The following is a 144,179-nucleotide window of genomic DNA, read 5'->3' as shown; positions in this document are numbered from 1 at the left end:
TTCCTTAGAACTGGTGTGACAGCTGTTTCGTAGTGCAAGACTACTTCATCAAACCACTCCTCCTGGTAACGTCAGTGCCGGTTATACACCTGTTGTTGCTGACATCATCAAGTAGGTTTGTTACAAGAAAGTGCTAGTGACTTAAAAACAATCCAATGCAAGATAATATAATATATATGCATAGTAAAAAAAACCTTTTTACAAGAATACTCCTAAATCCAACTTGTCATTCAGACCTAGGTTACCCTGCGCGTCCGTGCGCAGGATCCACCTAGCTTTGGTATGTAACAAGGTTTTCTTTCTATCTGTGCCTGCTCTGAATGAGATTCGCTGAATACCAAAGAACTTCATGGCTGCTGGGTTTCCTTTATGTATTTCATTGAAGTGTTGCATCACTCTTGGGGAACCTTTTTCCGGATCTCAGTGAGTACACATGTTCCCTGAACCGCACATGCATGGGTCGAGTGGTACTTCCCAATTAAAATTTTCCACATTCGCATGTCAATCCGTAAACAACATAATCGGTTCGGCAGCACATGAAGTCTCTAATTTGTGTACATTTTTTCTATAAATAATAAGTTTTTGAAGCACATAAAAAATTATATCAGATTTGTTGATGATGTTTTAATAGTATGGACAGGATCAGAGGCAGAGTTCATTGAGTTTGTGGATCATGTTAATCACACCAATAAAATGAACCTAAGATGCACATACAAAACGAGTCCAAATGAGCTTGTGTTTCTGGATGTTATGGTCAGGGTGTGGGAGGGAGTACTGCACACAGAGGGGTACAGGAAGCCCACGGCAGGTAACTCCCTCAAATCATGAGTCCCCTATAGTCAGTTTTTAAAGTTAAAGAGGATTAATAGTTCAGAACAGAGTTTCGAGATACAAGCAAATGATCTCTTTAAGCGACTGTTAGATCGTGGATATCCCAAGCAAATCCTTTACAAAGCTTATAATAAAACAAACAGAATGGATAGAAATCACCTGTTGAGGAATTCTGCCAGTATGAATCAAAACATAAGAAGGAGGATAGCAGTCAGCATTTTTGCTTTGCATTTCAGTACAGCTCCATGTCCAACCAAATCAATATAAGCCGTACAAAGAAACTGGCATCTGGTGCAAAAAAAAAAAAAAACATTTTAGGTCAATATACCCAAAAAAGACCTCTGATAGCATTTAAACGTGTCCCCAATGTAGGTCATACCGAAGCAGGTTCCTCACGGAGAAATCCAATTGGTTAAGTAATACGGCTCCAATAGGCAATCATAAATGTAAGGGTTACAATTAGTGATGTCGCAAACATAAAATTTTCGGTTCGCGAACCACGAACGCGAACTTCCGCAAAAGTTCGCGAACTGGGCGAACCACCATTGACTTCAATGGGCAGGTGAATTTTAAAACCCACAGGGACTCTTTCTGGCCACAATAGTGATTTAAAAGTTGTTTCAAGGGGACTAACACCTGGACTGTGGCGTGTTGGAGTGGGATCCATGGCAAAACTCCCATGGAAAATTACATAGTTGATGCAGAGTCTGGTTTTAATCCATAAAGGGCATAAATCACCTAACATTCCTAAATGGTTTGGAATAATGTGCTTTAGCCCCCTTTAGGCATCACATAGTTAGATCCCCCCTTTAGGCAGCACATAGTGGGATTTGAACCCAAGGCAGCAGCACTGCAAGGCAGCAGTGCTAACCTCTGAGCCACCATGCTACCCTTAGCATACATCTAATATCCATGGTTGCTAAAATGGACAGAGATGTTAGCAGAGAGTACCAGAAAAATTAGGCATGTACACATGGATGAAAAATTGAGTAATGTTGCAGCCGCAGCTGTAGCAGGGGCCAGAAAAATTTCAGCACCATAACAAGTGCAGCAGCAGATGCCAGAAAAATTAGGCATGCACACATGGATGAAAAATTTGGTATTATCGCAGCCGCAGCTGTAGCAGCAGCCAGAAAAATTGCAGCACCAGAAAAAGTGCAGCAGCAGAGGCCAGAAAAATTAGGCATGTACACCTGGCTGGAAAATTTGTGACAGTTGTGCAAATTTTTTTAATTTGTACAACTGTCACACCAAATACGATTTGCACTAGTGTGTCAATGAGCAAAAAAGCTTGCCAGCGGAGTTCCCCTTTTAAGCAGTGGTCCCCAACCAGGGTATCTCCAGCTGTTGCAAAACACACGGACTGATATATTTCAGCCCTTTGAATACTGTAGTAGTTAGTTACTTTAAAGAAAAAAAGCTTGCCAGCGGAGTTCCCCTTTTAAGCAGTGGTCCCCAACCAGGGTGCCTCCAGCTGTTGCAAAACACACGGACTGATATATGTCAGCATTTTAAATACTGTAGTAGTTAGTTACTTTAAAGAAAAAAAGCTTGCCAGCGGAGTTCTCCTTTTAAGCAGTGGTCCACAACCATGGTGCCTCCAGCTGTTACAAAACACACGGACTGATATATTTCAGTCCTTTGAATACTGTAGTAGTTTGTTGCTTTAAAGAAAAAAAGCTTGTCAGCGGAGTTCCCCTTTTAAGCAGTGGTCCCCAACCAGGGTGCCTCCAGCTGTTGCAAAACACATGGACTGATATCTTTCAGCCCTTTGAATACTGTAGTAGTTAGTTGCTTGAAGGAACTTAAGTTTTATACTTGAGTACCCCTTTTAACCAGCGGTTCCCTCCCAACCAGAGTGCCTCCAGCTGTTGCAAGACACACGGACTTATATTTGAGCCCTAAAAAGGGCTTTTTTGGGTGCTGTCCTTAAAGCAGATGTTACACTAGTGCTGTAGGAGTAAACTGGACCCTGAATACACCACCTAGCAGCAACCTAGCTATTGCTTTCCCTATACAGCAGGAGCAGCTTCTCTGACCCTCCACATCCTAAGCCTGCAGCATGCCGAATGAGGGTAAAATGGCGTCCGTGCAAGAGGTAGGAGGGTCTGGAAGGGAGGGACTGCTGCTGATTGGCTGTAATGTGTCTGCTGACTATGACTCACAGGGTCAAAGTTTACCGCAATGTTAAAGTATAGGGGGCGAATCGAACTTCATGCTAAATTCGCCGGGAACTGTTCGCCGGCGAACAATTCGCGACATCTCTAATTGCAATTGGTGCAATAATTTGATACCTGGAAAAGGAAATAATAATGGTGGTCACTTTATAAAAATCAGAGAGTTCATGTGCTGCCGAACCAATTATGTTGTTTACGCATTGACATGCGAATGTGGGCGATTTTACGTGGGAAGTACCACTCGACCCATGCATGTGCGGTTCAGGGAACATGTGTACTCACTGAGATCTGGAAAAGGTTCCCCAAGAGTGATGCAACACTTCAATGAAATACATAAAGGAAACCCAGCAGCCATGAAGTTCTTTGGTATCCAGCAAATCCCATTCAGAGCAGGCGCAGATAGAAAGAAAACTTTGTTACATACAGAAGCTAGGTGGATCCTGCGCACGGACACACAGGGTAACCTAGGTCTGAATGACAAGTTGGATTTAGGAGTATTCTTGTAAAAAGGTTTTCTTTACTATGCATATATATTATATTATCTTGCATTGGATTGTTTTTAAGTCACTAGCACTTTCTTGTAACACACCTACCTGATGACGTCAGCAACGACAGGTGTAAAACCGGCACTGACGTTACCAGGAGGAGTGGTCCAATGAAGTAGTCTTGCACTATGAAACAGCTGTCACACCAGTTCTAAGGAACATCCCGCCTCTGCCGCCCACTGCTAGTTCAGCTGCACCCTGCACTTTCTTTTTGTTCATCACTATAATAAAGAGCAAAGAAAAATTACCTGTGAAGAGTGGTGAGTGCTTGCCTTGCATATTCTTATAGAATTATATATATATATATATATATATATAAAACATTTGCTGAAACGTTCTCCTATGCAATATTAAAAGCAGAATATGGAGGTTTAGCTGCTTTAAATCAAAGATGTGCAGAACAGACACAATGCAGAATATATAGTAAAACTGGCATGTCACCATGTTTTCAAAGTATAAAGTAAGGACATGGCTGTATAGGGGTTTTGATCCTGAATCTGAACATACCTTTTATAAGGTAGTTGATCCCTGCTGAGATAGCAAAATTAACAGAGACATGCAGATTAGGCTTTGGAGCACAATGGGCATTACTCACTAGAGTCCAGCACAGTTTGGCTCCTCCACTTGTTAATCACTCCCCTTCGTTCGCTGCTCACCTCCTATACCACCTGATTGAAAGCCACTAGGCTGTACTGTAATTCATGCCATCACCTAAAATTTCACACAGAGAACAACAGGGCTTCCTGTCACAAGAACACGTACCACTCCTAGCTTCTTCTATAGCAGTTTAGCGCTGGCAGATTGCGCAAGCGCAGAAAGTGCCTAAGGACACTGGGAGAAGAACACCTTACAGCCTATGGTCCGCCCTGTTGTTTTATGGCTCTTATGAGGGATTACAGAGGGCTTTTGCAGTGATAGTTTCCTTATGAGCCAATAGCCTGCCATATAAATGTCCTTATGAACGTATTGTCAATGCTGGTTTTATCCTGTAATGCATTGTAACTATTCATGTCACAACATAAATCGAAGAGAGATGGAGGGCAGCACAACCACAATAAGGATCTCTGGTTGAAAAGATGAAGTACAATAGGAAAAAACAGTCCCAGTCGCAGACTGTGTCCACAGATTTCCCCGTCAAAAAGTCCAACAGCACTCTCAAAGTTGGTGAAAGAAACACAACAGTGTTTATTAAGCCATGTTTAAATGCAACGTTTTGATGGCATCCGCCATCTTTATCAAGCATGGTATACAACTCTCCAGTGCAAACATGTATATGGTATCAAATCAAATAATTGCAAATTCCAATCAAATACAAATCAGTACATATCACATAATAAAATACAGAAATTACATAACATAAATACAATATCAAAAGTGCAAGTGCATATACAGTGCAGTATGAAATAGCAATGATTGCGATCCATCTGCAAAACCATCGCTATTATTGAAATACGTAAAGTGCTTATTACAGGCACAGCTGTTGCTGTGTCTGTGTGATGATTAAAACAAAACTTTGTCATGAGGACAGATCACTCACCGCGTCTCTATGCCGCCATTACAGCGTTCCCCAATCATTGTCATGTGATTCTCAGTCATGTGATGCCCGACCACTCTGTCCTGTAGTCACGTGACCAGAGCGCATACTCGTGCATGCGCACCCGTCCCCCTGATGCCGAAAATGGCATCAGGTTACCTGGCCCAGTAGGAGGAGAGCACAGACTAAATGGTAATACAATAAAGTCATATATAAAGACATGTTATTATATGGTCTGGCCCATGTATTTGTATAAAAAGGTAATAGATGGCTAATAATGTTTATTTACTTATATATAGAGATATAAACGAGTATAATAGGTATTTTAATGTGATTAAAGGTGTATTACAAAATCGCATCATGTGTATAAATACTAATCTTAACAAATTATGTGATTCATGATATAAATGAATAATCTGTATCAGTTCAACATCTTAATGTCAAGGTGTGAACAAAAATTTTTTTTAACAGAATCTATATACATGTAGGTGAAAAATAAAAATAAACAATAAAAAAATATTTTGTCAAAAAAAATATATTTTTTAAAATTGATTCCTTTATGAGCACTAATAAAAGACTGTGAAAAATAAACTAGTTAAGTATATATGTCGTACGTAAAAAAATTATATATCCTGATAGCCTATCACTATATTCTATGTGAAATTATCATGTTAAATACCCAAAACGTCCAAAGGGGTACTATATACCAGATAAACATGATTGTGATATGTCATTATATCACTGGCCAGACCATAATATCACAGGCAACCTAATGTTTGGTGCAATCACAATTTTATTATATATCTCAAAAGTACACAATAATCATATTAAGAGAATAGTCCGCATGTGAGTGTTTGATCTGTCCCCTGACAAGTCGAATCTGTAAAACAAAGTAAAGCAAATATAAGAAATAAATCTATTCTGTTGCTTAATATACCATTCTAATACATCTCTAAAAACTGACATTGAATTATGCATTATATATTGCTGATGTAACTGTAAAATCAACGTTCAGACCACATGGACATAAAGTTTCCAGTTCATGAATCCAATACAATTCACATCTTTTCAGACGGCTAGTTTTATCACACCTTTCTCGTTCAACGGTACATGGTCAATTAATGTAAAGCGTAACTCTCCTTCGGTATGACCCACCTCAACAAAATGTTTTGACACCGGTAAATCTAATCTAGCTTTTCTTATAGAATACCGGTGTTGGTTGAGGCGGGTCCGGAAGGCGAGTGTCGTCTCTCCGATGTACAGTAGCTTACAGGGACAAGAAAGTGCGTAGATCACAAAGTGCGAGGTGCAAGTTAGATAATATTTTAACTTGTACTCCTTCAACGTACCAGGATGTACAAATACACTACCTTTATTCATCCTCGGACAATTAATGCAGGGTTCGTTCCCTTGCGGTTTACTGTCAAATATTTTTGTTTGTCTACAGGATTCAAAGAGATATCAGTTTTCACTATTCTATCCTTCAAGCTTGGTGATTTCCTGTATGACATCAGTGGGGGCTTCCAAATTCAGGGATCTCCGAGTGACATTTACTCAGGATTGGCCAATGTTTGTGTATCACCCTAGCAATTTTGTCTGATCTACTGTTAAAAGTAGACACAAACGCTATTCTAGGGGGTTTAATTTTCGATTCTGTCTGATGTATAAGATCCAATTTCAGGGCTTTTTCTTTTCTGTCCAAGAGTAGAGCTCGTGGATAACCCCTGTGGGCAAAATTGTCCACCCAGTTAACCAACGCCGGTATGACTTTGTCATCAAATCCCACTACACGGTGGGCCCTCACCATCTGGCTTGATGGCAGGGACCGAACCATGGGGCGGGGATGATGACTGTCATACCGTAACACAGAGTTTCTATAGGTTGGTTTAATATATAGATCAGTGGTCAAATGTCCACCGTCTATATATACCATGGTATCTAGAAAATGTACTGAAACGGAAGATGATGTTAAAGTAAACCTAATGTGTGAATGGATTTGATTCAAAAACGTAAAAAAATCTGTGAGTTGTAGTGGTGTTCCTGTCCATATTAGGAAGACGTCGTCTATGTAACGCCACCACCCCAGCACATGGCTGAAGTGGTGGCTCCCATAGACGAACATCTCCTCCAGGGCCGCCATGAACACGTTAGCATACGTGGGCACCACGTTCGTTCCCATGGCGGTCCCTGACAACTGTAAATAAAAGAATCATTAAACATAAAATAATTATGTTTCAGCACAATCTCCAATAACGTAAGAATCAAGTTACATTCCTCAGCAGAAAAATCCGGTGAAATTGCCAATTGTACTACCTCTAGCCCTGCATCATAGGGTATAGACGTATACAGGGACGTCACATCCAGTGACGCTAGAATTGTATTTTCAGGAATATTAATAGACTCAATTTTTTGAGAAAATCTGCTGTGTCTCTAATGAACGATTTAGAGTTCACCGCATATGTCCTCAACACCCTATCAAGAAAGATAGATATCTGGCTGGTAATAGATCCCCTCCCGGAGACTATAGGTCTACCAGGAGGATCCACAGTTGACTTGTGGATTTTTGGTAAAATATATAAAAAAGGGGTGGTGGGGTGAGGGACAACAAGAAAATCAAACAGAGATTTGTCAATTAACCCTTTTTGTAATGCAGGGCCCAGGCATTCCTGTATCTTATTTGCAATTTCCCGTTTGGGATCACTCTTCAGTTGTTTGTATGTTGCTGTGTCAGATAATTGTCGATATACCTCCTTGAGGTGTTTCTATCGGTCCATGACCACAACCGCTCCGCCCTTGTCGGCGGGTTTTATCACCAGGTTGTGGTCATGGACTACCTGGTTCAGTACTAACTGTTGATTTTTAGTAAGGTTAGGGCGTATCGACATAAGTTGTTGAGATCTGATGTTATCGAGATCTCGTTTCACCAGTGTACAGAAAGTGTTGATCGCACTGGAGCTTATGTGCGGGTTAAAGCTGCTGTCACAACATAGATAGGAGAAGAAATTTCACAGCGGCACTGGTAGGAAGACAAATCCATATGGTAAATTTATTACTGTGACGGATCCATCTGCTGGTTAACCTCTTGGCCCCAATTAGAACGCTGTGGTTAACCGCAGACACCTCTCCATTCCATTTGTATGGGTGGTCGTCGTTCGCCGACCACAAGGCGGCGGACATTTTTGGGACCCGAAGAAAAATCAGCAGTGTTCGGTACAAATCCTACGGAACTAAAAACGGACCCTTTATCTCCCAAACACCGCTGGAAGCTGACGCCCGCCTTCTATTTTGTCATTTATATGTTTCAATGTGTTTTCTTGTTGTGTTCTGGGATGGCGATTGTCTCTGTCCTGGGAGATAATTGGATTTCTTCGTCCTGGGAGATAATTGGATTTCTTCCCAGTTGTCTGGGGGATAGAAAGGAGGGAGGTATGGGTAAAGTGGGAAGGGCTTATGTTGAAGCCACTGCGATTGGCTACTGTCCACTATGTTTTACAGTCTTCCATCAGGTCCCCTAGCCCCTTAAGGACTCAAGGTTTTTCCGTTTTTGCACTTTCGTTTTTTCCTCCTTACCTTTTAAAAATCATAACCCTTTCAATTTTCCATCTAAAAATTCATATTATGGCTTATTTTTTGCGTCACCAATTCTACTTTGCAGTGACATTAGTCATTTTACCCAAAAATGCACGGCGAAACGGAAAAAAAAATCATTGTGCGACAAAATCGAAAAAAAAACGTCATTTTGTAACTTTTGGGGGCTTCCGTTTCTACGCAGTGCATATTTCGGTAACAATTACACCTTATCATTATTCTGTAGGTCCATACGGTTAAAATGATACCCTACTTATATAGGTTTGATTTTGTCGCACTTCTGGAAAAAATCATAACTACATGCAGGAAAATTTATACGTTTAAAAATGTCATCTTCTGACCCCTATAACTTTTTTATTTTTCCACGTACGGGGCGGTATGAGGACTCATTTTTTGCGCCGTGATCTGAAGTTTTTATCGGTATGATTTTTGTTTTGATCGGACTTTTTGATCACTTTTTATTCATTTTTTAATGTTATAAAAAGTTACCAAAATGCGCTTTTTTGGACTTTGGAATTTTTTTGCGCGTACGCCATTGACCGTACGGCTTAATTAATTATATATTTTTATAGTTCGGTCATTTACGCACGCGGCGATACCACATATGTTTATTTATTTATTTTTTTACACTGTTTTATTTTTTTTATGGGAAAAGGGGGGTGATTCAAACTTTTATTAGGGAAGGGGTTAAATGACCTTTATTAACACTTTTTTTAAACTTTTTTTTGCAGTGTTATAGGTCCCATAGGGACCTATAACACTGCACACACTGATCTCTCATCCTGATCACAGGCGTGTATTAACACGCCTGTGATCAGCATTATCGGCGCTTGACTGCTCCTGCCTGGATCTCAGGCACGGAGCAGTCATTCGTCGATCGGACACCAAGGAGGCAGGTAAGAGCCCTCCCGGTGTCCGATCAGCTGTTCGGGACGCCGCAATTTCACCGCGGCGGTCCCGAACAGCCCGACTGAGCAGCCGGGATACTTTCAGTTTCACTTTAGAAGCGGCGGTCAGCTTTGACCGCCGCTTCTAAAGGGTTAATACCGCACATCGCCGCGATCGGCGATGTGTGGTATTAGCCGCGGGTCCCGGCCGTTGATTAGTGCCGGGACCGACGCGATATGATGCGGGATCACGGCGCGATCCCGCTTCATATCGCGGGAGCCGGCGCAGGACGTAAATATACGTCCTGCGTCGTTAAGGGGCTAGGGGAGTGTCCACCTGGTGGAGACCTGCATAAATACCGGGCAGGTAGCCCCATTAAATTCATTCCTGTTTGACCCTCAAGACGGAGCTGGTCTCGTTTGTGGGGGGAATTACTATTGGGACAGCGTTTTCGTTATTTCTAGCAATGGAAGGAGTTCGACTGATTTGCTGATCGGGAGCCGCCACGCTCGTTTCCTCCGGTCGGGAGTTGGACGGTCGTCTGGAACCAACCTGCGTTCCTGGAGAAGGGGATCATTCCAAGCGGTGGCTTCCTCTACCTGTCGGGGAGTGTCGTAACAATTACATCTCACAAATCTCTATTGTAAAGTAAGAAATCATTGCATATTTTCTGCAGCTGATTTGCTAACCATTGACTTCAATGGCTAGGAAAATATGCAGCAGCAAATACGCAGCAAAATACCCTAAAACTGACTTTTCACATAATTAAAAAAAAGAAGAAAAAATCTTCTTAATTTTAACTATAAATATATTTCAAAACAGTAACATCATATTGCTTGTCACAAGAACCAGGAGGACTAGCATATAGCAACACATTCCCGTCTTCTCATCTGCAGATCTATATGCGGAAATGATGTGTACCATGAAGCGTAAGCACCTGCTTTTATTATTTTGGTTTCTATTTAAAGGATTAGTAGCAAACATTCTCAAGAGCTATTTATCCATTTCACAGCCTAGAGTGTTCCAAATCAGTCACTTACATTTTTTTTCATGACAAAATATCATGGTGTTATTTATACAAACTGAAAAGTAGGCTCTTGTTCAAAAATGTAAAATTTCCAGATGGTTAGGTTATTTCAGAAGCATGCTGAGAACATAGGGTCAGCAATTACTAATAGCTTCTCCATATGAAAATGCCAAAATGTACATATTTGTTAAAATGTACAAATGTAATGTCAATTATTTTAAGTGTACAAATGTATTGTCAATTATTTAAAGCAGATCTGGCATCAGACTAAGTGGTCTTTTGTATGGGGACAGGTCTGGGTCTGTCAAAATGGTACTAAAATGGCACCATTTTACCATTCGCCAAAATGGTTGTAAAGATATTGTGCAGTTTGGATGACAGAAGGGATGAAACAATACTCATATTTTATGAATCCTGTGTGTCCATAAGGAGAGCATCTCATCTTATCTACTGAAGTGATAGATTAATGATTGGCTGCTATGTATCTAAATATATAGTAGAATTCAAGGAGGAAGGAAAAAAGGTGACTGGTTCTCTAGGTCTATGGGGATTACTATAGTGATGTTCTGGTGAGATTGGGTGGTGGAGTGCTAGGGTGTTATCAGTGTGTCTGTATATATGGGATGATGGTTATGGTAGAGTGTTATGTATTGTGAATGTGATATGTACTAGAGGTAATGAATGTACTAGAGTGTATGGCGGTGTATGAGATGCGTTGAAAATGTATGACAGTGTGTGAGAGTGTGTGTGTATGATGTGTGTATGGCTGAGGCGTGTATGTTAGTGTAGCTGTGATATAGGTTAGGTGTGATGGGTGAATGTAAAGAGGACAAAGAGAAAAAAAGGAGAGAGAAAGAAGGAAAAGTAGAATGGTTTGTACTTGGATGCTTAAACAATTTATTTGTTATAAAATGACATACAATATATGGAAAAAAAAGTGCTGGGCCCTAGTACTTATATTTTCCAATACACAATAAAAAATAAAAAAATCAATAAAAAACAAATTAATATATATAGTACTACACTGATAATACCAAGTTAAATAATTATACCATAGAGTCATTATTCAATAGCCATAAAGTCAATAGTTCAAAGCACTGGACAGAAGCTCTGCTTCTCAAGTAACTGATGTTAATATTAATGTATATTGTCCAGTATGTCCCACTGGACCATGTACCCAATTGGCCAATGCACAGTATCGGTGCTGCGACCGAAAAGAAGTTAGTAAGTTATCCACGGTACTGCGACCGTACTTATGCAGTGTCTCCAATGCAAAGGTGAAAGAAACAATCAATTGTAAAGTGAAACAAAGTTATGGATATAGCGGTACTGCGACCGTGGGGACAATCTCGTCCCATAGAAACACTGTATCCAATATAGCAATATTGCGGCTGTGATATGAGAAGGATACAAGCCTGTAGTAGTATAGCTGTTGGCGGTGCTGCGACTGCGCTGGATACAGCACAGCGGGAAAGCTGCAGGATGTACTGCGGTCCCGTGGTGGGACAGACAGAGGAGGCTCCAGCAGTTGGAAATATAGGTAAACAGATAAGGGGTAGAAGATGTCAGGTACTATGTATCGCTCTGTAGCTTCTGCGGTGTCCGTCCTCTCTGCAGGTGAAGACATTATGCTGTACCGGCCAGCGGTGACCGGATCTGGTGGTGATGGGCGCGTGTGTGGTCCCGGGCGCGCTAGGATGATTTCCTTGGTCTGTGCTTAGCCTCAGGGTTAGATTAGTTGTTGCAGTGCTTGGGAGTAGTAGTGCTTGACTTGGTATGCTAGGACTAGACGCGTTTCGGACCTGCTAGGTCCATCCTCAGTAGTCTAATGATCTGCTGCCATGATGGGCCTTAAATACAGTCCAAGTACAATTTTGGAGGGAAACAGGGAAACAGAAAAAAAAGGGAGGTGGATCCAATTTTGGAAAAATCGGCATGTTAAAATTGTAATTGAAAAAAAGCCAGAAGAATTTATGAAAAAAGAATACCCAAAAAAACTATTGACAGATGAAATAGACAAAATCAGGAAACAAGAAAGAAAGGACTATTTTATACAAAAAAAAAACAAGTCTACAACTATGGAACAGAACCTAAAAATTATCCTACCTTACAACAACCAGCATAAACAAATTGAAAATATTATAAAAAGACATTGGGAATTGCTACAACAAGACAAAGCCTTAAATCCATTTTTAACAGACAAACCTAAAATTATCTACACAAAAGCACCAAACTTGGGATTACAAATAGCTCCAACCACAAAACAACCAGAGGTGGATGAAACCCAAAAAACAAAAGTAACATGGCTGAAACACAAAGAAACAGAGAAACAAAGAAACACAATGATGTGCTTGGTTTTAACGTATCTTTATTCTTTCATGAGTTATTTACAAGTTTCTGACCACTTATAAAATGTGTTCAATGTGTTGCCCATTGTGTTGGATTGTCAATGCAACCCTCTTCTCCCACTCTTCACACACTGATAGCAACACCGCAGGAGAAATGCTAGCACAGGCTTCCAGTATCCATATTTTCAGGTGCTGCACATCTCGTATCTTCACAGCATAGACAATTGCCTTCAGATGACCCCAAAGATTAAAGTCTAAGGGGGTCAGATCGGGAGACCTTGGGGGCCATTCAAAATGGCCCACGACGACCAATCCACTTTCCAGGAAACTGTTCATCTAGGAATGCTCGGACCTGACACCTATAATGTGGTGGTGCACCATCTTGCTGCACCACCACATTAAGGGTATCAGGTCCGTGCATTCCTAGATGAACAGTTTCCTGGAAAGTGGATTGGTTGGTCCAGTTGAATGGCCCCCAAGGTCTCCCGATCTGACCCCTTAGACTTTTATCTTTGGGGTCATCTGAAGGCAATCATCTATGCTGTGAAGATACGAGATGTGCAGCACCTGAAACTACGGATACTGGAAGCCTGTGCTAGCATTTCTCCTGCGGTGTTGCTATCAGTGTGTGAAGAGAGGGAGAAGAGGGTTTCATTGAGAATCCAACACAATGGGCAGCACATTGAACACATTTTATAAGTGATCAGAAACTTATAAATAACTCATGAAAGAATAAAGTTACGTTAAGACCAAGCACATCATTGTTTTTCTTGTGAAGTTTGATGTGTCACATGACCCTCTTCCTAAAAACAAAAGTTTGATTCAAAATGGCCGACTTCAAAATGGCCGCCATGGTCACCACCCATCTTGAAAAGTTACCCTCCTCACATATACTAATGTGCCACAAACAGGTAGTTAATATCACCAACAATTCCCATTTTATTATGTAAATGGCCCACCCTGTGTGTATGTATATATATATATGTATATATATATATATATATATATATATATATATATATATATATATATATGTATATATATATATATATATATATATATATATATATATATATCTTTCGGGGACGAAAGAATGAAATAAAAAGGACTTGGTCATATAGACCCAAACAAGCCTGCTCATTAGGGGATTAAACTCATGTATTTTAAAGGTGTGTTCACATCCTTGAAGTCAATAGGGAAGTCAAAATTTGTGGCAAATCCTCAAATAAATACGCCTGCAAGACTAATATATGGTGGGTCACTATGAATATTCACCTATAGACCACCTTAATGGTGCAACAAAACCCTTTTTCCCATATATTAACCCTTTTTCCCATATATTTTCCCATATATTTAAAATGCACTTTATTAAATTGGCACACCACTTGTGGTTAAAATCCCAGTGCATAAACTCCCTATTGTCTCTGTTGTATTCCTAGTACCATGCTGGTTACATTTCATTAGTATCCACATGCACTGCAGTTGCTATGTGGTTAGGGAAAGGGAGATATGCACTGATGTTTAAAACACTAAACCTCGGCCCCCCTCGACATGTTTCGCTGTATACACAGCTTTGTCAAGAGGTGAAAATCCTCAAATAATCCATAACAAAAATGCATGTTTGAACATAGCCGTAAATCAGTGTGTCATGTCTGTATTGGTCTGTGTTACCACACAGTTATTGAATTGCTTGTGTGTGAACAGTTTTATGTTCCCTTGCCAGGGAATAGTTAATGCCTCTGGCTTTTTTCAGCCAATAGCTCCTAGAGTGTGTCTATTTAAAGGAGTAGTCCAATGGTGAAAAAATCTAAACAGTTAGCAACAGTTTAAAAAGTTATATAACTTTGTAATATACTTACATAACCCATCTGGAACAGAAAGTACCTTTTTCAGTGATTTCTCTCTAGACAGGAAGCGCTGCATAATCCAGCATCTCGACCTACACTTCTTCTACAGCATGTGGTCAGCTCGTCATTCCTTTCCTCATAGTTCTCAATATGTGAGTGTTCACCAATAGCACTCACACATTGAACCAATCACAGCACTCCTGCTTGAGCCTGGTCACGTGGGTGCCGTGCTGTAAGCCAGGAGAAGTGTGAGGGGGAGAATGAGGACTGACATAGCCCCTCCCCTCCCAGCTCTGTTTACACAGGGCCTAACTTATCATGGGGAGGTTTCACGTTTGCATGGGGGGGAGGGGAGGGAGGGAGGACGTGTGTGAGGAGACATATTACACAGGCTGGGGATGTATAGACTGCAGGGGAATAAATATCATACTGTGGATGATTTATATGTGTGAGGGGGGGATCTCCTGAATGACATGCTGGGAGTTGTGGTCCCTGTTATGTGTGTATATGCTAGTGTTTCCAAACCAGTGTGCCTCCATCTGTTGCAAAACAACAACTCCCAGCATGCCCTGACAGACTTAGGGCATGCTGGGAGTTGTAGATTTGCAGCAGCTGGAGGCACACTGGTTGGGAAACACTGCTCTAGCCTATTCAACATACACATCATGTTACACCAGTGTTTCCCAACCAGGGTGCCTCCAGATGTTGCAAAACTACTACTACTAGCATTCCCTGGTTGGGAAACACTAGCATACACACACAAAAAACAGGGACTACAACTCCCAGCATGTCATTCAGGAGTCCCCCCCCCCCCCTCCTCACACATAAAAATCATACCAGTATGATATTTATTCCCTGTAGTCTATACACCACCAGCCCCTGCAGTGTAATGTGTCTCCTCATATATAGAAATCATCCCCAGCCCGTGCAGTGTAATATGTCTCCTCACATATAGAAATCATCCCCAGCCCCTGCAGTGTAATATGTCTCCTCACATATAGAAATCACCCCCAGCCCCTGCAGTGTAATATGTCTCCTCACATATAGAAATCATCCCCAGCCCCTGCAGTGTAATATGTCTCCTCACATATAGATATCATCCCCAGCCCGTGCAGTGCACTATGTCTCCTCACATATAGAAATCATCCCCAGCCTGTGCAGTGTAATATGTCTCCTCACATATAGAAATCATCCCCAGCCCGTGCAGTGCAGTATGTCTCCTCACATATAGAAATCATCCCCAGCCCATGCAGTGCAGTATGTCTCCTCACATATAGAAATCATCCCCAGCCCCTGCAGTGTAATATGTCTCCTCACATATAGAAATCATCCCCAGCCCCTGCAGTGTAATATGTCTCCTCACATATAGAAATCATCCCCAGCCCCTGCAGTGTAATATGTCTCCTCACATATAGAAATCATCCCCAGCCCGTGCAGTGTAATATGTCTCCTCACATATAGAAATCATCCCCAGCCCGTGCAGTGTAATATGTCTCCTCACATATAGAAATCATCCCCAGCCCGTGCAGTGTAATATGTCTCCTCACATATAGAAATCATCCCCAGCCCCTGCAGTGTAATATGTCTCCTCACATATAGAAATCATCCCCAGCCCCTGCAGTGTAATATGTCTCCTCACATATAGAAATCATCCCCAGCCCCTGCAGTGTAATATGTCTCCTCACATATAGAAATCATCCCCAGCCCCTGCAGTGTAATATGTCTCCTCACATATAGAAATCATCCCCAGCCCGTGCAGTGTAATATGTCTCCTCACACATAGAAATCATCCCCAGCCCCTGCAGTGTAATATGTCTCCTCACATATAGAAATCATCCCCAGCCCGTGCAGTGTAATATGTCTCCTCACATATAGAAATCATCCCCAGCCCCTGCAGTGTAATATGTCTCCTCACATATAGAAATCATCCCCAGCCCTGCAGTGCAATATGTCTCCTCACATATAGAAATCATCCCCAGCCCCTGCAGTGTAATATGTCTCCTCACATATAGAAATCATCCCCAGCCCCTGCAGTGTAATATGTCTCCTCACATATAGAAATCATCCCCAGCCCGTGCAGTGTGATATGTCTCCTCACACATAGAAATCATCCTCAGCCCCTGCAGTGCAGTATGTCTCCTCACATATAGAAATCATCCCCAGCCCGTGCAGTGCAGTATGTCTCCTCACATATAGAAATCATCCCCAGCCCCTGCAGTGTAATATGTCTCCTAACATATAGAAATCATCCCCAGCCCGTGCAGTGCAGTATGTCTCCTCACATATAGAAATCACCCCCAGCCCCTGCAGTGTAATATGTCTCCTCACATATAGAAATCATCCCCAGCCCGTGCAGTGTAATATGTCTCCTCACATATAGAAATCATCCCCAGCCCGTGCAGTGTAATATGTCTCCTCACATATAGAAATCATCCCCAGCCCCTGCAGTGTAACATGTCTCCTCACATATAGAAATCATCCCCAGCCAGTGCAATGCAGTATGTCTCCTCACATATAGAAATCATCCCCAGCCCCTGCAGTGTAATATGTCTCCTCACATATAGAAATCATCCCCAGCCCGTGCAGTGCAGTATGTCTCCTCACATATAGAAATCATCCCCAGCCCCTGCAGTGTAATATGTCTCCTCACATATAGAAATCATCCCCAGCCCGTGCAGTGCAGTATGTCTCCTCACATATAGAAATCATCCCCAGCCCCTGCAGTGTAATATGTCTCCTCACATATAGAAATCATCCCCAGCCCGTGCAATGCAGTATGTCTCCTCACATATAGAAATCGTCCCCAGCCCGTGCAGTGTAATATGTCTCCTCACATATAGAAATCATCCCCAGCCCGTGCAGTGCAGTATGTCTCCTCACATATAGAAATCATCCCCAGCCCTTGCAGTGTAATATGTCTCCTCACATATAGAAATCATCCCCAGCCCGTGCAGTGTAATATGTCTCCTCACATATAGAAATCATCCCCAGCCCGTGCAGTGTAATATGTCTCCTCACATATAGAAATCATCCCCAACCCGTGCAGTGTAATATGTCTCCTCACATATAGAAATCATCCCCAGCCCCTGCAGTGTAATATGTCTCCTCACATATAGAAATCATCCCCAGCCCGTGCAGTGCAGTATGTCTCCTCACATATAGTAATCATCCCCAGCCCCTGCAGTGTAATATGTCTCCTCACATCTGGAAATCATCCCCAGCCCGTGCAGTGCAGTATGTCTCCTCACATATAGAAATCATCCCCAGCCCCTGCAGTGTAATATGTCTCCTCACATATAGAAATCATCCCCAGCCCCTGCAGTGTAATATGTCTCCTCACATATAGAAATCATCCCCAGCCCGTGCAATGCAGTATGTCTCCTCACATATAGAAATCGTCCCCAGCCCGTGCAGTGTAATATGTCTCCTCACATATAGAAATCATCCCCAGCCCGTGCAGTGCAGTATGTCTCCTCACATATAGAAATCATCCCCAGCCCTTGCAGTGTAATATGTCTCCTCACATATAGAAATCATCCCCAGCCCGTGCAGTGTAATATGTCTCCTCACATATAGAAATCATCCCCAGCCCGTGCAGTGTAATATGTCTCCTCACATATAGAAATCATCCCCAACCCGTGCAGTGTAATATGTCTCCTCACATATAGAAATCATCCCCAGCCCCTGCAGTGTAATATGTCTCCTCACATATAGAAATCATCCCCAGCCCGTGCAGTGCAGTATGTCTCCTCACATATAGTAATCATCCCCAGCCCCTGCAGTGTAATATGTCTCCTCACATCTGGAAATCATCCCCAGCCCGTGCAGTGCAGTATGTCTCCTCACATATAGAAATCATCCCCAGCCCCTGCAGTGTAATATGTCTCCTCACATATAGAAATCATCCCCAGCCCCTGCAGTGTAATATGTCTCCTCACATATAGAAATCATCCCCAGCCCGTGCAATGCAGTATGTCTCCTCACATATAGAAATCATCCCCAGCCCGTGCAGTGTAATATGTCTCCTCACATATAGAAATCATCCCCAGCCCGTGCAGTGCAGTATGTCTCCTCACATATAGAAATCATCCCCAGCCCTTGCAGTGTAATATGTCTCCTCACAGATAGAAATCATCCCCAGCCCGTGCAGTGTAATATGTCTCCTCACATATAGAAATCATCCCCAGCCCGTGCAGTGTAATATGTCTCCTCACATATAGAAATCATCCCCAACCCGTGCAGTGTAATATGTCTCCTCACATATAGAAATCATCCCCAGCCCCTGCAGTGTAATATGTCTCCTCACATATAGAAATCATCCCCAGCCCGTGCAATGCAGTATGTCTCCTCACATATAGAAATCATCCCCAGCCCCTGCAGTGTAATATGTCTCCTCACATATAGAAATCATCCCCAGCCCGTGCAGTGCAGTATGTCTCCTCACATATAGAAATCATCCCCAGCCCTTGCAGTGTAATATGTCTCCTCACAGATAGAAATCATCCCCAGCCCGTGCAGTGTAATATGTCTCCTCACATATAGAAATCATCCCCAGCCCGTGCAGTGTAATATGTCTCCTCACATATAGAAATCATCCCCAACCCGTGCAGTGTAATATGTCTCCTCACATATAGAGATCATCCCCAGCCCCTGCAGTGTAATATGTCTCCTCACATATAGAAATCATCCCCAGCCCCTGCAGTGTAATATGTCTCCTCACATATAGAAATCATCCCCAGCCCGTGCAGTGTAATATGTCTCCTCACACATAGAAATCATCCCCAGCCCGTGCAGTGTAATATGTCTCCTCACATATAGAAATCATCCCCAGCCCCTGCAGTGTAATATGTCTCCTCACATATAGAAATCATCCCCAGCCCCTGCAGTGTAATATGTCTCCTCACATATAGAAATCATCCCCAGCCCGTGCAGTGCAGTATGTCTCCTCACATATAGAAATCATCCCCAGCCCGTACAGTGCAGTATGTCTCCTCACATATAGAAATCATCCCCAGCCCGTGCAATGCAGTATGTCTCCTCACATATAGAAATCATCCCCAGCCCCTGCAGTGTAATATGTCTCCTCACATATAGAAATCATCCCCAGTCCCTGCAGTGTAATATGTCTCCTCACATATAGAAATCATCCCCAGCCCCTGCAGTGCAGTATGTCTCCTCACATATAGAAATCATCCCCAGCCCATGCAGTGCAGTATGTCTCCTCACATATAGAAATCATCCCCAGCCCCTGCAGTGTAATGTCTCCTCACATATAGAAATCATCCCCAGCCCGTGCAGTGTAATGTCTCCTCACATATAGAAATCATCCCCAGCCCCTGCAGTGCAGTATGTCTCCTCACATATAGAAATCATCCCCAGCCCCTGCAGTGTAGTATGTCTCCTCACATATAGAAATCTCCCCCAGCCCGTGCAGTGCAATATGTCTCCTCACATATAGAAATCATCCCCAGCCCCTGCAGTGTAATGTCTCCTCACATATAGAAATCATCCCCAGCCCCTGCAGTGCAGTATGTCTCCTCACATATAGAAATCATCCCCAGCCCCTGCAGTGTAATGTCTCCTCACATATAGAAATCATCACCAGCCCCTGCAGTGTAATATGTCTCCTCACATATAGAAATCATCCCCAGCCCCTGGAGTGTAATATGTCTCCTCACATATAGAAATCATCCCCAGCCCCTGCAGTGCAGTATGTCTCCTCACATATAGAAATCATCCCCAGCCCCTGCAGTGCAGTATGTCTCCTCACATATAGAAATCCTCCCCAGCCCGTGCAATGCAGTATGTCTCCTCACATATAGAAATCATCTTCAGCCCGTGCAGTGTAATATGTCTCCTCACACATAGAAATCATCCACAGCCCCTGCAGTGTAATATGTCTCCTCACATATAGAAATCATCCCCAGCCCCTGCAGTGTAATATGTCTCCTCACATATAGATATCATCCCCAGCCCGTGCAGTGTAATATGTCTCCTCACATATAGAAATCATCCCCAGCCCCTGCAGTGCAGTGTAATATGTCTCCTCACATATAGAAATCATCCCCAGCCCGTGCAATGCAGTATGTCTCCTCACATATAGAAATCATCCCCAGCCCGTGCAGTGTAATATGTCTCCTCACACATAGAAATCATCCACAGCCCCTGCAGTGTAATATGTCTCCTCACATATAGAAATCATCCCCAGCCCCTGCAGTGTAATATGTCTCCTCACATATAGAAATCATCCCCAGCTCGTGCAATGCAGTATGTCTCCTCACATATAGAAATCATCCCCAGCCCCTGCAGTGTAATATGTCTCCTCACATATAGAAATCATCCCCAGCCCCTGCAGTGTAATGTCTCCTCACATATAGAAATCATCCCCAGCCCGTGCAGTATAATGTCTCCTCACATATAGAAATCATCCCCAGCCCCTGCAGTGTAATATGTCTCCTCAAATATAGAAATCATCCCCAGCCCCTGCAGTGTAATATGTCTCCTCACATATAGAAATCATCCCCAGCCCCTGCAGTGCAGTATGTCTCCTCACATATAGAAATCATCCCCAGCCCGTGCAATGCAGTATGTCTCCTCACATATAGAAATCATCCCCAGCCCGTGCAGTGTAATATGTCTCCTCACATATAGAAATCAGCCCCAGCCCCTGCAGTGCAATATGTCTCCTCACATATAGAAATCATCCCCAGCCCGTGCAGTGTAATGTCTCCTCACATATAGAAATCATCCCCAGCCCGTGCAGTGTAATATGTCTCCTCACATATAGAAATCATCCCCAGCCCGTGCAGTGTAATATGTCTCCTCACATATAGAAATCATCCCCAGCCCCTGCAGTGCAGTATTTCTCCTCACATATAGAAATTATCCCCAGCCCCTGCAGTGCAGTTTGTCTCCTCACATATAGAAATCATCCCCAGCCCGTGCAGTGCAGTATGTCTCCTCACATATAGAAATCATCCACAGCCCGTGCAGTGCAGTATGTCTCCTCACATATAGAAATCATCCCCAGCCCGTGCAGTGTAATATGTCTCCTCACATATAGAAATCATCCCCAGCCAGTGCAATGCAGTATGTCTCCTCACATATAGAAATCATCCTCAGCCCCTGCAGTGTAATATGTCTCCTGACATATAGAAATCATCCCCAGCCCCTGCAGTGTAATATGTCTCCTCACATATAGAAATCATCCCCAGCCCCTGCAGTGTAATGTCTCCTCACATATAGAAATCATCCCCAGCCCGTGCAGTGTAATATGTCTCCTCACATATAGAAATCATCCCCAGCCCCTGCAGTGTAATATGTCTTCTCACATATAGAAATCATCCCCAGCCCCTGCAGTGAAATATGTCTCCTCACATATAGAAATCATCCCCAGCCTGTGCAGTGCAGTATGTCTCCTCACATATAGAAATCATCCCCAGCCCGTGCAGTGTAATATGTCTCCTCACATATAGAAATCATCCCCAGCCAGTGCAATGCAGTATGTCTCCTCACATATAGAAATCATCCCCAGCCCCTGCAGTGTAATATGTCTCCTCACATATAGAAATCATGCCCAGCCCCTGCAGTGTAATATGTCTCCTCACATATAGAAACCATCCCCAGCCCCTGCAGTGTAATGTCTCCTCACATATAGAAATCATCCCCAGCCCGTGCAGTGTAATATGTCTCCTCACATATAGAAATCATCCCCAGCCCCTGCAGTGTAATATGTCTCCTCACATATAGAAATCATCCCCAGCCCGTGCAGTGCAGTATGTCTCCTCACATATAGAAATCATCCCCAGCCCCTGCAGTGTAATATATCTCCTCATATATAGAAATCATCCCCAGCCTGTGCAGTGCAGCATTTCTCCTCACATATAGAAATCATCCCCAGCCCCTGCAGTGTAATATGTCTCCTCACATATAGAAATCATCCCCAGCCCGTGCAGTGTAATATGTCTCCTCACATATAGAAATCATTCCCAGCCCGTGCAGTGTAATATGTCTCCTCACATATAGAAATCATCCCCAGCCAGTGCAATGCAGTATGTCTCCTCACATATAGAAATCATCCCCAGCCCGTGCAGTGTAATATGTCTCCTCACATATAGAAATCATCCCCAGCCCCTGCAGTGTAATATGTCTCCTCACATATAGAAATCATCCCCAGCCCCTGCAGTGTAATGTCTCCTCACATATAGAAATCATCCCCAGCCCGTGCAGTGTAATATGTCTCCTCACATATAGAAATCATCCCCAGCCCGTGCAGTGTAATATGTCTCCTCACACATAGAAATCATCCCCAGCCCCTGCAGTGTAATATGTCTCCTCACATATAGAAATCATCCCCAGCCCCTGCAGTGTAATATGTCTCCTCACATATAGAAATCATCCCCAGCCAGTGCAGTGCAGTATGTCTCCTCACATATAGAAATCACCCCCAGCCCCTGCAGTGTAATATGTCTCCTCAAATATAGAAATCATCCCCAGCCCCTGCAGTTTAATGTCTCCTCACATATAGAAATCATCCACAGCCCGTGCAGTGTAATATGTCTCCTCACATATAGAAATCATCCCCAGCCCCTGCAGTGTAATATGTCTCCTCACATATAGAAATCATCCCCAGCCCCTGCAGTGTAATATGTCTCCTCACATATAGAAATCATCCCCAGCCCGTGCAGTGCAGTATGTCCCCTCACATATAGAAATCATCCCCAGCCCGTACAGTGCAGTATGTCTCCTCACATATAGAAATCATCCCCAGCCCGTGCAGTGTAGTATGTCTCCTCACATATAGAAATCATCCCCAGCCTGTGCAGTGCAGTATGTCTCCTCACATATAGAAATCATCCCCAGCCCGTGCAGTGCAGTATGTCTCCTCACATATAGAAATCATCCCCAGTCCGTGCAGTGCAGTATGTCTCCTCACACATCTCCTGCTCAGTGCTTTCCCTGTGCAAACTTGAAACCTCCCCATGATAAGTTAGGTCCTGTATAAACAGAGCAGGGGGGAGAGGAGCTGTAAGCAATAAGAAGGGCAGAGATTTAGCACAGTAGGGCGTGATATGGGCAGGCTTTGGGGGTATACATTATGTTACAGACTTGAGAGGAAGTAATTTTTTTCAGAGTGAAGAGGAGGATGGGAGCCCAGGCTCTATAACCAGGAAGTGCTGCTATTTTCACAGTGGCATAGCATACAAACGGGATGGGGCAGACATATAATGAAAAGTGCGGTGACATCATGGAGTCAAGGTCTAACCTGTGGCAGGTACTTATTTTCAGATTTTTCACTATTGGATATTTCCTTTAAAGGGGTACTCCGGTGAAAAGCTTTTTTCTTTTAAATCAACTGGTGGCAGAAAGTTAAACATATTTGTAAATTACTTCTATTAAAAAATCTTAATCCTTCCAGTACTTATTAGCTGCTGAATGCTACAGAGTAAATTCCTTTCTTTTTGTAACACTGATGACATCACGAGCAGTGCTCTCTGCTGATATCTCTGTCCATTTTAGCAACCATGCATAGCAGAAGCATGCATAGTTGAAGCATGGTGGCTCAGTGGTTAGCACTGCTGCCTTGCAGTGCTGGGGACTTGGGTTCAAATCCTACTAAGGACAATAAATAAAGCGTTGTTATTATTATTATAACAATGTCAGCAGAGAGAACTGTGCTCGTGATGTCATCAGAGAGCATTCCAAAAAGAAAATAATTTCCTCTGTAGTATTCAGCAGCTAATAAGTACAGGAAGGATTAAGAATTTTTAATAGAAGTAATTTACAAATATGTTTAACTTTCTGCCACCAGTTGATTTAAAAGAAGAAAGGTTTTCACCGGAGTACCCCTTTAACCCCTTAACGACGCAGGACGTATATTTACGTCCTGCGCCGGCTCCCGCGATATGAAGCGGGATCGCGCCGCGATCCCGCATCATATCGCGTCGGTCCCGGCGCTAATCAACGGCTGGGACCCGCGGCTAATACCACACATCGCCGATCGCGGCGATGTGCGGTATTAACCCTTTAGAAGCGGCGGTCAAAGCTGACCGCCGCTTCTAAAGTGAAACTGAAACTGATCGGACACCGGGAGGGCCCTTACCTGCCTCCTCGGTGTCCGATCGACGAATGACTGCTCCGTGCCTGAGATCCTGGCAGGAGCAGTCAAGCGCCGATAATGCTGATCACAGGCGTGTTAATACACGCCAGTGATCAGCATAGGAAATCAGTGTGTGCAGTGTTATAGGTCCCAATGGGACCTATAACACTGCAAAAAAAAAGTAAAAAAAAAGTGTTAATAAAGGTCATTTAACCCCTTCCCTAATAAAAGTTTGAATCACCCCCCTTTTCCCATAAAAAAAATTAAACAGTGTAAAAAAAATTAAAATTAAACATATGTGGTATCGCCGCGTGCATAAATGTCCGAACTATAAAAATATATCATTAATTAAGCCGTACGGTCAATGGCGTACGCGCACAAAAATTCCAAAGTCCAAAAAAGCGTATTTTGGTCACTTTTTATACCATTAAAAAATGAATAAAAAGTGATCAAAAAGTCCGATCAAAACAAATAAAAAAACTTCATATCACGGCGCAAAAAATGAGTCCTCATACCGCCCTGTACGTGGAAAAGTAAAAAAGTTATAGGGGTCAAAAGATTACATTTTTAAACGTATAAATTTTCCTGCATGTAGTTATGATTTTTTCCAGAAGTGCGACAAAATCAAACCTATATAAGTAGGGTATCATTCTAACCGTATGGACCTACAGAATAATGATAAGGTGTCATTTTTACCGAAATTAGCACTGCGTAGAAACGGAAGCCCCCCAAAGTTACAAAATGGCGTTTTTTTTATTTATTTTGTCGCACAATGATTTTTTTTTCCGTTTCGCCGTGCATTTTGGGGTAAAATGACTAATGTCACTGCAAAGTAGAATTGGCGACGCAAAAAATAAGCCATAATATGGATTTTTAGGTGGAAAATTGAAAGGGTTATGATTTTTAAAAGCTAAGGAGGAAAAAACGAAAGTGCAAAAACGGAAAAACCCTGAGTCCTTAAGGGGTTAAAGTCAGCCCAGGCTAGCCTCTGGGCTGTTGATACTTTATTATATCCTAACATGCTGGTCATGCTGCTTTGGAGTTTTGGCTGAAACACTCTTTGTTTGAGCTTTTAATCTACTATTTTCTGGTTTTAGCATACTTATAGTGAATTTTAATCTGTGTTTGTATAGTCGGTTTTAGGATTTGTATATCCTTTCTGCTATGTGTCTGTTCACACTGTGTTTTCTCTTGTATCCACTCTTATGAAGTTCTGTGTTTTATATTTCTGTTTTTCTACTGGGTCAGCTTCTGACCACACTGTGGAGTGTGCCGCTGGCCAGTAGTCTATTTGGATTTATTATTAATGGCTACTGTTATTAATTAGTTTACCTGTCCGTGGAGACACAGAGGGTATTGTTATTCCTGTGTCTACCGGAGGTTTTTCTAGGGGATTAAGCTTATTCCTGTTTTGTTCTGGAGTAAGTTCAGATTTATCCATTTTCCTGTCTGGCATTTTGAACTCTATGGGGAAGAGTTATCAAAACCTGTCCAGAGGAAAAGTTGTCCAGTTTCCCATAGTAACCAATAAGCACACTTCTTTCATTTTCAACAAGGCCTCTACAAAAGGAAAGAAGCAATCTGATTGGTTGCTATGGGCAACTGGGCAACCTTTCCTTTGCACAGGTTTTGATAAATCTCCCCCTTTGGAGTTCTGTTCATGACCGCTTATCTATAGTGTCCTCTGTTCACGACCACTGAGTCCTCTGTTCATGTCCATATATATAGTGATACTGATATAGTGTTCTCTCTACTAACTCTCTGATCTGTGTCCTCTAAACTTTATACTATAGAGTTCCATGTTCCTGTTATGTTTCTGGTTTGTGACCGTCTATTTGTTAGTATGTGTTTTTATTAGGCACCTGCACTTTAGTTCAGGGAGGGACCGGCGCCCAGTTTTCGATCCACCAGTTAGGGGGGATGGACAAGTAGCCAGGGAGAGTGGTTTTAGGGTCAGTTTAGGGCTCACTCTCCCTGTCCCCTGGTCGGTCCCTGACACAGTGCATTGGAAACTAAGCCGATATGCAGTGGAACAGCTCATATGTGAGTATGTAAACAGAAAGACTTCTTAACACAAATAGCTAAAAGAATGTGTATGGATATGTAAAATAATTGGTCACTGTTTAGTGGGTGCAAAATGGGAATGCATAATCTATATTTAAATTAATATTTCATTGCTTAAAGTTTCAGCATAAAATTTCAGCACCCGTTTAAAAAATGGTGTCTTGTTATCTTTACCAGGTTAGATATGGCATATTAATTTTGGCATTATCAGTGCTTAAGAGGATCTGTGACCAACCTGCCCTCACTACCCCACCCCAAAAAAATAAATAAAAATAAATAAAATTGAATCTACTGTCAATAAAGGGGTTGTCCCACAAACCAAAGTTGGAAAATGTTTATATTTACCACATAAATATATGTAAAGGAGGACAATTTGTAGTATTCTTCTTTCCCATGGATTTAATCACTTCCTGGTTTCCTCTCTGAGCACTGCCTGGTAACAGGGCACACACTTTCCCTCAACCCCCCCTTGAGAACATGAGCAGTGGAGACAAACTGCTACTACCTTAAAGACATAGCAGTTGAACTGAGAATGAGTGACCCATTTAAGGCTGCATTCACATCATGATTCCTACATATGGGGACTGGATCGAGCTGGCATTTGAATGAGCCAACAGGAGTCAGAAAGGGACTCCAGTCGGCTAATTTTTGCACGTTATCCGGTTTTGTGACCAGAGTTAAAACCATGGTATACTAAGGTTTTAAGTCCAGTCACAAAACTGGATACAGGGCAAAAATTAGCTGACCAGAGTCCTTATCTGACTCCGGGTGGCTCATTCAACTGAGGTTTTCACATTACCCAGCCGGATCTGGTCCACGTATGTAAGAATAATGATGTGAATTTCGCCTTTTTGGGTTCATTAGTGGGTCGTAACAGTTATCAAAGCAATGTAGGCACATGGGGATAAAGTAAGCCTATATCACTGAAGCAGTAAATGCATGTACATTTGATATATTTTTAATTTAACATAATTCATCAGTTTAGACCCATTATTCTTAATGGGACCACGGCTTAACCGGATACCATCTAAGGATGAGCCGGCTTGTCCTGAGACGGCAACCGTTGTATGACACAAGCTCCTGACTTGAGCCCGCGTCATACCGGCCGGTGCCCAGCTGATTCCTGTAGCTGGGGGCCGGCATTGATAGCAGACATGCGGCGATTGCCGCGGACGGCTATTAACCCTTTAGATCGCCGCTGTCAAAACTGACATTGGCGTCTAAAAGGACATTTAAACCATCCCTGGTGGTCCAGTGGCGTGGATCCACTGCTGCGGTAGCTGGAGGGCTTACCTCCCTCCTGTGCTGGCTGCTGCGCTGAGAATGATCAAAGCCTGGCAGGACCAGGCTTTATCAATCGAGCGCAAAGTACACAGATCTGTGTGGTTCTAAGAAGCCACATTGATCTATATGAGGAATCTAATGATTCCTCCTAAAACTCCCCTAAGGGGACTAAAGGTGTAAAACAAAAGTTGAATAAAATGTTTAAAAAACACCCCTTCCTAATTAAAAGTTTTAATCACCCCCCTTTTCCCAAATTCTATATAGAAAATATGTAACCATAATTAAAATAAACATATGTGTTATCGCCGTGTGTGTAAATGTCCGAACAAGAAAAATATTATTAATTAAACAGCACGGTCAATGGCGTACATGCAAAAAAATTCGAAATAGCTTATTTTTGGTCACCTTTTATACAATGAAAAAATGAATAAAAAGCGATAAAAAAGTCAGATCAATACAAAAGTGGTACCACTAAAATTTCAGATCACAGTGCAAAAAATGAGCCCTCGTACGCTGAAAAATAAAAAAAAAGTTATAGGGGTCAGAAGATGATCGTTTTAAACATTGAAATTTTCCTGCATATAGTTATGATTGACAAAATCAAACCTATATAAGTAGGGTATCTTTTTAATCATATGGACTTACAGAATAAAGGTAATGTGTCATTTTTACCGAAAAATGTACTGCGCAGAAACAGTACCCTCAAAACTTACAAAATGGTGTTTCTTCTTCAAGTTTGTTGCAAATTTTTTTGCCGTTTCGACATAGATTTTTGGGTAAAATTACTTATGTCTCTACAAAGTAGAATTGGTGGCACAAAAAAATGAGCTATCATATGGATTTTTAGGAGCAAAATTGAAAGAATTATGATTTTTTAAAGGTAAAGAGGAAAAAAAAAAATGAAAGTGTAAAAATGGAAAACCCCGAGTCCTTAAGGGGTTAACAATAGGAGTGAGGTGATGGGAGGGATTATGTAGTCAGGGATGTGAATTTTTTACATTGAGGGGTGTTTATGCCTTTGCAGTTGATTTCAATCATTTCCATATACGACAATACTGTAGCTTCGCCAGTGCTCCCAAATATGGTGAAACAAGAAAAGCCTGTTTCTATCATAATAACATTCATTTTAAATCTTCATTAATTCGACTTTATGCATTAATTTCCTGCCATTGTGAGGGCAAAAGGTCCAATCTTGTCAGAATTGATGTGTCGCCATGCTAATCACTTAGAATGTGAAGGTCAGTGATCAGGAAATGTAATGCACTTCTTTTAGACACTTGAAAGCTGAGAATAAAGCCAAGGTTATTGCTTGTAAAGCTAAATTAGGTTCTTGACCATCAAGGTTCTTGGGCTTATCTATTATATTGCAATATTGTATTGCATTATTGACTCAGAGGAAGAAAAATGTATTAGGTATAAGACTGTACAATGTACTGACTTAAAGGGGTTCTCCGGTGGTCAACGTGTTTTTCCGTTTTTGATTTACCCTATTTGTTTTGTTTCATTTCTATTCTTGTTGTTTAGCCTACTCTATTTCCGTTCTTTGTTGTCTTTTTATCCCGCACTTTGTTTTCCTATCTTTGCTTCTATTTCCTGTTTCTTGCTGTGCTAAAAACTACAAATCCCAGCATGCCACATGCCTTGCTGGTTTGGGGCGGCTCCTTTTTTTTTTTGTTTTTTTTGTTTTGCCCATTACCCACCCTACTATTTTCCCGGGTCAGCCCTCTTATACACAGCACACTAATATAATCAGCCTTAGTTGGGATACACTGTCATACACACACAAAAGGTAGAAGGAAAACAGGAAAAAGCCGGGTATAAAGCGCAAACCACTCCGGACGTCTCTTCAAAGGTAATATAACTTTATTACAGCCACATACAACGCGTTTCGAGGCGCATGCCTCTTCTTCAGGTAACAGGCTTATCTGTATGTCAGTGCCTCTGTGTGCTTTTTATGACTAAAATTGGCGCCAAAAATCGGGGCTTTTTTGGCCCCGCCCTATGGGCGGACCCCAACTTACAGGTAATGGCCAGGTGTTTGGCCCACATTATTTAAAACACAATAAATAATACACTATAAAACACGTTAAAGAATAATAAAAAGGCTACTGGTTCGGTATGGATGTCATTCAGGACAATATGCTTCATAGCGGACCATAGAGGCAAGCACGGCGCAGGCGCTCTGTGTTCCGGGCAAGCCGAACTTCTGCGCCGACTCGTTCTCTCTATCCCGGCGGAGAGAGTTTCGCGCATGCGTACTCCCTACAGTACTCGCGGCGCTGCTGCGCCGTCGTGTTCACTCCGCTCAAGTGAAGGGAAAGTGGACATCACGCACGCGCACTTCGTGCTATGCCGGGATGCCAATATTATGATAATCATGAAATTAAAAATTAATTAAAAAGCAGTATGCAGAACGCAAGTATTATGGAATTAAGGTGACATTTACATAGAGTTAAATTGATATTCCATTCAGGTGGGTATCTCAATATCCAAATGATTCTGGATCTTAAGGTGCGCCTCGAAACACGTTGTATGTGGCTGTAATAAAGTTATATTACCTTTGAAGAGACGTCCGGAGTGGTTTGCGCTTTATACCCGGCTTTTTCCTGTTTTCCTTCTACCATATCCATCGGCTGGAGCCCGATCCATGCTGACACCGGAAGAGCAGCACCACTATTCACCTATACGCTTCAAGTAGTTGTGAATTCTTCACAACTAACCCAGGTGAGCACCTACACTCAAAACCTGTCTGTGCATCTCCTGCCTTATTAGATATACTGTCCCATGGGAAGCTCTGCCTTTTTTATCTTATAGAGACAATTGATACACACACAAAAGGGACTACAACTCCCAGCATGTGTCATTCAGGAGTCTTCAGTCTGTGGTATAACACCAGCATGCTGCCTCTGTAGTCTCCTGGGGGATGTAGTTCACCACACCACTATAGGGCATACACCTCTGTTTCCCAACCAGGGTGCCTCCAGGTGTTGCAAAACTACAACTCCCAGCATGCCCTGACCTCCTTTGGGCATGCTAGGAGTTGTAGTTTTGCAACAGCTGGAGGCACACTGGTTGGGAAACACTGGTGTTACATGATGTGTATGCTGAATAGGCTAGAACAGTGTTTCCCAACCAGTGTGCCTCCAGCTGTTGCAAATCTACAACTCCCAGCATTCCCAAAGTCTGTCAGGGCATGCTGGGAGTTGTAGTTTTGCAACAGCTGAAGGCACACTGGTTTGTAAACACTAGCATACACACACACACAACAGCGACTACAACTCCCAGAATGTGTCACTCAGGAGTCCCCCCTCCCCCTTCACATATTGAGATCATTCCCAGTATGAGATTTATTCCCCTGCAGTCCGTGCACCCTGTCATCCTCCCCTTCAGATAACATTTATCTTATCTGTGTTTCTTCTCCTGTGCAGACCTGCGTCCTTAGAATACAGAGCAGGAGGAGGGGAGGTGAGGAGCTGTGTACTCAGCTGGATGAGATGAGGAGGCGTGGTTTATCTTTCTCATGCAGACAGAGAGGGAAAAAAAAAGCTTTGACATCTTGTCCACAACAGACTCAGAACTGTGGACACTGAGGAGACCATAGTGTGGCAGAATCACACAGCCTGGAATTGGCGGCAGCAAATGGAGACCATATAGTGGCAGAACGACTCAGCCTGAAGGTGGCACTAGCATGAGGAGACCAAAATGTGGAGAATGACCAAGCCTGGAGGTGGCAGCAGCCTGACGAGACCAAAGGGCTTCATAATTGAAAAGATTAAAGATATTTTTTTTAATTGCATGTGCCACCATACTGACTTCCAACCATGCTACCACCTTGCTGACTCAACTGCTGCCTCACGGGCAACCTGCCACCATCTTCTTCTGATGATGATGAAGCCCCTTCTGCACCCAGCTCCCAAGTGCAATAGGCTTCGTCATCGAGTTGTGTCTGCACGTCACTGATGTCCTCCTCAGATTCCTCAACAGTGTCTGCTTCAGTAGCCTGAATGCTCCCAACATCATCTACCACACCACTTTCTTCATCAATACTTGCCCGCCTAGACTAGATTAACATCCCAAGTGGATTGATATCTTGGAAGGGGAGGATGTCGGAATTTAATGCCCTTCATAAGTTTACAAATTAATGGATGTTTTCCAAGAGGCATAGAAAAGATTGGAGCATGATAAAAGGATATTGCTGAATGATGGATATTGATGGTTCGATATGCCTTACTAGCTTCAAAAGATGCAGAAAGAAAATTGAGAACTTGAGTTATAGATGCATGTATGGTTTCCTTCTCACACCCCTGCTCTTCGTCTCTGTGTTCTTCTCCTCCCCCCCCCCTTTCTCCTTCCCCCTTCTCCTCTTACGCAACTTCCCCTTCATCTGTTCACACCTCCTCCCCCTCCCCCTGTGGGTTAGGGGGTTGACTTATATCACACCCAGACGCCTTCACTGTACAATACCAAATATTGGTCGGTCTCACTGGGTGTACCAGATGTCATCTAGATTGCTTTTTTTTCTTTTTTTCCCTTCCTCTCTTTTTCTTCTTTTTCGACAAATCTTGATTGACCCCAGTTGTACATCTATTGGAATTTTGTCTTTCCTTTACTATGTTGATGTTGTGCAGGATCTACCTTTATGATCCTCTAATGTTCTACCTCATGGCCCCAGCTGCGCCTGGGACCCTGGGGATGTTACGTGTTTATATGCTGTCAAAATCAAAAAATAAAGATTTGAAAAAAAAAAAAAAAATAGATGCATGTATGGGATCCAAAGCCCTTTGCAGGCACCAATCAGACCAAAACTTTCAAGCTGACCTGTAAGCTGACAGTACCTGGTGCCCAAGCGTCTGAGAGAATATCTCTAGTTGCTTGTGAAAGGTTTGAATTAAGTCTCGTTGACCCGAAACAAACCAAGCAACTAGAGTTAGAAGATTGGAGACTATCAGGTTGTGTGGATTCCTGGAAGGGTCCTGAAGAATTAGAAGATGAGATGGTAAAATCCGTAGATAATCTATTATCATGTCCAATATTTGAGGAAACCAAACTTGAGTTTTCCATAATGGGGTAATTAAGACTTCTGTTGACCTCTGAGATTTGACCAGAAGTAGAACTCTCGAAATCAGATTGAATGGAGGGAATGCATAAAGAAGTTCTTGAGGCCAGAGTTGGAGGAGGGCATCTATTCCCTCTGCTTCTTTGTTTGGATGCCAACTGTAAAATCTTGGATGTTGGCGATTTAGTCGAGATGCAAACAGATCTAGTTGGAGAGGACCCCAAAGGGAGTTGAGATGATGGAAAATGCTGGAGTCTAGTTTCCAGTTGCTGTAATCCACTAGGAATCGAGAGTTGCAGTCTGCTATAGTGTACAGACCCGGAAGATACTCTGCTTTTAAAGTAATTTCTCTGTCCAGACAGTAGTGCCATATTTCCTTTGCCAGATTGGCTAAGGTTAAAGATTTGGTTCCTACTAGTTGGTTTATGTACTGTACTTCAGATACATCGTCCATTCTCAAAAGAATGCAACAGTGTGTTCTGTCCACACAATTTTTCAGAGCAAAGAATCCTGCTAGGAGTTCTAACGAATTTATGTGAAGGAGAGCTTTCTCGGAAGACCATTTGCCTCCTGTAGAGGAAGAACCTCACCTGGCTTGCCATCCTAGATGGCTGGTGTAGGATTCTATAATCAGATCTGGTAAGGAGTGGAATATCGTCTTTCCATTCCAAGAAACAATGTGATCTAACCACCATAGGAGTTGTTCTTTCGTCTCCGAGGTTAAGGTTATCTCGTCAGAGTAGCCTAAACCTTCTCTGAGATGTTGAGCCTTGAGACGTTGCAATGCTCGATAATGTAGAGGTGCTGGGAAGATTGCTTGAATGGAGGCTGATAAGAGACCTACCAAGCGAGCAATAGATCTTAGAGAAACCAATTGTCTGTTCAGGAGGATATGAATTTTCCTGCGGATCATTTTTTGTTTTCTTGCAGGAAGACTGAGTCACCAATTGTGTGTTCATAAGGAAACACAGAAATTCCACTTCCTTGGTAGGGGAGAGAACTGATTTCTCATAATTTATGATAAATCCCAGGTTCAACAGAAGGGATATTGTCCACTGAATGTGAAAATGAATCTGAGGCAATGATTGAGCCATTATTAAAATGTCATCAAAGTAAATTATCAGACGAACACCACAAGCTCTCAGAATCACTACTACTGGTTTGAGTAGCTTCATAAAACAAGAGGGGGCCAATGAGAGGCTGAATGGTAGACTAGTGAACTGCCACTTTAGATCCTTCCATAAAAATTGGAGGTAAGGTTGAGATATTTGATGTATGAGAACTGTGAGGTAGGTGTCTTTTAACTCTATTTTTTCCAACCAATTGTTGTGTAAAAGAAGGTCTCTTAGTAGATGGATACCCTCCATTTTGAAGTGTCAATATCGAACTAAATGGTTGAGAGTCTTTAGATTTATGACAGGTCTGAAACCTCCGTCTTTCATTTTTACAAGAAATAAATTGCTCACGTAACCCGGAGCATGCAGAGGGACCTGTGTGATTGCGCCTTTGGAATGTAATTCCTAGACTTCTAGATTAATCAGTTCCTGGTCTTTCACAGAAAAAATTATAGGATGTGGAAAAATTTGTTGAACCGGGGATTGAACAAATTATACTTGGAATCCCAGGACTGCATTTAAAACCCATGCGTCTGATTGATAGCTCAAGTATGGAAAAAATTAGCTATCCTTCCTCCGAGTAGAATGTGTGAAAAAGAAGGTATGTGTAGACTTACCGGTTGAAGGCCTGGATCTGGGATATCCCCTTTGTCCTCTTGCCCTCCAGGGTCTTCCTCTAGTGGGGAAGAAAGGGTTTGGTTGGAAGGAGACATAGGGACACGGGGTTGGAAAACCTTCCTCAGAGATGTTTGCCCCTTGTAAAGGGAGGAAAACAGATTGACATATTTATTCAGTTCTTTAATAAATGAGTCTCTGAACAAGAGACCGTCTGAGAGTGAGTTATTTTCCGAGGAAGCCAATTGGATCAGTTGTGGATTCAGTTTCATGAGTATGGACCATTATCTCGGTACATATAGTTGCATTAATACTGCCAAACATACAGATGGCTCTTTGAACTCAACCCCTCAAAATAGAGACATCAATCGGGGCTTCAGATGAGATTGCCTCTTCAGACAAATCTAAAATCCTGGTTAAAGGACCCAGTAAATCCGAGAATCTGTCTTGGATGGTATGGAAGGAATGGTCAATCCCTTTTTTGGGATTTTTCCCCGATTTGTTAAAGGGGTATTCCAGGCCAAAACTTTTTTTTATATATCAACTGGCTCTGGAAAGTTAAACAGATTTGTAAATTACTTCTATTAAAAAATCTTAATCCTTCCAATAGTTATTAGCTTCTGAAGTTGAGTTGTTGTTTTCTGTCTAACTGCTCAATGATGACTCACGTCCCAGGAGCTGTGCAGTTCCTATGGGGATATTTTCCCATCATGCACAGCTCCCGGGACGTGACATCATCATTGAGCAGTTAGACAGAAAACTTCAGAAGCTAATAACTATTGGAAGGATTAAGATTTTTTAATAGAAGTAATTTACAAATCTGTTTAACTTTACAGAGCCAGTTGAGATGGTTTTCTTAACCATTGATTAAGATATTTAACTAGAGATGAGCGAACTTACAGTAAATTTGATTCGTCACAAACTTCTCGGCTCGGCAGTTGATGACTTATCCTGCATAAATTAGTTCAGCTTTCAGGTGCTCCCGTGGGCTGGAAAAGGTGGAGTTGTAGTTTTGAAACAGCTGGAGGTTTGCCCCCCCATGTGAACGTACAGGGTACATTCACACGGGCAGGCTTACAGTAAGTTTTCTGCTTCAAGTATGAGCTTTGGCAAATTTTTCGCCGCAGCGCAAACTCCTAACAGGGAACTCACTGTAAACCTCCGCCAGTGTAAATGTACCATAAAAACACTACGCTACACTAACACATAATAAAGGGTAAAACACAACATATACACCCCTTACACTGTCTCCCCCCCCCAATAAAAATGAAACGTATTGTACGGCAGTGTTTCCAAAACGGAGCCTCCAGCTGTTGCAAAACAACAACTCCCAGCATTTTCTGGACAGCCACTGACTGTCCAGGCATGCTGGGAGTTTAGCAACAGCTGGAGGCACCCTGTTTGGGAATCACTGGTGTACAACACCCCTATGTCCACCCCTATGCAATCCCTAATTTAGTCCTAAAATGCGCATTGCGCTCTCACTTTGGAGCCCTGTCGTAATTCAAGGCAACCGTTTAGGGGGGTATCGCCGTACTCGGGAGAAATTGCCTAACACATTTTGGGGGCTTTTTCTTCTTTTACATTTTTTACACTAACATGCTGGTGTTGCCCTATACTTTTCATTTTGACAAGAGGTAAAAGGGAAAAAAGTCCCCCAAAATTTGTAATGTAATTTCTCCCGACTACAGAGATACCCCATATGTGGGCGCAAAGTGCTCTGGGGGCGCACAACAAGGCCCAGAAGGGAGAGTGCACCATGTACATTTTAGGTGATTTGCACAGGGGTGGCTAATTGTTACAGCGGTTTTGACAAACGCAAAAAAAAAAACCCACATGTGATCCCATTTCGGAAACTACACCCTTCACAGAATGAAATGAGGGGTGCAGTGAGCATTTACACCCCACTGGTGTCTGACAGATCTTTGGAATGGTGGGCTGTGCAAATTAAACATTTTGTACAGCCCACTGTTCCAAAGATCTGACAGACACCAGTGGGGGGTAAATGCTCACTGTACCCCTTGTTACGTTCCTCAAGGGATCTAGTTTCCAAAATGGTATGCCATGTGGGGGTTATTTTGCTGTCCTGGCACCATAGGGGCTTCCTAAATGCGACATGCCCCCCCCCCCCCCCGAGCAAAATTTGCTCTCCAAAAGCTAAATGTGACTCCTTCTCTTCTGAGCATTGTAGTTCGCCCGTAGTGCCCTTCAGGTCCACTTATGGGGTACCTTCATTCTCAGAAGAGATGGGGTTACAAATTTTGGGGGGTATTTTCTGCTATTAACCCTTGCAAAAATTTGAAATTTGGGGGGAAAAACACACATTTTTGTGAATTTTTTTTTTTTTTTTACATATGCAAAAGTCGTGAAACCCCTGTGGGGGTATTAAGGCTCACTTTATTCCTTGTTACGTTCCTAAAGGGGTCTAGTTTCCAAAATGGTATGACATGTGTTTTTTTTTGCTGTCCTGGCACCATAGGGGCTTCCTAAATGCGACATGCCCCCCTAGCAAAATGTGCTCTCAAAAAGCCAAATATGACTCCTTCTCTTCTGAGCATTGTAGTTCGCCCATAGTGCACTTCAGGTCAACTTATGGGGTACCTCCATACTCAGAAGAGATGGGGTTACAAATCTTGGGGGGTATTTTCTGCTATTAACCCTTGTAAAAATTTGAACTTTTGGGGGAAACACTCAAGGGGTCTAGTTTCCAAAATGGTATGGCATGTGTTTTTTTTTTGCTGTTCTGGCACCATAGGGGCTTCCTAAATGCAACATGCCCCCCAAAAACCATTTCAGAAAAACGTACTCTCCAAAATCCCCTTGTTGCTCCTTCCCTTCTGAGCCCTCTACCGTGCCCACCGAACACTTTACATAGACATATGAGGTATGTGCTTACTCGAGAGAAATTGGGCTACAAACATAAGTATACATTTTCTCCTTTTACCCCTTTTAAATATTTAAAAATTGGGTCCACAAGAACATGCGAGTGTAAAAAATGAAGATTGTGAATTTTCTCCTTAATTTTGCTGCTATTCCTGTGAAACACCTAGAGGTTAAAACACTGACTGAATGTCATTTTGAACACTTTGCGGGGTGCAGTTTTTATAATGGGGTCATTTGTGGGGAGTTTCTAAGATGAAGACCCTTCAAATCCATTTCAAACCTGAACTGGTCCCTGAAAAATTGTGAGTTTGAAAAGTTTGTGAAAAATTGGAAAATTGCTGCTTAAGTTTGAAGCCCTCTGGTGACTTCCAAAACTAAAAACACGTCCATTTCATGATGCAAACATAAAGTAGACATATTGTATATGTGAATAAAAATTTTTTTATTTGGAATATCCATTTTCCTTACAAGCAGAGTGCTTCAAAGTTAGAAAAATTCTGGGATTTTTCACCAAGAAAGGATGCAAGTTACCACAAAATTTTACCACTATGTTAAAGTAGAATATGTCACGAAAAAACTTTCTCGGAATCAGAATGATAACTAAAAGCATTCCAGAGTTATTAATGTTTAAAGTGACAGTGGGCAGATGTGCAAAAAACACTCTGGTCCTAAGGTGTAAAATGGCCTGGTCCTTAAGGGGTTAATATAGCCAGGATCAAAAAATGGATTTCCGGCACTATCCAATAGGACTGATCCTGATCATCTCCAATGACATCATCGGAGATGTCTTCATATTCAGAGTTATCATCTGGTTCAGAAAAATTTACCTCATCAGAGGAGGAATGGTCTGGTCACGTAATATATGAATCAGGTTTGCATCTGTGAGATGCCTTAGATGCCCGTATTTCATCATTCTCCTCACGGGTAGAGGGTAGTGGATGCACTGAAGAAGCATCAGTAATATTACTTTTTTACCGTTTGTATACTTGTTGGGCTGTATTAGCATAGCTACTATACCACTACAGCCCAACAAGTATACATACGGTATACCAACTATTAACCACTTCAGCACTTGCAACAGCTGGATGTCCCCTATTTGGGGACCACTGTAGCAGGCATGCTATTAGCGCTTGATTCACACGAGGATGCCGGGATCCACCTCCGCACCTCCATGTATCTATCGCTGTCTCCCTTACACGATCTCCAGTCACAGACACCATCCCCTGCCAGGCTGGACGCAGTCTGTGCCAGGTGTAGACTGACAAGAGACAAGGAGACTATATGGATCCTCACCTAACCAGATGGGCATAATTCAAGTCCCTTCTTGTGCCGGACACAGCTGTGCCAGCCCGCTCTGCGATCCCCAGGAATATTCTCTTTGGTCGGTGAATGGTACAAACGGAACTTTACACCTATTTCATTATACCACCAATGAACTTTTCTGCATATTATGGACAATTACATGGTTTGCTAACATAACCAGTTGCTGCTAACAACATATATTTTGATTCCATAGGCTACAGTGAATTTTATTACGCTATTCAGTTGGTATATTTGCATGTTCTTTTAATTATATTTTATTATAATTCTACATATCTTAGCCTCTTCATCTGACGCAAGAGCCCTGCTAAGGTGATAGAAGGTTAATTTTAAATGCACAGCAAATAGTCATTTTATTTATCACATTGTCCTTTATAATCACTGGATCTAATTTATGGTATACATATAATTTATATAGCCTGTATATAATGTATATACTCTTCTAATTTACAAATCTGTTTAACTTTCCGGCACCAGTTGATTTAAAAAAAGTTTTCCACTGGTGTACCCCTTTAATATTCATACGAGCATTAGGAACACAGCTGTATTAAGGATGAATAATTTATAGATCCACGATATGGCAGCCTTAGGCTAAGTTTTTGCATCCATTTTTGTGTGAAAAAAAAAACGCCAGAAAAAACGCCAGTGCAATTCCCTGGGTCTGATGTTTCTTCTGGCGTTTGAGTGGAAATTGCATTTTTGACCCCTTTTGGTGTTTTTTTTTCAAAATTTGTTCGGTACAAAAAAAAGGTTGCAGTAGGGATGGGAAAAAATGTATTTAACGAATTTTTTTTTTTATAATACAATTTTTATAAATTTTTATTAAAGTGTGTATCTATGTTTCACTTTTTTTCCCTCTATTTTTCCTAATTTTTTAGGTAGTACTACTACTCCCAGCATGCAACAGACTGTTCCATGATGATAGTAGTATCTGTATTAATAGACATGTCACCCCGGGTGTCACTCCTGACACCCAATGCGATCGTCCATAAAATAGCAGAGATGCGGAGCGGCTCTATAGAGTGCTCACATCTCTGCTCTGTACGACGGGCCGGCCAGTGATGTGAATAGAAATTCACATCACTCATTCATATTTTCTGCCAATTCATATTTTCTGGTTACAGCCAATCCCGCTCCCAGCGGGAAATATGAATGAGTGATGTTCCATTCATATCGCTGGCCGACCGGAGTATAGTGCAGAGATGCGAGCGCTGTAGAGAGCCGCTTTGCATCTCTGCAATAGATAGGACGATCGCATCGGGTGTAGGGCGTGACACCCGCTGTCACCTGTCCTTAACTGCAGGTGCTACTACTCCCAACATGAAGCTCACTCTGCTCCATGCTGGGAGCTGTAGTACCTGCATTAATAGACAGATCGCAGTGAGTTTTACTTCTGACACCTGTTGTGATCTGTCTATTAATGCAGGTACTACGGCTCCAAGCATTGAGAAGAGTGTGCTCCATGTTGGGAGCAGTAGCACCTGTAGTAAAGGAAAGATCACAGCGGATGTCACTCCTGACACCCACAGTGATCCTGTATAATGTATAGATGCGGTCTTCCATCTTCTATGGTCCCCTGCCCTGACGTATATATACACCTATTCATATTTCCCACAGAGAGTTGTGATTGGTTGGAACCATCTGGCCAATCACAGCTCTCTGCAGAAAATATGAACAGATGTATATATATATATATATATATATATATATATATATACGGCAGTGCAGGGGACCATAGAAGAGCAGCCGGCCGCATCTACAAAATATAAAGAAGTTTCGCAACGGACCTGTGTTCCATGCTGGGAGTAGTAGTACTACCTAAAAAATAAAGAAAAAAAGTGAAACACACACACACACTACATTTCTATTATTGTCGGCTACATTTTTAATTCCCTGCCCACAGCCAAATTGATCCCTGTTTAAAAATGTATACAAGTTTTGTTATGATAAAGATAATTTCGTTAAATACAATTTTTTCCATCACTACTGTATCTTTTTTTTTTTTTTAATGGTACCCTACGAAATTTTATTAGAAAAGGTATCTCCATCCCTTTTTTGGATTGCTAAAGTCTGAAAAAAGGATAAAAACTGCCGCAAAGATGCCAAAGATACAACCCACATGGCGTTTTTCTTGATTTCAGGGGGAAAAAAATGCCATAGGCTCAACAAAATAGAGTGAAAAAACGCCAAAAGGATTAAACAAACGCCAAACTGAAAAACGCAAAGTGGCAAAATAATTTTGTGTTTTTTCATTGATTTACAGCTAGCATCTGACCACAAAATTTTTTTCAATGAAAAAGCACCATGGGGGCTGTTTTGGTGTTTTTTGTGGCAAAACACCAAAAAAATAAAAAAATAAAAAACAAGTGGAAACTATGACTTAGCATGTTATACAATATTATTGTCACGATTCGGCTTCCAGGTAGTGGATCCTCTGTGTCAGCGAGGGATTGGCGTGGACCGTGCTAGTGGACCGGTTCTAAGAGGCTACTGGTTTTCACCAGAGCCCGCCGCAAAGCGGGATGGTCTTGCTGCGGCAGTAGCAACCAGGTCGTATCCACTAGCAACGGCTCTACCTCGCTGACTGCTGAGAAGGCGTGGGACAGAAGGACTAGGCAGAGGCAAGGTCAGACGTAGCAGAAGGTCGGGGGCAGGCGGCAAGGTTCGTAGTCAGGATGGGTAGCAGAAGTTCAGGTACACAGGCTTTGGACACACTAAACGCTTTCACTGGCACAAGGCAACAAGATCCGGCAAGGGAGTGCATGGGAGGAGATCAGATATAGCCAGGGAGCAGGTGGAAGCCAATTAAGCTAATTGGGCCAGGCACCAATCATTGGTGCACTGGCCCTTTAAGTCTCAGAGAGCTGGCGCGCGCGCGCCCTAGAGAGCGGAGCCGCGCGCGCCAGCACATGACAGCAGGGGACCGGGACGGGTAAGTGACCTGGGATGCGATTCGCGAGCGGGCGCGTCCCGCTGTGCGAATCGCATCCCCAACGGCCATGACGGTGCAGCGCTCCCGGTCAGCGGGACTGACCGGGGCGCTGCAGGGAGAAAGACGCCGTGAGCGCTCCGGGGAGGAGCGGGGACCCGGAGCGCTAGGCGTAACAGTACCCCCCCCCCCTTAGGTCTCCCCTTCTCTTTGTCCGGTAACTGCCTCCCCTGGGATGAGGACACCGGGAAAGAATGGAGGGTTTCCTCAACGGCAGGCAGTACAGCAGGAGTGGGAATGGGGAGGGAGGGCAGAGGGCGAGGCCTGGCACGGGGCAGTGTGACACCAGGACGGGGGCCATGGGGAGGCACAGAGGCTTGCCTGACGGGACTGGGAGGGGGGGAGAGGCACTTCCTGTGGCAGGCAGAGTCCCAGTTCCTGATCTCCCCGGTGGTCCAATCAATGGTGGGGGAATGAAGCCGGAGCCAAGGCAGACCGAGGAGGACCTCAGAGGTACAGTTGGGGAGAATGAAGAACTCAATCCTCTCAAGGTGGGGTCCAATAGACATGAGGAGGGGCTCTGTGCGGTAACGCACGGTGCAGTCCAATCTGGCTCCGTTGACCGCGGAAATGTAGAGCGGCTTGACGAGACGGGTCACCGGGATGCTGAATTTATTAACAAACGACTCCAAAATAAAATTTCCAGAGGCACCGGAGTCCAAGCAGGCCACGGCTGAGAGGGAGGAGTTGGCTGAAGAAGAAATCCGCACGGGTACCGTGAGACGTGGAGGAGCAGACTTGGAACCAAGAGACGCCACACCCACGTGAGCTGGGTGCGTGCGTGCGTTTCCCAGGCGTGGAGGACGGATAGGGCAATCCACCAAGAAATGCTCGGTACTGGCACAGTAAAGACAGAGATTTTCTTCCCTACGGCGATTCCTCTCTTCCTGGGTCAGGCGAGACTTATCCACTTGCATGGCCTCCTCGGCGGGAGGCCCAGGCGTAGATTGCAAAGGATACTTTGGGAGAGGTGCCCAGAGATCTAAGTCTTTTTCCTGGCGGAGCTCTTGGTGTCGCTCAGAAAAACGCATGTCAATGCGGATAGCTAGATGGATGAGTTCTTGCAGATTGGCAGGAATCTCTCGTGCGGCCAGCACATCCTTGATGCGACTGGATAGGCCTTTTTTAAAGGTCGCGCAGAGAGCCTCGTTATTCCATGAAAACTCGGAAGCTAGAGTACGAAATTGGATGGCGTACTCGCCCACTGAAGAATTACCCTGGACCAGGTTCAACAGGGCAGTCTCGGCAGAAGAAGCTCGGGCTGGCTCCTCGAAGACACTCCGGAGTTCAGCGAAGAAGGCCTGGACTGTGGCTGTGGCAGGATCATTGCGGTCCCAGAGCGGTGTGGCCCAAGACAAGGCCTTTCCTGAAAGAAGGCTTACTACGAACGCCACCTTAGACCGTTCTGAAGGAAACAAGTCCGACAACATCTCCATATGCAGGGAACACTGAGACAAAAATCCACGGCAGAGTTTAGAGTCCCCATCAAATTTGTCCGGCAGGGACAAACGGAGGTTAGGAGCGGCCACTCGCTGCGGAGGAGGTGCAGGAGCTGGCGGAGGAGATGGCTGCTGCTGTAGCAGAGGCAGAAGTTGCTGTAACATGGCGGTCAACTGCGACAGCTGCTGTCCTTGTTGGGCAATCTGCTGCGATTGCTGAGCGACCACCGTGGGAAGATCAGCGAGACTTGGCAGCGGCACCTCAGCGGGATCCATGGCCGGATCTACTGTCACGATTCGGCTTCCAGGTAGTGGATCCTCTGTGTCAGCGAGGGATTGGCGTGGACCGTGCTAGTGGACCGGTTCTAAGAGGCTACTGGTTTTCACCAGAGCCCGCCGCAAAGCGGGATGGTCTTGCTGCGGCAGTAGCAACCAGGTCGTATCCACTAGCAACGGCTCTACCTCGCTGACTGCTGAGAAGACGTGGGACAGAAGGACTAGGCAGAGGCAAGGTCAGACGTAGCAGAAGGTCGGGGGCAGGCGGCAAGGTTCGTAGTCAGGATGGGTAGCAGAAGTTCAGGTACACAGGCTTTGGACACACTAAACGCTTTCACTGGCACAAGGCAACAAGATCCGGCAAGGGAGTGCATGGGAGGAGATCAGATATAGCCAGGGAGCAGGTGGAAGCCAATTAAGCTAATTGGGCCAGGCACCAATCATTGGTGCACTGGCCCTTTAAGTCTCAGAGAGCTGGCGCGCGCGCGCCCTAGAGAGCGGAGCCGCGCGCGCCAGCACATGACAGCAGGGGACCGGGACGGGTAAGTGACCTGGGATGCGATTCGCGAGCGGGCGCGTCCCGCTGTGCGAATCGCATCCCCAACGGCCATGACGGTGCAGCGCTCCCGGTCAGCGGGACTGACCGGGGCGCTGCAGGGAGAAAGACGCCGTGAGCGCTCCGGGGAGGAGCGGGGACCCGGAGCGCTAGGCGTAACAATTACTATAGCTTTCTGTAGAATATTTTTTTCCCTTTTAATAAAAGAATGTCATTATGGCTTATCTTTACTTATTTTAGTGGGCCTATTTAACACCATTAGGAAGTAGGATCTACATGTACGTCCTGCACCCACTCCTGCTGTAGAAATGCCCAGCAATCGGGACCCACAGCTTATGCTAGTCATCGCCTATCCAGCTAATATTCGGCATTAACCCTTGAGATGCCACAATCAAAGTTGATTGTAGCATCTAAATGCAGGTAAATTACTTCCCAACTAGCTCAGCGGGCTGATCGGGACCACCGTGATGAAATTGCAGGGTCCAGATCAGCTGAGAAGATGACAAGAGGTTCCTACCCGGCCTCCTCACCGTCGGGTGGGTTAACCTATGCTCCAGGAAGCCATTGGAGCAATGGAGCCCCTATAACACTGATCAATGCTGTGCCAGATGTGAATTAACCCCATCCCTAATAAAAGTTTGAATCCCCCCCCCCTTTTCTCATATTTATGTTTAACATTATTTTATTTAAAAAATATGTGGTGATGCTGTATGCGTAAAAATCCAAACTATTAATATATAATTTTAATTAATTTGCACGGTCAATGGTGTAAACCAATTTCCAGAAATGCATATTTATAATCACTTTACTAGAAAAAAAATTATAGAAAATGTGATTAAAACAAAAATGGTACCCATTAAGCTACAGATCATGGCACAAAATAAGCCCCTTTTACATCCCTGTATACGGAAAAATAAAAAAATTATAGAGGTCAGAAGAGGACAATATTAAGAATAAAATTTTTTGTAAAAAAACATTTTAGCTTTTCAATAGTAGTAAAATAAGACAAAACATTTTCCTTACTTCTAATGAACACAAAACATTTATATATTTGGTATAATTTTTTACATATAGACCACCAGAATAAAGATAATGTAACATTTTTATTGAAAAGTGCACAGCGGAGAAACGGAAGCCCTCAAAATTTGCTAAATGGTGGGATTTTTTTCAATTTTGTCCCACAAATAATTTTTTACTTGTTTCACCGTAGATGTGGTGGTAAAATGAGTGATGCAATTGCAAGGTACAGTTGATAGCACAAAAACAAGCCCTCATATGGGTCTGTAGGTGGAAAACTGAAAGCTTTATGACTCTTAGAAAGCGGGAGGAAAAAGCGAAAGTGCAAAAACGAAAAATCGCTGTGTCCTCAAGGAGTAAATCAGGGGCAGGTTCCATGTTGTCAGCAGTGTCCCATCTTGTCAAGGGGTTGGCTAAGTGGGCAGGTCCTGCAACAAGCTATTGTCTTGGAGAAAAAGACAGGATATGGGGGAACTACAAGAGCTACAAGGAACCTCACATAGATATACCGTATATATTTTTCAGACCGATTTTTCGTGCTGAAAACACCTCCCTCGGCTTATACTCGAGAGAAATCTCCGCCTGTCAATCCCTTCTCAGTGGTCTTCAACCTGCGGACCTCCAGATGTTGCAAAACTACAACTCCCAGCAAGCCCGGACAGCCATTGGCTGTCCGGGCATGCTGGGTGTTGTAGTTTTGAAACCTCTTGAGGTCCGCAGGTTGAAGACCACTGTGGCCATTGTCATCATCCAGCCCCCCACCCCCTTTTGTTTTGTACTCACCTCCCCTCGGCGGGAAGTTAGGGTGAGCTGGTCCGGGCCATCTATGCTGCAGGGACCGTCCGGTGGGGATGGTTAGTTGTCGCGGGCTGTCCATTTTCACTGGGGGGCCCTTTTCTCCGCGCTTCAGGCCTGGCCGGAGTAGTGACGGGTTGCCTTGACGACGATGCACAGGGACGTTCATGCGCAACGTCCCTGTGCGTTGTCGTCAAGGCAATGCAACTAGTCCCCGATGAAAATGGACAGCCCGCAACGACTAACCATTGCCACCGGGCGGTCCCTGCAGCATAGATGGCCCGGACCAGCTCACCCTAACTTCCCGCCGAGGGGAGGTGAGTACAAAACAAAAGGGGGGAGGGGGGGGGCTGGATGATGACGAAGGCCGCCGATGGTTGTCCGGGCATGCTGGGAGTTGTAGTTTTGCAACATCTGGAGGTCCGCAGGTTGAAGACCACTGATGAAGGGATTGACAGGCGGTGATAATGAAGGGGGGGGGGGATGATGATGAAGGCCGCAGTGGTCTTCATACTGCGGACCTCCAGAGGTTTCAAAACTACAACTCCCAGCATGCCTGGACAGCCGATGGCTGTCCGGGCATGCTTGGAGTTGTAGTTTTGCAACATCTGGAGGTCGACAGGTTGAAGACCACTGATGAAGGGATTAACAGGCGGTGATGATGAAGGGGGGGATGATGATGGGGTCTGGATGATTACATGGGGGTGATGATGTATTTCCCACCCTTGGCTTATAGTCGAGTCAATAACTTTTCCTGGGTTTTTGGGGTAAAATTATGGGCCTCGGCTTGTACTCAGGTTGGCTTATACTTGCGTATATATGGTAGTTGTTTTTTGTTATTTTTTTTTTATTATTTTCCTCAACTTTAACCCCCTCTAGAAATAAATATCAACCTGATTTATTCTCTTTGCACAGTGCAGGAAGAATTGACATTTACCTTTATACCTTGTGCCAATGACAACTGTCTTCCCCCCTTTTTTAACAGTATAAAATAAAGATGAGGCACCTATTCACCTACCTGGTCTGCGTTTGGCGTTTTCTGGGAGGGCTCTTCACTCACCAAATCAACATATGTATAAAGAACTGAACACAACATATAATCAACTTCTTTTTCTTAATTTGCTTTAGTGAATATTTTATATCCACAGTTCCATATTCATAGTACAAAAAATAGTAGTACAAGAAAATATATCACCCAAGGTGCACCTTCTCGGGCACGCTAGACTTCTCTTCTTATAGCTCGAAATGTTCAGCCCATGTTCAGGGCCTCCTCCGGCCGAAGATCCTTCCTCTCACAAAGAGGAACAGAGTGGAGCTTGCAGCGACACTGACTGACGATGTTTCAGAGGACACAACTCCTTTTTCAAGTATCCCTATCGTGCTCGCATCACAACATTTAATAGGAAAAACAATCTCTCGATAACTCATTTCTAGGAACAAGAATAGTAAAGTTAAAATCCTACGGTAATTAAAAGTAAGAGTAGAAAACACAGAATCTCTTCTACAGATAAAAAACAGGTACAGTATGCAGATGTATCCTCACAGATATACACTAAATTTAAAGGATTCATTTAGGCCAATAGGATTTAAAGAGTTTAATGTTTAAATAGAATATACCTCTCGCTGTAACAATCTTCTTCTTACTTCTTTCTCTTTCAATCCCTGCACTTCCTCTATGACCATCCATCTAAGTTCACTTATTCCCCCTTTTTTACCCTCACGCAAAGACTCTTACATTTGTGACTTTAACATTATTCATTTCTACTAAGACATACTGTTCTAAACTGATGGAATCATTTTTCATATTTATGCAGAAAAGCATGACGGAGTGGAGGCATACAGGTTCAATATGACATCTTGCATCCTTTGGCACATTTGCCCACAGATGTTGCAGCTGAACCTATGGATCCTACACACTTGCAGGCTGCTGGAACTAGCATTCCTGTTGAGGCTTGAGGCATAAGTTGGTGCCAGCTCTGTCTGGCTGTGACCTACCCCTCCTTACAGATAACAGTATGAATGTTTTACTAGTTACTAGTGTACAAGAAATGTTGCAGACAAACAATCAGATTCTAACTCTTGTTTTTAAGGTCCATTTTTTAGGCCTGTGTAATTGTTGTATTATAGGCTAAGAAAACAAATCACTAGTTCAACTTATTCTCACAAGGTCTTCAGAGGAAGGCAGAATACCCATGAGCAACAAGTAAATTTTCCTCATCTTAGGGAAAGATTTCTAAGTCAATGACCCATCTTCAAAATTCTATCAACTTTCTTTACTATATATAGAAAAACACTAATACATTTTATTCAGAACAATGTGTAAATCACACAAGGAAAATCACCCACTTAACAGCAAGGTAGCACCTATTTAATTTTAAATAAATTGTTACCATGAATTTTAAATACAATAAGTAAAAGTTTAAACAACGTCTGGGATACAATTTGATTTATTTTTCAACCCTGATGTCAAATAGAGGCAGTCAGTTCCATTGGGATAACATGTTTTTATATGCTGCATTTACGCTGAATTGTTATTTTCCCACCACTGTTTAATCTGGAGTTTGTGTATTAAATTCCTTAGGGAGGTTGATTCCACAGCTGTAAAAATTTTTTTCACTAAGGTAGAATTTGCAAAAAATAACATTGAATCTTAAAATATCACACAGCATTATTGGTTTAGCTCTTATGTTGTTTGTTAATTTTAAATTTACAAATACAGAATTTTCTTTTTATAAAATTAGTTTGTATAAGATTAAAAACAAAACCATTTAACAGTTGTTAGGGAATACTAGATCTTTCTTACAGAACAATATATATATATATATATATATATATATATATATATATATATATATATAAGGTAATGCTTGATATCATAAGAGAAGTGGCATTTACTATTTATCTTAATCCTAGCTGATTACCCAGCATTGCCCAGTGTTTCCTTTCTAATCCTTGTTGGGGAGGAAAATCAACAAATGAGGAAGCTTTTGACTTCATATCCCAACCCCATATGCCATCCCCATGTCCTGTCCACATACCTCAACCTCATATCCCGTCCTCATATTGTGTCCTCATATCTCGACCTCATATCCCGACCTCCTTTCCCGTCCTTATATCTCAACCTCCTATCTCGTCCTCCTATCCCTTCCTCCTATCTCGACCTCCTATCCTGTCCTCCTATCCTGACCTCATATCCCGTTCTCATATACCGTTCTCACATCCTGACCTCATATCCCGTTCTCATATCCCAACCTCATATCCTGACTTCATAGCCCGTCCTCATAGCCCGACTCCATATCCTGTCCCCATATTCCGTCCCTATTCCGACCCCATATCCCGTCCTCATATCCCGACCTCTTATTCGGTCCCCCTATCTCGTCCTCATATCCCATCCTCATATCCCGTCCTCATATCCCAACCTCATAACCCGACCCCATATCCTGTCCGCATATGCTGTCCTCATATCCCGACCTCTTATTCGGTCCCCCTATCTCGTCCTCATATCCCGTCCTCATATCCCGTCCTCATATCCCAACCTCATAACCCGACCCCATATCCTGTCCGCATATGCTGTCCTCATATCCCGTCCTTATGTCCCATCCTCATATCTTGTCCTCAGGTGGGACTGATTTGTGAAGAAGATATTGTAAGCTGAAAGTAGAAGGGGACATGGCTTTGTGGGACTGAGCGTGCTTTGCAAGCCAGACCGATGCACAAAAAAGTAGATGATAAAACAGGGGGCATGTCTTTGTGAGATGGGGTGTGGCTTGCATGCCAAACTGCCACATTCACCAGGAGAGGCAGAGTGGAGCTTGATGAGTAAGGTAACGGAAGTCCCATATACTTGCATGGGACTTGAAACAAAAACACATCTTTTATATAAGGGTGTAGGTAAGGGTTAATTTATATATCATATATTTTATTTGACATAAAAGTAATATGTGTACCAGGTGTTACTGAAATATCTTCAGCCGTACGGAAGTTATGTGGGAACATACATTTCCCATAGATTTGCATGGGACTTTAAACAAAACCCCGACCCTCACAAATAGGGGTAGTTAAGGGTTAAATTAGTTATCCTATATTTTAAGTGGACATATAAGTAACATGTGACCAAGTATTATCGAAATATCTCCAGCCGTTTAAAGGTTATGCAGTAACATATATTTCCCATAGACTTGTATGGGATTTAAGCCAAAACCCCGACCCTGGCAAATGGGGGCGAGTAAGGGTTAAATAACCTATCCTATGTTTGTTGTTGACATATAAGTAACATGTGTGCCAAGATTCATGTTAATATCTTTAGCTGTTTGGACCTGATGCTGGAATACGCACGCACGCACGCACACAAACACACACCCCTCTATCAATGTTGGTGTTTTTGCAGATAATGTGGTCTATGGGGATCTCACGGCATGTAAAACAGTAAGCTAAGCAGGACCAACTTGGCAGCACAGTGGATGGGAGACCACCACAGGTTTGAGTCCTGGGGTGGGACAGAGTGTTACAGTGCTGTGGTTTAACTTTACTTTCCTGGAAAAGCAGCTGAGTTGCCCATAGCAATTGCAAAATGAAGGAAGCAATCTGATTGGTTGCTATGGGCAACTCAGAAACTTTTCCTAGAAAAGTTTCTGAGTTGCTCAAAGCAACCATATTGCGTCCTTCATTTTTCAGAGGCCTTTTCAAAAATGAAAGAAGCAATCTGATTTGGTTGATATGGGCAACTGCACAACTCTTACTCTACACTGGTTTTGATGAATCTCCCCCATAGAGGGAGATTTATCAAAACCTGTCCAGAGGAAAAGTTTCTGAGTTGCCCATAGCAACCAATCAGATCGCTTTCTTCATTTTGCAGAGGCCTTGTGAAAAATACGATCTGATTGGTTGCTATGGGCAACTCAGCTACTTTTCCAGGAAAGTAAAGTTAAACCACAGCACTGTACCACTCTGACCCACCCCAGGACTCAAACCAGTGGTGGTCTCCCATTCCACTGTGCTGCTGAGTCCTGCTTATCTTACTGTTTTACATGCTGTGAGATCCCCATAGGCCCCAATGGGCCTATTAGTTTCAATGGGCAAAAAATCACGGAGTTAATGCACCAGTCATAGTTCCCTATACCATTAATTAAAGAAGGGAGGACTCAATATTTGCGAATATGCGCATATGCGGAAAACCAGTGTAGAGGAAGAGTTGTGCAGTTGCCCATAGAAACCAATCAGATTGCTTCCTTCATTTTTGAAAAGGCCTCTGAAAAATTCAGGTTTCAATGTGCAAAATGTCACAGAGTTAATGCACTAGTCACAGTTCCCTATACCATTAAATAAGGGAGGGCTCAATATTCGCGAATATGCACATACATTTTCGCATATGCGCAAAAAACAAATATAACGAATATGCGAATTTCGCGAATATATGACGAATATTTGTCCATATATTCGCAAAATATCGCGAATTCGAATATGGCCTATGCCGCTCATCACTACTGAACATAAGCGTGCACAGCCTATTGCATTAGGGTGTGCACCCTAAAGCACAAACTCACGCCGCGTATATATATATATATATATATATATATATATATATACACACACACACACACACACATACACATAGTTAATATAGTTCCCTCACATTAGGTTGGCAGTATAGTTCCCCCACATTAGGTTTGCAGTACAGTTCCCCCAAATTAGGTGCAGCACAGTTCCCCACATTAGGTGCAGTACAGTTCCCCCACATTAGGTGCAGTACAGTTCCTCCACATTAGGTGCAGTACAGTTCCTCCACATTAGGTGCAGTACAGTTCCCCCACATTAGGTGCAGTACAGTTCCCCCACATTAGGTGTAGTACAGTTCCCCCACATTACCCCACATTAGGTGCAGTACAGCTCCCCACATTAGGTGCAGTACAGTTCCCCCACATTAGGTGCAGTACAGTTCCCCCACATTAGGTGCAGTATAATTCCCCCACATTAGGTGCAGTACAGTTCCCCACATTAGGTGCCGTATAGTTCCCCCACATTAGGTGCAGTACAGTTCCCCACATTAGGTGCAGTATAGTTCCCTACATAAGGTGCAGTATAGTTCCCAACATTCGGTTCAGTATAATTCCCCACATTAGGTGCTGTATAGTTCCCCCACATTATGTGCAGTATAGTTCCCCCACATTAGGTGCAGTACAGTTCCCCACATTAGGTGCCGTATAGTTCCCCCACATTAGGTGCAGTACAGTTCCCCACATTAGGTGCAGTATAGTTCCCCCACATAAGGTGCAGTATAGTTCCCCACATTCGGTGCAGTATAATTCCCCACATTCGGTGCAGTACAGTTCCCCCACATTAGGTGCAGTATAGTTCCCCCACATTAGGTGCAGTACAGTTCCCCACATTAGGTGCAGTATAGTTCCCCCACATTAGGTGCAGTACAGTTCCCCACATTAGGTGCAGTATAGTTCCCCACATTAGGTGCAGTATAGTTCCCCACATTACGTGCAGTATAGTTCCCCCACATTAGGTGCAGTATAGTTCCCCCACATAAGGTGCAGTATAGTTCCCCACATTAGGTGCTGTATAGTTCCCCCACATTATGTGCAGTACAGTTCCCCCACATTAGGTACAGTACAGTTCCCCACATTAGGTGCAGTACAGTTCCCCACATTAGGTGCAGTATAGTTCCCCCACATTAGGTGCAGTACAGTTCCCCACATTAGGTGCAGTATAGTTCCCCACATTAGGTGCAGTATAGTTCCTCCACATTAGGTGCAGTATAGTTCCCCATATTGGGTGCAGTATAGTTCCCCACATTAGGTGCAGTATAGTTCCTCCACATTAGGTGCAGTACAGTTCCCACACACTAGGTGCAGTATAGTTCCCTCACATTAGGTGCAGTATAGTTCTCCCACATTAGATGCAGTATAGTTCCTCCACATTAGATGCTGTATAGTTCCCCCACATTTGGTGCAGTATAGTTCCCCACATTAGGTGCAGTATAGTTCCCCACATTAGGTGCAGTATAGTTCCTCCACATTAGGTGCAGTATAGTTCCCCCACATTAGGTGCAGTATAGTTCCCCACTTTAGGTGCATTATAGTTCCCCCACATTAGATGCAGTATAGTTCCCCCACATTAGGTGCAGTATAATTCCCCCACATTAGGTGCAGCATAATTCCCCACATTAGGTGCAGTATAGTTCCCCCCCATTAGGTGCTGTATAGTTCCCCCACATTTGGTGCAGTATAGTTCCCCACATTAGGTGCAGTATAGTTCCTCACATTAGGTGCATTATAGTTCCCCCACATTAGGTGCAGTATAGTTCCCCCACGTTAGGTGGAGTATAGTCCCCCCACAGACATACAGCCTTCAGCCATATACAGTGTATTGCTGGAGGCTGTATGTCTGTATTCTGCCCCACTTCAGTGTTCCCGGACCCGGGTCACGATCTGCTGCTATGGCCTATAGGCCATAGCAGTAGGTCCCGGGACTGGAGTAGCGATGGTCGGAACACCGAAGATGACAATGAACTTACCATGCCGAATCGTCCTCCTCCTCCTCGATGCACCGCTCCTCCGATCCTCTGTTCAAAAGGGCGCATGCACTGGACGTCAGTGACTTCCCTGCGTGCACTACCTCCCGGCGGACCATGCATTTTTAAAGCGGGGGCCGCTGCAGAAATGTAACAGGGACATCCTTGTGTCCTGAAAAGATCTTTTGGGACACAGGGATGTCCCAAATGTTACGTGGGCGATTAGGGTGCGCACACCTATGCATCTGAAGTGCACCTCACAGGAAAAGTGGACACAAGGATTTTATTCTATTGCTTTGAGGCTCTGGATTCAATTGAAGTTTTTTGTCTACCAGCAAAAACGCCAGAAAAACTGCCACTGCTTTTTCCTGCATTTTTTCAGTTTTTCTTGTGTGTTTTGCTGGTGTGTTGAAACAGTAATTTTTGTACCCTGTGGTAATTTTTTAATCGCCTTCAGGGTACCACTCCATGAGTTGGATGCAGAGCTCCCGGTCCACAGAGTGTAAGGAGGTGAGGAGTGATGTATAGCATATACAGGGTGCAGAGCATCACTACTTAGTGTACTCATGTATACTATACAGGAGCTCAGCAAGGAAAGAGTTAGCACACTCTGCTGCTGAACAGTTCTAGGTTAACTATCCTGTATATACATCTGTCTATAGATGACTGTATATACAGGATACACTAGGCAGACATCAACATTTGGAGGCTCCCTGTTTAGGAACACCCCAGAGGAGAGCGCCAAAAATGTACTCCCCTTTTTTTTTGTTTCTTTTCTTCTCATGTTAGATACGTGAATGCGGAGGACTACGTCAGATTCAGTGGATTGCAATGATGAATAGCGTGTTTTTTTAAATGTCAATAAAAGGGTTAATGAGGGTTGTGGGGGAGTGTTTTTTTAAATAAAATTTTCCTTCAATGTGTTGTATTTTTTATAATTGAATTTTGAGGCTTAATAGTAGAAGCTTTCTTGTAGACAGGATCCATTACTAAGCCAGGGCTTAGCGTTAGCCCCAAAATCAGTTAGTGCTAACTCCCAATTATTACCCCGGTACCCACTACCACAGGGGTGCCGGGAAGAGCCGGTACCAACGAGCCTAGGTGGTACCAGGCTGGCGTTAGTTAGGCTGGGGAGGGCCAGTAACAATGGTCCTCGACAACCACCCTTGTAATGTCAGGCTGTTGCTGCTTGGTTGGTATCTGGTTGATAATGCAAAAATAGGGGAACCACATGTTTTTATATTTATTTATTAAAAGAAAAGAAAAACATATAGTCTTCTCTTATGTAGGCTACAAACTGTTCAGTCTGCAGACTTGGGAACAGAAACACTCAGTAAATCGAAGAGTATCGGGTTATTTTCTGAGTGTTATTTTTTCCCCAGACTATTTTTTCTCACATAAATGTATCAATGTTTTGAGAGTAATAAAAAAAAAACTAATAATAAAAAGTTACTAAGGGGACAAAGTAACAGGATTTTAAAAAAAAAAGCAAAAAAAAAAAAAACACACTTTTTAACAGATTCCCCACACCTCAAGGCAGTCGGGTTTTCAAGTTCAGTAATTCACAATTTTTCCGGTGGGTTTTTAAATACAATTGGTATGTTTTCAGGAAAATGTTGGGAACACGCCCCTAGTTATGCAAACCACGCCCCTTTAGTCGTGTTAAAAAAATACTCTGAGTAATTGGAAAAACGTTGGGTTTTTAGTAGTAAAATGTTTCGCACAAAGTGTCGCAGAGGACGTAGAACACAAATTGTGTCGCATAACCCAATAAAAAGAGTCGGGATCATGTTAATAAATCAGGGCTACTGGGGCCAATAGAAAATATGGCTGATGAGTCTCAATATCACACACTACAAACTAACTGTACTCTAGCAGTACTAGCATGCTTTTATACATATTACATCTGGATAATCATTTCGGTTGCAGTCATGACCGGTTTCTACTTAACAGAAAGTCAGGACATAATACTGCTTAAGCTATTCTAAAACTGTTGTGTTTTTGTACTTGAATGGAAAGATTCAACATGGAGACTCTGGAAATTATTACTCAAAGGTGGATCCGAAGAGGAACTCTTAAACACTTATTATAATAATGCATATTCATCCAGCTATAGGATAAAGGCAGGGCTCAAGTCCTGCAGGCACATGTGGGAACTGAGTTCCTGGACTTTTTTCACAGCAGGAACACCATTCCATTCCCATTAGCAGGAGTCCTGCAGGGCCAGCCCTTGAGTGAAAGAGCTCCCACACTTTTTTCCTGGGACTTGACCTTTGGATAAAGGGATAATTGATGGACATTTGAACAACTTTACACACAGATAAAAAATAAAGCAAATACAGTACTAGAAGAGAAGACTGGATAGATCAGGGGGTGTTTTTATTCTGAGCATCTTCTGTTTCTACTTGTAATAGTGGGACATTTTTGTTTAAAGAAATGGTTAATATAATATTTGGAGGAAGATGATCATTCTTTTACGTATGTCAAGTTAATTTTAAAGTATGCATTTTGTACAGTATCTAAATCATTATAGCCACTTAGCCAGAAAATAATAACGGTCCTGAAGATATTTTCCCTTTTCTGTATATTTTATTGAGCTTCTTTATATTTAACAAACAGAACTGCCCTTGATTTAGTTTTATTAACCAACATGAAAAATAAATCTTCGACAAAATATGCATCCCCCCTTCCCCCACATACATCATATTGTCAAGACAATATTTGCCCAAACCAACATGCTCTTGAGTTAATATGACATGTACACTGGTAGAACTTCAGTGAGCTGATAATAGGTCACTATTCTGAATGCAGTTATATAAAGTTAACATTTTTTTAAAGATAATAACTGAACTCTAATATGTTGTTTGGCTGTAGAATGTTTTTCTTAATAAAACAGAGTTGTCCAGAAACATGAATCACGCTTGGATTATCAAACCCTTTACGTATACAACTATATCTCTGGTAGTAAGATAGTGACAGCAAACTGCAGAATAAAATTTGTATGCATAATTATTTTTCCGGGCCCATTTTCTTCTGTAAACGTAAAAAATCTTGCTTCCATTTTTTTTTTTTTATGGACGCGTTTTTGTCGAGTATGGACACAAATGCCTGTAAAATAAAATGTGCAAGTGAATGTTATACTGTGTGATAATTTTTCAAGATTGCTACCTGCCAAACATTACACTTAAAGGGGTATTCCAGGCAAAAATGTCACGCCCCCTCGCATAGACATGAATGGAGGAGGCGTGGTGTGACCCGGAGGTTTCCGAAACTGGAGATTCAGCACCTGCATAGAAAGCGGGTGCTGCAGGGAGATTGCGGGGGGTCTCAGCAGCGTGTCCCCCGCGATCAGACATATTATCCCCTATCCTTTGGATATGGAATAAAATGTTTTTTTCCGGAATACCCCTTTAACACTTTTCAGCCAACATCTGATGAGATGAGAACTAAAAGCATGTGCGTCTATTTCAATCAGAAGTTAGAGATAGATTCCAGTGCAGTTAAAGACTGTCATTTTCCATACAGGCTTTTCAGCTTTCTGCTGTAAATTGCTTAGATTCATTTAAAAAGTTGCTGTCTATGACTTAAAGATTGATTAAACAACCACACATCCATTTAACTTGTATCAATACTGTTTGTGTTTGCTTTATATTTTGCATTACATGTGCATTGCACTATTTTACAATCAACCCCATTGCAGTTGATTTTATTTTGCAGTTGTAAATTACTTCTATTAAAAAATCTTAATCCATCCAGTACTTATTAGCTGCTGGATACTACAGAGGAAATTCTTTTTTTTTTTTGGAACACAGTGCTCTCTGCTGACATCATGAACAAGTGCTCTCTGCTGATATCTCTGTCCATTTTAGGAACTGTCCAGAGTAGGAGAAAATCCCCATAGCAAACATATGCTGCTCTGGACAGTTCCTAAAATGGACAGAGATGTCAGCAGAGAGCACTAAGCCCGTGATGTCAGCAGAGAGCTCTGTGTTCCGAAAAGAAAATAATTTCCTCTGTAGTATTCAACAGCTAATAAGTACTGGAAGGATAAAAATTATTTAATAGAAGTAATTTACAAATCTGTTTAACTTTCTGTCACCAGTCGAATAAAAAAAATAAATAGTAAGTTTTCCACCATAGTACCCCTTTAAGGATGCAGGGTTTTTCCATGTTTGCATTATCATTTCTTCCTCATCACCTTCTAAAAATCATAACACTTTCAATTTTGCACCTAAAATTCCATATTATGGCTTATTTTTTGTGTCACCAATTCTACTTGCAGTGACATTAGTCGTTTTACCAAAATATCCACAGCGAAATGGAAATTTTTTTTTATTGTGGGACAAAATTGAACTACATGCAGGAAAATTTATATGTTTAAAATTGTCATCTTCTGACCCCTATAACTTTTTTATTTTTCCGCATACGGGCCAGTATGAGGGTATGAGGGCTTTTTTGTGCCGTGATCTGAAGTTTTTTTTGGTACCATTTTTATATTGTTCAGACTTTTTGATCACTTTTTATTCATTTTTTCATTATATAAAAAGTGACCAAAAATACATTATTTTGGACTTTGGAATTATTTTGCGCATACCCCTTTGACCGTGCAGTTTACTTTTTTTCACACTTTTTTTTTTTGCAGTGTAATAGCCCCCCCCCCCCCAGTGGCTATTACACTGCACATACTGATCTCATACACAGATCATTGCCGTGCATTGACACGGCAAAGATCTTAGTTATCGGCGGTCGATTGCTCAAGCTTAGAATTCAGACTTGGAGCAATCAATCACAAATCAGATGCGAAGGAGACAGGTAAGGGGAACTCCGCTCGCGTTCTAGCTGATTGGGATATGGCGATTTCACCACGATGGTCCCGCTCAGCCCGACTGAGCTACCGGGAAGCTTTTACTTTCATTTTAGAGGCGGCGATCAACTTTGAAGGCAGCGTCTAATGGGTTAATAGTGCGCGCCACAATGATCGGTGCCGCACGCTATAAGCCCAGGGACCCGGCTGTCATTAGCCACCGGGATCAACCCGGAATGACGTGGGATCACGGCGTGACCCGCGTTATATACCGGGACCGGGCGCAGGGCGTACAGATACGCCCTGCGTCCTTAAGAGGTTGAGCCCTCTGTTTTTGGAATCATAAAAAAATATCATTTTGGCTTCATGTTTCCTTTAAGTATGTTTTTATAAGGTCATGTACTGTATGGAGTGACCTGTTTGGGCAAAATGCTGTCTAACTGGGGGTACAGTAGTCATTTTCTTTATGGTGGTTGATTGAGAATCTGAGTAGGTTCATCCTCTCATCCGCAATTTTTTGTACGGAAAGTTGCTTAATATTGTACTCTTCTGTACTCTTTTTTCAGTACCAATTATGTTTTGATAGGACTTTTTGACCACTTTTTATCTTTGGTTTTTCTGGTATATGAAGTGACCAAAAATCTGCAATGCTGGACTTTTTGTTTTGATTTTTGTTTTATATTGACGCCATTTACCCTGAAGTGTTATTAGTGTTATATTTTAATTGATTAGGCATTTACGTAAGTGGCACTACCACATTTATGTTCGTTATTTTATTTGAAATAGGGAAAAGAGTGATTTAATATTTTATTAAGGAAGGGGCTTATTCCCATTTATTACCCTTTTTATTTTCTGTTTTCCAGTCCCCATAGGGGACTATTACATACAGTCTTTCAATTGAATACACTGAACAATGTTGTGCCATATCACAGCACTGATCAGTTTTATTGACGTTCCATTTTTACACGTTACCTGCATTATTGGAGTGCCGATTGTATGGTATGGAGCATGTTAAGAGATCCGTCAGCTGCCCCTGAGCAAACTGGCAATGATTTTTCTTGCAAATAGACATCATGATCGACTTTGATTACGGCTTCTAAAGGGTTAATACCGGACATTTTCGGTAATACCGGTATTTCATAAAAGCTTTTATTCTGTTTGCCAATACTAAATATGTAAATGGAGCTGCCATGATTATCCTGTTGTCAAAAAGAGGCAACTTTTCCCACTTTTTCACTGTACATACCACTTTTCTGGCTGTTTCCTTTTTGGGTATCTCTCCATATGTACTGTCATACATACCCTGACTGACTTGGAGCAGATATAAGAATACTTGCAGGAAGTTACAAACCTTCCTTGCTGTGATAGGCCTAGTTCGGCTTTCAATACTGCCATCATAGGGACCTGTACAGATCCTTCTAAGGCTAGAGTTACATATGCAGCATGTGGCTTTGGCAAAACTGGGCAGAAATTGCCACAGCTGATGCCACAATGGATGCCAGAAATACATCAGTTGTCATCAGTTGTGCATCATCAGGCATCCATTGTTTGTGATCGCCAGACGGAGGAACGCAGCAAGATGTGTTCCCCTGTCTGTGCTGGTCCGGCGAGTCCAATCATTCGGTATCCAAACTGATACGCCGGATGATTGTGAACTGTCCCATTCAAATGAATGGGATTAGTTCTTGCTTCACTTTCCCTCCGGTGCATTTTCTGCAGTGCCGGAGAGAGAGAAAAACTGATGATGACTCACAAGTCAATAATATGTGCTATATTATGTTTATCATGCTTTTGGAAGTTCTTTGGATAATCAAATACTTACAAGATGTTTTCCTTTTTCACTTTTTACTTTTATGCCCACCTTTTTTACACATACACTTGGAGGGCTCCTACAGGAACTGCCTCTCATACCTTTTATCCAAATGTATTCTTCTTTGCACACCTGTAAATCTTGGAAATACTACCAAAGATATCACATCATTAACCCTGCACAGTAAACAATGCAAAAAAAACAAAAAACAAAAAAACAAGTAGTGCACTGTATTTTGGTCACATTGCCTTTACCTTATTTACTATCAACACTCACAGATCCTATTATATTATGCAAGACCCACTTAAATTTATTTCAATATTTGGTCACTCATATCTCTATATTTGACTATGCGATTATCCTAACCATAGACTGTAAGTATAGAAAACAGGACAGCACTCATCATTCAACGGAGCTTTATTGAAGCATTTCAGTCGTGAAGAACAAGTGCAGTGGTGGAGGCGGGGACGTGACCGGTACAGACTGTTTCACGCTTTCATGGCGCTTCTTCAAGCCGATATGCCGCAATGCCTCCCAGACATTGCACCACCTGCATCAACCTCAGTCTGGTGTCACCACCGCACGCCTCTGCTTCATACACCCAGACAGCCTTAGTCTTGTCAGTGCCAGACCATTCTACTCTCTCCTACCCATTATATTCTAACCATAGACATCTCACCATTGCTACCATAAGACTACTAGGATCAGAGGCAGTTAACTTGATGCTGAAACTGCACCCCATTACATGGCATTGGAGGCTAACAAAGATTTATTTATAGTAAGTGGATTTATAATATGTAAATGAAATGAGAATTTGGAAGATGTGTACTCTAATATAGTCCAATTGGAAAGTCAGAATAACCTCTCCCTGGCCACCTTTACTTTGGCAGAGCTTATGCAATGTAGAGAACAAAAAGGATTTGCTTTACTATTACATGCTTGGTAATATGGACAGTAAATTTATATCAACAACAGATAAAAAGCATCACTCCCAAGCCTTTATAGGGGAACACCATTTCCTCCACCAAGAGCATAGCTAAAGAATTCTATGCCTTCTATCCCCAACCATATAATTTTAGAAGCAGACTTTCCCCCAGATTTAGCATACTTCCAATAGAATGGTACCATTCAACCCCTTTTCCTTCCAGACATTGTCAATAATAAAGAATAGAGCAGCTTTATTAGTCCCTTTTACACTAGCTCAGCTACACTACAAAGGTCTTAGAAGAACCCTCAACAGAAAAAAATTGTGTCTATGTGTACCCCTATGCTTTTATCAAGAGAGACAAAGAAAAGGCATTTAAACATGATAAATTAGACCTTTCTATGCCTTACTTTGACCAATTTTGCCTGTACCCATTACAGCTCTATATACAAACCAATGTCCAAGCTCTGGATTAATACCAAAGCATCCCAGTCATGTCTTAATTTATACAATGGTTTCCTAACAACTCTGTTACCCTATGCCCTGGTGTAATGCACTATTCAAAAATCATACAATGGACAAAGGAATTCAAAAACAATATATGTGTATGTTCTAACTGTAATACATATTGCCTTTCAATGCTTTACTATTAAGAGACTCAGACGGATCCCTCCAAGGAACAGCACAGGATAAAAGCTGCGCACAAGACTTCAAAGGTAAAATGATTTATTTACCCGGCATGCAACGCGTTTCGCTGGACAAACAGCTTCATCAGGCATGTTAGGGGTAGGAACACACTAGGAGTGCTTCTCCTTGTCTATATTTACTACTAAAGGAGTACTGTAGTAAAAAAAAAAACTTAGTATAGGGGATAAGTTATTGAGTGCGACCACTGGGACCCCCTGTGATATCCTGTACAGGGCCCTGGCAGCCCGCAGGAAGAGGATATGTTGGCCGCTGCTTTGTGCGGGGGTCATCACGCCCGATTCCTGTATACTTCTGAGGCTTCATACAGGAGATGCTGGAGAGCCTCCATGTATCTCATAGAGAAACATGGAGGGGAGCGTGTTGGCCGCGGCTTCAAGCAGGGGGGGTCATCACGTCCCATTCCTGCGGACTATCGAAGTCCCGTACGGGAGATCGCCGCAGGGGTCTCATCGGTCGGACCTTTCAGGATCTATCACTTATATCCTATCCTTTGGATAGGGGATGCATTATTTTTTTTTTTTTACAACGGTCCTCCTTTAACCCCTTAAGGACTGAACCCTTTTTCACCTTAAGGACTCGGCCATTTTTTGCAATTCTGACCACTGTCACTTTAAACATTAATAACTCTGGAATGCTTTTAGTTATCATTCTGATTCCGAGATGGTTTTTTCGTGACATATTCTACTTTAACATAGTGGTAAAATTTTGTGGTAACTTGCATCCTTTCTTGGTGAAAAATCTCAAAATTTGATTAAAAATTTGAAAATTTATCATTTTTCTAACTTTGAAGCTCTCTGCTTGTAAGGGAAATGGATATACCAAATAATTTTTTTTATTCACATTTCCAATATGTCTAATTTATGTTTGCATCATAAAATTGACGTGTTTTTACTTTTGGAAGACACCAGAGGGCTTCAAAGTTCAGTAGCAATTTTCCAATTTTTCACAAAATTTTGAAACTCGCTTTTTTCAGGGACCAGTTCAGGTTTGAAGTGGATTTGAAGGGTCTTCATATTAGAAATACCCCACAAATTACCCCATTATAAAAACTGCACCCCCCAAAGTATTCAAAATGATATTCAGTCAGCGTTGTAACCCTTTAGGTGTTTTACAGGATTAACAGAAAAGTGAAGGAGAAAATTCACAATCTTCATTTTTTACACTCGCATGTTCTTGTAGACCCAATTTTTGAATTTTTGCAAGTGGTAAAAAGGAGACAATTTTTACTTGTATTTGAAACCCAATTTCTCTCGAGTAAGCACATACCTCATATGTCTATGTAAATTGTTCGGCGGGCGCAGTAGAGGGCTCAGAAGGGAAGGAGCGACAAATGGTTTTTGGGGGGCATGTCACCTTTAGGAAGCCCCTATGGTGCCAGAACAGCAAAAAAAAAACAAAAAACACATGGCATACCATTTTGGAAACTAGACCCCTCAGGGAACATAACAAGGGGTAAAGTGAACCTTAATACCCCACAGGTGATTCACGACTTTTGCATATGTAAAAAAAAGATTTTTTTTTTCCCCTAAAATGCTTGGTTTCCCAAATGTTTTAAATTTTTAAAAAAGTGTAATAGCAGAAAATACCCCTCAAAATTTGAAGCCCAATTTCTCCCAATTCAGAAAACACCCCATATGGGGGTGAAAAGTGCTCTGCTGGCGCACTACAGGTCTCAGAAGAGAAGGAGTCACATTTGGCTTTTTGAAAGCAAATTTTGCTCTGGGGGCATGTCGCATTTAGGAAGCCCCTATGGTGCATGGACAGCAAAAAAAAAAAACCACATGGCATACTATTTTGGAAACTAGACCCCTCGGGGAATGTAACAAGGGATTAAGTGAACCTTAATACGCCACAGGTATTTCACGACTTTTGCATATGTAAAAAAAAAAACATTTTTTTTTTACCTAAAATGCTTCTTTTCCCAAAAATTTTACATTTTTAAAAAGGGTAAAAGCAGAAAATACCCCCCAAAATTTGTAACACAATTTCTCCCGAGTACGGCGATACCCCATATGTGACCCTAAACTGTTGCCTTGAAATACGACGGGGCTCCAAAGTGAGAGCGCCATGCGCATCTGAGGCCTAAATTAGGGATTGCATAGGGGTGGACATAGGGGTATTCCCAAACAGGGTGCCTCCAGCAGTTGTAAAACTCCCAGCATGCCTGGACAGTCAGTGGCTGTCTGGTAATACTGGGAGTAGTTGTTTTGCAACAGCTGGAGGCTCCGTTTTGGAAACAGTGGCGTACCAGACATTTTTCATTTTTATTGGGGAGGGGAGGGGGGCTGTGTAGGGCTATGTGTATATGTAGTGTTTTTTACTTTTTATTTTATTGTGTGTTAGTGTAGTGTAGTGTTTTTAGAGTACAGTCACACGGGCGTGGGTTCACAGTAGTTTCTCGCTGGCAGTTTGAGCTGCTACAGAAAATTTGCCGCAGCTCAAACTTGCAGCCGGATACTTACTGTAAACCTATGCCCATGTGAGTGTACCCTGTACGTTCACATTGGGGGGGGGGAACATCCAGCTGTTGCAAAACTACAACTCCCAGCATGTAGGGTCTATAAGTGCATGCTGGGAGTTGTAGTTTTGCAACAGCTGGAGGCACACTGGTTGTGAAACACCGAGTTTGGCAACAAACTCAGTGTTTTGCAACCAGTGTGCCTTCAGCTGTCGCGAAAGCTACAACCCCCAGCATGTACGGACAGCGGAAGGGCATGCTGGGTGTTGTAGTTATGCAACAGCGGGAGGCATACTACTTTGGCTGGGGATGCTGGGGATTGTAGTTATGCAACAGCTGGAGACACACACTGGTTTACTACTTAGTGTTTCACAACCAGTGTGCCTTCAGCTGTTGCAAAACTACAACTCTCAGCAGTTACCGACAGCCAACGGGCATGCTGGGAGTTGTAGTTATGCAACCAGCAGATGCACCACTACAACTCCCAGCATGCACTTTAGCTGATTGTGCAAGCTTGGAGTTGTAGTTATACAACAGCTGAAGGTACACTTTTCCATAGAAAAAATGTGCCTCCAGCTGTTGCAAAACTATAAGTCCCAGCATGCCCATAAGGAAATGCTGGGAGTTGTGGTGGTCTGCCTCCTGCTGTTGCATAACTACAGCTCCCAGCATGCCCTTTTTGCATGCTGGGAGCTGTTGCTAAGCAACAGCAGGAGGCTGTCACTCACCTCCTACTGCTGCTCCGGGCACAGGTCAGTCCCGCCGCCACCGCTTCTGAGGCACCGATCCCAACATTGACGCCGGGGATCGGGGTCCCCAGCTCCCGGGGTCCACGTCCCGCACGCGCTCGCGTTCTCCGGAAGAGGGGCGGAGTGGGTTGCGGGAATGACACCCGCAGCAGGTGCCCTGATTGGTAAACTGGCCAACGAATCAGGGCGATCGTGAGGTGGCATCAGTGCCACCTCACCCCTGCTGGTTATGGCTGTTCGGGGCCGTCAGAGACGGCCCCGAACAGCCTGTAATTCCGGGTCACCGGATCACTGGAGACCCGATTGACCCAGAATCTGCTGCAGATCGCTGGACTGAATTGTCCAGTGATCTGCGGCCATCGCCGACATGGGGGGTCATCATGACCCCCTGGGCGATGTGCCGCGAAGCCTGCTGAACGATTTCAGCAGGCATCGGGCACCGGCTCCCCTCGGGCACCGGCTAGCGGCGGGGGGCCGGGATTTGACAGGACGTACTCAAACGTCCTGAGTCCTTAAGGACTCGTCCTTAAGGGTTAAGAGTAACTAGGCCCATAGAGAAAAGATAGCACTATAAATGAAAATACTATTTAAGCAGAAAAGACTGCTAATACTAAGGTCAGTTGGGGGAAGTTGGATTAATATAGATTTTTCATTTATTGGATTTTTTATAAACCATCAAGAAAAAATAAATCTACTTTCAGTGGATAATACAAAGGAAACACATTTTTATTTGTAGAGATTTCATGATTTCATGCTGTGTCATTTTTCACCAATTCTAAAAGCTATGAAGGTTATTTCAGATGAGCTTAAAAGCAAGGTTTCCTGCAATTGTGCTCAAAAAACTACAGTGGGGCAAAAAAGTATTTAGTCAGTCACCAATTGTGCAAGTTCTCCCACTTAAAAAAATGAGAGAGGTCTGTAATTTTCATAATAGGTATATTTCAACTGTGAGAGACATAATGAGAAAAAAAAATCCATAAAATCACGTTGTATGATTTTTAAAGAATTTATTAGCAAATTATGGTGGAAAATAAGTATTTGGTCAATAACAAATGTTCATCTCGATACTGTGTTATATACCCTCTGTTGAAAAGGTAAAAAGAAAAAAACAGGGATATGCGCCCCTAGTGAAGGATGTTTTAAAGGTGAAATAGAGACAGGTTAAATTGTTGCACTCACCGATTTTCGTTGTGCTGAGAGCACAACACCTATGATAGCCTTAGATAAGATCTCAGGTCTGCAGCCACGGTCCTCTGGAGCAAAAGTGATGTCCCAGCAGTGTAAGTAACAAGATAAAGCAAAGTTGGGCCATTGATGGCGCTGGTCCTGATGGAAAGAAAGCTCTATAGACCCTTCTCAGTGTCTAAAACGTGGTTTATTAGCACAGAAAGCAACGCGTTTCTGGTCCGAACTGGACCCTTCGTCTGGCAACGTTGCCAGACGAAGGGTCCAGTTCGGACCAGAAACGTATTGCTTTCTGTGCTAATAAACCATGTTTTAGACACTGAGAAGGGTCTATAGAGCTTTCTTTCCATCAGGACCAGCGCCATCAACGGCCCAACTTTGCTTTTTCTTGTTACATATACCCTTTGTTGGCAACGACAGTGGTCAAACATTTTCTGTATGTCTTCACAAGGTTTTCACACACTGTTGCTGGTATTTTTGCCCATTCCTCCATGTAGATCTCCTCTAGAGCAGTGATGTTTTGGGGTGGTCGCTGGACAACAAGGACTTTCAACACCCTCCAAAGGTTTTCTATGGGGTTGAGATCTAGAGAATGGCTAGGCCACTCCAGGACCTTGAAATGCTTCTTATGAAGCCACTCCTTCGTTGCCCAGGCGGTGTGTTTTGGATCATTGTCATGCTGAATGACCCAGCCACATTTCCTCTTCAATGCTCTTGCTGATGGAAGGAGGTTTTCACTCAAAATCTCAATACATGGCCCCATTCATTATTTCCTTTAGACGGATCAGTTGTCCTGGTCCCTTAGCAGAAAAACAGCCCCAAAGCATGATATTTCCACTCCCATGCTTCACAGTAGGTATGGTGTTCTTTGGCTGCAACTCAGTATTCTTTCTTCTCCAAACATGACAAGTTTAGTTCATACTAGAGATGAGCGAACTTTTGAACAATTCGATTCTGCCAATTCGCCAAATAAAAAAAAAAAATTGATTTGATCCAAATTTATTTGCGGCAAATCTATATTACAAACAGCTATTTCTGGCCTGCAGAGAGCCTCAATAGGGGTGTAGAACGCTTTGCTGTGTTCTAACACGCATATGAAGTGTGCTGGGGTAGTGAAATAATACTGTTATTCAGTATGACATGCAGATTAAAGGCATCGCTTTTAGAATCACTGCCGCAGAGCAGCACAATGACAGAGCCTGGAGGTGGCATCAGTATGAGGAGACCATATAGTGGCTAAATGACACAGCGTGGAGGTGTTGGCAGCATGAGGAGACCATATAGTGGCTGAATGACACAGTGTAAAGGTGTTTGCAGCATGAGGAGAACAAATAGTGACTGAATGACACAGCTTTGATGAGGCTGAAGCATGAGGAGACATATAGTGGCTGAATGACACAGTGTGGAGGTGTTGGCAGCATGAGGAGACCATATAGTGGCTAAATGGCACAGCCTGAAGGTGTTGGCAGCATGAGGAGACCATATAGTGGCTGAATGCCACAGCCTGGAGCAGCATGAGTAGACACTAGGGCTTCACAATCCCTAAGATTAAAAGAAGAATTTTGAAATTTAAATTGAAGATTTAGGGTAGCTAGTGCTACCATAGCAAGATTTTTATCCCCAGACCCAGGCCCAGCTGCATCAGTAAGCCATATATTGCCTGAATGACACAGCCTGGGGTTGGCTGAAGCATGAGGAGATCATTAGTGTCTGAATGGCACAGCCTGGAGTTGACAGCAGCATGAGTAGACACTTGGGCTTTACAATCCCTAAGATTAAAAGATGAATTCTGAAACTTAAACTGAAGATTTTGGGTAGCTAGTGCTACCAAAGCAAAATGTTTATTCCCAGACCCAGGCCCAGCAGCATCAGTAAACCATACATTGCCTGAATGACACAGCCTGGAGTTGGCTAAAGCATTAGGAGACCATATAGTGTCTGAATGGCACAGCCTGGAGTAGGCAACAGCATGAGGAGACCATTAAAATGTATGATTTTGAAATTGAAATTAAAGATTTTGAAATTAAAATGTCACTACTCTGCGTGACATACTTATTGAGTATATGAAGGCAGTACCAAACAATTCACTTCACTTAAAACAGTATTTGTCTAGAACAGCAGCAAGTGTGTACTGTTGGCTATCCTTTCACAGTATATAGACCCTTGACAGATTAACAGGTACAAAATAGTACACTACTTAGATGTAGGTATGTGGTATGCACTTATGAGAGCAGAAAAATGTGCTACAGTATGCTTAAAAATACTTATTTTTACCTGTGTTCCAGATTCCAAAATTCCTTTATAATCAGAAATTATCAGGATACCACCTGAAAGTCAATTCTAACAGCCGGTGGTCAGTATCCACAGTTCCCTGTTTCTGCTAGTCCTTGGCAATATTCCTTTTATTACTGGTCTGGTATCAACATGGCATTAATGCTGGGAGACCATATAGTGTCTGAATGACACAGCCTGGAGGTGGCTAAAGCATGAGGAGACCATATAGTGTCTGAATGGCACAGACTGGAGTTGGCTGAAGCATGAGAAGAGACCATATAGTGGATGAATGGCACAGCCAGGAGTTTAATGAAGCATGAGAAGACCATATAGTTATGTTGGATGTGTAAATGGGAAAAACATTTTTTTTTAACTAAAATGCAGTTTTCCCCCTAAATTTTACATTTTTACAAGGGGTAATAGGAGAAAAGGACCCCCAAAATTTGTAACCCCATTTCTTCTGAGTGTGGAAATACCCCATGTTAGGATGTAAAATGCTCTGCTGGCGAACTACAATGCTCAGAAGAGGAGGAGCACCATTGAGCTTTTGGAAAGAGAATTCGTTTGGAATGGTAGTCAGGGGCCATGTGCGTTTACAAAGCCCCCCGTGGTGCCAGAACAGTGGACCCCCCACATGTGACCCCATTTTGGAAACTACACCCCTCGCAGAATTTAATAAGGGGTGCAGTGAGTATTTACACCCCACAGATCTTTGGAACAGTGGGCTGTGCAAATGAAAAATTACATTTTTCATTTTTACGGACCACTGTTCCAAAAATCTGTCAGACACCTGTGGGGCGTAAATTCTCAATGTACCCCTTATTACATTACGTGAGGGGTGTAGTTTCCAAAATGGGGTCACATGTGTCGGGAGTCCATTGTTCTGGCACTATGGGGGCTTTGTAAACACATGTGGCCTTCAATTCCAAACAAATTTTCTCTACAAAATCCCAATGGCGCTCCTTCTCTTCTGAGCATTGTAGTTCGCCCGCAGAGCACTTTAAATTCACATATGGGGTATGTTCTTACTCAGAAGAGATGGGGTTACAAATTTGGGGGGGCTTTTTTCCTATTTCCCCTTGTGAAAATGAAAAATTTAGGGTAACACCAGCATTTTAGTGAAAAAATATAATTTTTTTCATTTTCCCATCCAACTTTAATGAAAATTCGTCAAACACCTTTGGGGTGTTCAGGCTCACTATACCCCTTGTCCCATTCAGTGAGGGGTGTAGTTTCCAAAATGGGGTCACATGTGTTTTTTTTTTTTCTTTTGCGTTTGTCAGAACCGCTGTAAAATCAGCCACCCCTGTGCAATTCACCAATTTAGGCCTCAAATGTACATGGTGCGCTCTCATTCCTGAGCTTTGTTGTGCATCCGCAGAGCATTTTACGTCTACATATGGGGTATTTCCGTACTCAGGAGAAATTGCGTTAGAAATTTTGGGGGTCTTTTTTTCCTTTTACCTCTTGTGGAAACAAAAAGTATGGGGCAACACCAGCATGTTAGTGCAAATTTTTTTATTTTTTTACACTAACAGGCTGGTGTAGCCCCCAACTTTTCCTTTTCACAAGCGGTAAAAGGAAAAAAAGACCCCCAAAATTTGTAGTGCAATTTCTCCCAAGTACAGCGATACCCCATATATGGCCCTAAACTGTTTCCTTGAAATACAACAGGGCTCCGAAGTGAGAGAGCACCATGCGCATTTGAGGACTAAATTAGGGATTGCATAGGGGTGGACCTAGGGGTATTCTACACCAGTGATTCCCAAACAGGGTGCCTCCAGCTGTTGCTAAACTCCCAGCATGCCTGGACAGTCAGTGGCTGTCCAGAAATGCTGGGAGTTGAGGTTTTGCAACAGCTGGAGGCTCCATTTTGGAAACCCTGCCGTACAAGACGTTTTTAATTTTTATTGGGGGGGGGACAGTGTAAGGGGGTGTATATGTAGTGTTTTTTTACCCTTTATTATGTGTTAGTGTAGTGTAGTGTTTTTAGGGTACATTCACACTGGCGTGTTATGGTGAATTTCCCGCTAGGAGTTTGCACTGTGGCGAAAAATTTGCCGCAGCCCAAACTTGAAGCAGGAAATTTACTGTAAACCTGTCCGTGTGAATGTACCCTGTACATTCACATGGGGGGGCAAACCTCCAGCTGTTTCAAAACTACAACTCCCAGCATGTACTGACAGACCGTGCATGCTGGGAGTTGTACATTTGCGACAGCTGGAGGCACACCGGTTGGAAAACCTTCAGTTAGGTTCTGTTACCTAACTCAGTATTTTCCAACCAGTGTGCCTCCAGCTGTTGCAAAACTACAACCCCCAGCATGTACTAATCACCGAAGGGCATGCTGGGAGATGTAGTTACGCAACAGCTGGAGGTACCCAACTACAACTCCCAGCATGCCGAGACAGCTGCTTGCTTTCTGGGCATGCTGGGATTTGCAGTTTTGCAACATCTGGAGAGCTACAGTTTTTAGACCAGTGCACAGTGATCTCCAAACTGTGGACCTCCAGATGTTGCAAAACTACAACTCCCAGCATGCCCAAACAACAAACAGCTATGCATGCTAGGAGTTGTAGTTTTGCAAGATCTGGAGGGATATAGTTTAGAGACCACTGTATAGTGGTCTCAAACTGCAGCCCTCCAGCTGTTGCAAAACTACATATTCCAGCATGCCCAAACAGCTGTCTGGGCATGCTGGGAGTTGTAGTTTGCAACATCTGGAGGGCTACAGTTAGAGACCACAGTCTCAGACTGTAGCCCTCCAGATCAACTTACCGGCCCCGACGATCAACATCACCGCAGCCTCCGGACGGGTAAGTGGACGTCGGCGCCCGGTCCCCTTCGGTTCCCTGTTCTGCCCCGCCTATTGTGGGTGGGCAGGACGGGGAAAACGAAAGTTAACCCCCCTGCCCCCGGTCTGCTATTGGTCATCGCCTCTGACTATCAATAGCAGACCAATAGCAGGGATAGGAGGGGTGGCAACCCTGCCACCTCACTCCTATGCCTACAGGGGTATCGTAGGTGTCTTAGACAACCGCAATCCCCCTTCTATTCCGGTTCATCGGGTCACCATAGACCCGTATGACCTGGAATCGGTGCAAATTGCAAGTGTGAATTCACTTGCGATTTAGGCCGATCGCCGACTGGGGGGGTTCTGATGACCCCCGTGGGCATTTGCGCGGGGTGCCTGCTGATTGATATCAGCAGTCACCCCGGCCCGGTCCCTGCCCGGTATGGATACGCCCTGGGTCCTTAAGTACCAGGTCGTCAAGGCGTATCCATACGCCCTAGGTCCTTAAGTGGTTAAAGGGGTACTCCGGTGAAAACCTTTTTTCTTTTAAATCAACTGGTGGCAGAAAGTTAAACATATTTGTAAATTACTTCTATTAAAAAATCTTAATCATTCCTGTACTTATTAGCTGCTGAATACTACAGAGGAAATTCTTTTCTTTTTGGAATGCTCTCTGATGACATCACGACCACAGTTCTCTCTGCTGATGTTATTATAATAATAATAATGCTTTATTTATTGTCGCCCTTAGTGGGATTTGAACCCAAGTCCCAAGCACTGCAAGGCAGCAGTGCTAACCACTAAGCCACCATGCTACCCTTAGCATACATCTGCTATACATCTGCTATACATCTGCTATGCATGGTTGCTAAAATGGACAGAGATGTCAGCAGAGAGCACTGTGTTCGTGATGTCATCAGTGTTCCAAAAAGAAAGGAATTTCCTCTGTAGCATTCAGCAGCTAATAAGTACTGGAAGGATTAAGATTTTTTAATAGAAGTAATTTACAAATATGTTTAATTTTCTGCCACCAGTTGATTTAAAAGAAAAAAGGTTTTCACCGGAGTACCCCTTTAAGACTTTATCAGTATAAAAATGGTACAACACTTAGATGTACGTACACTATGTGGTATGCACTTATGTGGACAGAAAAATGCACTACAATACGCTTAAAAAAGTTTTTGTGTACAACAGCAGCCCGTGAGTACTTATGGCTGTCCTTTCACAGTATCTAGGGCCTTAAGACTTTATCAGGAACAAAATGGTACAACACTTAGATGTACTTTTGTGGTATGCACTTATGAGGGCAGAAAATGCCCTACAGTACGCTTATAAAAGTTTTTGTGTACAACACCAGCCGGTGAGTACTTTTGTCTGTCCATTTACAGTATCTAGGCCCTTAAGACTTTATCGGGAACAAAATGGTACAACACTTAGATGTATGTATGTGGAATGCACTTATGAGGGCAGAAAAATGCGCTACAGTACGTTTAAAAAGTTTTTGTGCACAACACCAGCAATAGACACCAGTTCTGCAGTACACAGTCGCTGTGTACTATAGCCAAAATTCTCAATCTCACTCCCTTGCCTATCAGTGCTTCAAAGCAGGATTTGTGCTTGAGCTGAATCGCTGCTGTTCTTCTGTGCAACATACTGCTCTCTGATCCTTTCTATAATAGAACGCCGTAGACAGTGCCTGGGAGGTGGATTGCTGCAGTAAGAATGCTTTTCTGTGGCAAACAAACTGCTCTCTGTCCAACAGAATACTGACTTGACTAGGAGGTAAATGGCTGCTGGAAAAAGCTTTTCTGTGTAACATACAGGACTGTCTGTCCCTATCTATCTCTCTGCAGTGAAAGGCTGTAATGACAGGCAACAATGTTGCTGCCAATTATATAGGGCTGTGACATCACAGGGGTGACTGGCTGCAGGTAGGATGCATCCTGCATGTGATTCAGGGTAAACCCGCCTACCCTTGTTCCCGCCTTCTCAGGATTCCTTGCTCCATGTCCCCAAATGTAGATCTGCCATTTTAGATGCCCTGGAGCCTGGATTGCACTAAATGGATTTTAATGAAGAGATTTGCGCAATAGAATTGTGGAGATATTCGCATTCGTTGCAAATGAAATTTTTCATGAAATTCGCAACAAATTCAAATTCGTCAGATTCGATTCGGTCATGTCTAGTAATGAAGCTAGTTCTGTGCAAATCCAATGTTCACATGTGAGGACATGGGGCAAGGAATCCTGGGAAGGTGGGAAAAAGTGTCGGTGGGATGACCCTGAATCACATGCAGCCCATCAACAGCCAGCCACCCCTGTGATGTCACAGCCCTATATAATCGGCAGCCATCTTGCGGCCAATCACATCAGCATTCTATTACAGAGAGAGATGGACAGACAGCAGTTTGTGTTGCACAGAAAAGCATTTTTACAGCAGTGATTCACCTCCCAGTCACATCAGCGTTCTATTGCAAAGAGGGACAGAGAGCAGTGTGTTGCACAGAAAAGTTTTTTTTATGAAAAATAGAAGGAGCGATCTGATTGGTTACTATGGGCAACCCAGTAACTTTTCTTCTGGACCGGTTTTTGATAAATCTCCCCCATTGTCCTCTATTAAGTGTAACCTGTGCGTACATCTAAGTGGTGTACCATTTTGTTCCTGTTAAAGCCTTAAGGGCCTAGATACTGTGAAAGGCCACCTGCTGGTGTTGTAGAAAAATACTGTTTTAAGCATAGTGGAGCGTATTGTACTCCCCTCATATACTCACTAAGTATGTCAGGCAGAGAAGTGCCAGGAAGTGCACAGAGGATTGTGGCAGAGGCCTAAATTCATCTGGCAGAGGTCACAGCAGACTAGGGGTGAGTATCAGCAGGAGTCGCAGCGAGAGGCCTGAGCTCCCGGTATCAGCTAGTGGTCGTGTCTTGACCAGCAACCCATCTGCCGTCATCGATTGGTTAACACGGTCATCCACTTAATCACAAGTGACATCTGACACCCCCAGTTAACAGTCGCTGGGTTTCTCAGACACAACCCTCAGTTGGCATGGCCCAGGAGCAGTCCCTGTCCTCCCATTGCCTCTGTCCTATGCTGTTCCCTCCCCCACAGAAATATCTTATGCTGTGGGTTCAGCTCCACAAATTAGTGAGGACGATCTAGAGTGCCGGGTGCTCATCATCAGGAGAAGAGGGTTGCAGGTTCCCCGTGAGGCAGCATCTGAGCCAGCAAGGTGGTAGCATGGTTGGCAGTCAGCATGGTGGCAGAAGTGGAAACTCTGGAGCCAAACGTGCCCGGGGTAGACCACCTGCTTTGTGGAAGCCTACCTTCTTGGGAGGTAGTGGAACAGGGCTTCCTGGAGTCAGCGGCAGTAGCAGTCAATCAGTGCAGACTCTTGGGGGGAAAATCAGCTACTCGGCGGTGTGGCAGTTTTCATCAAGCATCCGTAGGATGTTAACCTGGCCACATGCAAGATTCGTTGGCAGAAGGTAAAGCATGGCTAGGGTCCCAATGTTGGCACCACTGCCCTGCGTCAACATATGCTTCGCCACCATAAAGCAGCCTGGGAGAACCGTGGCTCCAATGTGGTGGTCCAGCCTGCTGTATCACCCAGTGGCACGCCGCTCCCTGTTTTGGCCAGTCAAGGCTCCACCCCCTCTTTTGAAGGGTGCTGTGTGTCATACTCATCTTCTGTCACTCCAGATGCTCCTGCTCCTCCTACTTTTAGTCAGTCATTCCGCCAGCAATCCATCGGCAAATCCATATCCCAGAAACAACATTATGCGCCCACTCATCCAATGGTGCAGAAGCTGAATGTGCTCCTGTCCAAGTTTCTGGTGCTGCAGTCCCTCCCTTTTTAAGTGGTGGACTCTGCACCATTCATACAACTGATGGCTTGTGCCGAGCCGAGGTAGAGAGTCCCAAGCCGTCATTTCTTTGCGAAGAAGGCAGTATCAGCCCTGCACAATTTTGTGAAACAGAAGGTGGGCCAGTCCTTGGGTCTGTCGGTGTATACCAAAGTGCACGACAGCGCTGTCATGTGGAGTTGTAACTGTGGTCAGGGACAATACATGTTCTTTACATCCCACTGGGTAAATGTGGTTCCTGCACAGCCACAACAGCAACTTGGACAGGTCACGCTACTTCTGCCACCACGCTCTCAGGCCATTGGTCCTGTGACAGTATGCGCCTCCGCCTCCTCATCCTCTACCGTGTCCTCAGCCTCCACTGCATTGAAAAGTCTCAGGGCCCCTTCAGCATACCATGTGTGCAGGGCACGGCGGTGTCACACTGTTCTTCTCATGGTTTGCATTGGCGAATGAAGTTACACAGGGGAGGAACTGCTAAAAGTCATTCATCAAGAAATCGAATCATGGCTTACTCCACGAAAACTGGAAATGGGAACCATAGTGACCGACAATGGGAAGAACATCTTGTCTGCGCTGCGACAAGGAAGCCTGAGACATGCACCTTGCATGGCAAACGTGTTCAAACTGTCAGGATCCGGACTGGCGGAGGGTGAGGACACTGGAAGTGGATGCTCTGTGCCAGAGAGGTGATGGCGTGGGCCGTACCAGGGGAACGGAGTCTAAGGGGTTACTGGTATTCACCAGAGCCCGCCGCAAAGTGGGATGGACTTGCTGCGGCAGGTAACCCCTAGGTCGTTCCACCCAGTAGCGACTCAACCTCTCTGGCAGCTGAGATGGCGCAGTACAAAAGGACGAGGCAAGGCAAGGTCAGATGTAGCAGAAAGGTCAGGGCAGGCGGCAAGGTTCGTAGTCAGGGGCAACAGCAAAGATTCTGGAAACACAGGCAAAGGACAAACTGGAACGCTTTCACTAGGCACTAGGCAACAAGATCTGGAAGGGACAGGAAGGGGAAGTGAAGTTTTATAGGGAAAATAGTGAGTGAACTTGATTGGGCCAGGCACCAATTAGTGGTGCACTGGCCCTTTAAATTTCAGAGAGCCGCACGCGCGCCCTAGAAAGCGGGGCCGCGCGCACCAGGACAGGACAGAGGAAGGACGGGGCAGGTAAGAAGAGACATGGGATGCGATCCGTCAGCGTGCACATCCTGACCCGCTGATCGCATCTCCTCCGGTAACAGGGCAGTAGCGCTCTCGGTCAGTAATACCGCGAGCGTTCCAGGGAAGCGGCGGGACCCGGAGCGCTCGGCGTTACAGTACCCGCCCCCCTTGGGTCTCCCCTTCTTTTTGGAACCCAGAAATTAACGAATGAGTTCCTTGTCAAGGATATTGACTTCTGGTTCCCAAGACCTCTCTTCGGGGCCACAATTCTCCCAATCAACAAGAAAAAATCTTTTACCTCGGACAACCCTGGAGGCGAGGATCTCTTTCACAGAGGAGATATCAGAGGATCCAGAGACAGGAGCAGGAAGAGTGACTTTGGGAGAATAGCGATTAAGAACAACAGGTTTGAGTAGAGAGACATGGAAAGAGTTAGGAATACGGAGAGAGGAGGGCAGATGAAGTTGGTAAGAGACAGGGGGGATTTGTTTTTTGACTTTGAAAGGGCCTAAAAATCGGGGGCCCAACTTGTAACTGGGTCACCAGGGGAGAATACCGGAACCCTTCTCTTTTTATCAGCATGCCTCTTCATTCGAGAAGAGGTCAGTAGAAGCGACTTTTGAGTCTCACGCAAAATGGAAGAAAAATCTTGCGTCAATTCATCCACGGCAGGAACCCCAGAGGAAGTGTGGATAGGGAGGGGGGGGGGGGGGAGCAGGTGACGGCCATACACCACAAAAAATGGGGATTTGGAAGAAGACTCAGAGTTTGTAAAATTGTACGAAAATTCAGCCCAGGGCAGGAGGTCCACCCAATCATCTTGGCGAGAGGAGACAAAATGTCGCAGGTAGTCACCAAGTATGTGATTTACTCTTTCCACTTCACCGTTGGATTCAGGGTGGTAAGCAGAAGAAAAATGTAGTTTGATTTTTAATTGACTGCAGAGTGCCCTCCAAAATTTAGAAAGAAACTGGACGCCTCTGTCTGAGACGATGTGCGTGGGAAGCCGGTGGAAGCGAAAAATATGAAGACATTTTTTTTGCCAATTGTGGCGCAGAAGGAAGACCCGGCAGAGGAACAAAATGAGCCATTTTGGAAAAACTATCAACGACCACCCAGATGACTGTATTATTGTGGGATGGTGGCAGATAGGTGATGAAGTCCATAGCAATATGCGACCATGGCAGTTCAGGTACAGGTAAAGGAAAGAGGAGACCAGACTGCTTCTGGCGTGGAGTCTTGTCACGGGCACAGGTAGTACAAGCCCGAACAAAATCAGTCACGTCCTTCTCCAAGGAGGGCCACCAATAGTGTCTGGAAATCAACTGCACCGACTTCTTGACACCAGCATGTCCGGCCAAAAGAGAAGAGTGACACCATTTAAGAATTTTAAGGCGAAGGCGTGGGGGTACAAAAGTCTTCCCTGGAGGAACTTGCACAAGAGTGGTAGGAGAGGAGGAGAAGAGAGACTCAAGAGGTATGATGTGCTGTGGAGGGGCTTCAGATTCAGAAACATCGGTGGAACGTGACGTTCTTGTCGGCAGGAAGAAAATGAATTTCAAAATTGAAGCGGGCAAAAAACAATGTCCATCTAGCTTGGCGAGGATTTAATTGCTGAGCAGTCTGGAGATACGATAAATTTTTATGGTCCGTGTAAATGATGATGGGATGCAGGGACCCTCTAAAAGATGTCTCCACTCCTCGAGTGACAATTTAATAGCTAAAAGCTCACGATCTCCAATTGAATAATTTTTTTTCTGCAGAGGAGATTGTCTTGGAAAAAAAGTCACACGTGCAATTTTTCCCAGTAGTGTTTTTTTGAGTCAAAACGGCACCTGCACCAACAGAAGAAGCATCTACTTCGAGGATGAAAGGCTTCGAGGGGTCAGGCATGGACAGAACAGGTGCAGAAGCGAAGGCAGCCTTGAGAAGATTAAAGGCCTCCTCCGCCATTTGTGGCCAGTACCTCGGGTTCGCATCTTTTTTGGTCAGTGCTACAATAGGTGCAACGATGGTGGAGAAGTGGGGAATAAATTGACGATAGTAGTTAGCAAACCTGAGGAAGCGTTGGATAGCTCTCAATCCAGAGGGGATTGGCCAATCCAGAACCGCAGAGAGTTTGTCAGGGTCCATTTGAAGGCCTTGGCTGGACACAATGTAACCCAGGAAAGGTAGACTGCTGCGTTCAAAGAGACATTTTTCAATCTTAGCATAAAGGTGATTTTTGCGTAGGTGCGGTAAAACCTGATGGACATGGAGGCGATGTTCCTCAGGGTTAGAAGAAAAAATAAGAATGTCATCCAGGTAGACTACTACGCAGGTATATAGCATGTCACAAAAAATTTCATTGACAAGTCCTGGAAAACTGCTGGGGTGTTGCAAAGGCCGAAAGGCATGACAAGATACTCGAAATGTCCGTCACGGGTGTTGAATGCAGTCTTCCACTCGAATCCTTCACGAATACGAATAAGATTATAAGCCCCTCTTAGATCGAGTTTGGTAAAAATTTTCGCTCCCCGCAGACGGTCAAAAAGTTCAGAGATAAGGGGGAGTGGATATCGGTTCTTAACGGTAATTTTATTTAAACCGCGATAATCGATGCATGGGCGTAGGTTTCCATCTTTCTTAGCAACGAAGAAGAACCCTGCTCCAGCAGGAGATGAAGATTTTCTGATAAATCCTTTTTTTTTAGATTTTCTTGAACATACTCAGACATGGCTTGGGTATCTGGGGCAGAGAGAGGATAAATCCTGCCATGAGGTGGAGAAGTACTAGGAAGCAAGTCAATAGGGCAATCAAAGGGTCTGTGTGGTGGTAGGACCTCGGCTTGTTTTTACAAAAAACATCGGAAAAGTCCTGGCAGGCCTTAGGCATGCCTGGCAGAGAAGAAACAACATTTACTTGACTGATGGGTAAGGTCTTAAAGCATCGCTGATGACAGGTAGGACCCCAACTTCTAATGTCCCCAGAAGACCAGTCGAGCGTAGGTGAGTGGAGCTTGAGCCAAGGCAAGCCAAGTAGAACTTCAGAAGTACAGTTGGGAAGCACAAGAAATTCTATCACCTCATGATGGAGGACACCTACGTTCATGCGCAAGGGCTCTGTGCGATAGCGCACGGTGCAGTCCAGATTCTGTCCGTTCACAGAGGAAATGAAGAGAGGCTTGTCGAGACGGTTCACAGGGATGTTGAATCTGTTGACTAAAGAGGCCTCAATGAAGTTACCTGTAGAACCAGAGTCCAGAAAGGCCACGGCAGAAAAGGCAGATTTAGCAGGCAAAGAAATCCGTACAGAAATAGTCAGGCGTGGAGAGGTCGAATCAACACCCAGTAACGCCTCTCCCACCTTTACTAGGTGCGTGCGTCTTCCCAGACACGGAGGACGAATAGGACAGTCCTTCAAGAAATGCTCGGAGCTCGCACAGTAAAGGCAAAGGTTCTCATTCCTGCGGCGAGTCCTCTCAAGTTGGGTCAGGCGAGACCGATCCACTTGCATAGCCTTCTTGGCGGAAGGCACAGTCACATGTTGCAGCAGATGCTGGAAGAGAGGTGTTAGGCCGGGAAAGCACCTGGTGTGAACAAGATCCTTTTCTTGGCATAGCTCCTGTCGCCTTTCTGAAAAACGCATATCAATGCGGATGGCCAAATGGATTAGTTCAGACAGGGTTGAGGGTATCTCTCGTGCGGCCAGAACATCTTTGATGTGGCTGGATAAACCTTTCTTGAAGGTCGCGCAGAGAGCCTCATTATTCCATGCTAATTCTGAGGCAAGAGTCCGGAACTGAATGGCGTAATCGCCCACTGTAGAGTTTCCTTGAACAAGATTCAACAAAGCCGTCTCGGCTGAAGAAACCCGGGCTGGTTCCTCAAAGACAGAGCGTACTTCTAAGAAGGTCTGGACTGAAGCGGTGGCAGGATCGTTGCGGTCCCAAAGCGGAGTAGCCCAAGATAACGCCTTTCCAGAGAATAAGCTGACCACAAATGCCACCAACAGCTCCAAGCGCAGAGAACACTGCGTCAGGAAGCCATGGCACAACTTAGAGTCCCCATCAAACTTGTCCGGAAGAGAAAGACAGACTCTGGCGCTGGAGGCGGCAGCTTGCGGTTGAGGAATTGGCAGAGAAGATGGCTGTAGAGGCAGAAGTTGCTGGACCATTGCAGTCAGTTGTGACAACTGATGACCTTGTTGGAGTACCTGTTGAGACTGTTGGGCCACAACGGAGGTAAGGTCTCCAAGGCTTGGCAGCGGCACCTCAGTGGAATCCATGGCCGGATCAACTGTCAGGATCTGGACTGGCAGAGGGTGAGGACACTGGAAGTGGATCCTCTGTGCCAGAGAGGTGATGGCGTGGGCCGTACCAGGGGAACGGAGTCTAAGCGGTTACTGGTATTCACCAGAGCCCGCCGCAAAGCGGGATTGACTTGCTGCGGCAGGTAACCCCCAGGTCATTCCACCCAGTAGCGCCTCAACCTCTCTGGCAGCTGAGATGGCGCGGTACAAAAGGACGAGGCAAGGCAAGGTCAGACGTAGCAGAAAGGTCAGGGCAGGCGGCAAGGTTCGTAGTCAGGGGCAACAGCAAAGATTCTGGAAACACAGGCAAAGGACACACTGGAACACTCTCACTAGGCACTAGACAACAAGATCCGGCAGGGACAGGAAGGGGCAGTGAAGTTTTATAGGGAAAACAGTGATTGAACTTGATTGGGCCAGGCACCAATTAGTGGTGCACTGGCCCTTTAAATTTCAGAGAGCAGGCGCACGCGTGCCCTAGAGAGCGGGGCCGTGCGCGCTGGGAAGGACAGAGGAAGGACGGGCAGGTAAGAAGAGACATGGGATGCGATCCATGAGCGGGCACGTCCCGACCCGCGGATCGCATCCCCTCCGGTGACAGGGCAGTAGCGCTCTCGGTCAACAGCGCCGACCGGAGCGCTGCAAGCAGAGTAACGCCGCGAGCGCTCCAGGGAAGCAGCGGGACCCGGAGCGCTCGGCGTTACACAAACTGGTTGTCAGGTGGTTTCTGAAGTGTTCCCCCCATCTGCAAGACATCCTAACAATGGGAAGGAAACTTTGCATGCATTTCAGCCACTCGTACACCGCAATGCACACCCTCCTTGAGCTGCAGCGTCAGAATGGTATCCCCTAACATAGTCTGATTTGCGACCCTTCCACACGTTGGAATTCCCCCCTCCATATGTAGGACCAACTATACGAACAGAGAAAGGCCATCACGGATTTCATGATGCTCCATGCGGATAGGGGGACTCCCCTGTGTAACTTCAATTTCAACCAGTGGCAACTCATTTGTGACACCTGCCGTTTGCTCAGGCCCTTTGAGGAAGCCACATTATTAGTCAGTCACCGGGATTATGGGATGAATGATGTAATTCCACTGCTTCATTTACTACAACACGTGTTGGAAACGATGGCTGGTCAGGGTACGGGAGAACGTGGTGCTTACATCTCATGGCTACATGAGCCCTGTTGGGGCTGAACTGGAGGAGGAGGAGGGGAGGAGCACATTTGAGCACAGTTTAGGATATCACAGGATGGGTGGTTTTTCTAGTCATCTGACAGGAGAGGAGGAGCAGGAGCAGCTAGAGGAGCTAAAGAGTGATGAGGACAGTGAGACAGAGGACCCAGACACATTGTGGCAGAAGTTAAGTTTTATGTAATGCATATCCTCAATACTTACTTGTGCACACTTCCACTTTTACAAAAGAGGCCGTTTTCTTCTGCCTACCTGCCTCAGCTACTATTCTGATCCTGCCACCCACCTGATGCCACATATCTGATGCCAAGTTCTCCTTTTTTCACCCAGCTTCCTCACCGGGTAGTGGTATTGCCACCCACCGCCCCACTATGTCACCTGGTCCCTTTCAGGACTCCTGATGCTGCAGATGCCACCTCCAGGCTATCTAATTCTCCAATCATATGTTCTATTCATGCTGCTGACACCTCCAGGCTGTCACATTCTGCAACTATATGGTCTCCTCATGCTTCTGCCACCTCCAGGCTGTGTCATTCAGACACTATATGGTCTGCTCTTGCTGCCGCCAACTCCAGACTGTGTCATTCAGCCACTATATGTTCTACTCATGCTGCCACCAACTATAGGCTATTTCATTCAGCCAATATATGGTCTCCTCATGCTTTCGCCACCTCCAGGCTGTGTCACTGTACCGCCATGTGGTATCCTCATACAGCTGGCACATTAAAACTTTTTAGGTTAATCTATTTGATATCTTCAATTTAAATGTTAAAAATGTCTTAAATATTTTCAATTGTGAGGCCCTATGGTCTCATCAGGCTGTTGCCACCTCCAGGATGGGTCATTCAGCCACTATATGGTCTTCTTATGCTGCTGCCACCTCCACGCTGTGTCATTCAGCCACTATATGGTCTCCTCATACTTATGCCACTTCCAGGCTCTGTGATTGTGCTGCTCTGCGACATTGATTCTAACAGCGATGCCTCTAATCTGCATACTGTCATACTGAATAACAGTATTATTTCACTAACCAAGCACACTCCCTATGTGTGTTACAGCAAGGCAAAGTTTTCTACACCCCTATTGAGGCTCTCTGTAGGCCAGAAATAGCTGTTTTTAATACACATTCGCCGCATATAAATTCAGACCAAACCGAATTTTTTCGGAAGATTCGGAGAATCGACCGAATCAAATTTTTCAAAAATTCGCTCATCTCTAGTACTATCTAAGTGACTTCACCTTTTTATGCATTTCGTAACTGTACAATGTAAACATATGAAGAGGAAATCATTGTTATTACATGTATTTTCTACACAAGGATTTCATTATGTTCAGAATAATAATGCAAACATACAGTTAAAAGTATTCCTTGTGTAGGATAAATTCTCAACAGGTGTGTCATTGCTATAGCAATGTCTAATATTCCAGATAACCATTAGTCACAGTAGAGATTGAGTAAGCCATTGAAACGCCCACTAATATGTCTCTTCATGAATATGCATATCATAGTTCTCCTATTTAATATGTATAATGTGTTTCTCATATAACTGTTTTTGTTGATTTAGTAATGATTTCATTATCTATATATATATATTATTATAGGTAAGGAGTCTATATACAGTTAAAACATCTCTAGATTGCAATTTATTGCAATCAAGAGATGTATTTGTATTACATTTTGTATAGTACCAAGAATAGTGATTCATACTTCAAACTGACAAGTGAGTATGTGACAAAATGCATGATGACAGTACTGAATGAGAAAATGAGAAACAGAATAGTCTTTTAATGATCTGTTTAACCCCTTAAGGACTCAGCCCATTTTGGCCTTAAGGACTCAGACAATTTAATTTTTACGTTTTCATTCTTTCCTCCTCGCCTTCTAAAAATCATAACTCTTTTATATTTTCATCCACAGACTAGTATGAGGGCTTGTTTTTTGCGCAAACAGTTGTCCTTTGTAATGACATCACTCATTATATCATAAAATGTATGGCGCAACCAAAAAACACTATTTTTGTGGGGAAATTAAAACGAAAAACGCAATTTTGCTAATTTTGGAAGGTTTCGTTTTCACGCCGTACAATTTATGGTAAAAATGACATGTGTTATTTATTCTGAGGGTCAATACGATTAAAATGATACCCATTATTACATACTTTTATATTATTGTTGCGCTTAAAAAAAATCACAAACTTGTTAACCAAATTAGTACGTTTATAATCCCTTTATTTTGATGACCTCTATCTTTTTATTTTTCCGTATAAGGGGCGGTATGGGGGCTCATTTTTTGCGCCATGATCTGTACTTTTTTTTGATACCACATTTGTGTATATTTATTTGTTTATAGATTTAATACATTTTTTATATATTTTTTTTTAATAAAATGTATTAAAAAAGTAGGAATTTTGGACTTTTTTTTTTTTTTCGTTCACGCCGTTCACCGTACGGGATCATTAACATTTTATTTTAATAGTTCAGACATTTAAGCACGCGGCAATACCAAATATGTCTATAAAAAAAATGTTGACGCTTTTTGGGGGTAAAATAGGAAAAAACGGACGTTTTACTTTTTTATTGGGGGAGGGGATTTTTCTTTTTTTTTACACTTGAATAGTCCCCATAAAGGACTATTCATAGCAATACCATGATTTCTAATACTGATCTGTTCTATGTATAGAACAGATCAGTAGCCTGATATTGGCTGCCGTAAGCTGTTCTGGGAGAGAGGGATACCCAGAGTAATGCCGTTTGGTATTGCGCAGTAACCACCTGGCCTTGCCTCACCCTTGCGTTGCCGTGACTATGCCTCCACATGACGTCATGGAACGCGCCGCACTTGCTACAGGGGAGGTCTGGAGGAGCATGTCCGTCCTACACTGTGTGGTGATATTGCTTGCATAGTGTAGGAGGATTGGATCAGCAGGGAAACAAATGCAGGGCTGTTTGAAGGAATTTTGGGGCCCCAAGCAAAATAGATATGGATGCCCCTCCCCACCTTACCAATACAGGACCATATAGAGGTATATATCCCCTCCCCCTAGTAGGCAGGTAGTATCCCCACATTAACCCCCCCCCAGAAGGCAGGTAGTACCCCCAGATTAACCCCCTCCCCCCAGTAGGAAGGTAGTACCCCCATATTAACCCCTCCCCCCTCAGTAGGCAGGTAGTACCCCCAGATTAACCCCCTCCCCCCAGTAGGCAGGTATCCCCAGATTAACCCCCTCCCCCCCAGTAGGCAGGTAGTACCCCCAGATTAACCCCCTCCCCCCAGTAGGTAGGTAGTACCCCCAGATTAATCCCCTCCCCCAGTAGGTAGGTAGTACCCCCAAATCAACCCCCTCCCCCAAGTAGGAAGGCAGTACTGCCAGATTACCCCCCCCCCCCCCCGCCAGTAGGCAGGTAGTACCAATAGATTAGACGCCCCTGGCTGGTACCTCTGCTGCTGCAGTTGCCAGGCAGAACCTTCCTCAGTCCCCAGATAAGGTTTTGCACAGCTACGCGTAATGTGCGGTAATGATGTTCGCGCACGTCACGCTCTCAGAATACCTAGGTCCGGTGTCAGGACATAATAACGCCGGCCCTTGAATTCTGCTAGCGTGACGTGAGCGAACGTCAATACGAGGCCGACGCACATAGCTATACGGCACTTAACTGGGGGAGGGGGCATCCTGAGTACCCGGCAACTACAGGTGAGCCAGGCACCAAAATAGGGCACAAAAATAGGAGCCGGCTTTAGTCGCTGCGGCAGAGACTAAAGTCGCTTGGCCTCCGGCTTTCCTGACTCAGTCATAGGGTAACTTCAGAGAATAAATACTGGAAGGACTACAACTCCCATTGTGGTCCTTGTCTGCGCGGGTACAGGCTGCACAGACAAAACACACTGAATTTACACTCTGAAATGTGAAACACAGTCCTGTCCTGAAGAACTACAATGCTCAACTGTTAAACACAAAGGTCCTGGCTTTTACAAAACTAGTATTACCAGCAGCCATTGTGTTCAGCAGACTCCTACACCCCCTCCCCCCCTCCATATGGAGACCTAATAGCAGCATATCAGTGACAAAGTACTGTACTTACACAGACTTTCAGCCCCAGTGTCTGTGATCCAGGCTGCCAGGAGAGGGTTAAATTGTGCAGGCTTTGTGTGCTCCGTGTGTTGACAGGCCTTCACTTCACTGGCAGAGGGAGGAGGAGGGAAAACATTGGAGATCTCTCTCTCTCAGACCTCTCAGTCTGTCTGCGGCCGCAGAGGTGAGTGATAAGGGTGCCCGGGCCATGCCGAGGAGGAGCATGCAGCGCTCCTCTATCTGAATGACAGGAGCGCACTGTCACATTATAGGAGCGTGCTGCGCTGCGGTGCTGCGCTTAAGAAGCGCACTGTCAGTCACATGATCACAGGCGCTCCTCTATCTGGCTGGTGATAGAGCCTCAAGTTTGAGGCTTGATTAGGGTGTGCCCAGGCACACCCGGCACACCCCGTTCACATGCCTATGAATTACATGCACACTCTTTCACAAGTGTGGCCATGCTCCGCTTTTTGTATCAGTATGCAGTGATAAGCTCTGCACCCATTGCCTTCATTATTTGAGAACCCAAATTAAAATACATCTTAGGGTTCTTTTACAAGGATTGATTATATGCTAAATGAGCGTTCACAGAAAACACTATCCATTAGCTAATCGGGTATTTATATCAACATTGACTGCACGTCACCCCCTGTAAACATGTGATGTGCAGCTCACAGTGATGAAATTAAATGGCCACACAAACCGTCCAGCTATTGTCGGTGTGGCCCGGCCAGCAAATGCCATGTGCAGGCTCATTAAACAAGCACCAATCTTGTTGATCAGTGTTCATTATTGTGCAACCAACCACCCGTGTAAAATGGCCACAATTGGACATAATTTGTAAAGATAAAGCTAATTGGAGAAAAGTACAGAGCTAGTTTTAATAAAATTTTATGCAGAGTGCTCTGGACATCAGACTAGGCCAAAGTGTCACCTTTTACCTAGACAGTGACTCTAAGCACATCCAAAACCCAGGTGTGCAAACATTGTGGCATCATATCCAAGAAGACAGTAATCACTGCCAAAGGTGCTTCAACTAAACACGTAAAGGGTCTGAATACTTATATCAATGTAAAATGTTAGTTTTTCCTTCTCAATAAATAAGCAAGGATGTCTAACATTCTTTCTTCACTTTGTCATTATGGTTTTTTAGTAAAGAATCATGGGGGAGGTGGGGACGTAAATAATTTTTTTATGGTAGTGCAATGTAGCAACATAACAAAATATGAAAAAATTTAAAGGGTCTGAAACTTAATCAATTCCTTGTATATTTAGACATTTCATTTAGCAGGTCTGTCACGATCACACCCTATCGGTCCAGCTAAGACGCTAGAGAGAGCGTGATGGTGCAAGGGTTAAAGCCGCCAGACCTCTGGGTATCCACTACAAGTCCCAGCAAGTCACCAAATTAACCCTTAGATAAACGTGTTTTACCAGAGCCTCCTTCAGAAAGGTGAACTCATATATTTAGAGATCAAAGACCAGAGCTGATTAATTAAACATTTAATCTGATAAAAGGTATCACAGTGCTGACTATATAAAAATAAACAAATGACATACAGTTACAAAAATATGAAAGAGTTTAGCAAGGCAAGTTCAGAAAACAAAAGATGAAGTTCTAACAGCATGATGATATAGCAGTCCTTGTCAGTGAGAGTCCTACTGTTCTTAGGACGGTCTTGTCAGCTTGCTGCACAGCATTGAACACTCTGGGTCTAGCATTGTTAAATATTATATATCTGCCTTTTTGGAGGGAGACTCCATTCCCCCCCTCCCCTCTGATCCCACCAGGGGGTCTTCTCTCTTCCTGGCCCCTTATCTGTTTGCTTATATGATGGAACCAGAGTGCATGACTTCAAAAAAGCCTTCAACTTCAAAGGAGATGTAAACAAACAGCCAGACCCCCAATAAAAGGCAATACACAAGCCCACAGTCTGAATGACCTCTCACCCATTGCTTGGATAATACAGCACACAGTTATAATTATAATACAAATATAGGATTTTAATAATCAGGCCTTGGGCCTGAAACCTCCCCTTAAGATGGGGACAGAGAGATCTTGCCTGTCCAGACTGATAGATCTGTCTCCCTTAACCATCTATTTATTTTCTTGACACCACAGGCCCTGCATTCCCAGGCAAAGATGGCACTGAAGGGGCCTATTTCCTCATTTAGCTGCCTTTTCTTTGCAGCTAAAAGCTGTGGATTGATCTCTACATCCTGAAGGGATCCCGGGCTCTTAGCTTCCTCCACTAGGTCCAGTAGGGGATCACTACTCAGCCCTTCCTCTGGTGCTCTACATACACTGAGTACCACCTTCTCAGGGTCATAGTATGCCATATTAATGTGGTACTGTCTCTGCCTCTGACCTTTCTCATCAAGGGCAACTACATATGTGGTCGATTACAGGCACTGCAAAATGGGGAAGGGATCCTCCCAGGCAGCCTGCAACTTATTCTGCCTTAAGGGGGTTCAGAACCATTACCTTCTGTCCCACTTCATAGACCCGGTCCCTTGCATTGTGATTATACCAGTACTTCTGCCTGGACTGTGCTGCTGTGAGGTTGTCATGTACCAGCCCAGTCAGTGCCTGCATCCTGTACCTGAATCTCAAAACATACTCCACCACAGAAGTCTCAGGGGCATGTAGCCCCCTTCCCATTTTTCCCTAACTAAATCTCGGGGTCCCCGCACTTTGTGACCATATAATAATTCAAAGGGCGAGAAACCTGTAGATTCTTGGGGTACCTCCCTGTAAGAGAATAACAGATGTAGTAAATACTTTTCCCAGTCTCTGCCCTCTGATTCTACAAATGTTTTTAGCATTTGTTTCAAGGTGCCATTGTTACCGGACACTCTGTCCAACCAATGTAGAGGGTTGTGATCAGTTATGACAGTAAAATCCCTGCCATACAGGTATGGCTGTAATTTTTGCAAAGCCCAGACCACAGCTAGACATTCCTTCTCTATGACTGCATAGGCCACTTCCAAATGTCCTGCCAGGGGGTCTCATGGGCCAACCTTAGCAGCTCTTTCCGACCCAAATCATTCCCCAGTAGAACATTAACAGGGATGTCCTCAGAGACCCCCACCTCCTGCAAACCTTTGCCTGTACCCCAATCCAGGTACACACGGGCCATGGGCACAGCAGGCCGCACACCTCCAATTCCATTTAAAGCCATGGTTCTTCCAGGGATGATGTCCTCTGTATCCACCACTTCAGGCCGCACCAAGCTAAAGGAGGCTCCAGAATCTCGCAAACCCACTGTCACCCGGTCACCCACAGTTACACTCTGCAGGTTATCTTCTCTTTTCTCCACCGCTCCGGACACCAGAAGAACGGCTGTGTGTCATCCAGCTACTGGTGGAGAATTCTTTTTGTTGGGGCAAGTGGCACTCAGGTGCCCAATATTGTTGCATCTGTAAGATTGGCGGGTGTCCCCCTGACCCAATGTGGCTCCTGTTGCTTTTGGTAATGATGGCAAGAATTTCCCGGCTGACCTGGTGATGCTTTGTGGTTGTGTGGCTCCCCTCCAGGTACTTGCTCCAGCTTGTGCAGATCCATGCTTTGCTGTTGGGGCCTGATTGTTGGCAAAGTCATCTCCTAGTTCTGCTGTTTCCATTGCTGTTTTGGGCTTGCGGTCCAAAATCCACTCTCTGGCTTCAAAGCTCCGTTTTTTGAGAAACTGATCCAGGAATATCAAGTCCGCCAGGGCCTCATAGGTAGTGACTTGTAGGCCCCCAGTCCATAGCCTGAATGCAGTCCTTAGCTGACCTGCATGTTGAGTGCAGCTTTCTGTGGTGCTTTGTTGCAAAGTCCGAAACTTTTTCCGATAAGTCTCTGGAGTCAGATTAAAACGTTTTAGCAGGGCAGATTTTATTGCCTCATAGTCCTGGTCACTCTCAGAGGGAAGCGAAGCAAACACATCCAGAGCTTTTCCTCGCAGCCGTGGGGTTAGATACCGTCCCCACTGTTCCTTAGGTAGATGGAACTGCCGGCAAACCTTTTCAAATCCCCTCAGGAACACATCCAGATCACCATCTTTCTCTACCATGGGGAAATGTTCCAAGCGGGGTTTGTGGTCTCCTTGATCCTGCACATCACTCCGTGCGGATGAAGCATCCCCTCTCAGCCTCAGAACCTCCAGTTCATGCCTTCGCTGGGCCTCTCTTTCTGCGGCTTGTGCCCGGGCCTCTCTTTCTGCGGCTCATGCCTGGGCCTCTCTTTCTGCGGCTCGTGCCTGAGCCTCTCTCTCAGCAGTTTGGTACTGGAGAAACAGTTGGAGTTTCATATTGGCATCCACATTCCCAAGGTGTTGTAAGGCATTCCGCATATAAGAGTCCAAGGGCTCATGTGGAGTACTCTCCTGATGGGGAGTAATGTTATATTCCCCAGGAGATATCAGTCCTTGGATGGCAGTTCCAGCTGCAGGACTTTGCCTCATGTCACTCAGCTCTTCTGCACGGGCATCATACTCCACAAGATCAGCAATAAGTTGTTCCTTGTTCTTTCCTGCAGTAGGGATGTCCTTTTCTTGGCACATTAGCTCCAGTGCAGGCTTGGACTGCTTGCGATATGCCTCCATATTTCTGAGATGAGACAGAGGAGGTAAAACAGGAAATGGGGAGGACAGAACTGTCTTGCACTCTTTTTGTATGTCTTTTAAACCAGCATTGAGCTCTGTCTTTGGAATTTACACACAAGAAGATGTATGCAATTTCTTTTTAGTGCTAAGATTTCCTTACAGGTAAAATCCAGCAAGCACTAAAAATCTCTAAATATATCCCGACGCTGCCACCAGTTGTCACGATCACACCCTATCGGTCCAGCCAAGACGCTAAAGAGAGTGTGATGGTGCAAGGGTTAAAGCCGCCAGACCTCTGGGTATCCACTATAAGTCCCAGCAAGTCAGCAAATTAACCCTTAGATAAACGTGTTTTACCAGAGACTCCTTCAGAAAGGTGAGCTCATATATTTAGAGATCAAAGACCAGAGCTGATTACCGTATTTATCGGCGTATAACACGCACTTTTTAGGCTAAAATTTTTAGCCTAAAGTCTACACCCCCAGATACACCCCCAGGAAAGGCAGGGGGAGAGAGGCCGTCGCTGCCCGCTTCTCTCCCCCTGCCTTTCCTGGGGTCTAGAGCCCTGCTGCCGGCCCTTCTCTCCCCCTGGCTATCGGCGCCGCTGCCCGTTCTGTCCCCCTGACTATCGGTGCCGGCGCCCCATTGCCGGCGCCAATAGCCAGGGGGAGAGAAGCGGCGTCGAAAGCCAGGGGGGGGGGGCCGCGCTGCTGCGGGTCCGCACTGCTGCAGGCCTCCGGCGTGCATCCCCTGCGTCGTTGCTATGCACGGCGCGGCACACTGACGTCATGCGCCGCGCCGTGCAGCGCATAGCAACGACGCAGGGGACGCACGCCGGAGGCCTGCAGCAGCGCGGACCCGACCGCGGCAACAGGTAATTATGCCACCGGGGATGGGGGGGAGGCAACGGGGCAGCGGCGCCGGCAATGGGTGCCGCTGCCCCTTCTCTCCCCCTGGCTGTCGGCGCCGACAGCCAGGGGGAGAGAAGGGCCGGCAGCAGGGCTCTAGACCCCAGGAAAGGCAGGGGGAGAGAAGCGGGCAGCGATGGCCTCTCTCCCCCCTGCCTTTCCTGGGGGTGTATCAGGGTATACACGCGCACACACGCACCATCATTTTACCATGGATATTTGGGTAAAAAACTTTTTTTTGCGTGTTATAGGTCGGTGCGTGGTATACCCCGATAAATACGGTAATTAAACATTTAATCTGATAAAAGGTATCACAGTGCTATGCATAAAAATAAACAAATGACATACCGTTACAAAAATATCAAAGAGTTTAGCAAGGCAAGTTCAGAAAACAAAAGATGAAGTTCTTACAGCATGATGATATAGCAGTCCTTGTCAGTGAGAGTCCAGCTGTTCTTAGGATGGTCTTGTCAGCTTGTTGCACAGCATTGAACACTCTGAGTCTAGCATTGTTAAATATTATATATCTGCCTTTTTGGAGGGAGACTCCATTCCCCCCTCCCCTCTGATCCCACCAGGGGGCCTTTTCTCTTCCTGGCCCCTTATCTGTTTGATTATATGATGGGACCAGAGTGCATGACTTCAAAAAAGCCTTCGACTTCAAAGGAGATGTAAACAAACAGCCAGACCCCCAATAAAATGCAATACACAAGCCCACAGTCTGAATGACCTCTCACCCATGGCTTGGTTAATACATCACACAGTTATAATTATGATACACATATAGGATTTTAATAATCAGGCCTTGGGCCTGACAAGGTCCAACTACACTTGTAATATTGTTACTCCTAAGGTAATGATAGTCTGAGAAGTTTCTGACGGTATTGGAAACATTGGACCAGGTTTATCAATCTGCCTGAAACACAAACTGAGCAACCAATGACAACCCAGCTTTCATTTTACCAGAGTTTTTTAAGGTGTAGAAGCTGAGCTGTGATTGGTTGTTATGGCCAAAAGCAGACAGTTTTGGTTTTAGGCAGATTGATAAATCTGGGTTATTATATTTTAATAGTTCAGATATATGAGCACACTGAAATACTAAGTGTGTCCATTTTTTATAGATTTTTTTTATTTTAAAAATGGGAAAAGGGGCATGGTGGAATTTTTACTATGTGGGATTTTAAAAAACACTTTCAATACATTTTTAGTCCCCATTGGGGACTTCTGTAGGGCATTGCTTGATACTTAAATGTTGCTATGTTCTCTTATTTTATTGTTCTACTATTATTATATCATGTCTATAGCAGCCCCTGAGCCTGTTACATATGACTTACACACATCAGCGTGTACAGTGAGGATCAAAAGTTTGGGCACCCCAGGTAAAAATTTGTATTAATGTGCATAAAGAAGTCAAGGAAAGACTGAAAAATCTGCAAAAGGCATCAAATTACAGATTGAACATTCTTATAATATGTCAACAAAAGTTAGATTTTATTTCCATCATTTACACTTTCAAAATAACAGAAAACATAAAAATGGCATCTGAAAAAGTTTGGGCACCCTGCAGAGTTAATATCTTGTACTGCCCCCTTTGGCAAGTATCACAGATTGTAGACACTTTTTGTAGCCAGCCAAGAGTCTTTAAATTCTTTACCCATTCTTCCTTACAAAAGTCTTCCAATTCTTTGAGATTTCTGGGCTGTCCGTCACGCACTGCTCTTTTAAGGTCTATCCATAGATTTTCAATTGTGTTGAGATCAGGAGATTGTGAAGGCCATGGCAAAACCTTCAGTTTACACATCTTGATGTAATCCCCCATGGATTTTCAGGTGTGTTTAGGATCATTATCCATTTCTAGAAGCCATCCTCTTTTTAACTTCAGCTTTTTCACAGATGGCATCAAGTTAGCATCCAAAATTTGCTGAAATTTTATTGAATCCATTTTTCCTTCTACTCGTGAGATGTTCCCTGTGCCACTGGCTGCAATACAACCCCAAAGCATGATTTATCCACCCCCATGCTTAACAGTTGGACAGAGGTTCTTTTAATTAAATTCTGTTCTCATTCCTCTCCAAACGTACCTTTGCTCATTCCGGCCAAAAAGTTCAATTTTAACCTTGGTCCACAGAACTTGTTTCCAAAATGCATCAGGCTTGTCAATATGTTCATTTGCAAAGTTCAAACGCTAATTTTTGTGGTGAGGACATAGAAGAAGTTTTCTTCTGATGACTAGTGTTGCTCACGAATATTCGCAATTCGAATATTATTCGCGAATATCGCATATTCGCGAATTCGCGAATTTCGCGAATATAGCGCTATATATTCGTAATTACGAATATTCGTTTGTTTTTGTTTTTTTTTTTTCACAGTACACCTCACAGTGATCATCCCTCTCTGCTTCCAGCTTGTGTGGTGTAAAGAAGGCTGTAATACTACTGTGTGAGACTGTCGTGCGAAAATTCGCATATGCGAAAATTAGCATATGCTAATGTTCGCATATGCGAATATTCACATATGTTAATTTTCGTATACGCGAATATTCGCAAATGCGAAAATAAAACAAGAATATGACGAATATGCGAATATTCGCGAATATATGACGAATATTCGTCCATATATTCGCGAATATTCGCGAATTCGAATATGGCCTATGCTGCTCAACACTACTGATGACTCTTCCATGAAGACCATATTTGTAAAAGTATCTCTTTATAGTAGAATAGTGTACCACAACTTCAGTGTCTGCCAGATCTTTCTGGAGGGATTGTGCAGTCAAATGTGCGTTTAGAATAGTTTTTCTCACATTCCTGCTTGCTGTTCTGTCTGATATTTTCTTGGTCTTCCAGATCTTGCTTTAACGTCTGCTGTTCCTTATGACTGCCATTTCTTAATTACATTCCGAACAGAGGATATTGACATCTGAAAACGTTTTGCTATCTTCTTATAGCCTTCTCCAGCTTTGTGAGCGACAACTATTTTCAGTTTCAGATTTCTAGACAACTGCTTAGAAGAACCCATGGTACTGATTGTTGGGGCAAAGTCAGATGAGTCTGGGCATTTAAAACCTTTGAGATTGACATCACCTGGTCTTCCCAGATGATGATTGAGAACAATCCATGACACTGGCAGGTCTCAGCTTTGCAAAGGGGGCAGTGCATGCTATAAATTCTGCAGGGTGCCCAAACTTTTGCAGACGCCATTTCTTTTTTATTTCTGTTATTTTGGAAGTGTAAGTGATGGAAATTAAATCTAACTTTTGTTAACATATTATAAGAATGTCTAATCTGCAATGTGATGCCTTTTGGAGATTTTTCCATCTTTCCTTGGCTTCTTTATGCACATTAATACATATTTTTACCTGGGGTGCCCAAACTTTTGATCCCCACTGTATATAGTATGAGTGCCCGATGACGCAGAAGGGCAAATGCAAAAATAGGGGAAAAAACACAAAAGGGCAGAGAGCCTCTTATGGTAAAAAGTAGCTGTACTGGCACGCAAGTCATCACACTGCTTCACTCAATTAGACAAAGGCTGAACTGGTTAGACTGTGTTCACACAACAACTACAGCACATATAAAAATCCACAATAAGGCTCAGATGAAATGTGCACTTGCACACCGAGGAAGATACAGCTGAGTATCTAGCACCACTACCTAGTAAAAAGTACAAGCCAACTTGGAATATATTCCTGGAACAGATATCTTCCCCGTTAAAAAAAAAAAAAAAAAATTACTTCTACTCACATTTCAGTGTGTTCAGGGTGCCACATTCTCAGACTCGATGACCTATTTGATATATCCTTAGTGGGCACTGTCAGATTCAAAAAAAATATATATGTTGTACATCTTAACCTTTCAAATATACTTCATCAGAAATTTTTATTTCCTTTTTATAGAAAAAATTGCTTATAAAATTATGGCTTTGTCCAAGCTGAAGCACAGGCATAGACAAAGTCCTGCAAGTGAGGGTGTGCTAGCACTCCTCTGTGCTCTCCCCTGTCTGATAGTGCTACTCTGTGCTCTCTCCTGTCTGAGAGTACTCCTCTGTGCTCTCTCCTGTCTGATAGTACTTCTCTGTGCTCTCTCCTATCAGACAGGAGAGAGCACAGAGGATTACTATAAGATAGGAGAGAGCACAGAGGAGTACTTTCCGATAGGAGAGAGCACAGAGTAGTAATATCAAACAGGAGAGAGCACAGAGGAGTACTATCAGGCAGGAGAGAGCACATAGGAGTACTATCAAACAGGAGAGAGCACAGAGGAGTGCTATCAGACAGAAGAGAAAACATAGGAGTGCTACCAGACAGGAGAGAGCACAGGGGTGTAATATCAGACAGGACAGAGCACAGAGGAGTACTATCAGATAGGAGAGAGCACAATGAGTACTATCAGGCAGGAGAGAGCACAGAGGAGTGCTATCAGACAGGAAAGATCACAGAGGAGTGCTGTCAGGCAGGAGAGAGCACAGAGGAGTACTATCAGAAAGGAGAGAGCACATAGGAGTGCTATCAGACAGGAGAGAGCACAGAAGGGTCCTATCAGATAGGAGAGCACAGAGGAGTGGTACCAGACAGGAGAGAGCACAGAGGAGTCCTATCAGATAGGAGAGAGCACAAAGGAGTGCTATCAGACAGGAGAGAACACAGAGGAGTCCTATCATACAGGAGAGCGCACAGAGCAGTCCTATTATACAGGAGAGAGCACTGAGGAGTCCTATCAGACAGGAGAGAGCACAGAGGAGTGCTATCAGACAGAAGAGAGCACATAGGAGTAATACAAGACAGGAGATAGCACAGGGGAGTACTATCAGACAGGAGAGAGCACAGAGGAGTCCTATTAGACAGTAGAGAGCACAGAGGAGTGCTATCAGACAGGAGAGAGCACAGAGGAGTCCTATCAGATAAGAGAGAGCACAGAGGAGTCCTATCAGATGGGAGAGAGCACAGAGGTGTGCTATCAGATAGGAGAGAGCATAGAGGAGTACTATCAGATAGGAGAGAGCACAGAGGAGTACTATCAGATAGGAGAGAGCACAGAGGAGTGCTGTCAGACAGGAGAGGGCACAGAGGAGTACTATCAGGCAGGAGAGAGCACAGAGGAGTGCTATCAGACAGGAGAGAGCACAGAGGAGTGCTATCAGACAGGAGAGAGCACAGAAGGGTCCTATCAGATAGGAGAGCACAGAGGAGTGGTACCAGACAGGAGAGAGCACAGAGGAGTCCTATCAGATAGGAGAGAGCACAAAGTAGTGCTATCAGACAGGAGAGAGCACAGAGGAGTCCTATCATACAGGAGAGAGCACAGAGGAGTCCTATCAGACAGGAGAGAGCACAGAGGAGTCCTATAAGACAGGATAGAGCACATAGAAGTCCTATCAGACAGGAGAGAGCACAGAGGAGTCCTATCAGACAGGAGGGAGCATGGAGGAGTACTATCAGACAGGAGCGAGCACGGAGGAGTACTATCAGACAGGAGAGAGCACAGGAGTATTATCAGGCAGGAGAGAGCACAGAGGAGTACTATCAGGCAGGAGAGAGCACAGAGGAGTACTATCAGACAGGAGAGAGCACAGAGGAGTACTGTCAAACAAGAGAGAGCACAGAGGAGTCCTATCAGACAGGAGAGAGCACACAGGAGTGCTATCAGACAGGAGAATGCACAGATGAGCACTGTCAGACAGGAGATAGCACAGAGGAGTCCTATCAGACAGGAGAGAGCATGGAGGAATCCTATCAGACAGGAAAGAGCATGGAGGAATCCTATCAGACAGGAGATAGCACAGAGGAGTACTGTCAGACAGGAGAGAGCATAGAGGAGTACTATCAGACAGGAGAGAGTACAGAGGAGTACTATCAGACAGGAGAGAGCACAGAGGAGTCCTATCAGACGGGAGAGAGCACAGAGGAGTCCTATCAGACAGGAGAGTGCACAGAGGAGTACTAGCCCACCCTCACTTACTGGACTTTGTCCATGCCTGTGCTTCAGCTGTAAAAAAGCCATGATTTTTATAAGCTATAATTTCTGTATAAAGGAAATAACATTTTCTTAAGAAGTTTATTAGAAAGGTTAATGAGTTGCCAAGATGTACAACATATAAAAAGATTTTATATCTGACAGTGCCCATTTAAACTTGCCTTTGATGACCATACTGTTAACCCCTTGAGGACACATCCAATTTTACATTTAGCATTTTTGTCTTTTCTTCCTCACCTTTCAAGACTCATAACTTTTTTATATTTCCATCCTTAGACCCAAATGAAGGCTTGTTTTTTTTGCGCGACCAATTGTACTTTGTAATGACATCACTCATTTTACCATAAAATGTATGGCAAAATCCCCAAAATCTTTTTTGTGTGGGGAAAAACGCAATTTGGAAAATCTCGGAGGGTTTTGTTTTAACGCTTTACACTTAACTGTAGAAATTACATGTTTTATTAATTCTGTGGGTTAATTCAATTTAAATGATACCCATGATAACATGCTTTTCTATTATTGTACTGCTTTTCCAAAAAACTCTTTTTTTTAAAACACAAAATAAGTATTCCATTCCATATACTGGGCTGTGTGAGGGCTCATTATTTGCACCACAATCTTTATAATTTTTATTGGTACCACTTTTGCGTATTTGTGACTTTTTAACTGCTATTTATATTTTTTTTTAATGTGATGTGACTAAAAAGCAGCAATTTTTTACTTTTTTTTATGTTTATACCATTCACCGTACTTGATATTTAAAGGGGTTCTCCTCTGCTCAGCATTTGGAACAAACTGTTCCGAATGCTGGAGCTGACGCCGGCGGCTCGTGATTTCATAGCCCCCTCCCATGAACTTGCATTGAGGGGGCGGGGCGTGATGTAATGAGGGGGATGGGCTATGATGTCACAAGCTCACGGGTGCTCCATCGTTCGAAAAAGTTTGTTCCAAATGCTGAGGAACGGAGTACCCCTTAAACAATATATTTTGATAGTTCAGACATTTACGAACATGCTGTTACCAAATATGTTTTGGTCCTTTTTTTTTTTTTTTTACTTTATGGGGTAAAATAGGAGCAATTCAAATTTTTAATGGGGAGGGGCACATTTTTTAAAACTTTTTAAACCATTTATTTTATGCTTTGTATGTCCATATAGAGGACTATGTATAGCAATTGTTAAATTGCTAAAACTGTTCAATATTATTGGTGATCTACTTCTCTGGTCTGCTTTCTAGCAGACCAGAAAACTAGATTGCCCATAATACTGAAGAAGACCCCGTAATGACAGCCCAAGGCAAGTGAGGGGACCTCCGTCCACCATCTTGGCTGATCTGATCCCACGGTCGGGCTGCAGCCATCTGATCCGATCAGCCATCTGAACTGCCGCATTGCCCCAGATGCTGTGATCAGTACTGATCTGAAAGGTTAACCAGTTAAGGATGCAGGGCGTACAGGAGCCCCCCTGTTCCTGAGTCCTTAAGGATGCAGGGCATACCTGTACGCCCTGATCCCGTTTCCCGGGTTTAAAACGTTCTCACAAGTGGAGAACGCTTTAAACCCCGTGGGTCCCGACTGCTATCAGCAGCCAGGACCCAAAGTTAATGCTGGGCACCGCCGATCGGGCCGATGCCTGGCATTAACCCTTTAGACACCGCAATAAAAGTTTATTGCGGCATCTAAAGTGAAAGTAAAACTATCCCAGCAGCTCAGCAGAGCTGACCGGAACTATCGCGACAGAATCACGATGTCCCCATCAGCTTACTGGATGACGGGAGGGTCCTCACCTCCCTTCTTGTTGTCCAATCAGCGATATACTGCTCTGGAGCAGCTGGAGCAGGCTGGAGCAGCAGAGCACAGATAACACTATTGAAAAAAAGAGAATAAATGTGAATAAGCTCCAATAAAAGTTTTAATCACCCCCCTTTTCCTCTTTTAAAAAAAAAAAATAATGTAATAAAAACATGTTTTGGTCACTTCATATACCAAAAAAAGTATTAATGAAAAGTCCCATCAAAACAAAAATGATACAGATAAAAACTACAGACCACGGAGCAAAAAAATAGCCCTCAAATAGCTCTGTACGCAGAAAAATAAAAAAGTTATAGGGGTCAGAAGATGCCGATTTTAAACATGCAAATTTTTGTGCATGTAGTTTAAAAAATTTTAAAGTAGTAAAATAAATAAAACATACAAGAATTGAGTATCCTTGTAACCGTATGGACCTGCAGAATAAGATAAGGTGTCATTTTTACCGAAAAGTGCACTGCGTAGAAACTGAAGCCCTAAAAATTAGCAAAATGTTTTTTCCCATTTCACCCCACAAATAATTTTTTTTGTTTCATCGCAGATTTTGTTATAAAATAAATAATGTCATTACAATTGGTGGTGCAAAATACAAGCCCTTATATGGGTCTGTAGGTGCAAAATTGAACACGTTAGGATTTTTAGAAGGTGAGGAGGAAAAAACGAAAGTGCAAAAAACGAAAATAGTTTTGAGTCTTTAAAATGAAAATGGTCCTTAAGGGGTTAATGGTGGTCATCAGTGCGATCATTGATGTCCGTCATTACCGGCGAGTCCCTGGCTTCTGATAGCAGCTCGGGCACCCTCTGCATAAAGCGAGCGCAGCTCCTGTACAGGACGTAAATGTAGGTCCTGGTGCATTTACATTTATGTCCATTCTCATTAAGGGGTTAAACAGATAAATACATTTACAAAGAGTATATATGATAATTTAATTTTAATTTCCTTAAAATCTATATATTCATTCACACATGCATTGTTTTTTATGTTTGTAATAATGAGATAAGTATAGTTTGATTAATAATGTCTCTGGGTTATCACAAATCATGTCACATTGAATGTGAAGTCAATCAGACATTTCTAATTATTATATCTGATGGAGTCTGTCCACATATTTGCAAATTCACTTTCTATCTGTCAGTCATATTATAGTATAATATTTTTTTTTTCCATGTTCACAATCTCTGTCAACATTCATTCTCCAAAACCACCCGGATGGCTCCATTCTCTGCCAAGATTCAAAGAACATAAATAGCCTGCTCTTAGTTGACAGATTATAATAACAGAATAAAGAGCATTTAACCCTAGGTCTTTTCCATTATCTTGATTTAAATGAAATGGTTTATAAATCAGGAGACACAGTGTCATATCAATGGAATATTATTTAAACTATACCAGGGGAAATGCTTATACATCTTCTTTTTTATGAATACAACTTCTGCTTCTGGGCAGTGCTCTTTAAATGTTTTCTTTACCGACCTTTTATCATTTATTAATTGTCAAAGACTGTTACATAAGTCCTTATAGTAGTTTTTATCTCTCTTTACATTTACCATTTATCTGTAGGCTGGGTGACCAATGTTAGATCACTATGGTCTGACTTCTAGGTCTCCCACAGATCAACAGCTAAGTGAACACATTTAAAGGGGTTCTCCACCATAAAGTGATTTTACTACTTAGCTGCCAGACAGTAATGGACATGCTTAGGAAGGATCTTTGCTTGCCTTGGATCTAAACGGCCATGTTCTGAGAAAACCATAACACATAAATCTTTTTGTGAGCTGGCTTTTTGTTGGTGTTCCCTCCTTGCAACTACAAGTCCCATGATTCCCATGATGTGAGATCATTTTTTTCCCTCCCATGCATCAGACACCCCACCCATTGAAACACACCTAAGCTGCCTCCAATGCAACAGACCATTGTTTTCTAACCAGGGTGCCTCCATCTGCTTCAAAACTACAATTCCTTGCAGAATGATCTGTCTTCCACCCAGTGGTCACTTCCCCCATTAAAGAAGATAGGCTGCCTATGAACACCTGACTAGTGATGTAATGTCTCGGGCCCCACTGCAACCTGGAAAAATCTGAGATGACAGTCATTTTGTATGCTGTTAGAAATAAACATTAGGGCAAAAATCACAGAAGAATACAAGACCACCACCAAACAGGTACAATCACTATATTATGAACTACTAACGTAATCAAATAAAAAAAAATCCTGGAATTTCCCTTTAACTATTTCCCTAATTCTCATAAATATATGCAAAAAGGCTTGTATGCTGCGCATTACTCCATACAACTGGTTCTCACCATTGTTGTCCAAAACTGAAAAAGGCTGTCTGGGCATGCTGGCAGTTGTAGTTTTGCAACAGCCTGAGGCACCCTGGTTGGGAAACACTTTGTTAGAAAATGAATTTTTAGAGCTTTTCCATTCCTCAAATAAAACATATACTGACATAAATCAGACCAAACGTTGAGACAAGTGGACTATGTTTGGAAGCCTTTGGATATGCTGCAGTTTTCTATGTGTTTTGATGGTATCTCAATAAATAGTATATCAGTGGAGCAATTATGAAGATCATGTAAATGGGGCATAAATGCTTATTGTCTGCATTTTATACAGTTTACAACAATGTCATTAAGAATGGAGTATCAAGAGTGATTGTTAAATAGTCACTGTCAGATTTAAAAAATATATATTGTACATCTTGACAAAACATTAACCTTTCTAATATACTTCATAAGAAAATAATCCTGTCTGGCTGCAGCATCATATGTGTCCAAGCTGAAGCTCAGGCATGGACAATGTCCAGTAAGTTAGGGAAGGGCCAGCACTTTTCTGTGCTTACTCCTGCCCTATCTGCAAGGAAGGGGATACAGAGCAGCCTACAGTGATTGCATGAAGAGACCTAGCACACACAGCATACTAGGCTAAGTCATGCAGAGTAAGGACATGCCCCCTCCAAAGTACAGGATGACAAACCAAGTGAGAAACAGAAAGAAGGTATTTGTGAGACAAATATAGGTGCTAGATACATACAAAGTATGTGTACATGATTAGGATCAGGTACTGTGGGATATGACATGAACTCATTAAAGTCAAGAAAAGTCCTGGAAGATCTTAGCAGCTCAGAAGTTAGAGCAGATCATAAATACTTACATAACTGGAGAAGACCTGCTTGAACATTTTGCTGCTTACACAAGCCTGATCTGCATAGAAATGACATCATAACATTTAACAATGAAGGGCTGTGTTCCCTTAATACAAAGACTGATTTCTTCATAAACACCTAACGTATGTTTGAGGAGAAAGAAAAGAAATGAACGAAAGGCAGAGCATTTCAATGAAACATCTTGCCAGAAGTATGGGGGTGGTTCTGGGAGATTTTTCTGCTTTGGATTTGTATGGCCGCCAGATACACTAGAAATATTGTGCTGATAAAGAGTAGAATGAACTCTATGTAATAACATGTAAGCCAATGTCCAATAGTCAGTACATAACGACACACACAAAAAAGACTGGAACTTGCATCACAATACCAGGGATGAATAAAACATTGAGGGCACACCTGTAGTTCTCTTTCTGCAGAGGTATTATAGGAAAACCATATAGCTGCATGGGGTTTTACTGTTTCCATGTTTGGGACCAATAAATAGTCATCGTGATCTGATGGATGTGTAACGTATGGAGTTATCCTTCACTAGAGAAAAATGAATTGATACATATGGAACTAAGAGTCCCTGTTTTTCTGTGATAAACTGCCTCCTACCCCCAGTAAAAAAAAAAAAGTTCTATATTCTTGCCTGTTAGACATCTCACTTCCCTGCAATCTGCAGTGTACTGCCTGTTGTTAGTGGAGTGGGGCTTAGATAGTGCTGTGTGCAGGAGTTGTAAAGAGTCTGAGCTGCATACCTGTTATCTGTAAGCCAGTCTGCTTCCTCCAGTGGGTCCACAGTGTGCCTGAACGGTTTATCTAGCTATATTTATTTGAACTTTTTAAAATAAATATACTAAAACTGCTCTATTCTGGCTCCTATAACATTTATTTTTTGTCTTAAAAAATGTGTGAGGGCCACTTTTTTTTTGTTTTTGTCTACCATTTTGGGGTAGATAAGACTTTTTGATCGCTTTGTATTATTTTTTAGACAAATCTCACATAAATCACATCAGCAATGTTGCATTTAACCCCTTAAAGCGTACCTGTTGTTAACAAAAACATTTGATATAATGTAGATAATACTATTATATGTGTATTTGAAATATACATTGATTAAAAAAAATTTTATTTTTGGGTGACAAAATGCTGTCCCTGTAGCTATTACCTGTGTGTCTTTTTGAAGAGTCCAAACACAGGAAGTGAGGACAGAATAAGAAGGGCTCTGTGCAGGCTCCTGGCTTGTCAATCATCCTGATGTGTGAACCGGGAGCATGTCACAGAGCCTCAGTGCACAGAGCCCTACTTGTCCTTTGTGCAAAGAGCCCTGCTTGTCCTCAGTGTACAGAGCCCTGCTTGTCCTCAGTGTACAGAGCCCTGCTTGTTCTCAGTGCACAGAGCCCTGCTTGTCCTCAGTGCACAGAGCCCTGCTTGTCCTCAGTGTACAGAGCCCTGCTAGTCTTCAGTGCACACAGCCCAGCTTGTTCTCCAGTGCACAGAGCCTGACACCCATAATGTGGTGGTGCACCATCTTGCTGGAAAAACTCAGGGAACGTGCCAGCTTCAGTGCATAAAGAGGGAAACACATCATCATGTAGCAATTTCGCATATCCAGTGGCCTTGAGGTTTCCATTGATAAAGAATGGCTCCACAATCTTTGTACCCCATATACTACACCATACCATCAATTTTTGTGTTCCAACAGTCTTGGAGGAATCTATCCAATGTGGGTTAGTGTCAGACCAATAGCAGTGGTTTTGTTTGTTAACTTCACTATTCACATAAAAGTTAGCCTCATCACTGAACAAAATCTTCTGCGTAAACTGAGGGTTGTGTTCCAATTTTAGTTTTGCCCATTCTGCAAATTCAGTGTGCAGATCTGGGTCATCCTCGTTGAGATGCTGCAGTAGCTGGAGTTTGTAAGGGTGCCATTTGTGAGTAGCTAATATCCACCAAAGGGATGTTCGACTAATGCTACTCTCCAGTGACATGCGGTGAGTGCTACCCTGTGGGCTCTTGCTGAATGAAGCTAGGACAGTCACTGATGTTTCTTCATTAGTGACAGATTTCATGCGTCCACATTTTGGACGCAACATTGAACCAGTTTCACGAAACTTAGCAAGCAGTTTGCTAACTGTAGCATAGGAGATGGGTGGTCTTGTAGGGTGTCTTGCATAGAAATCTGCTGCAATGACCCGGTTACTGCGTTCACCAGACATCAACACAATTTCTATCCGCTCCTCACGTGTTAACCTCGGGTACATATCAATGGCTGTAAACAAAGAGAAACTTGTAAACAACTCATGAAAGAATATAGTTACGTTAAAACCAAGCACACCAGTGTTTTTCTTTGTAAATTCCCAATAAGTTTGATGTGTCACATGACCCTCTTCCTATTGAAAAAACAAAAGGTGGATTCAAAATGGCTGACTTCAGAATGGCCGCCATGGTCACCACCCATGTTGAAAAGTTTCCCCCCTCACATATACTAATGTGCCACAAATAGGAAGTTAATATCACCAACCATTCCCATTTTATTAAGGTGTATCCATGTAAATGGCCCACCCTGTACATTATATAAAAGGTTTTTGTTAAAGGAGTTATCCAGGAAAAAAACTTTTTTATATATATCAACTGGTTCGAGAAAGTAAAGCAGATTTGTAAATTACTTCTATTAAAAAATCTTAATCCTTTCAGTACTTATGACCTGCTGAAGATGAGCTGTTTTTTTTCTGTCTAAGTGCTCTCTGATGACACGTGTCTCGGGAACCGCCCAGTTTAGAAGCAAATCCCCATAGCAAACCTCTTCTACTCTGCTCTCTGCTGACATCTCTGCTTGTCTCGGGAACTGTACACTGTTGCCAGACAGAAAACAACAACTCAACTTCAGCAGTTGATAATTATTGAAAGGATTAAGATTTTTTAATAGAAGTAATCTGTTTAACTTTCTGGAGCCAGTTGATATATAAAAAAAAGTTTTTTCATGGAATACCCCTTTAATGAAAGGTACACTTTAATGATGCAGCGATTAGAAATTTGTTGCATTTTCAATTTTTCCTCCTCGTCTTTTAAAATCCATTACTCTTCCAATTTTCCGTCTATAGGGCTTGTTGTTTATTGTTTCAAAAACGACCTCTTGTTGAGACTTTGGCATTTTTTTTTTTTTTTTTTTTTTTTTTTTGGGGGGGGGAATCTTGCCATATTTCTCTCATAGAAGTCTATGGGAGTAAATAAAAGCCCCCAAAAAATCCATATGGGTTTTACCATTGGCATTTTTGCAGGCATTTTATTTTTTTTTTTTTACTTTAGGGGTCCAAAAAAGGATGGAGTTAGCTTTTTTTTTTATAAAAAAAAAATGCTGTGTGGCAGGATGGAAGTTTTTTGGGGCTTTTTTTACTTAAAAGCCAACATAATGGAGAAGATAGGGACCCTCTGGCCATCATTGAAGGTGATCAGAACCGCACTATTAACCGGTGGTTGTCCTGATCACTGATAGCACCAGCTGGCAAGATTGAGTTACCGGCTTTATGTCCCACAATCAGCTTTGATAGCAGAATCTAAAGAGTTAATAGCCTTGCAGTGGCGATCTCCATTGCAGGCTATTGGCTGCCACTGGCTGTTGATTCCAGCTGGGGGGCTGCGCGGTACCCGGATGACGTCACAATCCCGCTCTGTAGCTGCTTCCGCTTTCCCAGGATGTACCCATATGTCCTGGGGAGAGAAGGTGTTAAATTTACAGAAGGAAATTGTGTTTTATTTGATCTCTCAATAGGTTGTGTTAAATGTCTTTCACTCAGATAACAAAAAGAATAGGGTACAAAGTGAGTACAAACCAAAGATGTTACAGACCTACTTATATTTGTATTCTCTGTATAATGCCATATTTGCATGAGTCTATTATGAACCTGTATTACAACCATATATCGCTGTCTGAATATGGGTTTAGTGTTTTCAGTTTAGGTCATTAATTCTGGACCAGGACACTTCACTGTAATACAGGCACATTTTCGGATGAAACTGGTCTAAGATTAACTCCTAGTTTTGGCACAAATAACAATGCAAAGTACTGAAACAGTGAAGCACAAAATGGGCAGTGATTTAGTGGAACACACCTGCTAAACCTTTATCCCCCATTGCATGTAAACACTATCAATAAAGACAAGAGATTTTAACATTTAAGGACCCAGGGCGTACCTGTACGCCCTGAGTCCGCTCCCTTTCTATAACGGGGGGCCACGGCATATCGGGTCGGCCCCGCCTTTAACAAAGGCCAGGACCCGTGGCTAATAGAGCGCAGCACTGCGATCAGTGCCCATAACCCTTTAGACGCCGCATTCAATGTTGATCGCCACGTCTAAAGTGAAAATAAACTACCCACGGCTAGCTCAGTAGGATGTTTGGGACCGCAGCGGTGATATTGCGGTGTCCTGAACAGCTGGAGGACACAAGGAGGGCCCCTACCTTCCTCCTGCATATCCGATTGCCGAAGGACTGCTCAGTGCCTGAGATCCAGGCATGAGCAGTCAAGAGGCAGAATCATTGATAAATGTTATCCTATGGGATAACAATGATCAATGTAAAAGATCAGTGTGTGCAGCGTTATAGCCCATTATGGGGGCTATAACATTGCAAATAAAAAGGGGGAAAAAGTTAATAAAGATCATTTAACCCCCCCCCAAAAAAAAAATAAAAGTTTTCTCATAAAAAAAAAATGTGTAAATAAAAATAAACATATGTGCTATCGCCACATGCGGAAATGTCTGAATTATAAAAATATATCATTAACTAAGCCGCACGGTCAATGGTTTTATGCGCCAAAAAATTCCAAGGTCCTAAATAGCGTATTTTTGGTCACTTTTTATATCATGAAAAAATGAATAAAAAACGTCCAATCAATACAAAATGGTACAGCTAAAAACTTCAGATCAAGGCGTAAAAAAGCCCTAATACTGCCCCATACGAGGAAAACAGTTATAGGGGCCAGAAGATGACGATTTTAAACGTATACATTTTCCTGCATGTAGTTATGATTTTTTCCTACAGAGTAAAGAGAATGTGTCATTTTTACCGAAAAAGGTACTGCGTAGAAACGGAAGCCCCAAAAGTTACAAAATGGCGATTTTTCTTCAATTTTGTCGCACAATGATTTTTTTTTCTGTTTCACTGTAGATTATTTGGGTAAAATGACAGATTTTATTACAAATTAGAATTGGTGGTGCAAAAAATAAGCCATCATATGGATTTTTAGGTGCAAAATTGAAAGAATAATGATTTTTTAAAGGCAAGGAGGAAAAAACGAAAGTGCAAAAACGGGAAAACCCCGGATCCTTGGTGAGCGCCACTGGTTTTGCTCTTTTATTATATGCTCTGTGTTTTATATATGCTATATGAGCAGGGCACTATCAGAGCTTTAAAATGTGAACCACAATAGAGTCCTCACACTACAAAATTCATCTTTTTATCTATGTATATACATATTTTTGTGAAACTTTGGCCCAGATTTACTATTGCAAATGACTTTTGACACATTTACTATGAGTTATATATTGACACTTCTCTGCAGGTCAAACAAACAAAGGAGTATTCACATTAAAAGTGGGCATGGCACAAAACCCTGGCACAGTTTAAGCCAACTAATAGTTGTTCTAAGCTAAGAATATAGGGGGATATTTATCAAAGCTGTCTATGTCCCGCATCAATATAGACCAAACTACAGAGCGTTAGGCTGGTCTATTTTGCACCTAATTTATGAAAAGGCGCACGGCTCTTGATAAATTCTGTGCAAAGACTTTGGTATCTATGCTTTAAACCTGCTCCAGCATGGTCTGACATTTCGACGTACTTTCAGCCAATGCGACTTGTCGCTGAAAAGTCGCTTTTAATAAATTCAGCACCGATGCATTTTTCCGTCTAAAATAGACTAGAATGCTCTAAAATAGACTAGAATGCATCTTGTTCTAAAAATCCTCTAAAGCAAAAGTCGCAGATAAGTCTCATATTTAGACTGCGACTTTCTGTGCGGCAAATTTAGACAGGAAAAACCAGTCTAAATCCCCATACATCCCCATACAGTCTAAGCATTTATCAAACCAGTCTAACAATTTATCAAACAGCCTGAGCACCTTTTATAACTCTGACACATTATAAAAGTGTTACTGTTGTTTTAAAAAACCTTGTCATGCAGAAATGTCAAAGCTTGGATCGGTCACTAGATCGTTATGTAGACGGGTGAAGCATGTGGTAGGGTGCTTCACTCCCTGGCTCAGCTCTCATTGTGGGAGAATGGCTCCATTATAGTCTTTGGAGCCCATCACCTGCAAAGTGACAGATCGAGCACCGAGCTGAGGCTATTTCTAGGGATTGGTGAGGTTCTCATCACTGAGACCCTGACTGATCAAATCTTTTGACAAGTTAACATTGAAATGTCAAAAGCTATTTTTTTTTTACTGTCTAAAAACTAGACAATTTTAGTAAATCAGGGCCTTCATGTTTGCATACATTGCGATAAAGAAAAGTATTACTATCTGTCCTCCATAGTTTTGTGTTTAATTTATTTTGTTAAATAATTGACTTTTATTTATTTGCTTTTTTTTTATTTCCCTGTGCTATCTTTTCAATAGCAATTGTGTTTATCAAGAATGTCTTTTTATGCCACTTGGGTGTATGATTTACTTATTTGTGTCTTGGTTGCTTTTTTTTCACTCCATCAAAGTGAAACAGATTAATTACATTTTCAAGAAACTAGAAAAACCCGAAGTGTGAAAACATCCCTTCATGTATGTAATTATAAATATGCTGTCTGTGTGTGATTTTATGGTAGTTGAGTCTCTAAAACACAGAAACAATAGATGGCAAATAGTAGCATTTAATGTATATCCCTGCTGAATACATTGTAACACATAAGAGATTTATGCTATGTGTCCTATAATGAAACTGATTAATGACTTGGATAAGTTAACATTGAAATAAGCATTGCCAATTGTTTAAAAGCTGAAATGAAAAACTAATATTAGCATTCCCCTGCAATCTATCAATCTATTAGATTGTTAACACCAAGAGATCATCAGACATCCATGCAATTACACTCTAAGCAAATACAAAAGAAAAGCTCTAATTAGCTAAAGAATAATTACAAACCACAACAATAAAACATGCCATCATTATTAACCCCTTAACTCCTTGGGGACGGAGCCCATTATAACCCTAAGGACGGGAGCATTTTTTGCAATTCTGACCACTGTCACTTTAAGCATTAATAACTCTGGGATGCTTTTACTTTTCTGATTCCGATATTGTTTTTTCGTGACATATTCTAAATATTGTAAATTTTTGTCGATACATGCATCATTTCTTGGTGAAAAATTCCAAAATTTGATGAAAAAATTGAAAATTTTGCATTTTTCTAACTTTGAAGCTCTCTGCTTGTAAGGAAAATAAACATTCTAAATAAATAATATTTTGATTCACATATACAATATGTCTACTTTATGTTTGCATCATAAAGTTGACATGTTTTTACTTCTGGTGAAAAATTCCAAAATGTGAAAATTTTGCATTTTTCTAACTTTGAAACTCTGCTTGTGAGGAAAATAAACATACCAAATAAATTATACATTGATTCACATTTACAATATGTCTAATTAATGTTTGCATCATAAAGTTGACATGTTTTTACTTTTGGAAGACATCAGAGGGCTTAAAAGTTCAGAAGCAATTTTCCAATTTTTTACAAAATTTTCAAAATCGGAATTGTTTAGGGGCCAGTTCAGTTTTGAAGTGGATTTGAAGGGCCTTCATATTAGAAATACCCAATAAATTACCCCATTATAAAAACTGCACCCCTCATAGTATTCAAAATGACATTCAGTAAGTTTTTTAACCCTTTAGGTGTTTCACAGGAATAGCAGCAAAGTGAAGGGGAAAATTCAAAATCTTAATTTTTTACACTCGCATGTTCTTGTAGACCCAGTTTTTGAAATTTTAGAAGGGGTAAAAGGAGAAAAAGCCCCACAAAATTTGTAACCCAATTTCTCTCGAGTATGAAAATACCTCATATGTGTATGTCAAGTGTTCGGCGGGCGCAGTACAGGACTCAGAAGGGAAGCAGCGACAATGGGATTTTGGAGAGTGAGTTTTGCTGAAATGCTTTTTGGGGGCATGTCACATTTAGGAAGCCCCTATGGTGCCAGGACAGCAAAAAAAAAAAAAACACATGGAATACTTTTTTGGAAACTGCACCCCTCAAGGCTCGTAACAAGGGGTCCGGTGAGCCTTAACACACCACAAGTGTTTGACGACTTTTCGTTAAATTTGGATGTGTAAATGAAAAAAAAAATTTTTCACTAAAGTGCAGGTTTTTTCCCCAAATTTATCATTTCCACAAAGGGTAATGGGAGAAAAATCCCCCCAAAATTTGTAACACAATTTCTCCCGAGTACGGAGATTCCCCATATGTGGCCCTAAAGTGTTGCCTTGAAATACGTCAAGGCTCTGAAGTGAGGGAGTGCCATGCGCATTTGAGGCCTGAATAAGGAATTTGCAATAGTGGTGGACCCGGTTACAAGGATGGGGCTTGTCTCCACCAAAACCCTACAGCAGTGTCTCCCACAGGGTGCCTCCAGCTGTTGCAAGACTCCCAGCCTGTCAGGACAGTCTATGGCTGTCCGGCAAAACTGGGAGTTGTGGTTTTGCCACAGCTGGAGGCGCCGTTTAGGAGAAACTGCCGTTTGTGACGTTCTTCATTTTTATTGCGGGGGGGGGGGGGGGGCGAAGTGTAAGGGGGTGTATGTGTAGTGTTTTATTTTTTATTATTTGTTAGTGTAGTGTAGTGTTTTTAGGGTACATTCACACAGGCAGGGGTTCACAGTAAGTTTCCTTGAAGGAAACCCACTGTAAACCCGCCCGTGTGAATGTACCCTTTACATTCACAGGGTGGGAGGCGCCCCAAGGGGGGGCACCCCAAACCTTCAGCTGTGGCAAAATGACAACTCCCAGAATGCACTGACAGACCGTACATGCTGGGAGTTGTAGTCTTGCAACAGCTGTAGGCACATTGGTCGGGAACCACTGAGTTAGAAAACAGACTCTAGCTCAGTGATTCCAACCCATGTGCCTCCAGCTGTTGCAAGACTACAACTCCCAGCATGTACGGTCTGTCGGTGCACTCTGGGAGTTGTAGTTTTGCAACAGCTGGAGGCACACGGGTTGGAATCACTGAGTTAGTAACCAGACTCAGGCTCAGTGTTTCCCAACCAGTGGGCCTACAGCTGTTGCAAAACTACAATTCCCAGCATGGCCAGTCAAGGATGCAGGGCGTGTAGTTCTGCAATATCTGGCCCTTCAGATGTTGCAGAACTACAACTCCCAGCATGCCTGGACAGTCTGGGCATGCTAGGAGTTGTAGTTATGCAACAACTGGGGAAGAACAGTGGCCTCCAAACTGTAGCCCTCCAGATGTTGCAAAACTACAACTCCAAGCATGCCCAGACTGTCCAGGTATGCTGGGAGTTGTAGTTCTGCAACATCTGAAGGGCCAGATATTGCAGAACTACACACCCAGCATCCCTGACTGTCTGGGCATGCTGGGAGTTGTAGTTTTGCAACATCTGGAGGGCTACAGTTTGGAGACCACCATATAGTGGTCTCCAAACTGTGCCACTTCAGATGTTGCAAAACTACAACTCCCAGCATGCCCAGACATGTCAGTGCATGCTGGGAGTTGTAGTTTTGCAACATCTGGAGGACCACAGTTTAGAGACCACTACACAGTGGTCTCCAAACTGTCACCCTCCAGATGTTGCAAAACTACAACTCCCAGCATGCCCAGACAGCCTTTGGCTGTGTGGGCATGCTGGGAGTTGTAGTTTTGCAGCTTTTAGAAGGCCACAGTGAAAGTCACTTATCGCGATCTTCACTGCAGCCTTCTCAGCCGCACTTTCCGGCCGCCACTCTTCCTCCTGCCGCCGCTGCTCCGGGATGCCGCCGCAGGTCCGGGTAAGCCGGGCCATGTCTCCCCCCTCGCCGCCCGTGTTCCCTCCGTGTTCCCCCCGCTCTGTACCGATTTCGATTGGGGCGCAGAGCGGGGGGAAATTAACTCTAACCCCTGCCCCCCTCCTGCCATTGGTGGTCAGCCTGACCGACCAATGGCAGGGATTAGGAGGGGGTGGCAACACTGCCACCTCGCTCCTATGCTTTATGCTGGTCGGAGCTGTCTCTGACAGCTCCGATCAGTCTTATTTTCCGGGAGATCGGGTCACCAGTGACCCGATTTGCCCGGATCTCGGTCAATTGACCTGCGATTTGCTGCAATCGCCGATATGTGGGGGTCTCAGGACCCCCCTAGGCATTGCCACGGGATGCCTGCTGATAGATATCAGCAGGCATCCCGATCCAATCACCGCCCGGCGAGCGGCAGTGATCGGAAATGCCGTGGATACGCCCTCCCGTCCTTAAGTGACGGGACACGAGGTCGTATGCATACGCCCTTCGTCCGCAAGGAGTTAAAGAGGCAGGGATTTTTCATTTTCCCTTTTTCTTTTTCCTCCTCCCCTTTTTATAATCATAACACTTTCAATTTTCTTCTTACAGACTAGAGATGAGCCAAGTTACAGTGATTTGATTTGTGACGATCTTCTCGGCTCGGCAGTTGCTGACTTAATCCTGCATGAATTAGTTCAGCTTTCAGGTGCTCCGGTGGGCTGGAGACTCTCTCCTAGGACTGTATCCACCTTTTCCAGCCCACCGGAGCACCTGAAAGCTGAACTCATTTATGCATGCTAAATTCAGCAACTGCCGAGCCGAGAAATTTGTGACGAATCGAATCACTGTAACTTCGCTCATCTCTAAGACAGACCCATATGAGGGCTTGTTTTTACACCACGAATTATACTTTGTGATGACATCACTAACTTTACTATAAAATCTAATCGAAGTAAAAGTAAGCCGATATCATTTGTATTTTTTTTTTTACAATGCAAAAATCATGAAATTTAAAAAAGAAAGAAAGATTTTTTGCCATTTTAACACTAATAGGGTGCATATATTTATACTTAATGACCAAATAGTTTATGAAACTTATACTACTTTATTTTGACAGCATTTTTTTTAGTTTTTAATTAACATTTTAAATTAATTAGAAGCCTAACAATTTAACTTGAAATTTAGAAAATTTGAAAAGTACGGTACATATTTTTTAATTTCCATTCAAGGTTTGCAGAAATTTGAAGATGGTAGAACATAGGAACACCCCCGCAAATGACCCCGTTTTAAAAACAAGACCCCTCAAGGTATTCGCTAGGGGATACAGTGAGTAGTTTAACACCATATTTTTTTGGCAGGAATTATTACAAAGTCTGTATAAAAAGATCGAAATTTGCATTTTTTCACAAATGCATCATCTGTGGAGCATATTTTTTGTACATCACTTCTGATGTTGAAAGAAATGCACCCTATATTTTATTGAGCTGCTTGGCCCATGTTTGGAAATACCCCTGCTTAGGCGATATTTGGTTCCTTGGCCGTGTGGTAGGACCCAGAAGAGAGGAGCGCCATTTGTCTTTCAGGGCATCATTTTAGGCAGAATGGATTATAGGCCACACTTCATGCCTGCAAAGGGTTTTAGCTGTCAGAACCATACAGAGCCCCACAAGTGACCCTATTTTGGAAACTACACACCCTAAAGTATTCAACTAGACCAAAAGTGAGTACTTTGAGTCCTTTTTGTGTGGCTGGAATGAATACAAGTCAGTGGAAACATTAAAATTTTCTTTTTTTTTTCACAAATACATTATTTGTGGGACATATTTTTTGTACATTGCATCTGAAAAGTTGATTTTATCACGCTGTTCATCCAGTGTTTGGTAATACCCCCTCTTAGACCATATCTGGTTGCACAGCCACTTATTGGGACCCAAAAGGAGAGGAGAACCATTTGGCTTTTAGGATATCATTATGAAAAATTATAGGCCACACTTCATCTTGCAAAGCATTCTAGCTGTCAGAATAATACTGCACCCCCAGATGTGACCCCATTTTTCAAAACTACACCCCCTAAATTATTCACCTAGGGCAAAAGTGAGTATGGTGAGCCCTTATTGTGTTGCTAGAATTATTTCAAAGTCAGTGTAAAAAATAGCAATTCGCTTTTTTTCCACAAATTCTTTATTTGTGGGACATCATTTTGGTAAGTCGCTTTTGAAATGGAGGAAATACGCCCCATATTTTATCACCCTGTTCATCCCAGGCTGGGCAGTATCCCTACTTAGGCCATATCTGGTTGCCTGACCGTCTGGTAGGACCAAGAAGGAGACGAGCCCCCTTTGGCTTTCAGGGCATCATTATATGAATAGTCCCCATTCATACTGCATTTCTGCAGTATAGGTGTCCGTTGTCATGTCAAAAAGGGGATGCCAATGTATACTGTAGCAGTATCATTCAGAAATGAATGGAGCTGCTACAGTATACGTCAGCATCACTCTTTTTGACATGATGCTGACGGATACCTCTAACACTGCGGAAACGCAGTATGAACGGGAAGCAGTGTAGGGTCACATAGAGCGCATCCGCAGCATATTTCACACTGCGGATGCCCCCAGCAGTCACAAGGGCGAGATCACTGCTGTGGATGGGTAGCTCAGTGTGTCCGCTCATGTCTGCCAGCGGGAAATCCGCCGCTATGAGTGGACACACAAAGCTACCAAGCTGCAGCAGGGAGTTCATTATTGTGACTGTTGGCTGGCATCCGCATGTAATATGCTGCCGTGTGATTCTACACATTATACATTTTTATTTTTCAATATATTTATTTAATAAATGTATTTTTATCATTTTTTTTTTAAATTTTTACACTTTTTTATACACTTTTTTTACACTTGCACTTTTTTTTATACTTGTATATAAAATTGTTTTTATACACTTTATTTTATATTTTTTCACTTTTTTTATGCTTTGGAATACTTAGTATTCCAAAGCATTGCAGATATATGCTGCATGCTAGTTTTACACTAGCAGGCAGCATATCAGGACGTACCTCTGGCATGTCCTGACAGACAATAACCGGGGCATTCCTGGGGGTCCTTGTAAAGACCCCCAGCTGCCCAGGTAACTAGCATCACCCCGCGACCGTTGCGGGGTGCTAGAGGAGAGAGACAGAGGGAGCCCCTCCCTCTGTCAAAACTCCTTACAGCTCGTGGTCCCAGCAGTGCGGCAGGTCCCTGCCCACCAAGGATTACACACAGCATTATAAAGAGAATAATCATTCTCTTTATAATATTAATATCTGTGCTCTTGCGACATGCCACTTCCGGTGTGACGTTGCGATGTGCTCTATCTATATTAGACTCATAGTAATTCTGTAGATCATGCCTGATGAATAAGTCAGTACGGCTTTGAAACGCGTTGCATGTATGTTAAAGAATAAAACTTACTTTAAGGAGAAATCCGGTGATAGGTGTTCTATTGGTGGCAGCACGATCCAGCTTCCATCCTCCCTTCTCTTCTTCCATCTGATGCAATACACGTCGCACCAGCTGGCGTGGGGAGTCGCGGCAGCCGCCTTCTTTGTTTTATGCTGGATAGAGTGTTGTGCCTCTGACTTGCACATCTCAACCAGGTCAGTGGATTCTGTGCAAATAGTGAAACCACCACCCATATCCTCGGATCACACTCAGGGGAACGCTTCTCGTTGTCCTTTTTATTGTTAGGAACCAGGAACAATGACTGCTTAAAATAAGGCCTGTTTCTACAATGTATCAAACCATCAGCATTTTTGCACTTGCCATCTAAGCTGGTAGTCAGCCTCATTATGGTTAATGAAAGATGATAAACATTTTACTTAGCTTCATACAGTGTTGATGGTAGTTCTTATTTGACTTCATAGCTTTTGTTATGAATTAATGTCAAATGGTGCCATCCCAAAATAGCACATTTAGTTAGAATTGATACATAGTAAAGCTCTGGACCTTGAGTGTTCTTGATTACACAACTCTCAACTCTTAAAATACAAGTGTTATGTTGCCATGGAAACTATTCTGCTATTACTATATAGTATAATTTGTCCGCTTCATATGCAAGGCAGCATACATACATTTACCATTTTGAGACCATCAAGAAACATTTACCATAGGTGAATATTTATAAGAAGATAAATGTAAAAACTGCCTTTCCTTTGTGATGCCACTATGCAATACAATGTATCAAGTTGTATATTTTTATCCTTTCAGTATAAAGGGGGATCTCTATCCTCTTTACTGTCTAGTAGGTGGAGAACATTCATGTATGGTTGACAAATTGCATTAAAATGTAAAAGGTCAAAGACTGTGCCTAAAATTGGAAATGTGGACACCTGTCTTTGAACGGTCTGATTTGTTTCCATCTGAAGTCTAATTCCATGATCTCCTATTTCTGATAAGCCCTAAAGAAAAACGCATCCGACACCCAACAGGTTTCAAGTCATTAGAGAAATCCTATGACCTTTTCCTTCTTAATTTATTGTGACTGTTCAAAGTTTTTACAAACAGTTCCATATAGGAGCATAGCTGCATATGTATTCTTTTTTCATGAATTAACCCCTTAAGGACATAGCGTTTTTCCCTTTTTGCACTCTTTTTTTTCCTCCTTACTTTTTAAAAATCATAACTCTTTCAATTTTCCATCTAAAAATCCATATTATGGCTTATTTGTTGTGCCACCAATTCTACTTTGTAGTGACCTTAGTCATTTTATCCAAAAATCCGCAGCAAAACGGATGCCATTTTTGGTAAAAATGACACCTTATCTTTATTCTGTAGGTCCATACGGTTAAAATGATACCCAATTTATATAGGTTTAATATTGTCGTACTTCTGGAAAAAATCATAACTACATGCAGGAAAATGTATACATAAAAAAATGTCCTCTTCTGACCCCTATAACTTTTTCTTTCCGCATATGGGGATGTATTAGAGCTCATTTTTTGCGACGTGATCTGAAGTTTTTATCGGTATCATTGATTGGACTTTTTGATTGCTTTTTATAATATTTTTTATGGTATAAAAAGTGACCAATAAATATGCTATTTTAGACTTTGGAATTATTTTACGTGTACGCCCTTGACCGTGCGGTTTAATTAATTATATATTTTTATAGTTTGCACATTAACACACGCATCGATACCACATACGTTTATATTTATTATTATTTACATAGTTTTTTTTTATGGGAAAAGGGGGTGATTCTGACTTTTATTAGGGAAGGGGTTAAATCACATTTATTAACACTTTATTTTCACTTTTTTTCTGCAATGTTGTAGCCCCCCTAGGGGGTTATAACATTTCACACACTGATTTCCTACACTGATCACTGCCAGGCAATAGCCTGGCATTCATTGATCAGTGTTATCACCGCTCGACTGCTCCTGCCTGGATCTCACGGAGCAGTCATTCAGCGATCGGACAGTGAAGAGGCAGGTAGGGATCCTCCTGCTGTCCTGCAAGCTGTTTGGGATGCCGTGATTTCACCGAGGTAAGTCACAAACAGCATCACTGAGTTAACCGGCAATGTTTGCTTACACTTTAGACGCGGAGATAAAGTTTGATTAAAATGTTGTTTGACAGCCTATGTTTTACATGTTTATGGTGTTATTCTGTATTCCCATGTTTTATGTTTATGGCATATTTGCAGGATGAAGAGCCTGTGTAACCTACAAAAGAGTTGGCAACAGGAGATTTTAAAGTGCACTTATATTCTTTCATCTAATCTTCTCATGGTTAGGTGAGGTTTAGGTCAAAGTTTTAGTAAAACACTAAATTATTTTCACAATATTTTGGAGCTCTATGTTACATACAGTTGAAACCAGAAATTTACATACACTATATAAAAAGACACATATGCCTGTTTTTCTCACTATCTGACATGAAATAAGAATAAACCTTACCAAAATTATTTATATTTGCCAAATGCCAGAATAATGAGAGACAGAAATACTTTTTTAAGGTCTTTTCTTATTACTTTCTGCAAAGTCAAAAGTTTACCTACACTAGGATTACTATGCCTTTAAACAATTTTGGACAGCCCATATCATGATTTCAGATGATGTCATGTCTTTGGAAGCTTCTGGTTTATTGGCAACATGCTAATTAGAGACACACATGTGGATGTAATTTAATGCACACCAGAAACACACTGCTTCGTCGTGTAACATCATGGGAAAGTCTATAGAAATCAGCCAATATATCAGGAAGAGAATTGTGGACTCGCACAAGTCTGTATAACGTCCTTTGGTCCGACATGTGCATATCAACCCAAAAGACCTTGTAAAGATGCTGGCGGAAGCTAGTAAGATTGTGTCATTATCCACATTGAAACAATTTTTCTGTTTTTATTATTTTTTTATTTTTATTATTATTTTTTTATTATTAAATGGTTAATGAGGTTTGTGAGGAAATGTTTTTTCAAATATATATTCTTTTTTGTGTTTTTTTTACTTGAACTTTCAGGCTTAATAGTGAAAGACGTCTTATAGACGGAGTTCAAAACATAAGACAAAGCTTAAAGGGGTACTCCCCTGGAAAACATAATTTTTTTATTTAAACAACTGGTGCCAGAAAGTTAAACAGATTTGTAATTTACCTGCTATGGGGATTTGCTCCTACTTTGGACAGTTCCTAAAATGGACAGAGGTGTCATTAGAGAGCACTGTGGTCAGACAGAAAGTAAATATGAAACATACAGCAACTGATACGTACTGGAAGGATTAACATTTTTAAATAGAAGTAATTTACAAATCTGTTTAACTTTCTGGCACCAGTTGATTTAAAAAAATATATATTTTCCAGGGGAGTACCCCTTTAATGTTGGCCCCAAAAACAGATAGCACTACCCCCGAATACTTCCCTGATACTCACTGTCACAGGGGTACTGGGAAGAACTAGTGCCAACAGTCCCAGAGCATCAAAAATGGTGCTACTGGGCCTAGGTGATAACAGGCTGACCTTATTTAGGCTGGGAAGGGACAAAAACAATGGCCCTCACTCACCCTGGTAATGTCAGGCTGTTGTAGCTTGGTTGATATCTGGCTGAGAATGAAGAGAGGGGGAACCCCACACATTGTTTATTCATTTATTTTTTAAACAAAAAATTTACTGTTACAGTAAAGTAGCAATCTGTACAGATTGTTGCTTTCCCGTATATTGTTGCAGGACAGGAAGTATACAATGTTTACTTCATGCCCAGCATGAGCTGTGCCTGCAGCAATATAGCTGGAGGCACAGCTCAGTCATGATAGCAGCAGAGACAGTATGCAGCACTGTGCTATAGGGCACTGCATACCGTATGTGGCAGAGGTAAGTAGTGATGGCATGCATCACTGATTACCGTCGAACTTGCTGAAATTATATCATTTTTGCATAAAAAAAGCCATAGTCTTAGCATACTGCAATTTGGTAAAACTGCTAGTGAGTCCCAAATTGCAGCAAAACACCAAGATCAGGGAAAAAACTTGTCACCTCTGGAGATTAAACCTTTTTTTTTCACCAGGTGGAAGTGTCATAATAGTTTGATTTATGTCCCAATATTTTTCAAGAAACTTGTCTATAGGGTGATAAGTTTTAACTTCCTACACCCTTTTAGCAAACAGCATAAACATTAAAGCTTAATTTGAGCACCTGCTAGCATTATGAGTTATCATCAGGGCATGCAGCACCCTAGAGTAGAGTGGTGACGCAGGCTGTACTCGGCTGTCAATCACACCTGAGTAGTTACTGAAGGGAAATAACGGCAGTGTGAAAGTAGCCTAATAGATGCATATTACACAGTATTAGAACTTGTCATCATGGGAAAAAAGGCTGAAAAAAAAATCGTACAACACCTGTTAAAGGGGCACTCCATCCCTAGACATGTTATTCTCTATCTAAAGGATAGGGGATAAGATGTATGATCTTGGGGGGTCCAGCTGCAGGGACCCCCGTGATCTCCGGCTGGGCACCCTGGCGATCTGAACATTTATGTTCAGAACGCCTGTTTCGGTCTGACCTCACGACCACGGCCCTCTCCCTTCATGTCTATGGGAGGGAGCGTGACAGCTGTGGTTGAGCCCTTTTAAGTCCTATTTAGTAATTTTATTGTCTAACAAAATGCTGTTGTATGGAACCAAATAGGCATCAACATATATTAAACTAAAACAAGAATCCTGATAGTAAACAGATATGGACATACAAAGTAATTTAGCACTTTTGAGTGGTGATTATTCACTAGAGCATTGAAAGTCTTCCAATTTTCTATAATAAAAGCTTCAGTTTTCTAGCAACACACAGAAGTTAAGATCAGCTCACCCCTTTGTCCAATGTGGATTATATATACCATATTTGACTTGCAGAAACAAAGGATGGAAGTTTAGCCAGGCAGCCCGTGTGCATAGTGCAATCTTTATTATTCCATGCTACAAAGAATTACAGGTACGGAACACAGGAAGTGACGCATTTTGGCCAATCACATTGGCCTTTCTCATATTACCTAGTAGTATGAGTAGTCTGAGTAAGACCATTGTGATTGGCCGAAATGCGTCACTTCATGTGTCCCATACCTGTGATTTTATGTAGCATGGAATAATAAAGATTGCATTATGTACACGAGCTGCCTGGCTAGACTTCCATTGTTTGTTTCTGCAAGCTTTAGTTTTATAGAGCTTGGTGAAGGCTTGATTTTGTGCTGTGAACTATGCTTATTAGTATCATCTTAGGTTAAATGGGACTCTTTCACTTTCTTCTGGGATATAAGGTGACCAAAAATATTACTTTCTATCTGGTTTTGTTTATGATACTGTGTGGGATTATTAACATTATATTTTAATATTCCGAACATTTCCACACACAGCAAAACCCTTTTTTTGTATTCTTTTTTCAATATTTATATTTTCAGTTTTTCAAACACTAGATTAATTTCCCTATAGCACTTATACAAGAAATCTTGTACCAATGCTATTGTGTACCCATCATGCATGGAGCAGGCTTAGCTCCTGAGCCCGCTCTATACTTTCTGAGGGTGCATCTGCTGTATGTATGGCAGATGTTTCTAATGAATTAACGGGTCTTCCTAGATTTACAGTTGTCTCATGGATTACCATCAAGGTTGATATCATATAATATGACAGTGATTAACCATTGTGATTATATGACATGACATAATATGGATGTCATGTGCTTACAATCACTTGAAGGCCAGTATGATCAGCACAGATGGTTATCAGTGATGTGGAAGCAATGCCAAATCTAATAGGAATGCATTTTATGATTTATTTCTATTAAGATTTTTTTCGTTATGTTGTGCAACTCTAATTATTCTTTATTCTGTGGTGTTCTGTATTAGGCATTAGTTGCTGTAATCCTGATTATATATTTACCATTACCTAAGCTAAGTTCACATCTGCGCCCCAGCTCCGTTTGGAAGCTTTGTCACAGAGTCCATTCCTGGCAGAAAAAAAACCTGAAATGAATTGTTCATTGCACTACGGATACCAATGGATCCTGGGGAACTTTGGGTTCATCTGGTCTTCCGTCAATGTCCGCGGATTTGCAGGATTTGAGTGGAAAAAAGTAACCAGCAGCATTTGTTATTTTTGTTCAAATGCCACTATTTTGCTGGATTTAGCGAACAGAGCTCCAACGTTGATGTGAACAAGGCCTTAGTCTAATTTTCTTTATTTCCCTGTAAGCTATACATACACATATATATATATTCTTCAAATAAATAATAATAAACATTCTGGTATTACTACATTTTTTGTTGATTTTCACAAAGTATCTTGTATCGTAATCACTCTTGAATAATAAAAGTATAAAACAGTGTTTTTTACTTACCACAATAACACCACATTCATGATTTTCCACAGTTTTAGTTCTACGCTTTTCCTTCTATATTAGTCATCTGTATTTTGTACAAGAACAACAAAGTAAATAAAACAACAATTCAAACTATGTAGTGTTTTGCATAATATTTAACAACAGGCTTAAAATGGTCTTTTATGTAATTCATGAACTAATGAACTACAAATGTTCAAGTGAGCGATTGTGTTTCTCCTTTTCTGTACAGCTTGTCTAACCCTATTTATGAGGCTTTGTCAAGTTGACTCTGGAGGTGACATAATAAGACAAAGTAATTATAAAATCCCCCTAGATAAGACCCATATCACATTTTGTATTCTACGACTGAATGTAACAAAAAGTGGACCATACTGTAGCAGTCACACGGGCTGTGAATGCAAGTAGAGAAAACAGACATGGTCGCACATCTACATTTTTATTTTGATCTAATTGCTTCTCAGCATAAATTCAAAAACTAACACCTCCCACAGACACGGCAGAAATGGAAGCTGCACAGCACCACACCAGTGTGAACAAGGTGCAAAAGCTCCCTTACCATGTGTTCCCAGTCAGACTAGGAGGCTGCCAGAAATGAAAGGGCCCTGTGTAGCTACCTGCTACTTTATATAGGGTTGGGCAGAGTGCAGACCAAGTGATAGCAACAAAAAAAGGAGGGGATAGAAAACACAATGTGGATTCAAGTAGAGAAAACAGACATGGTTGCACATCTACATTTTGTATTTTGATCTAATTAATTCTCAGCATAAATTCAAAAACTAACAGGTTGTTAGTATACATTTTGATGAAAAGGTACAAGCCCACTCGCCACGTCAAGGCCACCTATTTAGAATGGGTCCTTAACGTCCCTAGCATAAAATGGCGTAGCACTGGGCGGCGACCACCACTGCCATAACACCAGTGCCCACAGGGGGAATGACCCACTGGCAGAGCGGCCTCAATGACACTCAAACCAGTCCCTGGGCTGCACCACCCCACAGACACGGTGCCACAGCAGCAATGGACGCCGCACAGCACCACACCAGTGTGAACAAGGTGTAAAAGCTCACTTACCATGTGCTCCCAGTCACACTGGAAGGCTGCCAGAAATGAAAGGGCCCCGTGTAGCTACCTGCTACTTTATATAGGGTTGGGCTGAGGGGGTGGGGCAGAGTGCAGACCAAGTGAAAGCAACAAAAAAGGAGGGGATAGAAAACAAGTGCTGTAACATCCTTGTTCAAATAGCCATTAAAATTCCACTTTAATTAATCTCATTACAAATAAAAATAAAAGCACCACATGGAATCCATGTAAAACTACCTTACTTTAAGTCACAATACTATATAAACCCAATATTCTAATAATATTGTAACTTCCTCTACTGTTTCAATTTAAATAGAAAATAATTGGCAATTTCGAGCACCAAAGGTTGTCCACCAAAGCATATGACATTAAACAAGCAATTAAATATCCATCAGATGAGTTGCAGTAAACATTTTCATTCTAGAATCTGTTTACTAAAAGATGAACTACTTTGTATAACTGCCTATAAAACTCTGAACATGAATTACTTTGATAAATGTCCTGCAATTTAAATGTTGTCCATTATACAACATTTTGGGTTAGGTAGTTGATGCCAGAACAAAGCAAGGGCAGACATCCAAAAATACCACAGAAGTGCAAAACATTTGTCCTTATAGAGCAAGAAAGTAAAAAAAAAAGATAGGCAACACAAAGCAAATGCTCATCCCACAAATAAAGCAATAAATATAAAACTTTTTAAACCACATTAAAAAGTAAAAAAAAAACTACTTTATACAAGACAATGGCCCACGTTTACTAAGAGTGTTGTGTAGGTTTCTTTGTGGGTTTTAATTTCCTAAAATTTATTTTCCAGAGTATTTATTAAGGTTTCCCTACATTTTCCACTTTCCCTACACTTTGCTTTTTTACACATGCTCTGATCTGTGTGGTTTTCCTCAGCTAAAATCCAACACATTTTATGTGGAAACCTTAGTAAATATGTTGGGTTTTTGTGAAAATGTCAGGAACACACCCTTTTCTGAGACCACGCCCCCTTTCCTTGGCAGCCACACCCCTTTTGGGGGTTTTCTTAGCAAAATGGAGAGTTATTTGGGATTTTTCAATTCTGGTGCAAATTCTGGCACAAAATCTGGCACAGACAGAATTTCTGGCGCAATGCGACAGAAACTGGCGCACAACCCGACAAAACATGTTGGGTTTGCAATAGTGAATGAGGGCCAATGTGGTGATTCATGGTTATGAGGTTGTGAGGTGACACGGGTCGTGAGGCTACGTATTTCGCCAAAATATCTAACGAATACCTCATGTTCATCGTGTCTGGTATATTTTTTTTAAGGATGTGGCTTGGCCTTGTGATACTGTCAGTGCACTGTGTGGCATACATTTCAGATGCTGGGCAGCCCACCTGTTTGAATAATATTGCCATCACTAGTAGGCTGTGACCAAGCATGGTGCACTACACGTGGTAACTGGCAGCCTTTGTATGCCTTATCTGTATGGAGTTATAGTACAAAGCATATACCTCCCTCATGAACAGATGTGTGAGTAGCTGTTCATTAGTATTTTGCACCTGTATAACCTTCCCCATATCCCCATATAGCATTGTGGCTCATCTGCATCACGGTGGGAATAGGTTTTTAACCGGCCTTTGTATCAGTAACCAGTGACTATGGCCTCTTTTTTTTGTGATTTTAAGTAATTTAAATCCCATTTTTTGTGGTTTTTTTTTTTTTTTTTTTGTAAGGTTAGTATAGAGACTTGCAAGAGACTGAGGACCCGTGAGCGGGTTGCTAGTTTGCATATCTTGGACAAAATATCATATTTAATATTTTAACCTGTCAGCCTACCATCATTCAATTACTGGCCTATAATATAATTATTATTATTATTAATAATAACTACAGTAATGACAATAATTTTAATTATTATTATTGTTATTATTATTATTTTCATAGCACCCACTTTTTCCAGGGTGCTTTACATATGTTAAGGGTTACAATGTGAAACAATAAACAGACAGTGACAGACCAATCTAGTGGAAGAGAGGGCTCTGCCTTGTTAACAGATGGCTTGTTAAGAATGAAAGAAGCGATCTGATGCGTTGCTATGGGCAACTGGTCAACTTTTTCTCTGCACAGGTTTTGATAAATCTCCCCTATGAGTGGACCCTGCTTAATGGGGTACTCCGGTGGAAAACAAATGTTTTCAAATCAACTGGTGGCAGAAAGTTATACAAATTTTTAAATGACTTCTATTTAAAATCTTAATCCTTCCTGTACTTATCAGCTGCTATATGCTCCAGAGGAAACTGTGTAGTTACTTCCAGTTTGACCACAGGGCTCTCTGCTGACACCTAGAGTAGAAAACATTTGCTATGGGGATTTGCTCCTGCTCTGGAGGTGTCAGTAGAGAGCACTGTGGTCAGACTGGAAAGAACTACACAACTTCCCCTGTAGTATACAGCAGCTGATAAGTACTGGAATGAGTAAGATTTTTACATAGAAGTAATTTACAAATCTGTATAACTTTCTGGAACCAGTTGATTTGAAACATTTGTTTTCCACTGGAGTACCCCTTTAAGTAAATATGTGTGCTTCTGTATATATATATATATATATATATATATATATATATATATCTTACCCATACTGAGCGCACTTTAGTTGTCACATGGCATCTGACACATACAGTGCTGCAAAAAAGTATTTGCCCCTTTCCTGATAACCCAAGTAAACAATGCAATTTTCAAGTGATCATCTAATTTATTGTGGGAAAGAACCTTTTTGAATCTTCATGGCTCTATGTGAAAAACAAATTCCCCTCCCTTCTTGTTAACCCCTTAAGGACTCAGCCCATTTTGGCCTTAAGGACTCAGACAATTTAATTTTTACGTTTTCATTTTTTCCTCCTCGCCTTCTAAAAATCATAACTCTTTTATATTTTCATCCACAGACTAGTATGAGGGCTTGTTTTTTGCGCGACCAGTTGTCCTTTGTAATGACTTAACTCATTATGCCATAAAATGTATGGCGCAACCAAAAAACACTATTTTTGTGGGGAAATTAAAATGAAAAACGCAATTTTGCTAATTTTGGAAGGTTTCGTTTTCACGCCGTACAATTTACGGTAAAAATGATATGTGTTCTTTATTCTGAGGGTCAATACGATTAAAATGATACCCATTATTACATACTTTTATATTATTGTTGGGCTTAAAAAAAATCACAAACTTTTAAACCAAATTAGTACGTTTATAATCCCTTTATTTTTATGACCTATAACTTTTTTATTTTTCCGTATAAGCGGCGGTATGGGAGCTCATTTTTTGCGCCATGATCTGTACTTTTTTTTGATACCCCATTTGCATATAAAAAAACTTTTAATAAATTTTTTATAATTTTTTTTTAAATAAAATGTATTAAAAAAGTAGGAATTTTGGACTTTTTTTTTTCGTTCACGCCGTTAACCGTACGGGATCATTAACATTTTATTTTAATAGTTCGGACATTTACACACGCGGCGATACCAAATATGTCTATAAAAAATTTTTTTACGCTTTTTGGGGGTAAAATAGGAAAAAACGGACGTTTTACTTTTTTATTGGGGGAGGGGATTTTTCACTTTTTTTTTTACTTTAACTTTTACATTTTTTTACATTTTTTTTCACACTTGAATAGTCCCCATAGGGGACTATTCATAGCAATACCATGATTGCTAATACTGATCTGTTCTATGTATAGGACATAGAACAGATCAGTATTATCGGTTATCTTCTGCTCTGGTCTGCTCGATCACAGACCAGAGCAGGAGACGCCGGGAGCCGCACGGAGGAAGGAGAGGGGACCTCCGTGCGGCGTTATGAATGATCGGATCCCCGCTGCTGAGGGCGATCCGATCATTCATTCAAATCGCGCACTGCCGCAGATGCCGGGATCTGTATTGATCCCGGCACCTGAGGGGTTAATGGCGGACGCCCGCGAGATCGCGGGCATCGGCCATTGCCGGCGTGTCCCTGGCTGCGATCAGCAGCCGGGATCAGCCGCGCATGACACGGGCATCGCTCCGATGCCCGCGGTTATGACACGGGCATCGCTCCGATGCCCGCGGTTATGCTTAGGACGTAAATGTACGTCCTGGTGCGTTAAGTACCACCGCACTAGGACGTACATTTACGTCCTGCGTCCTTAAGGGGTTAAATCATGAATTTACTTAAAGGGGTATTCCAGTGAATTTTTTTTTTCATATCAATTGGCTCCATAAAGTTAAACAGATTTTTTAATTACTTCTATTAAAAAATATTAATCCTTCTTGTACTTATCAACTGCTGAAGTTTCTGTCTGACCACAGTGCTCTCTGCTGACACCTCTATCTGTCTCAGGAACTCTCCAGAGTAGGAGCAAATCCCCATTGCATACCCCCCACCCACTCAGACATGTGTTGGAGATGCTAAATGGGGTATTTCGGGCTTAACTAACGTTTAACTATCCTGCCTATTATGAAGAATTATGCTAGTTCTACATTTACTTGCTATAAGGCTCTGCCGTGGGCCTACTACTTTTTCTTCTTTATATGGTCCCCCCGGGTTTAGCGTTTCCTTTTAGGTCTTGATGACGCTCGTCTCAAGCTTATGTCACAATACCTTGCAGCTCTAGGCGGAAGCTGGTGTCAGCGGGCTTGGCTATTTCTTGTATTTCCTCACAAACCAGCCCCCTGATGATGTTTGCGGTCCATCTGTACATCCCGTTGTGCCAGCATTCCCTGCGTTCCCGCATTCTGCAGATTGCTGAGTTCACTGGACGCCTGCATGTCAGGGCATAAAGATGGATCGCAAATGTCATCAGGGGGCTGGCTTGTGAAGAAATACAAACTATCAAGACCTGAATGGAAACACTAAACCTGGGGGACCATATAAAGAAGAAATAGTAGACCATCCACGGCAGAGCTGTATAGCAAGTAAATATAGAACTAGCATAATTCTTCATAATGGGTAGGATAGCTAAAAGTTAGTTAAGCCCGGAATACCCCATTAAAGGGGTACTCCGTTGGAAATCTTTTTTTTTTAAATCTACTGCTGCCAGAAAGTTAAACAGATTTGTAAATACTTCTATTAAACAATCTTAATCCTTCTAGTACTTATTAGCTGCTGAATACTACAGAGGAAATTCTTTTTGGAACACAGGGCTCTCTGCTGACATCATGACCACAGTGCTCTCTGCTGACATCTGCTGTCCAATTTAAGAATTGTCCAGAGTATAGAAAAGTCCCCTTAGCAAACATATGCTGCTCTGGACAGTTCCTAAAATGGACAAAGATGTCAGCAGAGAGCACTATGGTCATGATGTCAGCAGAAAGCACTGTGTTCCAAAAAGAAAATAATTTCCTCTGTAGTATTCAGCAGCTAATAAGTACTAGAAGGATTAAGGTTTTTTAATATAAATAATTTACAAATCCGTTTAACTTTCTGGCACCTGTTGAGAAAAAAAAAGTTTTCCACCGGAGAACCCCTTGCATCTCCAACACATGTCTGAGTTGGCGGGGGGTATCAAGAGGTGATATCAGGGGTCTGCACCAGTGGCTTAATCTCTTGCAGCCTTTTTCCTGAAGTCTCTCGGACCTGGCCGGAATACCCCTTTAAAGGATAGAGTCACTTTCCTCAATGTCTGGTGGTCGTGCCCTATAGCCTAACAGTGGTGGGGCGATATCTTTCTTAGGTGCAACTCCATCAGCTACTCCTCCATCTTATTCTGTCCTAATGTTGCTCTTACCTCTGTTAAGACCTCCAAACAACTCTTTTAGATACCCCCTCTTTTCCACCTCCTCCTCGCTGCAACCAGACTCCTGCTCCCCAAACATTGGCTGTCTCAGTAACTCACGGAAACCCATCATTGGATTAATGAGGTGGACCAGCTGTACCGTTTGAAGCAACTCCCACTGGGAGTCCTGCACAAGAGCCTCCGACCTCAAAATCTGACACCCATGAAGGACATTTAGAAACTGATTAGTAACTTTGATTGGGGACCCCATCCCTCGGGAGCTGGCACTACATACCCTGTCATGGGGCAACTTCTAAACTGTTTTTGCCCCATTTACCCCTTCAGTACATACCTAGAAGACACCAAATGTTCGTTACATGCCTGTTCTACATGAGAATCACTGTTCTGTGTTTATTTTATTTTGCTTTTTTTTTACCCCTCGTCTCCTACCCTTTATTCCTTGAGCTCCTCAGTCTCACCCCTACAACTGGTTACATAGTTACATAGTTACATAGTTAGTACGATCGAAAAAAGACATATGTCCATCAAGTTCAACCAGGGAATTAAGGGGTAGGGGTGTGGCGCGATATTGGGGAAGGGATGGGATTTTATATTTCTTCATAAGCATTAATGTTATTTTGTTCCATGAATGTATCTAATCCTGTTTTAAAGCTGTTAATTGTTCCTGCTGAGACCAGTTCCTGAGGTAGACCGTTCCATAAATTCACAGTCCTCACGGTAAAGAAGGCGTGTCGCCCCTTTAGACTAAACCTTTTCTTCTCCAGACGGAGGGAGTGCCCCCTCGTCCTTTGGGGGGGCTTAACCTGGAACAGTTTTTCTCCATATTTTTTGTATGGGCCATTAATATACTTATATACGTTTATCATATCCCCCCTTAAACGTCTCTTCTCAAGACTAAACAATTGTAACTCCTTTAATCGCTCCTCATAGCTAAGATGTTCCATGCCCCATATTAGTTTAGTCGCGCGTCTCTGCACCCTTTCCAACTCCGCAGTGTCCCTTTTATGGACAGGTGCCCAAAACTGAACAGCATATTCCAGGTGAGGCCGTACCAATGCTTTATAAAGGGGGAGTATTATGTCCCTGTCCCTTGAGTCCATGCCTCTTTTGATACATGACAATATCCTGCCGGCTTTGGAAGCAGCAGCCTGACATTGCATGCTATTCTGTAGTCTGTAATCTACAAGTACACCCAGATCCTTCTCTACCAGTGACTCTGACAGTTTAATCCCCCCTAAGACATACGATGCATGCAGGTTATTAGTACCCAGATGCATAACTTTACATTTATCCACATTGAACCTCATTTACCAAGTGGATGCCCAGACACTTAGTCTATCCAAGTCATCTTGTAACTTATGCACATCCTCTATAGACTGTACCGTGCTACAAAGCTTGGTGTCCCCTGCAAAGATAGAAACAGAGCTGTTAATACCATCCTCTATATCATTGATAAATAAATTAAACAACAGCGGGCCCAGTACTGAACCTTGGGGTACACCACTAATAACTGGGGACCAATCAGAGTACGAATCATTGACCACCACTCTCTGGGTACGATCCATGAGCCAGTGTTCAATCCAGTTACAAACTAAAATTTCCAAACCCAAAGACCTTAACTTACCTGTCAGACGTCTATGAGGGACAGTATCAAACGCTTTAGCAAAATCCAGAAACACTATATCCACTGTTACGCCTAGCGCTCCGGGTCCCCGCTCCTCCCCGGAGCGCTCACGGCGTCTTTCTCCCTGCAGCGCCCCGGTCAGTCCCGCTGACCGGGAGCGCTGCACTGTCTTGGCCGTTGGGGATGCGATTCGCACAGCGGGACGCGCCCGCTCGCGAATCGCATCCCAGGTCACTTACCCGTCCCGGTCCCCTGCTGTCATGTGCTGGCGCGCGCGGCTCCGCTCTCTAGGGCGCGCGCGCGCCAGCTCTCTGAGACTTAAAGGGCCAGTGCACCAATGATTGGTGCCTGGCCCAATTAGCTTAATTGGCTTCCACCTGCTCCCTGGCTATATCTGATCTCCTCCCATGCACTCCCTTGCCGGATCTTGTTGCCTTGTGCCAGTGAAAGCGTTTAGTGTGTCCAAAGCCTGTGTACCTGAACTTCTGCTACCCATCCTGACTACGAACCTTGCCGCCTGCCCCCGACCTTCTGCTACGTCTGACCTTGCCTCTGCCTAGTCCTTCTGTCCCACGCCTTCTCAGCAGTCAGCGAGGTAGAGCCGTTGCTAGTGGATACGACCTGGTTGCTACTGCCGCAGCAAGACCATCCCGCTTTGCGGCGGGCTCTGGTGAAAACCAGTAGCCTCTTAGAACCGGTCCACTAGCACGGTCCACGCCAATCCCTCGCTGACACAGAGGATCCACTACCTGGAAGCCGAATCGTGACAGTAGATCCGGCCATGGATCCCGCTGAGGTGCCGCTGCCAAGTCTCGCTGATCTTCCCACGGTGGTCGCTCAGCAATCGCAGCAGATTGCCCAACAAGGACAGCAGCTGTCGCAGTTGACCACCATGTTACAGCAACTTCTGCCTCTGCTACAGCAGCAACCATCTCCTCCGCCAGCTCCTGCACCTCCTCCGCAGCGAGTGGCCGCTCCTAACCTCCGCTTGTCCCTGCCGGACAAATTTGATGGGGACTCTAAACTCTGCCGTGGATTTTTGTCTCAGTGTTCCCTGCATATGGAGATGTTGTCGGACTTGTTTCCTTCAGAACGGTCTAAGGTGGCGTTCGTAGTAAGCCTTCTTTCAGGAAAGGCCTTGTCTTGGGCCACACCGCTCTGGGACCGCAATGATCCTGCCACAGCCACAGTCCAGGCCTTCTTCACTGAACTCCGGAGTGTCTTCGAGGAGCCAGCCCGAGCTTCTTCTGCCGAGACTGCCCTGTTGAACCTGGTCCAGGGTAATTCTTCAGTGGGCGAGTACGCCATCCAATTTCGTACTCTTGCTTCCGAGTTATCATGGAATAACGAGGCTCTCTGCGCGACCTTTAAAAAAGGCCTATCCAGTCGCATCAAGGATGTGCTGGCCGCATGAGAGATTCCTGCCAATCTGCAAGAACTCATCCATCTAGCTACCCGCATTGACATGCGTTTTTCTGAGCGACACCAAGAGCTCCGCCAGGAAAAAGACTTAGATCTCTGGGCACCTCTCCCACAGTATCCGTTGCAATCTACGCCTGGGCCTCCCGCCGAGGAGGCCATGCAAGTGGATAAGTCTCGCCTGACCCAGGAAGAGAGGAATCGCCGTAGGGAAGAAAATCTCTGTCTTTACTGTGCCAGTACCGAGCATTTCTTGGTGGATTGCCCTATCCGTCCTCCACGCCTGGGAAACGCACGCACGCACCCAGCTCACGTGGGTGTGGCGTCTCTTGGTTCCAAGTCTGCTCCTCCACGTCTCACGGTACCCGTGCGGATTTCTTCTTCAGCCAACTCCTCCCTCTCAGCCGTGGCCTGCTTGGACTCCGGTGCCTCTGGAAATTTTATTTTGGAGTCATTTGTTAATAAATTCAGCATCCCGGTGACCCGTCTCGTCAAGCCGCTCTACATTTCCGCGGTCAACGGAGCCAGATTGGACTGCACCGTGCGTTACCGCACAGAGCCCCTCCTCATGTCTATTGGACCCCACCTTGAGAGGATTGAGTTCTTCATTCTCCCCAACTGTACCTCTGAGGTCCTCCTCGGTCTGCCTTGGCTCCGGCTTCATTCCCCCACCATTGATTGGACCACCGGGGAGATCAGGAACTGGGACTCTGCCTGCCACAGGAAGTGCCTCTCCCCCCCTCCCAGTCCCGTCAGGCAAGCCTCTGTGCCTCCCCATGGCCCCCGTCCTGGTGTCACACTGCCCCGTGCCAGGCCTCGCCCTCTGCCCTCCCTCCCCATTCCCACTCCTGCTGTACTGCCTGCCGTTGAGGAAACCCTCCATTCTTTCCCGGTGTCCTCATCCCAGGGGAGGCAGTTACCGGACAAAGAGAAGGGGAGACCTAAGGGGGGGGGTACTGTTACGCCTAGCGCTCCGGGTCCCCGCTCCTCCCCGGAGCGCTCACGGCGTCTTTCTCCCTGCAGCGCCCCGGTCAGTCCCGCTGACCGGGAGCGCTGTACTGTCTTGGCCGTTGGGGATGCGATTCGCACAGCGGGACGCGCCCGCTCGCGAATCGCATCCCAGGTCACTTACCCGTCCCGGTCCCCTGCTGTCATGTGCTGGCGCGCGCGGCTTCGCTCTCTAGGGCGCGCGCGCGCCAGCTCTCTGAGACTTAAAGGGCCAGTGCACCAATGATTGGTGCCTGGCCCAATTAGCTTAATTGGCTTCCACCTGCTCCCTGGCTATATCTGATCTCCTCCCATGCACTCCCTTGCCGGATCTTGTTGCCTTGTGCCAGTGAAAGCGTTTAGTGTGTCCAAAGCCTGTGTACCTGAACTTCTGCTACCCATCCTGACTACGAACCTTGCCGCCTGCCCCCGACCTTCTGCTACGTCTGACCTTGCCTCTGCCTAGTCCTTCTGTCCCACGCCTTCTCAGCAGTCAGCGAGGTAGAGCCGTTGCTAGTGGATACGACCTGGTTGCTACTGCCGCAGCAAGACCATCCCGCTTTGCGGCGGGCTCTGGTGAAAACCAGTAGCCTCTTAGAACCGGTCCACTAGCACGGTCCACGCCAATCCCTCGCTGACACAGAGGATCCACTACCTGGAAGCCGAATCGTGACATCCACAGCCATTCCTCTGTCAAGGCTTCTACTCACCTCTTCATAAAAGCAAATTAGATTGGTTTGACAACTTCTATCCTTAGTAAACCCATGTTGGCTATCACTTATAATACAATTATCCCCTATGTATTCCTGTATGTAATCCCTTATAAGTCCTTCAAACAATTTACCCACAATGCACGTTAACCTTACCGGTCTATAGTTTCCTGGGGAAGACCTAGAGCCCTTTTTGAAGATTGGCTGTACCAGTTGAAGAACTGGTACAGCTCCTGATTAAGGATCAACATACCGCACTGTATTTTGCATGTATTTATCATATCAATTGCTATTACTTTGTGTGAATGTTCAGTAGCCTCTGTTTTGTTATAATAATAAAAAAAAACTATAAAAAAAATTCATTTTTTTTACCTTTTAACACCTTAAAACACATTATACCCTACAAAGGCTTCAGTCTAGAGAAATCATCAAGGAAAGTTATTGCATATGCAGATGATATTCTACTATTTAACACCCACAGCAGGACATCAAACCCAATAATGGAATTGAAGCATTGAGAAAACCATCTGGTATGTTAGTAAAAAGGAGCAAATCAAGTTTTCTCCCCCTTGATAGACAGATAGATGATGATTTGGGTCCTTTAAAAGTCCGGAAAAGTTCTAATAGTATTTAGTACTAAGGTATTAATATTTCTCCTCAGGTAAATGATGATGTTAACCTCAATGTAAAGCTGGCAATTAAATACCGAAAAAAGTACTGGTATGGCTTAAATTATCAATACTTTAATAATGCATCTCCGATCTATTATTAAAGAAATTTGGTTAAAAAAAAATATCAATTGATAAACTCAAATGAGGGGGAAAAAAAGGTCTGTATCAAAATCAAATTCATGATGATTCCTAATGGGATGGGAGGGCTTTCAGTTCCAAATTACAAGGTGCTATCACCATCTATCTTTCTATCACTTTGCCATATATCTTCACATTATTATGAGTAATGTTGGACAGAGTTATTTTCAAAACCTCAAGGATTTATATGAATAGGAATATGCAAATATTCTAGAATTATTGGAATCCAATACATTTGCACAGGTGGATTTTAAAAAATGGTCTAGTATTGTTAGTGTAAATGTTTAATGGTGGAAAGTAAAGGCTATTGTAGGGATTAAAGAGAGTTTACAATTCACTACACTATGGAACAATTATAATTTAAAAGAATTTTACAAACTTTAAGGATACTCAATTTGGAAAATGTGGAAGGACACAAGAGTTGATCAATTTTCTCAGGTTAGTCAGCTGACAAAATATGAAACACTAAAATGAAACTGTATGCTTAATGAGAGTCAAATTAAACATGAATATATATGCACTAAGGATAAGGAAATATTTAGGGTAATGTCACACTACTTATTTTTAATTCCTACAGACACAGTAAGCAAAAGTCAATAAAAAATAAAACTTTGAATAATACAACTGCACAAAAAGTAGAATCTTCAAGCAGGAAATCTCAGTTAAGATCAGTGTTCATGACTTAAAGATACTGGGCAAATATGGCAGAGTTTCAAGGCAAAAACCACTGCTTTACAGAAAAAGAACATCATAGAACATTCAAATATGGTGGCTGTTGTGTGATGGACAATGAAATTCGGAAGGACAATCAGGGTTCTGCACAGAACAATGATCCAAAACACACCACCAAGTTTACCTCTGAATGACCAAAATGAAGTTTTTGGAGTGGCATGGTTAAAGTCTGGACTTGAATTCGATAGAGATGCTGAGGCATGACCATGAAAAAGCGGTTCGAAAATGCTCGAAAACTCTTCAATGTGGCTGAATTAAAACAATTCTGAAAAAAAGTCTCCACAGCGATGTGGAAGGCTCATTGCTAGTTATCACACATGCTTTGTTGCAGTTGTTGCTGCTGAGGGTGGCACAACTAGTTATTGGGTTTAGGGCAAAATTACTTCTTAATAAGGCTATGAAGGTTTGGATAGCTTTGTTTCCAATAATAAATTACATAGATCACATAAAAATTGCATTTGTGTTTACTTGGGATATCTTTTTTGCAATATTAAAATTTTATTATCTGATACATTTAAATGGTACTGTCAGACACAAAAACTTTTTATATGTTGTACATCTTGGAAAAATATTAACCTTTCTAAAATACTTTATTTCCTTTTTATAGAAATCATGGCTTACAAAATCATTGCTTTAGCCAAGCTGAAGCACAGGCATAGACAAAGTCCAGTAAGTGTTGGTGGGCTTGCACTAATAGCCCAAGAGAGGGCACAGAGGAGTACTATCAGACAGAAGAGAGCACAGATGAGTACTATCAGACAAGAGAGAGCAAAGAGGAGTACTATCAGACAGAAGAGAGCACAGAGGAGTCCTATCATACAGGAGAGAGCACAGATGAGTCTCATCAGACTGGAGAGAGCACAGATGAGTACTATCACACAGGAGAGAGCAAAGAGGAGTGCTATCAGACAGGAGAGAGCACAGATTAGTACTATAAGACAGAAGAGAACAGATGAGTCCTATCAGACTGGAGAGAGCACAGATGAGTACTATTAGACAGGAGAGAGCAAAGAGGAGTATTATCAGACAGGAGGGAGCACAGATGAGAACTATCAGACAGGAGGGAGCACAGAGGAGTACTATCAGACAGGAAAGATAACAGATGAGTGCTATCAGACAGGAGAGAGCACAGTGGAGTGCTATCAGACAGGAGATAGAGCACATTGGAGTGCTATCAGACAGGAGAGAGCACGTAGGAGTCCTATCAGAAAGGAGAGCACACAGAGGAGTGCTCTCACACAGGAGAGAACACAGAGGAGTACTATCAGACAGGAGAGAGCAAAGAGGAGTCCTATCAGATAGGAGAGAGCACAGAGGAGTCCTATCTGACAAGAGACAAAACAGAGGAGTCCTATCAGACAGGAGAGAACACAGAGGAGTCCTATCAGACAGGAGAGAGCACAGAGGAGTATCATCAGATAGGAGAGAGCACAGAGGAGTACTATCAGACAGGAGAGAGCACAGAGGAGTACTATCAGACAGGAGATAGCACAGAGGAGTACTATCAGACAGGAGAGAGCACAGATGAGTACTATCAGACAGGAGAGAGCAAAGAGGAGTGCTATCAGACAGGAGAGAGCACAGAGGAGTACTATAAGACAGGAGAGAGCACAGATGAGTCCTATCAGACAGGAGAAAACACAGAGGAGTGCTATCAGACAGGAGAAACACATAGGAGTACTATCAGACAGGAGAGAGCACAGAGGAGTATCATCAGATAGGAGAGAGCACAGAGGAGTACTATCAGACAGGAGAGAGCACAGAGGAGTACTATCAGACAGGAGAGAGCACAGATGAGTACTATCAGACAGGAGAGAGCAAAGAGGAGTGCTATCAGACAGGAGAGAGCACAGAGGAGTACTATAAGACAGGAGAGAGCACAGATGAGTCCTATCAGACAGGAGAGGGCACACATGAGTACTATCAGATAGGAGAGAGCAAAGAGGAGTACTATCAGACAGGAGAGAGCAAAGAGGAGTACTATCAGACAGGAGAGAGCACAGAGTAGTATTATCAGACAGAAGAGAGCACAGATGAGTCCTATCAGACTGAAGAGAGCCCAGATGAGTACTATCAGACAGGAGAGAGCAAAGAGGAGAATTATCAGACAGGAGGGAGCACAGATGAGTGCTATCAGACGGGAGAGAGCACAGTGGAGTGCTATCAGACAGCAGAGAGCACAGTGGAGTGCTATCAGACAGGAGAGAGCATGTAGGAGTCCTATAAGAAAGGAGAGCATACAGAGAAGTGCTCTCAGACAGGAGAGAACACAGAGGAGTACTATCAGACAGGAGAGAGCAAAGAGGAGTCCTATCAGATAGGAGAGAGCACAGAGGAGTCCTATCTGACACGAGACAAAACAGAAGAGTCCTATCAGACAGGAGAGAACACAGAGGAGTCCTATCAGACAAGAGAGAGCACAGAGGAGTCCTATCAGATAGGAGAGCGCACAGATGAGTCCTATCAGACAGGAGAGAACACAGAGGAGTACTATCAGACAGGAGAGAGCACAGAGGAGTACAATCAGATAGGAGAGAGCACAGAGGAGTACTATCAGACAGAAGAGAGCACAGAGGAATACTCTCAGACAGGAGAGAGCACAGAGGAGTACTATCAGACAGGAGAGAGAAGAGAGGAGTACTATCAGACCGGAGAGCATAGAGGAGTACTATCAGGCAGCATAGAGCACAGAGGAGTACTATCAGACCGGAGAGCATAGAGGAGTACTATCAGGCAGCATAGAGCACAGAGGAGTCCCATCAAATAGGAGAGATCACAGAGGTGTGCTATCAGACAGGAGAAAGCACATAGGAGTTCTCTCAGACAGGAGAGAGCACAAAGGAGTACTATCAGACAGGAGAGAGCACAGATGAGTACTTTCAGATAGGAGAGAGCACAGAGGAGTACTATCAGACAGAAGAGAGCACAGAGGAGTGCTATCAGAAAGAAGAGAAAACAAAGGAGTACTATCAGACAGGAGAGAGCACAGAGGAGTACTATCAGACAGGAGAGAGCACATAGGAGTACTAACTGACAGGAGAGAGCACAGAGGAGTGCTGTCAGACAGGAGAGAGAATAGAGGAGTGCTATCAGACTGGGGAGAGCACAGAGGAGTAATATCAGACAGGACAGAGCACAGAGGAGTTCTATCATACAGGAAAGCGCACATATGAGTGCTATCAGACAGGAGAGAGCACAGAGGAGTGCTTTTAGATAGGAGAGAGCACAGCAGAGTACTATCAGACAGGAGAGAGCACAGAGAAGTACTATCAGATAGGAGAGAGCACAGCGGAGTACTATCAGACATGAGAGAGCACAGAGGAGTACTAGCAGACAGGAGAGAGCACAGAGGAGTCCTATCAGACAGGAGGGAGCACAGATGAGTCCTATCATACAGGAGAGAGCACAGAGGAGTCCAATCATACAGGAGAACGCACAGAGGGGTGCTATCAGACAGGAAAGAGCACAGAGGAGTACCATCTGACAGCAGAGAGCACAGAGGAGTAGTATCAGACAGGAGAGAGCACAGAGGAGTGCTATCAGACTGGAGAGAGCACAGAGGAGTTCTATGAGACAGGAGAGCGCACATAGGAGTGCTATCAGACAGGACAGAGCATAGATGAGTACTTTCAGACAGGAGAGAGCACATAGGAGTACTAACTGACAGGAGAGAGCACAGAGGAGTGCTGTCAGACAGGAGACAGAACAGAGGAGTGCTATCAGACTGGGGAGAGCACAGACGAGTAATATCAGACAGGAGAGAGCACAGAGGAGTTCTATCATACAGGAAAGCGCACATATGAGTGCTATCAGACAGGAGAGAGCACAGAGGAGTGCTTTTAGATAGGAGAGAGCACAGCAGAGTACTATCAGACAGGAGAGAGCACAGAAGAGTACTATCGGACAGGAGAGAGCATAGAGGAGTACTATCAGGCAGCATAGAGCACAGAGGAGTCCCATCAAATAGGAGAGATCACAGAGGTGTGCTATCAGACAGGAGAAAGCACATAGGAGTTCTCTCAGACAGGAGAGAGCACAAAGGAGTACTATCAGACAGGAGAGAGCACAGATGAGTACTTTCAGATAGGAGAGAGCACAGAGGAGTACTATCAGACAGAAGAGAGCACAGAGGAGTGCTATCAGAAAGAAGAGAAAACAAAGGAGTACTATCAGACAGGAGAGAGCACAGAGGAGTACTATCAGACAGGAGAGAGCACATAGGAGTACTAACTGACAGGAGAGAGCACAGAGGAGTGCTGTCAGACAGGAGAGAGAATAGAGGAGTGCTATCAGACTGGGGAGAGCACAGAGGAGTAATATCAGACAGGACAGAGCACAGAGGAGTTCTATCATACAGGAAAGCGCACATATGAGTGCTATCAGACAGGAGAGAGCACAGAGGAGTGCTTTTAGATAGGAGAGAGCACAGCAGAGTACTATCAGACAGGAGAGAGCACAGAGAAGTACTATCAGATAGGAGAGAGCACATCGGAGTACTATCAGACATGAGAGAGCACAGAGGAGTACTAGCAGACAGGAGAGAGCACAGAGGAGTCCTATCAGACAGGAGGGAGCACAGATGAGTCCTATCATACAGGAGAGAGCACAGAGGAGTCCAATCATACAGGAGAACGCACAGAGGGGTGCTATCAGACAGGAAAGAGCACAGAGGAGTACCATCTGACAGCAGAGAGCACAGAGGAGTAGTATCAGACAGGAGAGAGCACAGAGGAGTGCTATCAGACTGGAGAGAGCACAGAGGAGTTCTATGAGACAGGAGAGCGCACATAGGAGTGCTATCAGACAGGACAGAGCATAGATGAGTACTTTCAGACAGGAGAGAGCACATAGGAGTACTAACTGACAGGAGAGAGCACAGAGGAGTGCTGTCAGACAGGAGACAGAACAGAGGAGTGCTATCAGACTGGGGAGAGCACAGACGAGTAATATCAGACAGGAGAGAGCACAGAGGAGTTCTATCATACAGGAAAGCGCACATATGAGTGCTATCAGACAGGAGAGAGCACAGAGGAGTGCTTTTAGATAGGAGAGAGCACAGCAGAGTACTATCAGACAGGAGAGAGCACAGAAGAGTACTATCGGACAGGAGAGAGCACAGCGGAGTACTATCAGACATGAGAGAGCACAGAGGAGTACTAGCAGACAGGAGAGAGCACAGAGGAGTCCTATCAGACAGGAGAGAGCACAGAGGAGTCCTATCATACAGGAGGGAGCACAGAGGAGTCCTATCATACAGGAGAGAGCACAGAGGAGTCCTATCATACAGGAGAACGCACAGAGGAGTGCTATCAGACAGGAAAGAGCACAGAGGAGTACCATCTGACAGCAGAGAGCACAGAGGAGTAGTATCAGACAGGAGAGAGCACAGATGAGTGCTATCAGACTGGAGAGAGCACAGAGGAGTTCTATGAGACAGGAGAGTGCACAGAGGAGTGCTATCAGACAGGACAGAGCATAGAGGAGTACTTTCAGACAGGGGACAGCACAGAGGAGTACTACCAGACAGGAGAGAGCACAGAGGAGTACTATCAGACAGGAGAGAGCAAAGAGGAGTGCCCACCCTCACTTACTGGACTTTGTCCGTGCCTGTGCTTCAGCTTGGACAAAGCCATCATTTTATAAGCCATGATTTCTATAAAAAAAAAGGCAATAAAATGTTTTAATGAAATATATAAAGGTTAATGTTTTGCCAAGATGTACAACATATAAAAAGTTTCTGTATCTGACAGTGCCCATTTAAGTGTAACATATGATACAAAAAATACGATATCAGGAATGGTGCAAATTTATTTTTTTACAGCACTGTAGGTGAGGAAAGTCAATCAACATAAGGCTGATACATGTATGGAAATGTATGAAATGGAGACAAAAGCCATGAACTATTTCAATATGGAAACCATACTGCGACAGTGAATACGATTAGGTGCAAAGTTTTTTCAAGGTATAGTTAGAGAACATTATGGTTTGCAAAAACACTCAGAAAAACAGACCCCCCAGTGCACTCAGTTGGAACTCTGCTTGAACAAAGACTCTGAATAAAGTTGAAAACAGATGCTCATTCTGAACAAGCCTCAAACTAGGTTACAGCAAATAGCATACTCCTAGTGTGTCATTTAAATAGAACACAGTGCAGTTCCTTGTTGATCTACTGTACACTTGAGCTGGAAAAAGACAGCACACTAACAGTAGATGCATTTTATAGAAAAAAAATACCTGATATAGTTTTGACAAATGTATTATTTCATTATTTACAATCTATGCCAAACTAAATATGTTATCTATTATAGCACTAAAGCAATTAAGGAGAAAAATAAGCAGGTCTTGCCCAGTAATTTAGTCAGTGCCTCCCTATAAACTCACAATACAACACACATAGCTGTACTCTCTATTGGCAGTATTCCCATTATCAATACTGTTCTAAGAACATGGGTGTACAGGAAAGTGTTTGAAGGAAAACTACCAAAGATCAAAATTGAATATTCTATTTAAAGCAAAACTTAAAAGGTAAATTACTATCCGAATGTCTCATTTCTAGGTTAGATAGATTGAATCTAGCACACATGAAAACTCAGTAGCTGCATATGGTACTCCATGCCAGGAGAACTGAGTATGTATTATAGGGACAAAAGTTTTGGGACACATATTTTATTCATTGATTTCAGGTGTTTCCTTCAGCTTAATTCCTACAGGTACAATCTAGCACCTACCAATGTAGTCTACCTTTATTAAACAACATTTCATTCTCAGGTCTAACATTCTGTTGTTATAAACGAAAAAGACTCTTTCCTAAGGAAGGAGCTCAGTTTCTGATATGGAACATTAAATTCCTGTATGGCCATTGTCTAGTTAGAGCTTAGGAACTTACTGCATGTACAACATATCCTTAAAATGGCTGACTGATTAAGAAAAGTAAGCCTAAACTTACACAATATGTGCAATGAAATGACATTTCAGATGTATTATGAACACCAAACCTGTATTTGTTTTAAGTATACCATCAAATTAAACAGGGGTCCAAGTTCTCAAGATTAATTACTTTGCAATATACTGTAGCTCGCCATACTCATTATACAGCAACAAAGAGTATAACTATCACTTAAAAAAGATGACATTATTTAAGAAAAAAATATATATATATGTAAAAGATACTACATGCGAGGACATACAGTTTAGAAAAATCTAGAAAAAATGTGGGGCAAAGTATCTAGTCAACTAATAGATCATGGGGTCATCCACTGTTAATCTAACAAGTGTATATTGCAGGCATAACCACAGATCGTCACGCATTCTGTTGCTGTTAGGCAACTTCCTAAGTGTTACAAAGAGGGAACAATGCTTAACAACAATGATAGTTCTGAATATGTATGAAAGTTCCTCACTAAATGTGGATGCTTGCAACCACTACCCAACTTACTTTTATCTCCTTCTTAATGGATGCGATAATGGATAAGAGTTTGAAAAAGCAGTTGAAGTGCAAAGAAAGTTTAGGAGAGTGTTTCAAACAGATCCTCCTTTGTGGTTTACCATCACTAGAAAGTTTAAAGCATACCCGTCATAGTGCCTAAGAAAAAAAAGTGATATGTTACTCAGTACCTAGTCCTGATCATATAAATATAATTGTTATGTGTTTAGGACCTATATACCCCTAATAAATAGCATTTATATGTTGCTCACTTGCTTTTTCTTCTTGCTTTATGCAAGGGGGGGGGGGGGGTACGTCTCTCTCCCTCACTGTGATGACTCATATGCTCTGAGTTTAAGAGCATCCTGGCAGCCTGTAAATCACTGCACAGTAGTTTTTATGCATACATTTTCTATCTGTTCCTAGTAAAGCTAGATGCTAATCAACATAGCTGTCACTATGTGTGTCATTCAGCTTTCACAGACTCCTGAATGTCTGATCAGCTTCTTTGTATATCAGGAGTGCAATGGTGATCTCCTATCCTGGATACCTACACACTTTACGGCTGGTATTCAGTATGCTGCAAAATGCAGAGTAGTATGTCGGCTTAAAGGTAGAGGACCCCTAGTGGCGGCAATTTTCATTTAAATTTTTTTAGTAAAATTGAATTTTTTAAAATAAATGTATATTGAAAATAGTCATCTTATCAGTAGTACTACAAAGTATAAATGACATAATGACAGTGCCTCTTTAAGCCCTTAACCCCTTAGGGACCCAGACAATTTTCAGTGTAGGACCCAGCCATTTTTTGCACATCTGACCACTGTCACTTTAAGCATTAATAACTCTAGGATACTTTAACCTTTCATACTGATTCCAAGACTGTTTTATCATGACATATTCTACTTCATGTTAATGGTAAATTTTCGTCAATACTTGCATCTTTCTTGGTGAAAAATTCCAACATTTGATGAAAAATTTTTAAATTTAGCATTTTTCTAAATATGAAGCTCTCTGCTTGTAAGGAAAATAGACATAGCAAATAAATTATACATTGATTCACATAAACAATATGTCTACTTTATGTTGGCATTATAAAGTTGACATGTTTTTACTTTTGGAAGACATCAGAGGGCTTCAAAGTTCAGCAGCAATTTTCCAAATTTTCACAAACTTTTCAAAATCGGATTTTTTCAAGGAACAGTTCAAATTTGAAGTGGATTTGAAGTGCCTTCATATTAGAAATACACACAAATGAGCCAATTATAAAAACTGCAACCCTCAAAGTATTCCAAATGACATTCAG

The sequence above is a fragment of the Hyla sarda genome, chromosome 1 (assembly GCF_029499605.1).
Source record: "Hyla sarda isolate aHylSar1 chromosome 1, aHylSar1.hap1, whole genome shotgun sequence".
Classification (NCBI taxonomy): domain Eukaryota; kingdom Metazoa; phylum Chordata; class Amphibia; order Anura; family Hylidae; genus Hyla; species Hyla sarda.
Note: the sequence above shows the minus strand (reverse complement) of the source record.